This window comes from Bactrocera oleae, chromosome 3, assembly GCF_042242935.1.
Source record: "Bactrocera oleae isolate idBacOlea1 chromosome 3, idBacOlea1, whole genome shotgun sequence".
NCBI lineage: Eukaryota > Metazoa > Arthropoda > Insecta > Diptera > Tephritidae > Bactrocera > Bactrocera oleae.
Genome location: NC_091537.1, coordinates 68,846,304 through 68,990,482, shown reverse-complemented (window position 1 = coordinate 68,990,482; position 144,179 = coordinate 68,846,304). Strand labels below are relative to the sequence as shown.

General features: G+C 32.8%; 3 protein-coding genes across 7 annotated transcripts; all 3 read right to left on the bottom strand.

Moving 5' to 3' along the window:
• Positions 1-33,313: 33,313 nt before the first annotated feature.
• Lamp1 (lysosome-associated membrane glycoprotein 1) lies at positions 33,314-49,536 on the bottom strand. The gene is made up of 4 exons (XM_070106799.1): positions 49,132-49,536; positions 35,300-35,677; positions 34,999-35,217; positions 33,314-34,921 (listed from the first exon to the last, which is right to left on the bottom strand). The coding sequence occupies exons 1-4, from the start codon at positions 49,193-49,195 to the stop codon at positions 34,584-34,586; spliced, it is 999 nt and encodes a 332-aa protein (XP_069962900.1). The 5' UTR covers positions 49,196-49,536; the 3' UTR covers positions 33,314-34,583.
• A 1,508-nt stretch (positions 49,537-51,044) lies between these two features.
• Positions 51,045-51,995, bottom strand: Pomp (proteasome maturation protein). Its single transcript, XM_014235052.3, has 3 exons — positions 51,857-51,995; positions 51,564-51,784; positions 51,045-51,255 (listed from the first exon to the last, which is right to left on the bottom strand). Exons 1-3 carry the CDS (start codon positions 51,857-51,859, stop codon positions 51,111-51,113), a joined length of 369 nt encoding a protein of 122 aa, XP_014090527.1. The 5' UTR covers positions 51,860-51,995; the 3' UTR covers positions 51,045-51,110.
• A 6,053-nt stretch (positions 51,996-58,048) lies between these two features.
• nrv3 (nervana 3) lies at positions 58,049-143,896 on the bottom strand. Of its 5 annotated transcripts, none has more exons than XM_036361814.2 (8): positions 143,805-143,896; positions 136,415-136,840; positions 91,749-91,889; positions 88,643-88,762; positions 87,007-87,173; positions 86,820-86,930; positions 86,028-86,193; positions 58,049-65,433 (listed from the first exon to the last, which is right to left on the bottom strand). In XM_036361814.2, exons 2-8 carry the CDS (start codon positions 136,542-136,544, stop codon positions 65,330-65,332), a joined length of 939 nt encoding a protein of 312 aa, XP_036217707.1. In that variant the 5' UTR covers positions 136,545-136,840; positions 143,805-143,896; the 3' UTR covers positions 58,049-65,329. The 5 variants fall into 5 exon arrangements, with proteins under 5 accessions (XP_036217707.1, XP_069962897.1, XP_036217704.1 ...); XM_070106796.1 differs by having other exon boundaries at positions 136,415-136,892; positions 143,710-143,850; XM_036361811.2 differs by having other exon boundaries at positions 143,755-143,848.
• Between the last annotated feature and the right edge of the window lie 283 nt (positions 143,897-144,179).

The window sequence follows — 144,179 nt, the reverse complement described above, 5'->3', positions numbered from 1 at the left end:
CTTGCCGTTGTGGACCAATGGTTTTGTGATCCAGCGGCAAAATCTATATAATTATGAATGAATTTAAGAGTGAAACAGAAAAAGATTGACACTTCTTTTGTAGTAATCCATACAGAGAAGGAAGGTTCAAAGATGAATGTAGCCTTTTTCTTGCCGAACTTGTTGGAATAGCAGCCTGCGTCAAGCGAGCCTCGGTTCTAACCTGCTAGTTTATACACATTCCAGTGCATAGTCAAGCGACAATTAATGCTATCGCAGTGCCAACGCGAAGTCTCACTAAGTAAAATTATGAAAGTAGGCAATAATTAAACTTATATCATTCAGTTCCTTCAAGGGTTGATTGAAGCAATGGATTATAGAGGAAGACCTCAGGTGTTGGACTCTAGCAACACAAGACAAACCACAAAAGTACTTTTTTTTTTTTTTAATAATAATAACCCAACGATTAACCTCCTCCCGCCCAACCGACACGAGGGGCGCAATCCGCATACATGCGGAATTAACCGAGTCAGAAAAGGCAAGAGAGTTTTTTAAGTGTTGAGATCTAAAAATGCTCAGCTACAGAAACAAAAATTTCAACAGCCAAGATTTAAAGTTACAATATAATAAACTGTTACATTTTCATTTATTAAGAGAAAACAATAAAGTCTTTTTAGTTTTGAAAAGTGAGTCATATAAGTCAAATGTGATGGAATAAGAATTAAAATCATGACATATACGGTGGAGTGGCTTGTTTAGTTCAAAATTTTATCTACAGGATTTTAGCAGTAAAGGTCTAAACTGCCTCGAAAGGCGAACCGGGATATTAAATTTAATTTCAGACAGGAGAAAAGAACTGCAAACTGTTCCATTCAAAATTTTCCCTAAGAATATTATGCCAAGCAGTTCCCTACAACTAGAAAGTGTAGGTAGATTAATAAGTTTTAAATGACTAGTGTATGGAGGTAGACTTACCCTAGAATCCCATCGGAAATGCGCTAAGGCGAAAAGTAAAAATTGTTTTTGAACAGACTCTAACTTGTCAGAATGGATTTGGTAGCTAGGGTTCCATACAACAGAGCCATATTCCAATATAGGTCTAACCAAAGTTGTATAAAGTGTTTTAGTTTAGTCTAAATTCTTTAGACCAACGTTTAACAAAACTGAGGACAGTTTTTGCTTTCAAGACCATGGTATCAATATGAAGACTAAAATTAAGCTTAGGGTCAACATAGTTAAAAACTTGCTCTAGAATATGGTGTTTTATTACATAAGAAGAGTGGTGCACAGATCTACGGGAAAAGTACATCATCTTACATTTATTGAGATTCAATGGCAAATCATTTCTATCACACCATGAAACCAAATTGTTTGTCTGTTTGCAACAGACACCTTTCTTCAGTTGAAGTGTATGATTTAAAAAGCTTTACGTCGTCAGCGTATAATAAAATTGTTGAGGATTTTATTACTGAAGAGATATCCTTAATAAACAACAGGAACAGAACCGGGCCAAGATGACTACCTTGCGGAACACCTGAAGAAAAATTAATTGTATCTGAAGGTGTATCCTCAAATATCACTCATTGTGTTCTCTCATAAAGATAGGAAGATTTCCATTGAAGTAATCTTGGCTGAAAGCCCAGCAGATCAAGTTTATGTATGAGAATCGAGAGATTTACTTTATCGAAAGCTTTGCTAAAGTCTGTGTATATAACATCCGTATCCTTATGTTCCCTAAAACCCATTGATACATGGTTTACAAATTCAAGTAAGTTTGTTATAGTCGAATTCCCTTTACGAAATCCATGCTGAGATGAGGAAATTAACGGAGAAATCGAAAAGGTTATGAAATCGATATGGTTAATGATGATAGCTTCAATTTTGCGATACCTCTATAGTTTTCAATGTTAGATCTAAATCCACTTTTATGCAAAGGAATTATATAATTATAGGTGTAGTGTTGATGGTGGACAGATGAAACAGATTATAGTTTTAGTTAAGCGGCAACGAAATAACATTGTAGGGGTCGTCTCAAAACGACCCACCTTTAGAAACTTAATAAAGTGGAGTCCGTAAGATACAGAGCATTTGGGGATGATGATCTGACGCTAGAAGATTACCTTTGCGAATGCCCAACTTTCAGTCGATAGAGACGGGATCTTCCGCGGCACCTAATGCTCCAACTCAATAAACACTGAGAAGTTTATATTTGCAGCTCATCATGTTGTTATCCAATTCACTAAGTTGCTGAATAAAGCTGAATTGGTTACCACTTTGGAGCACAATAGACCTAATGATGGTTTAAGTGCGATCCCTGCGGTCTGGCGCTCCAACGTCTGCCTTTTCACCATAATTGCATTGAAATAATTTTATTCATGCATAATTTACAGTGTTTAAATATACATAATCTCATACTGTTTGCAACAAATAATAATATATTTTATAGTTATTAGTTTGGTATGACATTTGTATACAAATATAATATTACATTCTAATTATGTATTGTGCATATAACGCAATATTACTCATACGCCCTGTCGGCATAAGCACCTAACAAATTACACATTTCATTACTTCTCTCACAACAATTGGCACTTAATTAAGATAATAATCGGTTGAAAGTATATACACAAATATATAATTCAAATAATAGGCACATAATACAATATTAGCTTTATTTGCTTGCTTTAGTATGAGTGACTCCGCTTCACTGTATGTATAAAGGTAGATAGGCTCAAATTGTTCTGGATATAATTGAAGCGGTCAGTTGATACTGTATTATTGTTGCATTAAACGTGGCAGGCTATTATTGTTATCGCTACCAGACATATTGGGTATTAAACGAACAAAAACAATAACAACTAAACACTCTATTGTAAACCATACAAAAGCACAAGTCTATTAACTGAATGAGGGCAAAGAACTATTGTTTTGATTGGCTGAGTTCAAAATTGTGGAAATTCATTTCAGGTGCGCAAGCATGTAAAAAACTTATGTTTAGCTGTATTGACGTTATTTTTTATACTAACAAAAATTATTTGGCAAAAATTTGCCTTTTCACCTGCATCATTCTAAAAGGTCACTTATATTCTTAACTATTTTAAAGCTTTCACCCTGCCCCTTGACTCATTTACAGCAAACGATTTCGCCGAAAATAATCGATTGATATTACAACAAAAGCAAAAGTGTAATTGACACTTTCGTGGCTTCAATAAGCTTTTTCTACCAGCGCCATGCCCTTAGCACCCAACATTCTTATATCACAATTTTCAGAGTTTGACGTTTTTTCTTTAAAATAAGACGAGGGGATACGTATCTCACACACGGGGGCTAATGCGAGTTTACAATAACTTTCTTATTTTCATATATTTTTTACTCAATTTCTTGCGCTCACCCAAAGCAGCGCGTGTGGGTGTTCTTCAAAATGAAGGCAAATTGCAAACGATTAAGATGTTTATCAGGCTTCCCGGGGTGTACAATGTGGGTGGTGAGTGCAGGCGATTGGGCACAAATATAAATAGTAAATTACAAATGAAGAAATTGGGTAAAGTTAGAAAATGTGATGGTGGAGGGAGATTTAAAAGGCAAGCCATAGCAAATGGGCAGACAAATAAAAATAACAAATACGTTAACAATTGTAATTTGCGGTTATATTGTGCAAAAGGTCGTTTAAAGTAACAAAGAAAGAGAAATTATTTCAGTTTTCCTTGAGTTTTTTATCAAAGAATAACAGAAAATATTTTATAGTCGTTGTTTGGATTAAATTCTTTTTGGGAATCTTATTTTCTGTTGAGTTCAATCATAAATTGAAAAAATATATTCATACAGTTATGAGGAAATATTCGAAAGAACTTTGAGTTTTGTAATTATATAGACTTTAGTAGTATATGAGCTACTTTATTGTTTTAAAAAAGTTTTTTTTTTTACATTTAATATTTCTATTCTTACTAAAACATATAGTATAGTATATTTTTATACTCTCGCAACCTGTTGCTACAGAGTATAATAGTTTTGTTCACCTAACGGTTGTTTGTATCACCTAAAACTAATCGAGTTAGATATAGGGTTATATATATATAAATGATCAGGATGAAGAGACGAGTTGAAATCCGGGTGACTGTCTGTCCGTCCGTCCGTCCGTGCAAGCTCTAACTTGAGTAAAAATTGAGATATCTTTATGAAACTTAGTAGACATGTTTCTTGGTACCGTGAGACGGTTGGTATTGCAGATGGGCGTAATCGGACCACTGCCACGCCCACAAAACGCCATTAATCAAAAACAAATAACTTGCCATAACTAAGCTCCGCAATAAGATAAAAGACTGTTATTTGGTACACAGGATCACATTACGGAGGGGCATCTGCAGTTAAAACTTCTTTTTAAAAAGTGGGCGTGGTCCCGCCTCTTATAGGTTTAATGTGCATATCTCCTAAACCGCTAATGATATAATAACAAAATTCACTAGAAGCAAATGTTTTTAGCATTTCTATTGACGGTGTGAAAATAGTTGAAATCGGGTGGCAACTCCGCCCACTCCCCATATAACGGTACTGTTAAAAACTACTAAAAGCGCGATAAATCAAGCACTAAACACGCCAGAGACATTAAATTTTATCTCTGAGATGGTATAAATTGGCTTTATAGGAACCGCGTTCAAAATTAGTCAGTGGGCGTGGCACAGCCCACTTTTAGGTGAAAACCCATATCTTGAGATCTGCTCAACCGATTTGGTGCATAACGTTCTTTTCATGTTTCTATATCATAGTGCGAAAATGGGCGAAACCCTGCTGCCAAAAATTGTCTAAATCGAACCAAAACTGTTCAAACCCCTAAGTACTAAATATGTGGACCCCAGTGCCTATAGTTGACCTTCTACCGAAAATATCAGTCAATCCACAAAGAAATCTCAAACGAGTATACCATTTGACTTTGCGAGAGTATAAAATGTTCGGTTACATCCGAACTTAGCCCTTCCTTACTTGTTCTATATAATATCTAGTTCTATTCTTCTTAAAGTTTCGTTAGTTTGTATCAACAATTTATTATTAAAGAGCTGGTGTGGTTTAAAAGTACGCAGTGAGACTCTGATGCACTACATTATTGAACACTTTCGACATCATATTCATAAACTCACCCAACTCTCATTACCATTAGTGATGAATTTGATGAATGTCAACTGACAAGTTCGTACCCAAAACATTAACCAAAACGTTCTCCATAAGAGATGTTTAGATCCTCTGCTTCCTCTCTGATGCCACCACGAGGATTTTCAAGCGCTTTTTTTTAATTTTTTCAAAATTATCTTTTCATTATTGGCTCGGTTGCCGGCATGTAATTTCAAATTAATAAGTACAGATAATTTTTAAAATAATCTACAAATTATTAAATTTAACTATTTTTACACTGTATTTATGTGTTGGATGCGTTAGAAGGAATGTTGTGGAAACATTTACAATTAGGTAAGAATTTCTAGTGTTCTGAAATGACGGCTGCAAATATCCACAATTTTTAATACCTGCAACCGAAATTGAGAGTTTTCGACGCCACGGTTTTCTAGTATTTTAATAATAATTAAGAACCGTGGAAAAATATAAGTTGTAAAGAAACCCCCATTTCATTTAGTATTCCTGATTTTGGAGAGTAAAATTATGAAATTGAAACATATAAACGAATATCATCTTATTTAATTTTACAGAGTCGGAGAGTATGTTTAGACAGGATGGATTGCTATTATCAGATAGGAAAAGAGCACTAACGGGAAAAAACGTCAACAAATTACTATTTTTAAACAAAAACCAGTGAGTTATTGAGGAATAAAGTACGCTATCGAAACGTATTTTAAGTAGAATATTTTGTTTTTAATAAATACAAAGCCAACGTCTCTTAATTTAAACCATTGAGAAGTAGGTAAGTAGATTTCAAGGGGAAACACTATCGATAATATCGAGTGTATTTTTTTTAACTATAAAAACTATCGAATGGTCCGACTATCGATAGTTTTGCAGCTCTAACATCAGCTCTAATATTTTTATTCACTTAAATTTCGTAGCCACTTTCTATGGATGGAGTACACAATAACTGCTTGAATAATCCTTTATAAAGAAAAAAATTGTTGGCAAAATTATTTAATATACAAAATGGATGTATATGTAAGAAGAAAATTGTTCGCAAAATTATTTAATATATAAAATGGATATGTGGTATGTACATATGTAAAAGTATATATTTAAAAGTGCACACAATAACATGTGTGACCGTATGGGTATGCAACCTTCTCCATTTCGTCTATATGTATGTTATACTTGTACTAAAAACAGCACAACAATAAACAATGAGTACCAACATAATATTAAGCCTGTCTGCACTATACATAAGGAATAGAAACTCAGCAAGAACAATAACTAAGCAGTTGAAACGGCCTTTTTGCGTCATCAAGTTTTCTATTTTAATATTTTTATTTGCTGCAATTGAAAGGATATATTTATATAATCTTCAAACGAGGGTTGTTTGATATGTAAGAAAGAAACGGGAATTTATTTTACCAATGGACGAACGGTTCTCCACTTTGCCTTAAGTCTTGCAGATTTTTCACTTGATCTTTTTTTTCCGGTTCCAATTTTCACCATCATATTCTACCTTATGAATGGATTAGTGAGGAAAGATTATGCTTCCAATAACAAATTGGTAGTATATACAAGTATATAGTAATAGTATGCAGGCGATATTACAGGCGCAAGTTCGAAATCTTGGCAAAATTACACTATCGCTATGAAGCTTTCGATTGATAAGTCTCAGGCAAATTCGATATCAAAGTACCAACATCTGGGAACCAACATCAAATTTTGTAAATCACATCTATTATTCAGTTAGAACTCTCCATAACGGGTTTTAGTAAAGAACGACAATATATTGTGGGCCTCCTTTAGGGAGTAGAGCTGAAAGCCGTTTGAATATTTGTACCCGAAAACCCCGCATTTACTTTATATTATCTCAAAGAGTACCAAACCGTCTTTAAAAGAGTGTTTGGGAATTTCAAAGAGACATTGTAGGCTAAGATGAAAAAAGATTTCCGGAATACGAGCGATTGACATTGATTAATATTAAAAGAAACGTTTATTGGCGAATTAAATACTGAGTTGATATTTAACCGAAATAATGGGTGAATGTTACATCTCTGAAAAATCGATCCTTTTACCTTTGTTGAAATTTTGAATATACGCTGAAGACTTATTGGTAGAGATTAATAGAGTGAGCCTTTGAATCACTCACATTTTTACATAGTTTTATATAAGCTAAGAACCGAAGATTTAACTTAAAACTCTGGTAACCTTAAATAGTCCTCAAGGAGGATTGAACCTCACCAAGCTTCCCACCAAAACACAGGTTATTATGATAGTCTGCTCCATAAATTACCACAGCTCCTGTTTACATCTAAGATCTACATATTTGTCAGTATATAAATGTATCTAGAGCAGAACAATACATTTCCAGAAATTATAACCATAAATTTCCTTAAAAATAAATAAAAAACATTAATCCCGCATACCGGTTAAATTTATTCCCACGCGCCGGATTAAGAAATATAAATAATTTAAAAAGTTCGCAACCCTGATCCCAGGTAAATTAAGTTTGCAAAGAAAACCTGAGCGTGAGGAGCTGAGTCAATTTAAGCATCTCCGCCTATATATATGCGAACTAGTTCCTTCATTTTTGAGATATCGATCTGAAATTTCGCACATGTCCTCTCCTTTACAAGAAGCTACTCGTATGTCGGAATCGTAGATATCGAATCACATTAGCATATAGCTTCCATACAAACTGAACGATAAAAATCAAGATAAAGATCTTTTTATACCCTTTTTTGCTATAAAGAATGCACCTTTGAAGAAAAAAATAGCTTCGGTGTAGCCTACCTTACCGTTTTTTAGCCTTTTATTTCAGTCTCACATTGAAAACCAAACTATTATTCTGAGAATTCAATCCTTCTTAAGTACCACGAAATTTAAGTTCCACTTTTCCACGTACTAACGGAATTTATGTGTATTTTTCTGAAAACAGAGATTCCTTTCATAAGCTGATTGACTTAGAAAGCTTCCCTCGTACAAAATATTTTATTGTTTCCTTTATAATCGCCTTGTAGTGTTTTCGCTTCATTGCTTTAACTTTCAATCTTTTGTCCCTGCGTTGAAACTATATTTTTGTTTTTTCAAAGCTAAGAAAGTCTATACTTTCAACATCTTTTTTTGGTAATTATTTTTGCTCATTTAAGTAGAAAAGCGGCTGAGTACATACAAAAAATAACTAAAAGTGTAGCGAAATACAAACATATTTAAATAGAAGCATGCATACACACATATGTACATCCGCATATATACTAAGAACACACTCACATATGTACCAAAGCCCGTTGGCTGCCTGTAGAAAATTGCAGACGTGCATTTGAACTATTTGCCAGCCACACAATAACTTTGGCGACTGACAATATGCTTGAGTAGTCGGCGCCAATGTGCTTAACCCCTTGCCGTAACGATGTCCCCAGAGACTCGAAGCAAAAAAAAAGCGTAGAGCAAAACTGTTGTAGCCTTTCATAGAATTTTTGTGTATGTATGTGTGTGTGTATGTTCAACTCAATTGCACAGTGTAGTTTCAACTTTTTTTACACACAAATACACATAACAAAACATTTATATAAATTTCATTTTATTTGGTTACTTATGCGCCATGTTTCACTACTAGATTATTTATTTATACAAGGTTGAGTGTTTATCAGCTTGGTGGCAGCATTTTCTACACAATCTGTCAATTGCATAAGGTAGACGAACGATGTTCATTTGAATTTTTCTGCATTGCCATTTACGTTCTTGGTTTATGTGGTTGTGAGTGCATGTCAATAACAGAAATAAATGCAAATAATATCGATGAAGTAAAGAAATACTCCCTCAGGTGTAGTTTTAAATGCTAAATCACGAATTTTTGCAGAAAAAATATGAAAAAGTATATATTTGAAAGAGTAAACAGTAATACGACTTTTGTAAGCTTTATAACGTTTTATAAATGTATTACTATTAAAACTAAAACATATGATCAAATTAGACACGGACTGACAAAAAACAACATTTCCACGTATTTTAATACAAATGTTTATTGTCGTCTATGAACTAGGCTCTTTTTGAGCCAACGCTTAATAAATTTTCCATACATTTGTGGATAGCCTTTGGTGCCTTGAGCAAATGGCTTTCAATGGACTCATTGCCCGTTCTCCGAAGCAGATTTTTCAGTTTCGAAAACAGAAAAAAGTCAGTGGAAGCCGAATCCGGCAAATATGTGGCTCGGTTCGTGTTTGGCAAACATGTGAGTTGAAATCATGCTAGAGTCTAACCTCTCTAGACGCCTTCAAATTAGTATTGCAATTAGTATTCCGTATTGACCTTTTGACTCTATGGAACGAGGTCATGGTAAACCACACCAAGGTAACAAAAAAACATGTGAGTTGAAATCATGCTAGAGTCTAACCTCTCTAGACGCCTTCAAATTAGTATTGCAATTAGTATTCCGTATTGACCTTTTGACTCTATGGAACGAGGTCATGGTAAACCACACCAAGGTAACAAAAAAAAACGATTAATATCACCTTGATTTTTGACAAACTTTGACGTAGTTTTTGCATGTAGTTTCGATGTAATATTCATAAACTCACGTGTAGTCATCATTAATGATGCTTTTGATAAATGTACGGCCCTCAGCTACGTTGCCAAGCATCTCTTTAGCGACCGAATCCGTAATTCCATTGGAAACTCAAAATTTCAAGTAAACTCGTTTTTAAATTTTTATCCATGGGTCGCAGACAGACTTTTCAGACTTTCCATCGTCAGACAGACTATTCACGTGGTAAACAAACAGCTGCCAAGGTAATTAACATATGGAGAAAAAACTTCACAGGAGCAAAGAGTTTACCAAAAATCAACAAACTTCTAGGTAATCCTCATGTATCCGCGATCCGCTTTCAGCCTATCACAAATCTGTTGACGCAGATGGCTGAAGTTATTACATTCAAGATTATTTCCCCTCGATCTAGCGAAAGCTGGACAACATTACCTTTGTTTTTCTCCCTCGCATGTACTCTAATGGTATGTATATCTACTGAGCAATATCCAGTTAGAACAGAGGCAAGATGCTATGAGCTAGTATTACAATACACCTAAAGAGTTCTGCTCTGAACTACAAGTAAAAGAATCATTCCATGCAAATACTCATTGACAATCACACACATCATTCCGAACTTGATCATATAATACATCTTTTGCTAAGGTAGTTCATGGACCGATTTCAAACTTTAGTTCAAAAATCATTATTTTAGCCATAAGTTTGCAAAGGGAATAACTAATTTTGAGCATTTTTGATACCAGAGCATATTGTAATAAAAAAAGACGTTCATCTATTTTTTTTTAGTGCTTCGCTAGTGGTTGTAGCCTGATTTTTATAAACAAAAAATTTATTAATATTTTGTAAAGCTTTTTTCTTAACGAATTTGTTTAAATACGTGTATTTAAAGGCGAGCAATTATTAAATTTGTATATATATTTTTAAATAGAAAATAATTATCTGCTTATTTATTTTCCTTTATATTTGTGGTCATTTCGTATACATATTTAATGCCACTAATAAAATATATTATTTTCAAAATAGCTTATCATAAATTTATGCTCACATAATTGTTTGTATGTAATATATATTGTATTTATATATACGCAATATTTATTGTAACTTTTTTGAAATCCGCAAAAAAATTCTCATACTGCATAAATAAAAAGCATTTTGCGGTCACACACCACAGTGTGCATAATTCTGTTAAAAATATGATTTTTATACATGTCTGTATGTATGTAAGTGTTTGCGTTTGTAGCAAAATTTAATATATTATGACAATCAGTATTAATAGATCAATAATATAATAAACATATTAAATGTGTCTGCTTTATTTCCATTTTATTAATACTCGTATATCCATAAGCAAAATTAAAATTGAAAATGTTCTGCAATTTCTGCTAAAATGTTGCCAAATTATATTTCTTTGTATGCATGTGTTTGTTTATTACGATACGCTCATTTACACGTATTAAAATAATTAAGTATTCATTCAAATTAAGTCACATTTAATAATGAATGTCAATGAATTTACATACATATATAATTATTTTGAATATACTTGGATCATGCGTTCGTTTGGACAAGAGGGTACATGTCGTCACATAAAATGTAAAATAACGTAACAACACTTTTCATAAGTTTACAGGAAAGGAAGAAGCCTTCATAAAATAGAAACTTCTCAAACAAAGTTTAAAGTTTGGTTAAAACTTAGACACATCTGGTAGTTGCAGCTATATTTTATGGATATATGTAATATGATGTAATCCATAAAAAATCAATTTCCAATTTTTTGATGAGTTGTTTTGCATTTTTAAAGACGATATGGACTATAGCCATAACCTAATCCGCTATGCTAGAATTATTAAGTTTTTTTTTATTTGACAGTAATTAGCTTTATGTGCCGAACATTTATATATTAGTAAAAACAAAACTAAAACAGGAAAAACTGTAAATGATTTTAGATGATTTTAACCCTTTAGAGCCATTTTTATACATTAAATAGTATATATTGAGTTTGTCACGAAGTTTGTTTCCCCGAAAGAAACGTCGGAGACCCTATAAAATATTGTATATTAGGTCAAGTAAAAACTTCGTTCGGTTTTTATCTAAGAGATGACGTTATTGTCCATAGTACTAGTGTTACGTATCGCATTATGTCATACTATACGGCGCTGAAAACGTGTTTATTCGCCTAAAAGTTTGTCTTTGACAGTTTTTCGATTGATTGACTTAGTACATTGTGAGCGCTCGTCAAAGATGGACACCAGCAAAGAGAAATTTCGCTATATTTTACAATTTTTCTTCGATCAAGGCGAAAAAGCAGCCAAAGCGGCTGAAAAATTAATTAAGTTTATGGGCCCGATACTGTAAACGAACGTGTAGCACAAAAGTGGTTTGCTAGGTTCCGTTCCGGTAATTTCGGTGTCAAAGATGCACCACGCGTCGGGAGCCCTGTCGTCGAAAATTGCGATAAAATCATGGAAATAGTGGAAACAAACCAATTTCACTTGAGCACTTATTTAATTTCTGAGGAACTAAAGATAAGCTAGAAAACCGTTTGGAACCATTTGCATAACCTTGGATTCAAAAAGAAGCTCGAAACACACGAACTAACGCAATAAAACATGATGGACCGAATTTCCATCTGCGAATCGCTGCTGAATCGCAATAAAATCGACCCGTTTCTGAAGCGGATTGTGACTGGTGATGAAAAATGGTATTCCATCAGGACAACGCCAGGCCACACACGTCTTTGGTGACGCTCGGATGGAAGTTCCTAATGCACCCACCTTATAGATCGGACCTGGCACCAAGTGTTTACCATCTTTTCCTGTCCATGGCGAACGCGCTTAATGGTGAGAAGTTGGCCTCAAAAGAGGCCGGTGAATATTGGCTCTCCGAGTTTTTTGCCAATAGGGACGCAGCCTTCTACGAGAGGGATATAATGAAGTTGGCATCTCGTTGGCAAACGGCGCATATTTGACTTAAATCGGACAAATGTACACAAAGTTATCATCTTTCGAAAAATCAATAACAAACCGAAACCGTGTTAAAAAATTAACGGGAATATATGTTTCATTCCAATGAATACCATACAAACTGACTATTCAAAATCAAAAATATTTGTATACCCTTTTATGCTATAAGAAATGCATCTGTGAAGGATATTATTGTAGCTTTGGTGCAGCCCAAGATGACGTTTTTTCTTGCTTCTTTATCGTCACTACTTAATACTTGGTATGTGTATACTTTTTGCATGTAATTGAATGATTTAATTATTACTTTTCGTATCCAATTTTTTCGATAATTTGTCTTGCAGAAAGTGGTGCATCTTTGATATGGAAATTACCGGAACGGAATCAACGAAACCAAAATTGCGCATGATTGGAGGTTAAGGTATCAGGACCATAAACGCTATTCACATTTTCAGCCGCCTGGCTTGCGTTTTCGCCCTTATCGAAGAAAAACTGTAAAATATAGCTATTTTCTGTTGTTCTAGTGTCCATCTTTGACGCACGCTCAAATAAGACAGAATCAACCACCCACAAAACTGTCTCAAAAGTTTTTTTAGTACGAAATGTCATCTTTCTAACGCCATTCAGCCGAACCCATTCGGACTTATACAACACGAGATAAAGATAAATAACGCCAAATATTGGAAAAATAATGGATTTGTTTTTACTACAGCTCTTGCAAAACAGTGCACGGATTCAAAGTTTTCCAATCCATGCTACAAAATATGCTACACCAAAACCCTTGTTAACTTTCGTGCAATGAGGCGTATCAAACTAATTTCATATCTGTGCTAGCTTTCATATTACTTACTTACACATATACATTTCGCTGATATTTCTGTTTCTGCAATTAGGAGTTCTCGTGCTCTTGCATATTTTTGGATAAAATTTATACATTTTGCGCAATCGTGCAATCTAGCACCGAAGCTATAATACCGTGCAGCCTCTTGGGGAAAAAAAACGTGTGCAAATTTTCAGATCGATATCTCAAAAACCTAGGGACTAATTCGCGTATATACAGACAGACGAACGGACAGACAGAAGGACATGCGCATAGAAAATAAGAGTTGTAGAGTCTCCGCCGTTTTCTTCTGGGTGTTACAAACTTCGTGAAAAACTGTTCATGGTATAATGACAAGGAGCTTTGTCGACTTACAAAACTGACACTTTACAAGATTTCGAAAGCGGAGAAGGACGCAGCATATCTTTCTTAAACTGCCAGAATGAGTCGCAGGTCAGAAGAAGTGAATAACCATAAGCTCTAAGAAGAAGTTGAAAATTTACTACGCACCAGAGATAGACGGTTGGTATGTAGTATCATTTGTCTATAATAATAGATATATTCTGTGAAACATATTTAATCTGTTGTTGAAATTTTAAACGCATTTTTCTCGAAACAACGTTAGATGTTTAGATGATAAAAATTGGTGAATAAAATGGTACCCAAGACATTTGGGCGCACACACTATTTATATAAAAGTAACACTTTCTTTATTTCAAAGCAATTTATTTAACTTAATTTGAATATACAAATGTTGTAGATACAATTAATGTTTGCACTTCAATTTTTTAAAAATATGTTCGGTGGCCGAGAGCATCAAATACGAAAATAAAATGAGTCACCAGGATCGGTGGCGTATGAAAAATGTAAAATGAACTGAACAGCGCGGAATCGTAGAACGAATGTTAACGAGCGGCACGCTCAGGTCTGTTGACGAAACGAATTTGTTTTTGCGAATTTGTGTAGAAGCGATGATCCAATCCTGTATGGTTTTCTCAGGTGTGGTGCGTGTTATTAGGGTGTGCGAATAATGTACCCGTTTAATTGGCGTATACATATATGAAAGAGGAAGGCTTAGCTCATTCAACCAATTAGAAATTTGAATATGTTATTATTTTCTCTCGCTAACTTTCCATTTCACAGCCCGATTTCTGCTTTAAAAATTATAACATTTTTTTTCGAAGTCAACCATTTTTTTATTTTTCAATGAAAATATTCAAACAATCTATCCAACCAGAATGAAAAAGCTCACAGAACAATAATCTTTTTCATTTTTCTATATCAGATATCCTAAAGCGACCAAATCACCAGGGCCAGGGCATTTTAGAGTCCATGAAGCAACAAATTTCAAAAAAAAAATGTTTTTCTGTACACTCTGAGATATTTTTAATAATATATTACAAAATGAAACTTATTAAATTTTATTTTATTTTTTTTTTTTCAAATAAAACATTACCCAAAAAAGTATTAAAAAAATTACCATTAATACCATATCACTACCTTCATTTCTTCCTCTAGCAAACATTACCAATTCTAAGTCAATTTCAAATTAGAAAATTGAGAATAATTTAAATATATATATGTAAATACATTAAAAAGCGCATAAATTGAATAAATTCCCAGCGCCTATGAATCGCATTAAAAGTGATACACGGACGGTTGCGTTGAAGGCGGCAAGAAATCAAATTGAACATTCGCCAAGGGAAGAGCAATCGACAGGCGGCTATGTCCCTATACAATTGTAGGTGGCTACATTAAGGTGCTTTCGTGTTGACGCAAAAATCGCTCAAGTGGCTAAACGTGACTGGAATATGAAATAAAGCTATTACCTATAGTAAGCGCTTAGACACTCGCTTACTACGTCTACGCATGCCGAGAATGCAGCGAATTTTAAAGACATGCGAAAAATGTGCACAACTCATCAGGAATGGGGGAAAAAGCAATCCAGAGGGAGTGCACATCAAAGTATGCGTACACGTGTGTAGATTTACATATATACATAAACCGTATGTATGTGTGTTTGTTTTTGTGTGTGTTAAATGGGTATATTCAAATTGGAGTACTCTGCGTCGCAGCAGCATAAAAATTCAATCACACGTCGTTGCTGCAAATGTGCTCGTATGCTGATGCATACTGCAACTTTATCCAAGCTAATGCTCACCACGCTCTCATTTCGCTACTCGCTTGCTTCAAAAGCTTCCTTATATAGTCTTCTGCAGCGAGCAAAGCTGCATTTCACACATCATTTGCTGAAAGAAACTAAGCAGCAGGGTGTTACCCACACTTCTTGTACTCTACCAATCGTAGCATACATCAAGGCTGTCAAGCCGATAAATCGGAATGCATGTAAATGGGATTTGCAGCTTTAATGCAACATGATTTGCTTACTTACACTGATACGATTGATGATAATTTTGTTGCACCACTTCGGAGTTTATATTATTTTGCTATATTTTACTCCACCCATAATTATACCCCAAATAGTGTTTATTAAGTTTGCCACGAAGTTTTTAACAACCAGAAGGAAATTTCTGAAATTTCGCTCACATTTTTTTGGCCGTTGATATTGAGCCACTAAAACATATAGCGATCATACAAACTGATCGATCTAAATCAAGCTCTTATATGGAAAAGTTTTTTATTTAAAATATATCTTCAAAGACAACATTACAAATCCAAAAAAAATGCTCAGATGGGATCGCTTTAGCATAGAGCTGCCAGATAAACTGGCCGATCAAAATTAAGATACAGATCTTTTTATAACTTTTTAAGGCAATTTTAGGTGTATCCGGCCTGTGGACAGAGTTAAATATTTATGAAGTATTCTTCCTAGACAGTTAGCTCTCGTGGAAACCTAAGGAGGAAAGTGCAAAGAAGATGGCGTTTTCACCAAATACAGCTCTTTGGCTATATGAAACCATACTTAAGTTTATATCAAAAATATGTATGCGGGAAACGTTGGAAAAGACTACTAGAAAGTAGTGAGTGTTCAAGTTACGTGGTGATAGCCGGAAACTTTGTACTTTCATAACTGCGACGGTGGTCACCGGATTTCATCCGATAAGCTTGATAATTTCACCAGATGTCGGTTGCATAAGCTGCTTGGATGTAGGTAAGATAGAATTATCTCCAAAGTCCTGTCTGTGAGAGAAAAAGGTTGCAGCTAGTATTTTTTAGGATTGAACATGAAATTATTTTTATTCAAATCAGTGTTAAATCGATTGGACGTCGAGATCAAAGTCCAGCGTCATTAACTCGCACAAAATGTTTTTTTCAGCAAAACAAAGCTTCGGCTCATTTAACTTATATATACTATAAATTGAAGGAATTACGCTATGAACCAGTCTCCGGTTCATCATGATCACCAAATTTGCCCAGCAATGATTTTTCTTGTTACCCAGAAAAATGGAAAACGCCTATTATGAAATCCTCGTAAGTTTAAACTAACAAACCAGTATCAAAGTTCTGGAGGACCTTTACCTTAAATATTGTACATTACTCTTGATGGAGATCATGCCGAATAATTAAGCCGTGTTCTCAATAAAAAAAAAAAAACATTCTATCATTGTAAAACCAAAAACGTTCAATCCAATCAGCAAAGCATCTTTACATGCAATATCACGAATTTGGGTAAAATGTTTAAACAAACAACGCACCCAACCTATAGTATTTTATATATTTATTGCCACTATGCCTATATATTTCTGTTAGACAGAGCTTCGCTAAGGAGGTTATAAACAGTTTGAAGGCCGAAAAAAGTGAATTTTCCAGAAGTTTTTCTGAGAAAACTTTTAAATTTATTGATCCAAAAACCACACATATAATAGTATCTTATAACTATAGTTTAAGACTTAGTACTATTAAAAATATTTATTTGGAAAAGAGCCACGGCTGATCTCCGGGAGCTCCTCTCAAAAAAGGCGTTTTGACCAATACATCTGAAATTAAAAAACCAAATAGATTTCTTTAAATTAATGTTAAATCTAGTAACTAATCAAAGGAATATGCATAATAAAATTTTTTGACATAATGGCGGTTTCTCCAAAAAAATCGATTTTTCACCGAAATTTCAGCATTAAATTATTTATAAAAACAAAAATATTCATCGGAGAGAAAAAATCTTCGATTAATTACTAAAAAATATATTTAAGAAGCTCGTGTTAAAAATTGAGACTAATGGATTTAGCCGTTTTCGAGTAATCTTGGTCACCGCCTTTGAAAACACCATCCTGAGGAAATCGCGTTTTTAGTTTGGAATACACTTTACATGGAATAAAATTTTTTTTAACTTACATGGAGGCGTGTAACTTTGAAAATATTCAACAGAACGATATGAAATTTTCTGTGTGTATTCTTAAATAAGTGTACATTAAGAAAATAAAATCGATTTTTTGAAAATTCTAACTGTATGTATATGTAAACGTAAGGCGAGTAAGAGCTTAGTTGTGTTTATCCAGTCCACGGTTTTAGGCCCTGCCTTTGGAAGATACTAAAGAGACTGATTGACCTCCCTTGGAGACCTCACCTAGCTAACTTTGATCAAGAAATATTTAATAAAAACTAAGACCTGAAGTGGATCCAACATATCTTTCATGGAGACACCAAGAAGTAAATCTAGCATAAAACAGATTTTATTGAGTAATATATTTTAATAATAATGTGAAAGGTCTGAAATTCGTTACACATTATCAGCAGAGAATAAACGACACTTCCATTATCATAACTTACATAATTAACAATAGCAGCGCACGCACGATTCCCCCACACAAATACGCACATTATCGAGTTGTAAAAATCATTTTTAATCTTCTCAGCCTTCTTTACCTAATAGAGTAATTTAATATATGTGCACAAAATTGCTTTTTAATACTCTCAATGACATGCCAACTAAATACTTTATGGCATTTGAACACAACACAGCACAATATAACGAGGCGTAGCACACATACATAGCAAAGCAAGCAACTTTTTGTCGAGCATAAAATTGAGCTTTTAAGAGTAGAAAGAACTTCATTTCTGCGCGCAAACAATGCTGCCACAAGAAATGCAAATAAGTGTCGAAAAGTTGACACCATTAAAAGTCGAAATAATTGTTTGCTTTGTTTATGCAAAAAGTTTCGGTAGGCGTTTTGGGTTGCCACACGCTTCACTTGCCACTACTCATTGGACTCATTAAAATGTGCCGCCAAACTATGTTTATACGAGAGCAGTTCAATAAATACTTAGCCTTACTGTCACTGTTGCAGAAAAATTTAAATTTCGTAGGTGGCTAGTGTCAAAATTTCAGTCAAATGGACTCGTAGCTTTCTTTTAACAGTGTATGAAAGTGTTCCTTCAAAATACCTGTACCTGGATCTTTGATTACCCACGTCCAGATAGCCGAAAATGTTTACCATGGAGGATAACGAGACAGAAGTCTATGATCTTATGTTCGCAGACCACCAACTAAAGGTGAGCGAAATAACTGAGACTGTAGGCATCTCCAAAGACCGCGAGATAGTTGCCGCGTTCGCCCACTCCAGACGAGAACTAGTTTCTGTATCGTTGTGTAACCGTCGACAAAGCATGGATCCAATGGTACTCATCTGAAACAATAAAATAGTCGAAACAGTGCACTTTACGACGAATCTGTTCCAAAGAAGGCAAAAACTGTCATATATTTCGGTAAGGTTACGATATTCATAAGGATGCCACAGCCAATTTGGTCAAATCATAAACGAACTCCTACTCCATCTATCAAATTTTCCAAATTTGTCCCCGTCAGTTGTGAGATTGGTAGCAAAAGAAGTAGCAATAATCTCACATCGTATTATGTCAGAAAATGTCCTTAGAACTTGGGAGGCAGTAGATGTATTGGCTATCGAAACGGCTGCATATATATTGGGTTTCAGGCCACAAGTGCATTCTGAGAAGTGAAGTAATAGCTAATAAGATAGCCAAAAGTGAGATCCATCTGGCTACCGAACCAGTTTCCTCTATTGGCGACGTAAATCGCCACAAACGATACATAATGAAACTTGTGAAAAGGTTAACAGACGGATCAGGGTAATAAACGCTTGCTTTTACTCACTCATACAGTCTCCAAAAATCTTTCGGCCTAACGACAAGTCACACCTTACTGACGAGCCGGATGCGCATTATTAAGGACGGTACATGCAGAAAGTGCAGAGAAATAGGTATAAGGGAGACGCTGGTACTCCTCCTTTGGCTCTGTCCAGCCTTATCTGAGCTCATCTTAGATATCTAAGAGCTTCGCAGTTCAAGAGACTAGATGAGTCTCTCTCAAGTCTCTTTTAAAGTTTTCCAAAATTGTTAGCGTAGAGGATACGGCGAATACTTCAGCCCGAATTAAACTCCAGACCTGCAAAAAACGTTTAAAGATGCTAAAAAAGAAAAATATATATTTTCTTTTGTAGCATAAGTACTTATCGGTACACTCTCATACGCATGCAAGAAAAAGTTTGTCGGCCAGGTATTGCCTGAGGCTAAATTTCCCATTTCTATGCGCTGCAATAAAGGAAGCGGCAAAAATATTAAAGCAAAAAAATTTAAAAACTTTACAATTTCATGAGGGGAGTTGAAAGTTCGACAATTTGGCTATAGATTTTTTAGGTTCATCAACCAATAATAAACTCACCCACAAAAATGTTGATATAAAAAAGAAAACGCCAACGCAACGCTTGCAAAGCAACAAAGTCTACAAAAACAAAATAAAATTAATGTGCAATGAAGTCATAAACTGTCTGCAAAATGGCGCCACTCGTTCTCCGCACTCATGCACACATTCCGGCATATATATAGATAGATTTACATATATACAGATACACATACATGCAATAAAAAAAGCAAATAAAATCTATAATTCTTTATCTAGAATGATGGCAAATAGAGGCTGTGTGCGTTCCAGCCGACGACTTCTAATAGCTAAGGCAATGAGATCCGTTATACTGTATGCGGCTCCAATATGGATCCAGGCGCTAGACACAAAATCATATGCTAAACCAATAATCACAGTGCATAGGCTTTCTGCAATACGCGTGATAAGTGCTTTCCGAACCGTATCAACCGACGCTGCGGAAGTATTAGCCAGTATGGTGCCCATCGACATCCAAGGAAATGAATTCGCGCGCTTATACCAGCTATCCGATATCTCTACAGCAACAAAAAGAGAGGAAAGAACCAAGAGCATTACGCTGTGGCAGCAACGGTGGCAAACCTCATCCAAAGGACGGTGGACTCACAGACTGATACCAGACATCAGACCGTGGATAGATAGACAGCATGGGGACCTGGATTTCCACCTGACCCAAATGCTAAGTGGACATGGGTGCTTTAGAAGCTACCTTTACAAATTTCGTCATGACTACAGTCCGTACTGTCCGACGTGTACAGAATGTATTGAAGACTCTGAACATGTTTTTTACCATTGCCCTCGGTTCTCCAGTATCAGAGAAAATCTGAAAACCACACTTGGCGGTAGTTTCTCGGTGGAAAATTTGACAGCACTTATGTGTGAGTCCTCTATTAAATGGAAAGCAGTCAGCGAAGCGTCAGCTGTGATAATGACAAGATTGAGACACTTACAACAGATTAGGAGTCAGTTAGTCCGTACCGTAGAGGAGACTTAAATGTCTTCTTCTCTCCCATGAAGTAATACTTTGTCCAGTGGTTCCGTGGGAGAGATTTGGGTTGGGAGTAGGTTAGGTTTAGCGGATTAAAGTTCCGCACTTCGGCTTTCGATGCTTCCCCCTACTATAAAAAAAAAAAAAAAAAAAAAAAAAAAAAAAAAAAAAAAAAAACATACATGCAATCATTCGTGCAATACATCCTTGCGCGAATTGCAGCAAAAGTAGCTTAGCTCTGCGCAATCCGAACGCCCCACCTCTCTCTCGCTTAGAGCATCGAAAAATTTCACAGCTTGAGGTCATTAAAATGACGCTATTTTGTTTTTATGCTCTTGCTTATTGTTTTGGTTTATTGTCTCTACGTTTTGTTTTTCTTTTCCCACATTTCTCTTTGCGCTTACATCACCATCCTGCTTTTCTAAATCCCGCCGACTGTTGTTGCTTGTATTGCCGGAAAATTTTTGGGGCACATTTTCCAACGCTCAACTGATGATGTCAACATTATCAGCACTGTTAGCTGCAGGGTGTGAGCGCCACGAGTGCGCCTCCGCATTGCATTGCTTGGCAATATTCATATTTGCAGTCCGCTAGGCAGCCAACCGACCACTCAAGCGTGGTAATAGGCAGTTAACCAAGCTTGAAGTTGATGAAAATTTTGGTTTGGCGCGAGAAAAACAATAATTTTGCATTTTATTTGTCACTTCAATGATCCTGTGCGTGGGCGGGGCGTTTTTCGCATTGCTGCAGAAAGTTAAGCAACAGAAATAAATGTATTCAAGCGTGCTTGTTGACAAGTGTGTAATGAAATGTGCTAACATCGTTTGGAATCGAGTATTATAGTTGTATTCTTTGAAGGAGGTTGTTTAACTCTTGACGCCGAGCTTTCGTTCAAATAGCTTTCGTATCAAAACTTCCCTTTATTTAGTCAATTGGCAAAATTACATTATCTATATTCATAACTGCAGGTGGCAATTAAGCATTAATATAATCATCAGTTTTCATCTTCACATGTACTTTTAGTAGTAGTGGTGATAAAGAAATAGCTTAAAAGTACATAGATCAACGTTTTCTTATTAATAATACACTCAAAATAAAATTTAAAATGACTGCAAATGCTGTTTTTATTTTCAATAAAAGAAAATAAAAAAATAACCAAAGTCTCGGATGAAAGACTTCCCGTTTTAAATATACCGATTAGAGAGCATAGATTGGAATGTCCGGCCCGGTAATAGGAAAAATGCAACATCAACGTTGTCAGCCTTGCAATCCAAAGCAGAATCACTTTTGCTAACAAGAGCTACTTTGGGCTAATTAGGCAATTGAAAAGTAAAGTCTTCTCTCGACAAACCAAAATCTTGTGCTCATCATTTCCGTTCCGCTATATAGTGCAAAAACGATGTCGACAACTGATAAAACGGAAACGGTAATTTGAAACCTACTACTTGTACATAATGCATTTAAATATTTTGATGTAGGGGGCAACTATCATTCGAAATATATTTTAATTAAAGGCTTTCAAAAATTATCCTTAAACTATTTCCTTTTGAAACAGCTTTTTGAGCGTTTTCAACTTTTTGGAATTTTTGTTTAGGTGGCAACTCTATTAATAGGTAAAGGCAATTTGAAAACCATTTCATTTTGTAAAATGTTTAATATAGATGGCAACTCTCTTTAAAATATGTTTAAATTAAAGCACGTCAAAAAGTATCTTTAACTGGCTACTTTCTTTTCTTTCTTTCATTTTAAACGCCTCATACTAGCAAACATTTTATAAAATGCTGAGTTTCACCACTTTGCAATTGCAGTAGGTAAGGTTATGTTTTCGAGTTGACCCCTAAAATGGTGTTCATAAACGAACGACCACACTCGGACATTCTGGAACTCTCACTAAAGACCACATTTTCAAGACCCCTGACTATAGTAATTAAATTTTTTTATCAAAATTATTATCTTTCTCACACCAGTAAACAAAATAAAATTCGTCAACTTATTCCAATTCCCCCTGACTGACACTTCAACCAAACGCTGCCTTCCGGGCCTGCCACCAGGCACGTGCATTCGTTCGACATAAATTACTATACAAAATTTCGCGAACCGGAAAACACATCGAAAACACAATTTACATGCAGACGAGTACGGAAACACAAACACACATACACACAGGGTTTTAAAGAGTAAAAACCGCAAAACCAACGCAGCTGATACTTGGTTGAGAATGTAAATCGGTGAAAATTAGCCGCTGGTAGTCAACAATTGTTGTCCAAAACTGAAATTCGTCGAGATATTTTTTCTCATGTGTCACAAATGCAGTTATGTACATATACTAATATAAAGGTGTGTATGAATTTTATCACGCTGTCACGTGCTTATTTTATTTGTGAAAAATAATGTTGAAAAAATTCACACTGCCCAACGAAAACCACTGGATGTGACACGAGAATACGAAATTTTCATTTAACTTGTTTTGCTACGGACTGCTGCAGAGCTGCTCTTGTTAATATTGCAGAGTGATTGTTGATTGATTGTGTCAGACCGCTGGCCACTCATTTGGTTGCGGTATTTGGAACTTCGGAATTTTGCTATTGAAAAAACGTTAACTGATGACAAACTAAACCAAAATATAAAGGCGCCAATTTCATCAAATCTGCTTTAAAATGCAGATAATTTTCATTCAAGCAGTCTTCGTTAGACTCCAACGAAAAGAGTGTCGATGTAAATTTCAAAATTAACTGAAGAAACTCGAAGGACGTTGGCCCAAATTTTTGATTGAATTCCCCTCTAGCATTATTCGATTTCCTACGCCTATAAGATTTCATAGACTTCTAATAATACTATTGTAACATGTTGCTACAGAATATAATACTTTTGTTCACCTAACAATTGTTTATAACACCTAAAACTAATCGAGATAGATGTAGTGTTATACATATTCTTTAGCAACATGTTACAAATAGTATATATAATGACGAGACGAGTTAAAATCCAGTTGACTGTTTGCCGTCCGTCTTCCGTCCGTCTGTCCGTGCAGGCTGTAACTTGCGCAAAAATGGAGATGTCGCAATGAAACTTTGCACACGTGTTTCTTCGTCAAGAAAGAGAAAACGGAATTGTAGATGGGTATAATCGGACCACTGCCACTCCCACAAAACGCCATTAATCTGAAACTTATAAATGGCCATAACTAAGTTGCAAATTAAGAAAATATGCAACCGTAATTTATTACAACAAACCGCATTAGGGAGGAGTGTGGTTTGAAAACCTTTAAAAAGTGGGCTAAACCCCGTCCCTAAAAGGTTTAACGTATATATCCCAAACCATTGTTAAAATAAGCAAAATCGGATAATATTCCGCCCACTTCCCACATAACGGTTCTTCTAAAAACTACTAAAATTGCGATAAATCAATACCTAAATGCGTCAGAGACATTAAATTTGAGATCCGAGATGGCATAAGGATTTATAGGAACCGGCGGCAAAATTTGACAATAGGCATTACAGCTACTGTTAGATGAAATCACATATCTCCGAAACATATGAGCATTATATTTAATTATTTAATAAATCGTTAAAGCGTATCAAATTTTAATTCCTAAAACACAATAAATTAATAAGATTTCGATTCATACGACACCAAAGATTCCCTAAATTTAAAGCTTGACAAAAGCTCCCTACATACTTCCAGCGATCAAATTATTTACTAAGCATTTAAAGACTAACAACTTTTTATTGCACAAATATAATAAATTAAAGTTAAACAAGTAAGGAAGGGCTAAGTTCGGATGTAACCGAACATTTTATACTCTCGCAAAGTCAAATGGTATACTCGTTTGAGATTTCTTTGTGGATTGGCTGATATTTTCGGTAGAAGGTCAACTATAGGCACTGGGGTCCACATATTTAGTACTTAAGGGCATGAACAGTTTTGGTTTGATTTAGACAATTTTTGGTCACAAGGTGGCATACTTTAAACGTATTATTCACGCAAAGTTTTACCCCGATATAATCATTGTTGCTTGATATGCAAGTGGAAAGTGAAAGAATCAGATGGAATTGAAAATGGTGTTATAGGGGAAATAGGCGTGGTTGTAGTCCGATTTCGCCCATTTTCGCACTATAACATAGATATATGAAAAGAACGTATAGTAATTATACTCTGTAGCAACAGGTTGCGAGAGTATAAAAATAAGATCTCACATTACTCCGATATTTTCAAATATATAAAGCTTACGAAAACTTCCTCAAGCCAGAATCACTTTTGCTAACAAGGGCTACTTTGGACTAATTAGGTCCAAAAATTAATTGAAAAGTAAAGTACTCTCTCGACAAATTAAAATCTCGCTCATCATTTCCGGTCCTTTGAACATTGGTGATGGCGAATACCGCAGAAGATGGAACAATGAGCTGTACGAGTTATGCGACGACGAAAACTTCCTCGACATTTCCAACCATATATTATTTAATAATTATTGAAGCGTATTAAATTGTTATTTCAAAAATATAATGAATTCTCTTAATAAAAATATGGTTTCACGCCACTTCGAAGCTTCCGAATTTTTTAAACTATCTTAATAAAACTAAGCTTTCATACGACTTTTAAACTTCCCAAACTCTAAAGCTTAACGAAAGTTTCTTAGAGGCTTCCAGTGATAAAATTATTTAATGCATATCAAATTGTTATTCCTGAAATATAATATTTACTAAATTATAATTCAAAATATGCTTATCATATGAATCCGAAGCTTGCTACCTTTAAAGCTGATAAAAGCTCCCTAAATATTTTCAACGATATAATTATTTAGTGAATATTTAACAAATCATTGTTTCTAAAATATATTAAATAATAGCTGAAAATAACTGTCATACAAATTTAAAGCTTCCTTATCTTTAAAGCTCAGCAAAATATCCTTAAATATTTCCTGCAATTTGCAAGAAATTTTAATAAACCAGCTTATATTAACTTAATATGATTAAAAAATTCGATTTTTTTATTTTGCCCTTTTTAATCCCTTAATTCATTGCCAATAAATACTTCCTTCCCAGAATATTTACGTCTATACCATAAATAGTTATAATAATATGCAACGATTTTTTTTAATCCCCTGCTTCATTAAAATAAAATTTTTGCAAGTCAACTCTTTTCTTTCAATATGCCAAAGAGAAGCCACACAAACACAGACTCAGCCGAGAAAAAGTCACCCAAGCAATTTTTCACCAGTCAGCCGCAATTTCTTTCGCTTCAATAACATCAAAGTCGAAAAAATCTTCTTCTACTCTTACTTTTTCGTTCCTCTTTCAATTTGATATGTAAATTCTTCTCTTTTGTTTCTTCATTTTTCCCGCATAGACTTCAAATTTTATTTTCATATTTCGTATATTATTCGTCTCATGCGATTGTCGCTAAATATATATTATTTTTACTCGGTAATCGTTTCCGCCAATGTGTTTTATTATGTTGGTTGCATTGTGTTTAGAATACCAAAAAATGTTGAAGGATTTATTTTGCTGCAACATCTTACCTTCTCTAAAGAAACATTGAAATCCACTTTATTTGATTTTTTTATTTCCACAAAATACATACAATACATACATATTTACTCCTATATTTCTCAATAAAAATTGAATTTTCTTTTAACTTTTATTTTATTTATACTTTTTTTGTTTTCCTCTTTATTACACACTTTAAAAAATAATTTTTTGTTTGTGTGCAACCAGTTTCTTTGAAAATTCTTTTGTGAGACTTTCCGCTTTGTGTATTAAAAATTCATTTATTTTGTGCATTCAAGCGGTAGTTAAAATTATTTTCAAATTTTTTGTAAAACCGCTACGAATTCAATTCAAAACAATACACACACATTTATATAGATATTATATACCATATACATACATCAAGTGGCGGTTCGATAAGTGGTTAGCCTCATCGCCCGATGTTACCACTGTGTCAAGAGAAAGATCACGAAAACTGTACTATCGGTCGATAAGAACCACCCCTTTCGAGATTTAAAAGATACGTCGACTATCTGAAAAAAGACAAAACGGTCACAGCGCTCTACTATGTCGAATTAATGGATCGATTCTCATTGGCTCGTACTTCCGCGTTTTTCAAGGCCAAATTGGCCTCAAAACTTGAAAAGTCACTCGCTAGACATTTTAATTGAATAAGGAGGTTATCGACGCCACTTAGTGAGTGCAGACATCTAGAAAACGTATATCTCAAACAGATTATAGAAGTTAAAGCATAGCTAAGTCAAGTGTATCCACCTAAAAAGACACTATGTTGAGAAATAAATTTAATTTTACCAAAATTTTCGTTTTCTTTTTGTAAGATAAGTACTTATCAGAACTTATTCGTATACAAGTATAACAAATGATATCAAGCCATATTTCACCCAATGGAACCAAGATTTCGAAATATTTATTAACCGTTCCATCAAGTCAGCCCGTTCCGATTCAGTTATAATTTCGAAGCGAATAACTGAGATACCTTGACGAAACACATATGTGTGGAATCGAAACATTGCTACAGCCACAAATCGGCTTTCTTCGAAAAAAAACTTGTTATAACTCAATCATTTAGAAAGCTCCAAATACTGCATACATAGATAGTCATAGTGGAGAGCTGCTTATGCGAGTTTGGGATATTTGAAATATTGGCACGGTAATCACCTTAAGACACACACTTACATACCTTATGTAGTACTCACAAACTGCTTAATAAATTTAAGGTCTACTTCATTCCGTTATTCATGCATTCTCTCGGCAAAGTTGGAAAATTAATAAAATCGGTCCACAACCACGCTCCTTTCTAATTAAACGCCATTACAATCAATTTATTTTATTTGACAATAAATAGTTCATGTATCGACAAAGTCATAACAGCAAAAGTAGCACAAAAAGTGTTCTTGATATTTCGCAACACTTATTCAAAAGTATTTAAAGTTGATCACAAAATATGAGAATCTTCGTCCTTCCGGCTGACTTTCTATCGTACAAATGCCTAGGTCAATATGTAAGATGACTTGATACAAATAAGTGAACATAATTTGTCAAATATTATATTGTTTAATGCTAAAAATTGATGAAAGTAGTCAGTACGTTCTCTTAGTCCAGTTGACTTGATACGATACATAATATATCAGTTGAAGAAGTTATGTGTATGTCAGTAGTGTATAATATTAGACTTAATAGGTATAATGGCATATGGTACTCAAAATACTCAGTTTAAAACTTTTAACTTCTCTGGTTTGCTAAATGATGTATGTATCGTTAAGGGAGAACATTATGATTGTAGACTTAGAAGCTCATAATACAACACGCTCTTCTGATCCCACCAAATACACTTCATTACCATGGTGACATGGATTTTCGGTTTTGCCGTTGATTTGGCTGTGTTCAGAGTTGTCGAAAAGGATCCATTTTTTATCACCAGTCACAATCCGATGCATAAATCGACTTCTTTTTGTAGCGTTCAAGCAGCATTTCTGGCCTGCAAAATCGTCATTCAACGTTTCCCGCAAAAACACTTTTTCAATCACAAAGTTCGACATATTTCTGTGAAAAAATTATTGTTGTTCACATCCAGATTATGAAAATATAACCAATGCGGAAGCAATTGAACCACAGTTCACGGAATTCTGTCATCGTTTTCATTGACTTATATATCGTCTTTTTTGAAACGGTACTTTCTGCCGTTTGCACGATCTCGACCTTCAAACATTTCAGAAACGCTGGATAACTAAAAAAAAGCATTTCACGTGCATCTCAAAATACAAACGTCATCAATTTACCAGTTGACTCTTCAAGGCTTTGGATTCGGCTACCGTCGTGTATTCTGCTCGGTAGACAGATATATAACGAAATTAGCTTAGAAATTTATGCAAGTGTCTTTTGAAGGTTAGTTTAATCACCAATCGATTATAACTAGGAATTTAAAAATTTTTTTGGTTAACCAGTGTAAGTTCAATTCACTGCGTCACCGTCTTCTGAAGTGAAGATATCTATGTAAATAGACTAGCTGTTAGCAATTTTCTCACTCTATCCAAAGCTTATTTATGTTCTTAAGAAACCCACAAGCACTTTACTCAGTTATTTATAATTAAAGTACTCGTATGCACCTTTTTGAAATTTTAAACATATTATCCATTAAATAAAGTACTAAAAAATTTTGCACAGATTTTCGGGAAACCAAGTGATGGTGAGCAGACTTATTAAAAATATTTGAACATACAATATTAAGTCTGTCGCGCAATTTCTAGGGAGCCACTGATGTCATGGTACGTATATTACCATATTGCTCATGAATATTTAATCGTCTTCAATGCGTTCCTTCAAATCACTTTCGATTACCCAACAACGGCTCTTTCCATCGCCCTTTTTAGCCATTAAAAATAAAAGGGCAATAGCCTTTCAAATTTTTATTGCATACACACAGGCGTTCAACATCACGCTCCAAGTGAGCCCGGAAACAATCATGCCGTTTATGTGGTTTGCACCCTCCTCCTTTTCCTCTTCTCATTTTCTCTCTAACCGAGCGAATACTGGGCATTTGCCTGCAGTAACAATTTCCAACCAGCATTACAGTTAGTTAGCATGTTGGCTATTGAAATCAAGTCGTGCAGTCTCGCCTTTAGTCGCGGCTGTGACAAGGCAAATGGTTTGGCTGGTTTACTGTATGTTGCACTCCCCACTCAGCTTCGCCGCCTTTTGGCCGCAGTTTTCCAATTTTTATTGCACCGCATCAAATCGAATTGTTATGGTTACGCTGAGGCTATGAAATTCCACTCAATTGAAATGTTGTGCTACCGCAATGGGGGACTTTATTAAAATTCCATGCGAATCTCTTTACGCGAAAACAATAACAAAGCGGTACCGCATACTTCGTCCCAATTTCGATATGATAAAATATATGTAGGTAGGAGTATAAACATTTGTTGGCAATATATGGGGATCATAACGAGCTCTTTCCGGAAGGTCATAAGTAATCTAAAGAAATGTGAAATGAAATATTTTATCCAATCGGTATAAAGCGTCAATCTGGATAGGCATAGCAGGTACTGAAAGTTCAGAGCCTAGTTTCCTTAATAGAGAAAATACCAACGCCAGTTCTACACATAACCCCTACAGACATCTATAGTATAAGAACGACAAATTCTCTTAAAATGTTAAGAAATTTTGAAATATTGGGGCGGGCCTAATAGATCCAATAGGTAAATAGGGTCACCGAGGATGCAGAGCAGGCGCACGAAATTTCGGAAAATAGTTTCCCTTGAGAGAGAAAACAACAACGCCACTTTAAGACTTGGCCGATAGTCTGTCTATAGTATAGGAACGTTCTTATTTAATAACTTTGAATTGGAATTCTTCCTGGTCATTTTTTTGTTGTTAAGATGACTTAGTCAAAAGTTCATTACCGGTAGGTGAGATGTTAAAGGTATATCCAACACTGCTCATAACTATTAGTTTTCCGAACGATTATTACCTTTTAAAATCTAAAATGGGAATATAATTATTTCCTAACGGTAAATATTTCCACACACTAGCCAATACCACGGTTTCCAAAGAGGTTCTATTCCAGGAATTAGTTACACCTATTGGATAATTTTATCCTGTAGTATTTTGGTCAGGCGTACGCGTTGAAATCTTAATTGTCTGCCATGAAAGTATCCAATAATAATTGCTGCTTTAAAGCTAACGATAACATATAAAAGTTCTCCTCAGCTAAAACAGGAAAATCGTGTACTCTTTTTAGGAAAGTATTTTAGAATGCTGTTATCAGAAAACTTCACTTCGACAATTATAATCGTGCCAATTGTGATGTCAAGAAATTCCTTAACCGGTTAGGGGTAGTCAAAATTTTCAAAAAATCAATTTGTTAAGTGTTATATCTTGAAAATATTCTCTGAAAATTTCAAGTTGATCCGCTCGGGAGCAGGTAGCTAGCGGCAGCTGGGAGAAACTTTAAGTGCGTTTATCAAAACTATGTTTTACGAACTGTTGGCATCTGTAACTCGAAAATTGCTTAGTACATTTTAATGAAATTTATACAGCTTTTAGAATACGTAATAAACTCGGACCTGGTCGAGAGATTTTTTTTTTCAAAAATTTCGATTTTTTAAGACCAATTGTTGGTTTTTTCACAAAAATCTAGAAAAAAATTTCCTGAGGTCGCCATTTTGTTAATTTTTGAAAAAAAAGCTTCGATCAGGCCCAGGATTATCTATTTAAAAAACTAATTTTTTTATCCGATTGATTTTAACTGAATCACCAAGGACTTATGATTGTCACCGCAAGGACCTTTAATGGAACTGGGTCAACAGCCCTCAGCTATAACTTTAAAAACTTTTATTTTTTTTTTTTTAATTTTCGTGACTTCAAGTCAAAACTTTGTATAATAATGCCATATTACTACTTTTATAAAATAACATGATTTGTAGCAAAAAAGCTAGGGTACCTTAGGGTAGTTTAAGTCCCAGCCCATTACAAATATGGTGATTGGACTGATTTTGATTTTAGATAATTGTCTTAGATGGCGAAGGGAATGAGAACTAACATGTTTTACACCATATTTCTCTGTTGTTGTTTCAGCAGAGTGATCGGGTGAATTTCAGGTCAATTTTGGAACCGCAGAATTAATTGTTGTAGTGGCGTGAAACGACTTCTAAAACTGGACGACCAAGAAGGAAAAATAGAGAAGATTTTACACAATTAAAATCTACTAGAACTTTGAATTTTACCGCATGAGTGAAAATAGAGAGACATAGAGAAATTATTCTAAGCTTTTGTTACTAAAGAGAACCAAACTTTGCTGAAAGCAATGAGTTTGCTGTATATGTTCAATTCAATTCAGCCTTCGTCAGAAAGAAGTACCGTCCGCGTAAATACACTTAAAGAAACCTAAGCTTGTTGAACTCATTTCAGCCATTCCGTCAGCTCAACCAGCCGAAACTTTATTTAAGGAACAGTTCACGACAGTAGGCTCTCCTACCAACGGCTTGACAATACAAGGCCATTGGGGGGTTATATCCACTTGTAAGTTAGAAAAAATGCGGTGTTTTATGATTTATTTTTTTTAAGTTGAGGTGTTTATTTAATAAATAAATCGAAAAATTTAAGTATTTTAGAAATCGGTTAAACATTTTGAAAAATTTTGGATTCCCTTGATCGGTGTTTGGCAATGGGGAAATTTTGGAAAATTTTCTTAAATGTGTATGTGCACATTCGATATGTATGGAAAAAATCGATTAACAAGTGGATATAACCCCTTAAATATAATATTATATTCGTGACTAAAGTTCCGCAGAGCTTATGAGACGTAGTTTTCACATGCAATTAATGCTGGTTTGATTTCAAGATTGAGCCTATTGCAAAGAAGAAACAAAAAGGGTAATGCAGTCGTCTAGCTGAGGGCACAGGTCATCAAATTGAAATTTAAATTTAACGTCCGTTAATATTTTGCAGTTATAAGCATTAGAACACTGCGAACTTCTACCCTTTAAAAGTCACTGGTTGAGTTTGTTGATAAGTCGAAAAGAAAATATTGGGTCCTTGAAAGAATATCTCTAGTTTATATTAAACCTACTTACCTTATATGGTAACGCTGAACTACAAGCCCACTCTCTACAGATGCTTTTATCAATATTATTATACCCTGAACAGAGAATATTAAGTTTACCACCAAGTTTGTAACACCCTTACAAGTGCCTCAGTTTTGGAGATATCGAGGAAGCTGCTCATACGTCGGAACTCCCGACATCGGACCAATATAGGATATTGCAGCCATATAAACTGATCGATAAAAATCAAGTCCTTGTATGGAAAAATATTTTCACGAAATTTGGCATAGATTGTTATCCTAGACAGAGCTAAAATCTCCGAACATATTGTTCAGATGGCACTACTATTCAACTTAAAGGTTGCTTATATCAAAATGTTGACTTTTCAAATTTAGTTATACAGAACTATACTTGCTATAAGAAATGCACCAATGAAGGACATTATACCTTCGGTACAGCCGAAGTTAACGTTTGTTCTAGTTTTTATAATCCCGGATGCAAATACGTGTACCAGAAACACGTTTTTTACCGATCCAAACAGGGTTAGATCTCCGAAATAAAAGGCATTGGCCAAATAAAATCCGGAAGAATTCCGGTAACATAGAAGCGGGTATGCTTATAGAACTACCAACTACCCATTGTTGTAGAACTTTTACATCGCTTATTTTAAAAATTACGAATTTATATTCTAATAAACTAAATAAAAAATACATTCCGTTCAGTTACCTCACTTTATTTAAGGCCAAGTTTAAATTTTACAATTAAAATTTTTAAACAAATTATATATGCCAAGTACCTAATTTTAGACTAATATTCTTAATAGATTTCATATACATTACTGAGATGTTTGGAAAATTTTTTGTGATTACACAACGATATGCAATAAAAAATTGTATATAACATAGTTGTATTTGTAATTTGTGATGAAATCAAAATAGCATATACACATACTTCAATTATGCACTGAAGTATTTCGATTACATACAATAATTAGCCAATTATTTAAAATATTAAAATAAAAATACATATGTAGATATAGAACAATAAGAATCGTTTAATAAAGTATAGAAGCGTGCTTATAGTTAATATTCTTTTTTGTTTTTCTTCATGCTTTAAAATAGTGCTGTTGTTGGTGAAGAATTTCATAGTATTTGTATATGTACTTAATTTTCGAATATTCAAGTGTATAAGGTTATTTAAAAAAGAACAAAAAAATTTTGTATGTAAAAAGGAAGGCTTATTTAGAAGTAGCGGTTCGCAAGTTAACGAAAAGCTAATGAACAAAAGAATTCGTTTCAAATATTGTATTATGTTACTAAGTAATATATTTTGCATATGCGCACTAAATCGTTTTGAGTAAGAGCTATAAAATAATAAAAAAAAAATAATAATAACCGGTTAAAAAACAAAAAGATATAAAAAAAAAAAAAAACGTCTGCACTACAGTGCTCGGGCATGCAAAACTAAAGTATTTAACTGCTGAACCTAATGATCCACCTATTATGTTTTAATATTTTTTTGTAACTGCACCCTGTTTGCTATCGAATTGTAACTGTACTTAGTGTTCGTTAAAAGTCAGTTGGATTAAAATTGCTAATTGCAGTGCATTTACTTGTTCGTTATACGCTCGCTTTTACTGTTTTTTGTTATTGAATGAATATCTTAAATGACGGCTGTGTTTTTATATTATTTTTGCTGTTTTCAATTGCTATTTTGCATATTCTTTCCCCTTTTTTTATATGTTACGTGACAAAGTAAATCAAAACTCGGCAATTCAATCTTTTACTCATTCTCTCTCTCGACAAAAAAAAAAAAATAAGAAGAAAAAACCACATTATTTTTTTCCTGCTCAAATTAAAAGAAATTTTCGCAGTATAACCCTATACAAAAGATAACCACCCAGCGTGCCCCCCACAAAATCTAAGACCGCCTATGCCTACATATATAATTACTGTCACTAACGCCAAACAAGCAACATGCTAATCGCTTAGAAGCTCATGTAGCCACGCGATGTGGAACGACGGCGCGCACACAAGTACGAAATCAATACGATTAGTATGAGTGCGGCCATGGCAATGCCGACAGCAATGGGTACAATATCCATTGTTTTCGGACCATCGCAATCCATGGCTGTAGAGAAGGTGGTACGATGGTCCATGATGAATGCCTCGGTTTGTACATTGCTCAGCATAATGGTGCCAATTACTTTGGTATCTTGCATTACCTCAGTCATGTTGAATTTTTGTGCACGTGTGCAATGGTAAGACATTTGTACCGGGGTGACAAATTCATCACCAGTGTGGATTAGTTGGATGGTTTCGTTATCTGCAAGCATATATACATTAGCAACAGTTATTTATAATATATATATATATATATAATATATTAATATAAACGCTTACCCTTAGCATCGGGGAAGTGATCGCTGGTGAGTGGCAAAGTAATGATGATCTGTTTCAACTCGCTAGACTTGTTAACCCTATCGAATTGTAATACCATAGAGTGTATGGCTTCAACTGGTCCCCAAATAATGTGAATGTTTTGTGAAACATTGGCGCAATTGGAGTCTTCGACCTTGGCATCCTTAGGGATATTGTACAAACGGGAAGCAGTTTTGTTGTCTGTAAACAATTATTACAAATATGTAAATATCTAGTCGTATAGGTTACAGTAATATGAAGGAATTTATAAAAACTGCCTTACCTTTGGTCTCATAGGTAACGTTCAACTGTGCAGCAAAGTGCATAATAATACAGCTCGAATTCCACATGCCAATCTCTGGTGCTGGGTATGGCGCTGGTGCAGGTGTTGTTGTTATTGGCGCTGCAGTGGGTGTCGTTGGTGCCACTGTAGTGGTGGTCGGCGCTGCTGTTGAAGTTGTAGGCGCTGGTGTAGTTGTTGAAGTTGTAGGCGCTGGTGTAGTTGTTGAAGTTGTAGGCGCTGGTGTAGTTGTTGAAGTTGTGCTCGACGTAGTGGTAAGTGTGGTAGATTTTGGTTTTTCTACACCTTCAACGACTGGTGTCACTGCTGCTGCAGCAGCAGGCAAATTTGCTTTGTCCAGGCTCACATCGATTTGGGCGGCTATAAACGTAGGAGAAAAATATACATATATTATATATTAAAAACAAATTTTAAAAAAATGGGTAAATGTATAGTTTAGGTCCCCCAACTAAGGAGGCCTCAAAATTGAAATTTTTTTTTTTAAATATTCTTATTTTTACGCGTAGATTACAAATCCGTGAGCGGAAGTGAATTTTTTCAATATTTCTATTTTTTTTCAATCGCGTCAAACTCATTTCTGCACTGGCGGCCTTCGGCCGCGCTTCAAAAAAATAACCCTGGTCGGTCCAAAACCGGGGTGTTCATAATTCAATCGTGTCAAACTCCTTTTCGCTGCTGTTTGTGTAGAAAGGAATTTGACGCGATTGAATTATGAACACCCCGATTTTGGACCGACCAGGGTTATTTTTTGGAGGTGCGGCCGAAGGCACCCAATGCAGAAAGGAGTTTGACGCGATTGAATTATGAACACCCCGGTTTTTGACTGACCAGGGTTATTTTTTTGAAGCGCGGCCGAAGGCCGCCAGTGCGGAAAGAAGTTCGACGATCTCCGATATTCGTTCATACCATCAAATCGCGGCACAAAAGAAATTTTGACTGTTACATTTCTTCAGTATATTTTTTTCATAAGAAAATGTTTAACACACTGAACTGGTAATTACGGCTAAGTACTCTGAATTCTACAGAATTTTGCCGCTACAACAACAACAACTAAGTGACTTGAATATGTGATATGTGCAAAGTGTGTAAATAAATATTGAAAAATATACATAAATTATTGAAAAAATTCACTTTCCGCTCACGGATTTGTAATCTACGCATAAAAATAAGACGATTTAAAAAAAACAATTTCACTTTTGAGGCCTCCTTATGTGGGGGACCTAAACTATACATTTACCAAAAAATGATAAAATGAAATAGTAAATATTTTCTTAAAATATTCTTAGCTAATCAAGCAATCACAGCCTTAAACCAAAACGTCTTTAAATTAAATTCCATGTGATGGGCTCAAAAAATCGATTTTTTACATAAAAATCTTTCTTAACATGTCCAGAATGATTTTTTAATTTATTTTAAATTCAAAGCCGTTTTAAAGATACAGCAGCTAGAAAAAGGAGCTTTTCGGATGTTGTTTAAGCGGACTTGAAACTTTAAACGCCTCTTTCTCAAAAATGTGTGTTTTCAAACTTTCCTTCGTCGTATTTCAAAAACGGTTTGACCGAATGACTTAAAATTTGTAGGGTACACTCAACACATGTAAACGCATGGAATGAATTATTATCAATCAAAAATTCCGATATTTTATAGCAAGTCCAATTCCGTACATTTAGGCTTACTGTACACATGTAAACGCATGGAATGAAATATTATCGATCAAAAATTCCGATATTTTATAGCAAGTCCAATTCCGTACATTTAGGCTTACTGATTAAAACGCCTCTATTTTTTTTTTTTTTTTGTTTTGGTAAGGCAATCAGCCGGAACGGTGAAGGAAGTGCGAAATCATTTTTCGAGGTGGTGGTGTTCAGAACGCTGTAACTCATGTACTCTACCAAATACTTTTAGCTTCAAATTTATATTTATACTGTCGAAACATATGTTAATAAATGATAATAAACTTAAAAATCTATCTATTTACTGGTCGTAGAAAAAAAAACCCTAAAAACAAGCCGTCACATGGGATGACCCCCTTAAAACGAATTTTAATTTCTCAGCTGAAACAGAGTCACCCATATAAAATCAAAGTAGACAAAATATATGGAAGCGTTTTTATTTCTATAAGTCACCCTGTGTCAGCTGTTTATTAACATATTTTGTTATGGAACAAAAGATAGAACAATATCAAATAAGGGTGTTGCAAACGCGCAAATCTCTTGCAATTTTTTATTTACTACCAATGCCTTTAATTTCTAAAAATATTATATATGTACACTAGGCAGAAAAAGTCTGCGTACAAGGTACCAACAAAAAGAAATCGTTGAAAAATATTTTATTTACTTTTTATAAAAACCATTTATTTGATGTTCATTAAAGGATATCAAATATGTAGTTTTATGAAATTAAAAATTATTAAATTTGTCGGAAAGTCGGATATTCCCAATGTTTTAAAACTTCCGCTATATGTTTTGGCATGAAATATCCTTTAAGGTAATTGTGCATTGGCCGATTTTACATTCCTGTGAATCCCATAGTTACTTTTTAGGATTCAAATAAGTTAATTCTGGTGGTGTTTGAAGCTGCTTGGGAACGGTGTAGATTAACCAAAGTTTAAATATGTCTATGTTGTATGCTTCGGGTCGTTAGAATAACAGTTACTTCCAAGACACAATTCTTCCGCTTTTTGTTTCAAATTTATTTTTAATATATTAGGATATGCGACTTGACAATTAAACACTGCCTTTTTTAATTTTGCGAATCGTGTATATGCAGACGGATTTTTTAAAGTTTTCTTAAAATTTTGAGCGATTTTGATTGCAGTAAGTCGAGGGTTTTGCTTCATATTTTTTTTTTACATGGTTACGTGTTTCACGCTATGCTAGTATTTTTAAAAGAAAAATCTTTTCAAATCGGTACTCTTGGCTTTTACGCGAAGAATTCCCATTTTATTACTTGTACGCAGACTTTTTCTGCGCTGCGAAATGACAATTTATCAATAAAACTATGGTATCAGATTTTCACTGCTTTAAATTCTATGGGATTATGCAACAGACTAGTAATAAAACACTTGATGTGATTTTATACTAAAATTTAGTATATAAAAATATTTTTGAACAAAAGAAAATCAGACATGAGGTAGCAAAAAATAAATCTGATTTAAAAATCGCATAAAATTTCATATAAGGAATACTTGTGACATTAACTTTTCTAGGACAGACTACCCAAGTTTAGCGAACTTTTAGTATGAAACTTGCAATGAAATGACATTTTATATAAAATGAAGTGAAAATAAAGAAGCTGATAGCATATTAATGGTGCTAAGGCTGCAAATTTCAACACATGCACACTTGTTAAGCTCTAAAAATAATGTAGAGTGATTGTATGGCTCAAGTCTTGATTTCCCTGTTGCAGCTTGTTTATTTTAATAGTTGTCAGTCAATATTATTATCAATTTCTTTGTGTAAAACATTCGCACTTGGTTTTCTTCCACGGAAATCAAGCGAATCGTCATCAACGACTAGTTGTTGGATCAGCGAAAATAAAAAAACAGTCAAGAAAAAAGCAAGCAAATGGAAATAAATATTGATCATGATTCATGGAATGTAAAACGAAACGGCGTTATATGCAGATTATGTAGTTTTGTATGTTTTCAAGTGTGATTTGCTTAGCGCAGAGCTATAGCTGTTTTTGTATATTAAAGTAATTTGAGTCATCAAATAATATAATAATGAGTGTATTTATGCGCATATGTGCACTTGTATGTACATATGCTTATATATGGAATAGATTTCGCTTTTCATTTGTATTAAAGCTGATTAAAAATTAACTTAAAAAATGTATATCAATTTTGTAACACAATATCTAAAAAGAGTGAGAAAATTCAAAATAAAAATTAAAACATATCTACATATGTATGTATGTATATACGTTAAAAAAATGTATAGAAGCGAATAAAAGAAAATTAATACAAAATTCAATTTAATTTGTTATGAGATTGTAGTGATCTCGAAAAAAAAATTAATTCAGAAAACAAAATTTATAAAAAATACTAGATTAATTTATACAAATCATCATTTAAATAAACAATAAAATGTGACAGAGGAAAAATTGTATTTGAATTAAACAAGAAATATGATTTTAACATTAAATATTGTATAAATAAAAAAACATGTAAGGATGAACTAATTTCGGGTGTAACCGAAAATTTTATACTCTTGCAACTAGCAAGAATCAAAGCCCGGGAAATTTCTACAGGTGCTGGCAAAACTTCATATTACAAAATGTTGCGAAAGAATTAAACATCAATTATTCGATGAAATCGTGAATAACTTGCAATAAAATATGTGGAATATAGCACTTATATTGAAGGTCACAAACTTAGCCTTACATAGTTTTATTGCTATATTTTAATTCACGTCAGCTAAAACTATGCATAATATATTAAAAGCATCTTCAAATGAGATAGTATATGTATGTGATATTAACTCGACCGAAGAGGCTAATTGTAATATATTGAGTTGATTTGGAAAACGTTAAACAGAGGATGGGAATGTATTATATTAGGGATATGAGATGTAGACCAAGGTATTGAGATCGCTATACTACATAATTAAAAAAAAAAAAAATTCCCTTTAATTTCGTTAAAGTATCCCACATTTTAATTAACCTAAACGGTTTTAAATCAGATGAAAAAACGGAAATCATTTTATGGGGTATATTGGAGATAGAGAAGGGAAGAAGAAGGGCTCATTGCATTAATTTTGGCATTGCTCAGCTATACTCAAAAGCACATTTGAAGCAATTTTATATATTAATAATACTTACTGACCAACATATTCCGCATAAAACTTGTTAGAATAGCGAAAATCAATATAAGTAGTATAAGGGAGTTGGGAGTTCGACCCTATTTTATAAATTTTTGCCAATGCCACATACTACTAACATGCCACAGACTAATAAAGTGATCCCAGGGTTTCATTAAGGTACCTCACATACTCACGAATCATATGGAGAAAAGTCTGCCGAATGTTCGAAAATCCTGTTATTAGTTTTATGGAGCCCAGGTCAAGTTTTCGTCAAATTTTATCGATTTCAGGCACAAAGATACACTGTTAGAGGTAAAACACACTCTCTCATTATACTGTAAAGGCTTTACTCGTGCAAATTTTTTTTCCCTATTCATTTATTGGTGCTTGATTTGCATACTGGAAAGTGAAAGAATCAGCTGGAATTTAAAATTGTATTACATGGGAAGTAGTCGTGGTTCCCCAATTTAACAGTGTATTATAGGAATAGTAAAAGAATGTTATGTACCGTATAATGGTTAAAATCGGTCAAACAGGTAACGAGAGCCGGTGTCAAAATTAGACGATGGGCATGGCACCGCCCATATTTCGGTGAAAACCCATATCTCAGGACCTACACGACCGATATCGATCAAATTTGGTAAGTGATAATATCTTGACTTTTCCATACTTCCCAATTTTAAATTCCGTCTAATTCTTTCACTTTCCAGTATGCAAATCAAGCACCAATGAATGTATCAGCATAAAACTTTGCACGAATAGTACCTTTGAGGTGCGCCACCTTTTTACCAAAACTTGTTCAAATCGGACTAAAACTATTCAAGCCCCCAGACACCGAATAAGTGGTCCTCAGTTCCTACCGAACATTTTATCGAAAGTATCGGTCAATCTGTAAGATACGTTATAGCAATTATGCGTTATAGAAACCTTTTATCGAAAATATCGTTCAATCTGTGAAATATGTTATAGAAATTCGAAGATAAACCTTTTCTGATAATAATATGCCTGTATGTCCGAAATGGGTTGCATCATATTACCCAAACTACCATAACCAAGGTGCGTTCCAAAGTAAACAGTAAAAAAGTAACAAAGTAAACTCTAGTGGCGCCATCTTATTGTCGACTAGTGCGTTAGAATCTGCTATCCTTTATCGACTCCAGTAAAAATTTCATGACTTTTCATCTGTTGGAAGTGAAGTTATTGCGATTTAAGTGTCAGTATGTTTTTGTCATCGGTGCGAAAATGAGCTTCGAACAAAGAACCAACATTAAATTTTGTTTTAAAATTGGTAAAACTTTTACCGAAACGTTTGAATTGATGAAACAAGTTTATGGCGATGATTGCCTATCCCGTAGTTTGTTTTTATGATTCCAAGGGTATTGTCCACAAAGAATTTTTTCCACCCGGCCAAAACGTTAATGCGGTATTTTAACTTGGAGTTTTGAAGCGTTTGGTACGCCGTATTCGACGTGTTCGGCCCGAATATCGCGAAGATGGAAGTTGGCGTTTGTTGCACGATAATGCGCCGTCTCATCGATCGACGCTTGTGGCCGATTATTTGACCAAAAATCACATTTTAACAATCAACCACCACCCGTACTCACCTGATATGGCACCGTGCGACTTCTACCTTTTCGAAATAATACATTTGCCGATGAAAGGAAAGCGTTATGCAGACGTGAAGGCCATTCAAAAGGCTTGCACCGGCGTACTGGCTGCCATACCGGGCAACGAGCTAAAACACTCGTTCGACAAGCTTTTGGACCGTGCAAAAAGCTGTATTAAAGCAAAAGGAGACTATTTTGAATAAAATTAATTGATTTTACCGATAAAACCATTTGTTCTGTCTTTTCTTTAAAAGTCCTGTTTACATTGGAAAGCACCTTGTACTACATAAATTGATTTTCGCTGTTCGAACAAATCTTATGCACCTGAAGATATTTCCCTGGCTTTGATTCTGGCAAGTTGCAGGAGTATGAAATGTTCGGTAACACCCGAACTTAGCCCTTCCTTACTTGATTTTTATTATATTATTAGTATTACTTATTATTATTAATATTATTTATTATTATTATTAATATTATTTATTATTATTTTTAATATTATTTATAATATAAACATTAAATGAGTAGAAAAAAATGCAAAAAAATAAGCCATTTCACTTCATGACGAAAATGCAGCAGAAGGGCGGAACGTTGTGTAACAGGCAGCCTCGTAGAGATAAGATGCGCAACTGGCTGGTACTGACAATGAAATTGCAGCTAAAATAACAACAACAATAAAGTGCAAACGCAGTCGATTGACAGTAGCAATGACCACACACAAGCAATTTGCATGGGTGAATGAAGATATGGGTATTAAAGTACAGTAATAAGTATGACGCACAAAGAAAAGAGTTAAGCGAAAAACAATAAATACATCATATGAATACTGTAAATATTTTGTTTAACAGCAAAATATAAAAACAGATTAACTTGCTGCTTTGTTGCAGTTTATTTTTAATGAAAATTTAAATATAATATAATATTTGTACATATTTATTTACACTCATTTCCGACCATTTTGATAATTTGCGTAACGAAGAAAGTTATCGAATTTTTTCATTTAAGTAAAGCGTACTGGTGATTCTTAATTGAATAATGAAGGATAGTATATGATATAAGAAGCAAATCTAAAGAATATCATTTCGACAAAGAAAAATATGTAGAAAATACAAAACAAATCGATAAAATGTTATTATTATACTTAAATGTTTAATTTAATTTTGTATTATTTTCAGTCAAGCGTTTTTTTTTTGACGGCTGCGCAGAGAGAGAATAAAAAGTTCTACCAAATCATTCAAAATGACCTCATCATGTAAACTTGTATACAAGAATTCAAAGAATCATTCGGTGATTTACATAATAAATGTACTCATATACGTACACATACAAAAAACTGAGAAATAAGAAAAATTACTTAGAATATTTAAAACCAAAAAAACTGTTAAAAAAAATTTGTTTTTGATAACTTTGGAACTGTAAATGCTTTTTATACCCTGATACCCAGGATATCAGGTCACTTTTTATCACAGAATGACTGATTAGCTAGAACTAAAGGAAACTGCAATCCTCTAGACCCGTGCTGGCATCGAATCCAACCCGGGCCCCGAGAAATTCTTCTGGTGCATTTGCGCGAAAAGGCTCCATTCAAACTCCACCTCGGTTAGGTGCAACACACGTAATGAATGGAGCCATCTTAAGACCTGCTCAGACCTTAAGACCCATAGGGACTGAACCACGAGTTACATGGCCCCATGCTGTCAACGCACAACTGCGACACCTGCCTCAACGGCTGTGCAATCTGCACCATGTTCGCGCACTGCGCCACCACTCCAGTCGAGTTGCCAAGAATGACTCCCAGTCATTGGACAGTACACCGACCAGACTTCGGACGTAACGAGCCATCAACACCTTCACCGACTTCCTCTCAGTAAATGGCGTACTTGGGAGTCAAGCCACCATCCATAGCAGACGAAGAGCTCGAGTTGCCACGAGAATCTAGAGTGACCCTTGCGCAACTTCGTTCTGGATACTGTAGCAGGTTAAACTCCTACTTATCCAGAATCGACCCCGACATACTTAATATATGTCCTGCATGCAATGAGTATCCGCATGATCAACTCTTTGCATGCCCAACGAACCCCACTCATCTAACACCCTTCTCGCTATGGCCCGACCCCGTCGAAACAGCTCGTTTTCTGGGTCTCTCGTTAGATGACCTCGACGACAACCAAACTGAAACTTACCACCCAAGCGGGGATAGAATAACCGTTACAACAACAATATTTAGTCAAGTGCGATAAGGAATGAAAGAGAGTTATTTAAATTTTTTAACAAACAAAAGTAAGATAATGCACCGAAATTGAATAGTGTTGCGCACCCACTGCCATGCATATGCAAATACTTGCACAGAGAAGTATTTGTAAATGGGTGAAGAAAAACAAATAAAGAATGCAAATAGGTAAATATTACTGATTTTAATTGTTTGTGCAAGGATGCACACTATGACTACAAGTAAATATAATATGTATGTATGTTACAACAGAAAAGCGAGAAGTAATATAAACTCAAATTTTTTTTTATTAAACTTAAATTTTTTTAAATTAAGTTGAGTACAGGCTAAAGCTGTAATAGCTCACATACAATAATTCCATATAAGCCAGACAATGTAACATTTTGTGTGCTTTTGCTGATAAAAACATATGATAACAACAAACGAAAATGTGGAGAAACACAAAAGTACAACTGATGGGTTAATAAATCTAAATACCTAGCTATTTTGGAACGTGAAGGCACAGATATGGTTATTTGTATATTTTTTATTTTTTTCTGTAAATAAATTAATATTGTTATACCCGGAACAGGGTATATTAAGTTTTTCACGAAATTTGTAAAAGTCAGAAGGAAACGTCGAAGACCATATAGCTTATATACATATATGTATGTATAAATGTAAAGCGCGATGAGCTGAGTCGATTTAGTCATGTGCGTCTGTCTGTCTGTATATGCGCGAACTAGTCCCTCGGTTTTTGAGATATTGATCTGAAATTTTTCCTTTCTTTCCAAGTACCAAGAAACATGTCTACCAAGTTTCATAAAGATATCTCAATTTCTACTCAAGTTACTGCTTGCACAGACGGACGGACGGACAGACAGTCACCCGGATTTCACCTCGTCTTTTCATCCTGATCATTTACATGATACAAATAACCGTTAGGTGAACAAAACTATTTTACTCTGTAGCAACAGGTTGAAGGAGTATAAAAATATATAAACAAATGTACATATAATCTTAACCTATTATATTTTTTAATTCAGTACAAATATCGCAGCTAGTGGCTTATTAAAATTTTCCACCCACAAAACCGCTAGAACAAGCCACTACTATCGATTATCTTAAGTGCTCTATGAGAAAATACTTATTTGTATGTATGCACTGAAGCACAAGTATAGGCTCAAATACTAGAAAAGGTGTAGTACCCTTGCCAACTCGAAAACCGCAAATCTACATTTACACTTTAAATTACCCAGAGTTCTAGTTCAATGCCACAGCAGCGCGTTGGCGGCTCAAGTTAAGTAATGCCAATAATGTTCCACTAAATATCACATGCATTTGGAAATATGCGTTAGTGTTGCGCATCGCAATGGCATAAAAATGCCAGACTATATTTATTATTGTTATATACTTGTATTAAGCGGTTGCGACCAAAAATTGGTTTAAATACAATATTTATTGCAAATATTAATTTTATAAGACAGTTTTCCGTTTCCCATTCGTTCAATTTGACAATTGCTCCTAATATTATATACAGATAGACGTACACCCTCTTTAGATAGCATCTATTAAATAATGACAGCAACAATATAGTGTAATTGCATAAGAATTATTCAATTGCATGGAAAGTGAATAACTACACTAATGAGTGATGAATTGAAGTACAGCAGCGTTGTAAATATCGTCATAAAAAATATGACCAACAATTTTAATTGTTTGATGCAATAAAATTTCCTAACGATCTTCGACTGCCCGAATATATAACACCTTTCACACATGCATTTTTTTAGGATAAATGGGTATAAAAGACCCTGAAGATATCTCGTAAAATTAAAAAAAAATATCTCAAAAACTAAGGGACTACCGAAAAGGATAAATCGACTCAGCTCGTTACGCTGATCATTTATATTGTATATACATTATAGGGTCTCCAACATTTCCTTCAGGGAAAAAGAAAAATAATATAGTGGGCGTTATAAATAAGAAAACCAGAAATCTTTTCAAAAATACTCGTAATATTTATGTATGTACATATGTAGGCTAAAACGGACCAATCATCAAATTTAGTTGAATCAGCGCTTATTTGTATATATACAATGTAATTCTAAACGTAATCAAAGAAAATTGAGGTTTAGCAACTGACTACCTACCGCAGCGATTGGCCGCAGAACACAAAGTCTCATAGAGCAATGCAATAGTAATTTAATACACATGTAAGGTATGTATGTGATGATGGGCATATTTCTAACAGCCGGGTGGGATATACTTAGTTATGTACATCGCAACACTGCGGATGAAAGGGGATGTTTTTTGATCTCATAGAACTGAGCTGAGAATATTCGAAAGTCGTCGTACAATAATTGCCGGGTATTTACATTTTAAAACTAGATACATACATACATATAGATGTATTAGGTTGTTGGCACTGATTAGTACCAAAAACTATAGGTACATACATACATGTATAGATATTTAAGCTTGTAATATGCAAAGTTTATATGACACATACATACATATATAACCAGTACGCAAAAATATGAAAATTCAATAAAAAAAATAAATTTTAAATATAAAAAAATAAATAAAGTAAAAATATATATTAAAAAAATATTAAATTAAATAATTAAAAAAAAAAGAAATAAATAAATATATTTGTAAAATATTTTTTTCTAAATAAAATCAAAAAATTCTAGTTATACTTTTTTCGGTCCATGGGTTTTGGATAACCTGTATACCCTCCGTGGTTTTTCATTAGTTTTCCAATTCTATTCGGCATGGATTGAATTAATTTTTGGCAGGTTCCTAATGGGGTAGCATCCCAGTGTTCCTTTGCTTTTTGCCACAATTGCTCCTTACTTCGAAAAGAAAAGGCTATTAAACTCTCAAGTTCTCAATCGGGTTTAGATGAGGGGATTAGCTAGGCCATTTCATACAAGGCACATCTGCATGCCTGAACCACTCAGATACAAATCTCGATGTATGTTTCGGGTAGTTATCTTGTTGATAACTCCATCTCAGCGGCCTGTTTGCTTTAGCATATGGTAGCAACACGTTTTGCAAAATGTCTCTGTTCTCAATGGCGGTCATTGTGTCCTTTATCCAAAATAACGGACCAACACTTTGCCAGGATAAACATCCCCACACCATTATGTTTCCGCCCCCATGCTTAATTGTCTTTTTGGTGTATCTACAATCAAACTCTTTGCCTTTAGGGCGACGGACAGTTCTTTTATAATCATTTCAATAAAAATTAATCTTAACTTCGTCACTGAATAAAATATTTCGCCACTTTTTTCACCAGTGGGACCGCACCAATTTTTATGTTCAGCGGCAAAAGCTTTTCTCTTCTGTATGTGGACCTTTCTTAGAAGAGGAACTTTTCTGACTTTACGCCCCGGTAGATTACCGTTCCCTAATCGACGTCGAATTGTCCGTGAGCTAACATTTAAGGCAACTTCCGCTGTAATTCGCCGTAAAGTCACTTTTCGTTTCTTTTCATTTTTTTGCTTTAGAGCATTAGGTACAAAGTTTTTCGACCCCCTAACGTATTTGATACCCTACATCGGTACAGGCTTTTACGACCCATTCTAAATAATTTCTTGTTTTTAGTTTATGGTGTTCAAAGGAATATAAAATTACAAATACTCCAATGCCTACATTAATATCCTTCATCGTAAAAATGTAACGGTATCAAAAAAAGGAACAGTTACACTATTTGGCTAAAACAGTGCTAAACGCACACCTATTATTTTGTCCAAAAGTGTAAATTAAAATAAAAAAGATTAATAAAAAACATTAATTTCGCTTTGGTAAAAGAAAAATAATAAATTTAAACAAAAAATTAGAGGTAGCAAATTATATATGTATGTACGAGTATATATTTAAATATATTGCGCATAAATATACATATGCATGTATATATGTATGTATATGTTATAGTATATGTACTTAACACAATATTGTTTTCAACTAACGCAATAACAGAACGGCAAGTTTATTCTACACAGGCAAAAGCACATACTTATATATTTGTATGCTTATAGACTTCTTCCCAATTATATATGTATATATTCACATATATTGTCATTTATTTACTATTTAGAACTGTGATAAAAACGTGAACAGTGAATAACTAAAAATGCTTTGTTTCTCTGTCAAAACAAAATTGGTAAAAATAGAAGTAGGCAACAAATAGACTTTAACGAATTATACTTACTTAAGTACTTATACACGAGAATACATATATACATAATATTCCTTATTATACACTTATGTATCGAATGCTTTGTTTTGTGTGGTTGCGATAACAAAACTTGATATGAGGGGTGGATAAGAAAGTATTTTATTTTAACACAATTGTAATGCGTTACTAAACGAAATTGAAGCTTTTGGTAACCAAATTTCTATTCCAATCATATTTTAAAAACTGCACACACTAATTATTCTGTCTTGAAAATAATAGCATAAAGAGAAAATACCGCCGCAAAACGCGAAAATACCTATAAAGAAAGCATAGCGTTGCTTTGTCAAATTTCGGCGATATATAGTTTTAAAGTTTTTCGTACAAGAACCTAATTTGAAGAGATTTGAAGTTTGTATTTTAGATATGTGCTATATTGATCCAATATCGGCGGTTCCGTCAAATTAGTAGGTTCTTGGAGAAAAAAGAAGCTTATCATTTAATTGTGCATACACTTTACATTAATAATATTTCACAATAAATTAAAATGCAAAGAACCTTAAACAGATAACAGCAGCAACGCCTCATGCAAAGTGAAAACGGCGTAATTCGTCGACATTCCCGCTATCGCTACTTGCAGCTGGTCAAAGCAAACCCTTTAGCATTTTTCTATATATGACTAATTAAAAACATGCGAAGAAGGCACGTCGCAAAATTTCGCATGAAAATATAAATGAAATAAGGAAAAAAGCAAAAATATGATTGTTGACTAAAAAACATGAAAACCTGTGCACAGCCTAAAACGGATTGCGCTAATGGACTGAGATGTCCGACCACTACATTACCTCTATGCTAGGCAGTAATCAAATTAAAGTTTTTTTTTTCATATAGACTATTATTCAAAGCTTACGTTAATAATCTGCCAACTGAAGAATATATAATCAAATTACATTAAATTAATGCAGTAATTGACAATTAAATACATATATACATTGTTATTAATATATATTACTCACCACAAACCAGAGCGCTGCAAATACTCAGCACCAAAGTCAAAGTCAAATATTTATTATGAAACATTTTGATAGCACTCGCCAACACACAAATATTATAAATTTTTCGACTTTCCAAATGGTGCAAATGTCAGTGTTTATGAAAACTTTAACTGCGCTGCAATGATTTTTCTAATTATTACTTTTCGTACTTCTTCGTTTCCAAAATTTATAGCATTTAAAGTAGACAAAATATTAAAAATAGTATTCGCTTGCCTAAAAAATAAACCCACTTTTCCTACTTTTTTAATGGCAAAATACAATATTTAGTAATTTGACTTTAAATTTTAGTAAGCTCTTTAAAATTTTCTACGTCTTTTGTTCTTGCTATTTCTTTCCGTACTTAAAAAAGCTGACCGAAACGCAACAACAAATGGCGATTAATACGAATGATTCAGCTGATTCAGCTAACTAGCGCCATCTTGCGGAAAAGCAGAAATGTCAAAAAATTCTATGAGTACCATATAACTGAACGTGCTCGGAATGAAAAAGTATACATGGTCTACCAATAGAGATGACGTGATTTTGACAGCTCGTGGCGGCCAAGTTTGTTTACTGATTAGCGTCAAATTTTGTCAGTGTGTTGAGTTAGGTTTGCCATTTCATTATGTTGCGTTTCAATTTGGTACAACGCTTGGAAATTAACCAAGTGTATTACACAAATTCACGTTCTCCGGCGGCTACTGTAACAGCTTTTCGCGCAAAATACGATCCTAATGATGCTCTCTCTGAGCGCGCTATTCAACGCATAATTGAAAAATACCGGCAAAGAGAAATATCGTGCCGTTCGGGCCAATCCGAATCAGTCGGTTCAACGTCATTCTGCACAGGAATGATGGAAGCTATTGTTGTGAGTAAAATCCTCGTGAAGTGCAGGAAACACAATTGCATCATAGGGCCTTATTTCTTTCGAAATGGGGCAGGAAATGCCGTTACCATCAATAGCGAGCGTTATAACTCGATGTTGAACGCAAATTATCTGCATAACAAAAAAGTGTATTCCAAAATATGCAGTATCTGATAGTTAAGATAGTTTATCCTTAGTGCGTAAGAGCACTGTTGTTGTTGTTGTAGCGGCAGAATTCTACTGAGTTGACAGTCGGCCGGAATAAATCCCGGTCCGTTCCGGTTACGTAGACCCGACTGACGTGGAAACGGTGCGTAAGAGCACTCTTTGTGGTTGGGCTATTGGCGCATAATGCAAAGTGCCAGTTTCCCGAAGAGCCATTGACAAAAGGTTGTGGAAAGGTATTTATCCTTAAATAATTATTTTTCTTGTAATTCTATATTATACAATTACTTCCATTGCATCGTTTGTATAAACATGTGCTTTCATGTTTCAAAATATATTCCGAAAATGAAAGAAAAAGCGTAAACTTCGTTTGCACCGAAGCTATGATATCCTTCACCCATAAAAAAGTTTCCATACAAAAACTATATTTTAATGGCAGCTATATGCTGCAGTTGTCCGGTATTAACAATTCGAAGATTGTGCCGTTGCCTTGTCGAAAACCCATGCCAAATTTCATGGAAATATCTCGTCAATTTAAACAGTTTTCTATACAAGAACTTATTTTTGATCGATCAGTTTGTATGGCAGATATAAGCTAAAGTGGTAAAGCGTTTTCGACAAATGAGCAAATTCTTGATGACAAAAGGACATGTCTAAAATTTCAGATAATTATCTCAACAACAGATCTCGTTACGCTGATATATTATTTTATAGGGTGACGTTTCCTTCTTGGTATTACGAAATTCGTGGCAAACTTAATATACCCTGTTCCAGGTATAATAATACTATCTACAAAGTGCTTTCTTTATAACATAAATACCTCTCATCTCCTCCACATTTCCGTTCTGTTAAAAACAACTATATATACATTACAGCTAAATATTTATGTATTTATGCAAATCTCTTCACCATTTCTATTAATAAAATCGCATTACAAATAGCTAGGGTTGCGATCCATCATTTTTTCGACGGTAGCATGTGGTTGGTTCTGGAACTCAAAGTGATCGGGATGACCGAGTATGTCGGAGAAGTCAATCATTTCATCTCTAGCTAATATGATATCACGCATCATGTGGCTAAAAGATGTAATAGATTAGTAAAACAATTGAAGAACCAATCGCTGTATAGACACGAAAGGGTCAATGAAGAAGTTTAAAAAGTGGCTAAGCTCAAAATCACATATTGAAATACAATCGAACTTTTTAAATTTTTCATCACAAATGATGGAAAATAGTTTCTAAATAACGAAGTTTACTTTCATCTCATTGAGATTCGCCATATGGAAGTTCGACTGTATTGTTCAACATATGTTACTATCTAAATGAGTTTGAACAGCTTAGCTCTGGCAAGATCTCGAGTTCGTATAAACCCTACTCGCACTCACCTCGAATTGAGAAATGGCAACCGTCCAACTTTATTAGCGGCGTATAATTCCATACCCATTTTTAGTGGCACTCCCTCTCCTTCTCTATTGCGTACAACTTGCATTACCCAGTCTTGTTCAGTATCATCAACGGGCAACTTCAATTTCGTCTGCATTAAGGCATTCTTGTGAACTGGTGTTGCCCATTCTGACGATGCGCTCAAAATTTGTTGTGTTGGTTCCTTTATAGATTAAACACGTGATAAGTCGTTTAAAAATAATTAATAAAATTTGTATGTCGATGAAATATTTACCATTATTATATTTTTTAGAATTACTTTTTGTCGAACTGAATGACAATACAAATTGTATGGGAAATAGTAATTTCGTTACCACCTTTTTTAATTGTCAATTTAAAACTAAACTGAGTGTGATGCCAGATGAATTATAAATTTATATACTCTGTTCACACAACTCTGTTTGGTTGAATATTTTTTCTGGAAAATATTTAAATACGTTATGAGGTTATACAAGGTGGCTCTCGAATCGTGCTACAAAAACAAACCGTAATGACTTTTTTTAATATACGTTACATACATTTTTTTATTGTATAACTAATTTTTTTTATTTGACATAATTAATTATTTTAAAAAATTATAGACCGTAAATGACCTCCATGCTCAACCACGCATATGCGACATCTAATTACAAAATTATTCATTGCGACCTGAAGGGTTGAAGTCGAGATTGCCTCAATTACTAATTTAACTGCTTCAATTCAGACAGATTTCTGGGTTTTGTTTTGTATACCTCTTGCTTGACATAACACCATAAAAAAGTCTAGTACCGTCAGGCCAGGTGACCTTGGGGGCCAGCGGAAAGTACAGTTTCTTTAAATTTTTTTTTTTCAAATACTCATTGGATCTCCGCAATAACCGGTCTGGCTTTTTTTTGAATTTGCTCTGTCTTTCTGGAATCAAACGCTATTGAAAGGAATATATTTTTGGCGCAGTTCTGGGTAAAAAAACTCATTCAAGGTCTTTAAGAAACGGTGCCCATTGACAATAACTGTTACCGTTTTCTTCAAAGAATTATGGCCCGACAATACAATTTGATGAAACTGCATACCACACAGTGACTTGTTCTGGCTGAAGTTCCATCTCCTGGATTATATCTCCATATACGTCATTTTTGCTTGTTTACATTTCAAAATGGGCCTCATCCGACATAAACAGGCAATTTATCAAGTTATTGTCTTCTTCTTATTTAAATAATTTTTTGGTGATTGGGAATATTTAGAGGGTTTAATCGGCTTGTTAATTGAAAATTGCATTGCGAAACTCTTGGATTTGCTTGAATTAATGAACATACGGATCTCGATGGTATGGTTTTCTTGAGATACTTCCAGATTTGCCAAACATGTTTACCAACCTCATAATGGTCCATCTACTCGGGGTGTGCCGACAAAATCCCGTCTGAATTTCCTTTCGACGGAAATGACGGACTTCATGGTACCGCTGCACTATCCAAACCCTCTTTTCGGTATACCAATCATTAATTTTTAAACAATTTATATAATAACCTACCAAAAAAAATATACCTCCTAAAGCTGTTAGCCTACTGTGGGTTCCAAAACTGAGAAATCTTAATTGAAATGTATGAAAATATAGGAACACTTTTCTATTTGCAGTTTTTTTTCAATTGTCTGACGAGATTCATATATGTGGATAACTGTCAGAGTTTGATCTGTCGCGGTAAAATTATAGTAACCTTGGGAGGGAGGAAGTGACGTACAAGTGGACGTTGTTGCTGACGGAGCTCCAGAGAGACTGGGGTTGTTGCACTGTGGTATTATTTGGCGACGATATAGGAATTTTTGGCGGGGGCAGACTCCTATAGCAAAGGCAACGAACAACACAGTACACTCACGTTTGGTGCGCAGGAACAAGGAACATGTCAGAAAATATCACTAGTAAAAGCACGAATTGCAGTTAACCGATGTAGGGTTCCGACGTATCTATTATATTTGGTCTGACACACGGAACAGACTATGCGAGATGCCAGGAGTTACGTTATGGTTCTTGCACGAGGATTGGAGCGTACTGAAGGTTGGGGTGGGATCGTGCTGCCTTTTTAAGTTCCTTCAGACTGTGGAGATGCTTTGTTGGCCACTTGACTGAAGTGGTGCCGATAGATCTCACTCACATAAATTTGTTAAGGCTTTAAATATCAATCCTAGCCACTTCGCCAGACTCACCGAAAGCGTGTCTTTCGAGATATTTCAATATCCGTCTGGCAAAAGCAAGGCAATAGAGGAGAAAGTTACCAGATGATTCCACTTCGCCTTCCTTCATACTGCTTTGCAAGATGCCTTCGAAAATATTTCACAGCGCCGCGTGTAAATGTATGTCCACCGCTAGAATGCAAGAGGACAACGGAGACTCGCTTCCAATCGAATGAAATTGAGGTAAGGCTGCCCTCCCTATAAAGCTGTGACCGGGCAAGAAAACAAGTATAATGCAATTTGCACAAACGTAGACTGGTGTCGCAGTTGTGCGTTACAGGATGGGGCCATAAAATTTGTAGTCCACGCCCTGTGTGGCGTTAGGTCTAAACAAGTCTTAAGATGGCTCCATCCATTGCATTTGTTACACGTAATTGTGTTAAAGTTTGGATGGAGCCTTTTGGAGCACAGAAAACCTCCTCAGAGCTCAACACCAGAAGGATATACAGGCAAAGTTGATTACTTACCGTATTTACACTTATACTAACCTCTATCATGCTGATGAACAGTTTTTAATCGAAACACACAATATACACCCATCCTACTATTAAGGCGCAACTTGGTGTGATAATCTAAGAAAAGGCAATTTTGGAAATAATACAAATACCGTATCAAATGTTTTAAAAATTAAAGGGTGATTAATTTAAGGTAAGGTTAATTTAAAAAAAAATACACAGTGAAATTAAAAAAAATAAATGCTTTTCGAATTACACATTATATGACGGTGCTGTGAAACGTCTTCCACTGCTGCATTGTTTCCGGCCTTCTGCGCGGGTGAGACCAAAAAAAAATTCTAAACTCGACTCCTTTTTGGTCTGCCAAAATCGATTATTGAACATTAAAAATCTGATAGATCATACTTTAGTATGAAAAACTATATACAAAACATGCAAAAAAAATTGATAGTTACCGGATCATGTGTCTTCGAGTAATCACTGCAGCAAATTCGAAAAATCATGTTTCGATAAAAGCGCGTTTAAAGATAAACTTATAGAGCTTGTCAAACTGAGCTCTTATAAGAATGTAGCCGATTCAACGACTAGAGAAATTCAGAACTAAGGGCGAAATTTACTAATGCATTGTTCTTTATCCAAATTTGATCAATCCAATATCCAATATATCTCTGCAAAATCCTCTCAACGTATCCAAAATCTACAAGAGACAGAAGCTCAATGCATCGAGTTCTGACAAGCCGATATCATCTGGTACTCAGTCTTAGCACGCACCTTTGTTGTATCGGTAAGCAATATTTAGGTGTTCCCCACCTAGTGTGAAATTTTAAAAAATTGGCCTATGTTATTTTTAATGCTAAGCCTTAACGAAATGTGGAAAAAATCTATTTGTTTTAAACAATTGATACAGAATTACCAAAAATTAACGTTTTAAGAGTGCCATGTGTGGTAGTTCTGGATCACTCGCCAATTGTGCCTATGTGTATGCAGAAAATACTTCGTGAAATTTTCGTTTATATTCCTCACCCGGCTATTGCACCTATATGTATGCACTAAATACTTTATAAAAATTTTGTTTCGAATTCAAGTATTTCCGTACAACACAACATACAAAGAAATGATGTTATGCGTAGGCTTGGCTTTAAGCATATGAAATATGGTAAAATTGAAAGTTTGGAATTTTCGAAACACATTTAAGAAAATACAACCTTATTTCAGTTTATAAGTGTTTGCTATTATTTGGATCGAGTGGAATATTTATAAGACAGGTACAACAGTCGCTAGACTAATACATAGCGTGAAATTTAATATGTATTTAACTTACAAGAAAGGTATTTTTAATGAATTTGCATTCGAATTTGTTTCTATTCCACAGCCGGCTATTGCGCCTATTTGTATGCATTAAATACTTCATGAAATTGTTTTTTTTTTTTGTTTTTTTTTTCGTGTGGTACTTTATTAGCTTTTTATTCAGTAATTTTCAATTCAAAATTTGTTATACTCTAGAGAATACGCAATGTTACTAATTATGTATATGTTTTTGTTTGGTTTTGTTTTGCTTCTTTTTTGTTTTTATTATAGGCATTCTACAACGTTCACGATCCTTCGGCTCGTTTTTGTGTTATACTGGTTTTTTGTTTTTGCTTCACTGCTACTTCATTTCTGCTGCCACTGTCACATGACTTCCAAAGTGGTATGTTTGTGTGTGTCTGTGGTTACAACCGCTGCTACAGCTGAACGCTCCTGAACTTTTTAAAACTCTTTGCCGCCATTGTTTTTGCTTTATTTTTTTTTAACATTATTATATTATTGAAATGTTAAATTTATAAATTTAGTTTTTTTCTTTTTTTATATTTACTTAACCGTAAATTTTACAAGAATCTTATTTTTGTTGGTTTTTGCTTTAACTAATTAATAATTTTTCACCTGCTCAGTTGCTACCAGCAATGCATATTTAACAACATACTCTTCATTTAATAAATTTAATTATAATTATCTTAAGAGCTAAACTGCTTAAATTAGAAGTGTATTCTCTTAATATTTCTTTGTTGTTTTTATTTATTTTGCTGCTAATTTTTTCTATGCAAATATTATTATTTTTTCACTATTTTTTTTTGTTTAAGTAACTAGTACACCGCTGTCCATTAATTTTTTTTAAATTTAAATGAGAAAAATTAGGTATTAATTCATGTTGCATGAAAAGCAATAAAATTTCAATTTACAATTATATAAATTCATAAAGCAAAAGCAAATTTTTTTGAGCATGGCAACCACCAATAATAAAAAATTACTTTTTTTTAATTTTTTTTTTTTGTGTTTTTCTTGGGAGCATCTTTTACCGCTGAGGCCAGGTTGTTATTTGCTGTCATGACGCACAAAACTCACCTGCTGATATACGCTACCCTACACACTCTCTCTTCGCTAACTCTGTTCTCTGCGCTCTCACGCCAACAAGCCAAAATAATATAACATTTAAATGCCAAAAACCATTTCGCAAACGTTATAATAGTGTAGCGGTAAATTTGACAGCTCCAACTGTTATACGCAACACTGCCAGCGAAACTGACAAACGCAAACTCAGCCTTCGCACTCGTTTGCACAATATCTCTTTGATGTTGTGTTGTATTGCGCGAGAATTTTCATACGTTCCAATACCCAGCTCAACAATGAAAACGCGTTAATCATACCCTATTTGATCGTCTTACGGGAGTTGTGGCGTGTTTACCATATATGTATGCAATATTTCTAGGTGATGTCATGAAGTGGTTATGTTGAGTTATGGCCGATTTTTGTGTTACATGTTGCTTAGACGTTGTGACGATCACTGACGCTCGTACTGACCGTTCTTAACGCATGCATATTTGATTTTTTTTATTATATTATAAAATTTTTTTATTTCAACAACTGAGTAGGTCAAATTTGCGAAAATGCATTAGAAATTTATAAAACTACAGACACATTTTTTGAAGCGCATATAAAGCTTGTTAAAATTGTTAATTTTTTCAAACCCATTATTGTTGTTGCCAACTACAGCGAATTGTTATCATTTTTAATCTTTTATATGATATTATTTGCATGCAATAATTAAGTGTTTTAAACATTAAAAATTTAATATGCATATAAATAAGCATACATAGTGTGTGCATGGATGGGTAGAAGGTATATGTGTACACTGTTTTTATGAATGGATGTGTGTGTGTGTGAGTAGCATTGCATACACTCAAATAATTTTTACATACATTTGTGTAAAAAATGGCAGTTTATTCTCCTCTCTCATTATTAATACGAACATTTCCAACCTTATATGTGTATGTTAACGTGGTTATCCGTACAACACAACGTGCAAAGAAATGATGTTATTCGTAGGCTTGGCATTACACATATGAAATATATACGTGCTATGAAAGTAAAATAGAATGCTTGGAACGTTTGGAATTGTCGAAACACTCATAACAAATAATGAAAAGTAAAATTAAACGTTTGGAACGTTGGAATTTTCGAACACACATATAATAGTTGTTGAAAATACAACTTTATTTCAATTTATAAGTGTTTTACGCTTATGTGGAACCAGTGAAATATTTAAACACAGGCACAACAATCGCTAGTCTAATACAAAGCGTGAAATTTAATGTCTTTGAGAAATCATTAAGGTATTTTCAATTAATTTGCATTCGAATGCGAAAAAATTTATTTTTTCAAACAAATTTATTGCGAATACATTATTTTGAGTGTTGAATAGAACATTTGGAATAAAAAATTATTATAAATATTTCTAATTTTCTATAAACGAAGCATATTATCAATTGCAACTTCACATCTTTTCAAATAATGCAATTTAAAAAATACCACACCACTTTATTGTGGAAACTCAAAATTTTTCAGACACCGCACACAATTTGCATGCTGCTTTAATAGCAACACACAGAAAAAAAATAATTTGGAAAGAGTTTGAAAATTTCGGAATATCCCACATAATTTGAATGCTGCATTCATTTAGAACACAAGGAAAAAAAATTGATTAAGGGAACGTTTTGAAATTTTCGAAACATTTTCCACAATTTGAAAGCTGCATTTTTTTTAAACACAAAGTACTAAATTTATTATGGGAGCCTTTTGGAATTTTTGCAACATCTTAAGGCTGCATTCTTTTAAAATGCAAAAAAAAAATTTTAATATAGAAACAGTTTGGAATTTTCGAAACTCCCACATAATTTGTAGGCCAAATTTAATAAATCTGATTTCAGTTGGAACACAAAAAACAAAATTATAATTAGGAAACAATCTGGAATTTTCGAAACATCCAGCCAACATTTAAAGGCTGCATTCACCACAAACCAAAAAATTGAATATGGTAACAATCATTAGAAAATTTCGAAACAACCCACACAATTTGTATGCCGCTTTCATTTGAAACACAAACAACCAAATTTAATAAATTTCAGCTCGCTTTGCAATTTCCAACGCATTCCTGTTCACTAGCTCGCTATTTGTTATCAGTATTTCTTTAAGAAATTAATAGTATGTAAGTATGACTACTTAATTTTGTTGTTCTTTTATTATTATTATTATCATAATTATATTTATTTAGTTAGTAGCATACGAAAAAACATTTACTAGCAAAAGGTTAACATTGTTTTCAATTATCATCATTAGCAATTTTTTCGTTCGTTGCAATACAACACTGCTGCTCTCAACACCCGCACTCTACCAAATAATGCTTACTCAGCTTTATGATATTTTTTGAATTTGTTTACAACAAATTAAACACTCACCACATGCTACTTTTGCTGCATTATTATTTATAATGTGTACATTAATATATAGTAAGTATATATAATTTAATGCTAATTCAAATTAAATTATAAACATTAATTGTTATGTATTTTTAATACGTGTGTGTGTATTGCCATTATTCACGCTGCATGGCAGTTACGTTAACGTTACCAGACAACTCAACGCTAATGCTTACGAAAGTAACATTACTTCAGCAGCTAACGCTTACATTTGCATTGCATTGTTTTCGCTGTTGTTGTTGTCAACGATTACATGGCGTCAGTTTATCGTCACAACGTTAAAATAACAATTTGTTGTTCTTTAACGTAATAAAACGTAACGGCTTTTGCACAAAAAAGCGAAAGTGTTCAAAAATATCACACTTACACAATAAGTTAAGTGGAGTGTGTGTTACATGTGTGGAGAGCATGCGTGCGAGAGCGGTACATACATACATACGTACACTCGTATTACATATATATACATACATATACATTTATGTTTGATTAGGCAGTTTAAATTTGCAGTTAATAACGCTGCGCGGCACTTTACATCATCATTATACATGCACATACCTACAGTGTGTTACAAACGTGTCGAAAACAATCAGCACAGCACAGCGTGAAAAGCCCGTTGCATACATATACATACACATGTATAGTATAGTTACTTAATTAATTTTTTTGTTTTTTTTTTGTTCTTTCTCTCTAGCATTTTGAATTAATTAGTACTTGCTTTTGCTTACTGCTGTCATACAAATCATATACATACATATATATTTATTGTTTATATTTCTTTTTTGCTTGATTTTTTTTCTGACTATATACGAAATTACACACAGCTTACAATTGTTTATTTGTATTTACTCTTTTATATGCTATTTTATTCTCATTTAAATTTCTGATAATGCATTTTACTCATTTTCTTTTATTTATTATTAAAAATTTATTTACGCACTTTTATTTGCAATATTTTACTAAACATGATTTTCAATATTTGAGTGATTGTGTGAGTATGTGTATCGTAATTTTACGCATGAGTAAATGGGGGAGCGGCATGAGCGCAGCGGAAAGAAATTTCAATGCAAATATAAATGACTCAAATGAATGAGTGAGGTTGCTGTCAACGCTTAAGAATTGAGTAAAAATTACGGTTGTGAACTTCGCTAAAAAGTGAAAGGAATTATTTGAGAGCGCGTACAGTACATCAAATTGAAGTTGTTTTTAGAGTTTTGGGTTAACTAAGCAATATGTCACTCAGCTGCTGTAACTTCCTTTAACGAATGAGTATATTGTGCTTTTTATTGTATTGTGTTTTACTTCATTTTCTAGCTGGTGGGCATTTACTTCTAATTAGGTGTATATTTTAGTTTCGAAAAATTTAATTTTAGACGCCGTAAAGCTGGTTGGTAACTCGTTCTCCTGCGTTTGGGTGGGTGGAAAATGCATAGGCGCGTTAAATAAATTATTATTAATATATTACAATTAAGTGTCCATACTTTTGTTGGCAGAAAAAGTTTAAGGAACTTTATTTTGTATATGTTAAAACAAATGGTTTTCGAATTTACGCTTTGCTAATGCAAAAGTGTTAAAATCAAAGCTATTGCTGTCTTGGCTAAAGTGAGCACGGGGATTGAAGGTGACAGTCTTGGCTAAAGCACTGAGAACAAATGTTTGAGAAATGGTTTTGGAGTTAAAATAATGAAATTAGTTAATAATTGTTTAATAAATTGGAAGATTATTAAAAATAAAATAAATTATACAATAAAAATATGGTTCTGAAAAAATTTAGATTTAAAATTTTATAAAAAAAATACATTTAAATTTGTTTTCATAAAAATATATTTTTATATAAACAAAAAATTTTAAATTTTATGAAAAAAATTATTTTTATGATATTATAAAACAAATGGTTTTCGAATTTACGCTTTGCTAACGTGAAAGGTTTGCAAATCACAGGTGTTGTGAGAAAATGTTTGATAAATGGTTTTGGAGTAAAAATAACAAAACAAAACTTAAAATTAATAGATTCGGAGATTATTAAAGAAAAATTAAAGATATAGATGTGAAAAAAAAGGTATTTTAAAATAATTAAATTCAAAGAAAAAATTTTATATATAAATAATTAAAGTAAAAATAAATAATTGGTTTATTAAAAACACTGCAATTTATATAAAATAACAAATAAAACATATTTTTATGTAAAAAAATATTTTTTAAATTTATGAAAAAAAATTAAATTCAAATTGGTTTTCATCATAAAAATATAGTTTAATATAAAATAAAACAAAATATGATATTTTTAAAAAAAATTTAAATTTTAAATTTTATCAAAAAAATATATTTATGAAAAAGATTTAAATTGTAATATTTGTAAATATATAAATTTTTTATGAAAAAAAGTAATTTCAAATTTAATAAAAGTATATAATTTTTTTATGGAATATTTGAATATACTTTTTATATTTTTATGAAAAAAATTTTGTTTTTATTTTTATTTAATAAAAAATTGTATATTTATATATCAAACTTTAAAATTGAAATTTAATTTAAAATTTTTATTGAATTATAATAAATAAAGCAAAAAAAAAAAAATGCTAAAAGAGTCAGCAAAGCAAAAGTTGTTTTAAAAATGCAAAAACTCTAAAATTGTAAATAAAATAACATAATTTTTTTGGGTTTTCAACATTATTATTTAGCTTCAAGAACAAATTTTCAAACAATTACACATAACTTGTATGTGTGTTTTAGAGATTCGTTGCAGTGTTGCTAAGCGTACAGTGTAAAAAGTCAGAATACTTAATTCGAACACAGTTTAAGTACAGCTTTATAAAATAGCTATCGAAAAATCATAACAAGAATGTATATCTTTTTATTATAAAATTTTTAACTTTCGGGCGCATAGAAAAACTTGTACTACAACAAAAAATTTGAATATATTTTTAATTTTTTACTGCAATGTGTTCCTTTTGTGTGGTTTGTTGTTGTTTGGGTTTTGTGTACTTTACGTACGCTTAATTATTTTGCTTTTTCTCTTGCTTTATTTGCTATTATTTCGTTTGAATTATTTTATATTTTTGTTTGAAAAATTTTCTATTATAAATAATTTGCTTCATTCTTAACAGCAAACTGTCTTAAATTGAATTATAATTCATTTTTAACTATTTGCTAATATTTTCGCTTACTTAATTTCTTCTCTTTTTTTTGTTTGTTTTAATATCTCGCTAGTGTAATAAGTGAAGAGGATTATTACTTTGTATTTTAAGTTGTCATTTTTTAAATATTATATATTAATTTTATTTATGTTATACTTTTATTATTTATGCTTATATATTATATTTTATAATTAACTTATTTTGGTTTTATTTTTTTTTAACGTCAATTATATTTTCACTATTTGTTTGTATTAATTTTTATTAGCTTTTTGTCTGTTGTTAGCATTGGCATTTGTGTGCTTCATTGCTAGCTGCTTTGTTTATTATTTTTATTATTATTTATTTTTAATTTGCTAAAATAATGCATTTTTTTCTCAAATTTTATTTAAAATTTTACAACTCATGTATCTTTTAGCTTATTTTTTTATAAGCTGTATATTTTTTTTTATATTTTTTGCTTTAATTTATGCTTAAGTTTTTAATCTTTTTATTTAATTTAAATTTTACTAAACTTTTATGCTGCCTGCTTGCTTTATTTATTATATTTTATTAATAAATTTATTTTAATATATGTATATATATTTTTTTAAGGGGGAGGCGCTTAAATTTTAATAACAAATTTAAACAAAGTTTTCTTTGCATAACTTGCACTTTTTTTAAATACTAATAATAATTTAATTTATTTAAAGTTTAACTTTCGCTGTCTTTAAACAGCTTTTGCAGCGTACGTTCATACATATTTTTATGTGGGTGAGTGTTTGTGTTATTGGCATGATTATTTTTCCTTTTATGGTTGTGTTGGTTAGCTGTATATGCAGTTTGGGGACGTGGTTAGTTTATTTTAGCAATACATATATCCTGGTATGCCTACATAAAGATATATTATATGTTTGTTAGACTGTTAGGGCAGGTCAAAATGTGATTTTGTTTAAAAAAAAACATATTTGCTTCCAATCAAAATTTAAAAAAAAATAATTTTTTATTCTATATGCTTTCCAAAATAATACCATGCGATTTTCTTGTCATCACATTTTTTTGAAACAATAGCTGTAAAACACTAAATTAGTTTGCTTGACATTTTTTTATATTTAATTTTCCGGTCAATCAAATTTTTTAAAATAGGAGCTATTTATTTTAAATTATATGCAATAAAACTGTCAATCAAACTAACAAGAATGAAAAAAATGTCATGCTTTTTGGACAATAAATTGTTGTAAAACATTTCTTTGCTTTTAAATTAATTTGCATGACATATTTTTGCATACTCTTCAGGCATGTTTAAATTTAGAAACACATTTTTTTTAAACAATTGCTGCAAAATATTGCTTTGTTAATAATAATTAGTAATATTAGTTTGCTTTAAATTTAAATTTAAAATTTTAAAAAATGTCACGCCACATTCTGTCAATTAAATTTTTTTAAAACAATTACTGTAAAACATTTTTGCTTGTAAATAAGTTTGCTTGATATTTTTATTGCATGAGATTTTGCTTGTAAACAAAATATGTATGTAATTTAATTTGCAATTAAAGCATTAATATTTTTTGTAATAGTTTTATTAATTAATTAATACTATTTGCACTTTGCTACTTCACTTTTGCTTCTGCTTGGCGCTTTACATACCTACAAATGTTTTTTTGTAATTGAAATATTTTTAATTTTTTTGCAAAATTGCTGTCCTGTGTAAGCATGTTGTTGATTTTTCTGTTATATATTTGTTTGTTTTTGTGGATTTTTGTATTTTTTCGCTGCGCTCGTTTTCGTTAATTACCTTTTTAATTAATTTTAATCATAATCATAATAATAATAATCTTTTTTAAACTTGCATTCACTAGTCAAAAATATCAACAAATCCTATTAAGTATTTTCAATAATTAAATTCTACTGATTTTCAAAACCTTGTTTTTGTTTTTGCTTTTAATTTACTTAAGTAAGCATAAAAGTAAAGAAATAAGTACGAAAGAAGCGTTTGTATTTATTATCAAAATTGTTAGCGCTGTTGCACGCTTTATTTAAAGCAATTATTTCTTTTAACTACATACATACATATCTGTTTGTGGTTTTGGGTACTAAATACCATAAATCGTATTTATTTCATAATTTATTGCGCAAAATAAAATTAATTACAAATAATCATATTTTTCGGTTGCTGCTGTTGCTTTTTATTATTTTTTATATTTTTGTCTTTTTTACCATTTTTTTTTTTGTGTCTCCAAAAATTAATATATATACGAGTACGTATGTACATATGTATTGAATGATGCCTTGTTACGCTTTGTCTATTAAATTAAATACTTTAATTCTTATTGTTTATGCATTTTCATTTAATTATTTGTATTTTTTTTTTGTTTGCTCTCGCTCTATTTAGCAGTGTTGCCGCAGTGTTTTTGTAACCTTTATTTATTTTTGTTTGTTTCAATTTGTTATGTGTACTGTGTGTTTAAATGTTTTCGTTCTCGCAAAACAAATATTTAGCAATTTTATATTTCAAATATTTGCTTTTACTATTTTGCACACATTTTTAAGTATTTTCTTTGTATTATAGCCTTTAATTTTGTTGTTGTTGTTGTTGTCACTGCTCGCACATGCACTATGAAAATAGCGCTTTTAATATAATTTTATTTATATATTCTTTTTTATATTTTCGTCTTGCTGTTCATATTCTTTGGTTGTTGCTGTATTTTTCATGCATTCATCTTCAGCTTGCTCCTAGCTTGCTCTCACATTCAATCCTTCAAGCACATAGCTACATCTCACATTAGCCTTCATTATACAGACTCTCTCTTTCTCTCTCTCTCTCTATCTCCTTCCCTATTCTTCCTTTATGCTGCTTTAACCTAACCTTTGCCTGTTTTGCCCTTCCCTGCATGTTTCTTGACTTAATTTTGCTACTATTTTGTTGCTGTTTGTTTTTTTTTTGTTTTTATTTCTGTTATTGTTTTCTTTCAATAACTGTAGTCCATTTTTATTTACTGCTGCGTTTATTATTTCCTCTGCTTAGTATTCTCTTTGTTTTTTTGTTGTTGTTGTTTATTCTTTTTGTTTTGTTTTGTGTGGTTGTAATGGTTTTTTATTAATTTATTTTCTGTGCTTTGTTCACTTATTGGCTGCGCGCAAGCTCTTAATCAACCATCAATTCGAAGTGGACGGATCCTTTCCTTTCTTGGCGATCGTGTTTGATGTTGCTTGCCCAGGCTTTGCATTCAATGTTAATTAAAACGCCGGCTATAGAAAGAATGAAGAGAGATAATGTATGGAACATGGTTTATAAATATCAATTAGAGAAAAAATATGTTAAATAATTCGAAAATTTAGAAAGGCAGTTTGAATGTCAATTGAACTTTGTAATAACTTCCGTGCAGGCAAAGCCAATTTTAATATGAACGGAATTTTCTAAACAACTTTTAATTTCAATTTTTATATGAGTGAAACGAACAGAATTTTCGAAACACCAATTCATTTAATTTTACATCGTTTCTGAAAGACTAACATTCTCAAAAAAAATAATTCCGAAAAACTGAGTTTTACAATTTGAATGTCAATTGAAATTTGTAATAACGAATACTTTCCCTAATTAAGTTGACTTAAAAAGGGTTAAACATCTATTCATTCTATTTTTATATGAACGCAATGAACGGAATTTTCGAAACACCACTTCGTATTGTTTTTTTTTTACAGTGAAGTATGCCACAAACAAAAATATCACTCATCAGATATTATTATTTTATACTAAAATTTTTTTAACAATAAAAGTAAACGATTTTTTTTTGCTTTTTTCATCATTTTTATTCAACAATATATTTCAAAATATTAAAGGAATATATTTATTAATTATGGTATCTGGGCTGATTCGTGGACCGATTTCACACATATTTGACATTATAGATTGACCAATATTTTCAGTTATGGTCCGATTTCGACAGTTTTTAGATGCGAGATGGCATACCTTAAAAGCACTGTTTATGAAAGGTCGATAACTGATCAATTAGATACAGGTATAACACTATATCTAGCAAGAGTCCTAATTTGCCTATCATATATGATTATATTTACTTGTACTTCAAGTAGCCAAATTGTAAAGGAAGCGGAAACGGAACCGTGACAACGACGTTCATTTCCACGCAGATGAAAATTAAATGTCAACCACAAACAATACCTCACATACTTAAGTGGAACAAGTAATAATAAGGCAAACAATAATAAGTAAAGAAATGTGAATAAAACTGGCACAATGGTTAAGTAGAATGCATGATGGAATTATATGTAGGTATATATTCTTATATAAGTATGTATATGAAATATGTACCACAAGCGCAAAGAAAAGTTGAGCAAGTACAAGCGCTTATGTGTGTATAATTTTCAATTTAGGTGTACTGTCCACATTACATAGCGGGAAAACTTTTCTTATTTTTAATTTTATATATAAGTACAGTAATTGTGTACACATATACATACATGTATTTTATTTTGGGTGGATAGAAAAACTATTTTTTTTTGCACAAATATATCTCGTTTATTAAGTTTGTAGGCAATTGCCTTCTCTACAAAAATGCTTCCTTAAAATTATTTCGTAAACCTCATCGTTCAAAAACTATTTAGTTATTAGATGTTTCAATTTCCTACATACATATGTACTAGAGCTCTTGGTATTCGTTTAACCGGATAGGGCATTATTCGAATAATTCGGTTTGCATTATCCAGATAGTCGTAAGTTGTCGACTATACGGTTTATTGCTCAATTCCGACTGTTCGGTTAACCGATCGTTGTCGACTATACAAATAGTAAGCATTCATTAAAAAAAACCAAAATCAAAGGCAGCTTGGATTTCAAAAAATGTTCATTTATTCAAATCCTCGCAGCAGAGCAACTATTCGGTTAGTATTCGAATAATAGGTTTTCAGGTTATTCGAATAATTTTATGTACAAATATATCAGAACGAGAATTTTTCAAAATGCAGATACTGATGATATTCATTTTTCTTTTCAATAATAAAGAAAACAAGATAAAGCATTAACTTCGGTTGAACCGAAGCTATAATAACCTTTACAACTAAAAAAGATTCCTAACAAGAACTTGATTTTGATCGGTCAGTTTAAATGGCAGATATATGCTATAGTGATCCGATCTAAACAATTTGTTTGGAGATTGTACCGTTGTCTTGGATAGTATTCCACGCTAAACTTCATGAAGATATCTTGTCAAATAAATAAGTTTTCCATACAAGGGCTTGATTCTGATCGGTCGGTTTGTATGGCAGCTATATTTTATAGTGGTCCGATATCGGCGATTCCGACAAGTGAACAACTGCTTGAGGAGAAAGTGACGTGCGCAAAATTTTAGTTCCATATCTCGAAAACTAAGGGACTAGTTTCTGTATATACAGACAGACGGATAGGATCTCCAACGTTTTCTTCTGGGTTGCAAACTTTAGATACCCTAAGCTCATATTTAGAGCGAATTTTTTTTGAAATGTCTACCAATCAATTTTTGTAAAAAAAATAATCGATTTTTCGACCCACCCTAATCACTAGGTTACATACTTGAGTGACTGAAAGGTGTTCGCTGTCGCTAGGAAATTTGTACTTCTTCTTCTCATATTCTTTATTGTTTGCCACAAGTGCTTTTCGTTGTTTTTAAGCACACAAATATAATATAAAATATCACACACACACACATATCACATGGATATACAACTGCAAAAGTATTATGTGTGTACAATACAATCAAATAAATGTAGCCTTGAAGCATTTAATGTGACAATTGCAGTGAGCAAACATCAACAGTAACTACACGCACACATATGTATACACATATATAAAAACGTGAAACGGTTGGAGTGAAATGCCCGCAGCGTTGACAAGCGCCAAGCACAATGTGACATGTAAAAAGTTGCTCATACGCCCTGGAGTACGCAAGTTGTACGTAGTTGCTGGCACGCAGCGGAAGGCGTGTGGCGTATAGAAAGTGGACAAATGTCCACATACAGTTAAATTTAAAAATAGTGAGATATATTTATACGCAAACTGCAAAAAAATCATTGTGTGTACGTCTATATGATATATGTATATATAACGGTATAGAAAATTGTCAAGCAATTGAAAATCAAATTCTTGTATTTTCCTGCGCCAGTTCACGTATTTTCTTGGAATCCCGTTCTAATATTTTATTTCTATGTATTTTCGGTGAAATTTCTTGTCACAATTGTTCTCTAACGTTCTTGTTGTTTGGTTTTATTTTTTTTATTTTTGGTAAGCAATCAAACTGCTAGCGTACAATTTTTACTTTTGCTTTAATTTGAAAAAATAAGTCTTGCTATTGTTCAGCATGCTGACCACAGTTGGTTAGTCGATATTTATTTTTATTTCAGTTCTCCAAATAAGCTTGTACACATTTTTTGAGTATTCTCAGAGCATTTATGGTCATACATAATAATAAAAGAAAAGTATGAATAAACTTGAGTGAGTTAACACATATAATAGTTCATATTTAAACACTTCAAGAAGTACTGTTCAAAATTTAAAAATATATTTATTTATGTTAGATCTAGTCAAAATAAATAAATAATTTTATCTACAGATATTTGCGATCGGGTTATGTTATATGCCGTTGGATAAAATAGATTATGTACTGAAAAAACTTCTCAGACATTTTTGTGACTCAGTATTGTTTGAGAACGTGTCAACGATAACAGGTGTCCAGTAAAAAGATAATACGCCATATTGTAACATTTTTTTTTCGATAAAGTCGAAAATGCAAGCCAGACAACTGAAAATGTAAAAAGTATTATTGTCCTGGTACTGTAACAGCATCATGTGCAGTTTGGTTTCGTCGATTCCGTTTCGGTAATTTTGGTGTCAAAAGTAATCCACGCTCTGGCTCATTATCGAAAATATCGATGAAATAATACAATAGTTCGACCTCTTAGATCGAACTTCCATCTCCGAATCGAAGTTTAATTGCAACAACATCGATCCATTTCTAGAGCGATGGTTACCAATGACAAAAACGGTTCACTTACGACAACGTCCAGCGAAAACGGTCGTGGTCGAATAACGGAGAGCTTACGTCCGCGTTGGTTAAGTCAGGATTGACGGTCCAGAAGGTTCTGCTATGTATTTGGAGAGATTGGCAGGGAATAATTTACCTTGAGCTACTTCCCTACAACCAAACTCTTAATTTAGATATTAATTACTGTTAACAGTTCGACCTTCTGAAGGAAGCAATCGTCCTGATCTGCCACCAAGCGATAACTACCTGCTCCTGTTTATAGCAAATGATTTTACTGGTGAAAATCGACAGTTCAAGGTTTTTGCCAATTGGGACGAGGGTTTCTATGAGAGTGGCAATATGAAACTACCTTCCAAATGGCAACAAGCTGTCGAGCAAACCGGTACATATTACACATAAATCGAATGATTTTAACAATGCTTAATAAAACCTTAATTTTATTGAAAAAGTAATGAATTTCTTTGTACAATATTTTTTATATACCTAGATATGTGAGCTAAAACAAGTTATATACCGATTGTACCGTTTTGTGCTTCGATGAAAATTCATCGCAAATTCTATTATCATGTTCAGTATATTGGACCTATAAGAAGGTATGGTAAAATATATGCTGCAATCCTGCCACTACCATTTGTTGTGATTTCCTCACGAATATTTTTGACTGTTGCAGGGATCTACAAATTTTAAGTGAATTCCGAGCGGTTAAGGCTTTATCAGGACTTGGCAGTTTTTGTAAAACCTCCAACAAAATAGCTGGGTCAAGTTATATATCGATATCATTTTATTTTTCGGAGTGAATTTCCAGAATTTCCAAAAAGGATTGCTTATATTTTAAAGGTATAGAACTACCTTTTTCATATAAAGCATGCAGCAAAGTAAACTGACCAATATTTTAACATAATTAGTTACCTTTTTTATATAAAGCATGCATGAAAGTAAAAAGTAAACTGACCAATATTTTAACATAATTAGTTACCAATATGTATAGTTTTTATAGTGTTGCAACAGAATTCAGCAAATCGCGTGGACCAAAATTTACATTACGAGCAAATTTAGCAATGTTGCCAAATACTGGGAACAGTGCTTCCCAAAATTGTATTTTTAGGGTTGTTAACTGTGTTCTCAAGTACACTGGCATTAGTGGCCTTCCGCAAAGTAAAATCCTGTTATACTCTCCAACAAAAGCATAACGGTAACTGAAATCTAATAGCCTTCTGTACAAGTCTTTTATAAACCCCAGAGCAGTCTACCTCCTTTTAACTACTAGTTGTAGAAAACTAAAAAATTGAGAGTTCGATCACAATTAGGAGAAAAATTTAATTTAGAAAATTGTATTGTGATTGTGAAATTAATTTCTTTTATTATATTTATTATCTCATACCAAATTTTTGCAGAGTGAAACTTTTAAGCTGGAAACTACCATCATTTCTATAACATTTCAATCAATGTAGTACATGTTACCTCGTTTTACCACAAACCGCTTAATTTTAATTGAGTTTCACTTATGGTAAAACGAACCCGCAGAAATAGTATTACTTTTACCACAAGAACCGCAAAAAGCAGAAATTCTTAAACCTTACAAGCAATCATGACACTTTAGCACACAAGTTAAAATATACATGCTGGTTTTATGCACAGCTTGCAGAGAAAACTATTATGTCATATATATATGGTACATATATATGTATATACGCACACCCTTTTGTATATGTTATATCTATCTGCTTGTATATAACGCTTATCTGTTGTGGGGATTCGACAAAATTCCAGCAACAACTTCATTTCATGCATCTTTTAGTTGATTTGGGTACTTCAGCATATTCAGTGGTTGCTGTGCGTCCACACACTATATATAAATATATTATATAAGCATACTATACATTTAATCTATCACATACTTGCAAGCTCCTCACATACACTGCAGTTCGCTAACTATTCCTACGATGAAGTGTTGGTCGGGTTTAAGGGTCATCGTCGACTCTGCGCCCTTAAGTGCTGCAGTGTTTTTGGGTATCGCAAAGTTTGTGGTTATTATTGTTATTCGTGTCGTACTTGTGCGTAATCCTAGTTCATTCTTATTATTCTGCTTAATCATTAATTTACTATTATCAAAGTATTTTATTAGTAGAGACCTGCACGCTCTGTTGCAAATTACTCTAAGTTAGCTAAAATCCCTCAAAGTCAACAAAAAGTTATAAGGAACTGTAATTTTTCGAATATCAATTTATTTGATGACATAATTGAATATTTATCCCACTTTTTGTTACTGTAGGAGGATATATAAAAATTTGTTTTGTATTTATTTCTTAAATTTAAGCAAATATTGTATATTATTTCATTCTAGTATCTAATAAATGGTTTGAAAAAAGATGGATTTATTCTGAGGACACTAGTCAATACTGCATGGAGTACCACATGGGTAGCCTGATTGAAATAGTTTTATAAATCTTTAAATTACTATCGATCGAACAAAACAATCATTGAAAAAAGTTTGAAAATGGGCGAAATCGAGTACTGTGGTGCTTTAAACACATTTTAATAGCAAACGAAAGTTTTTTAAAGAGTTTTAAAACTATTGAGCTCGTTTAAAGGGTCGCTTACTCGAAATAAAACTAAAATTTATGATGCTGTCGACAAGTATCAACGTCTCTTTAAGCCAGAAACTCATTTGATTAGTGAAAGAACACACAGACTAAGACCTCAATGAAAAAGAAAAAAAAAACATTCCTATGAGCAATCGTTTAGCCTTACTTTCTGGTATTGAGAGCTCAGGAGCTTCTTGAGTACGACATGAATATCGAAAGAACTCTACCGAAATTAATTTTTGTCAACCTAGAACTGGTGCTAGGTCGGACCTAGAAACGTTTTATATGGACCAATTAGTAAAAAGAAACAAAGCAGAACTCTTCTTGTTAATTAACATGGCAATCGATATCCAAAGTAATATTAATTGTATAATTTTTTATTTACTGAATTTACATTGAGTAAACAACTCTCACTTTGAAAATCTCCTATTATATCCACTTTAGTATTGAACAGGCTAACAAAGCACTCTCTGAATAAGATTCAGCGATCTGAGCATTATCAACGATTTAACGATAAGCTTTATAGTGCCAAAAAGATAGAAATATTATCTTGAAAAACTATAAAGTTCAGAGGTATATTTTATGCGTTATCGTCCGAGTTCCTTTCAAATTCTTTAGTATGTATCACAAAGGATTTATAAGAAACATGACGATTTTCCTACTTTCCGTTTATTTTACCTCGTACCGATAACAATATATGAGATAAAATTAAGCGAATATGCTGCTATAAGTCATTTAATTTTAAAATTTGTTAACTTCTTCGTGTAGCTCTTATATACAGAGAATGCTGTGTGGATAGTCAGTCTCAGATAACGAGTGAAATAACTTATTGAAACTGGATGTGGATTTTACATATACCACAAGTGGAATCTGGTATCAAAAACGTGACGACCTTCAAACAAGGATCTCACTGATTCTGTCAAATTTTATTTCTAATAAATATATTATTCCCACTTTTATATCAGTTACTTTTTATTAGAGAGAGTATTTATTATCATTTCAGCCTGAACATGGACATTACACTCTTCTCTGCTTATTTTTAGTATCATAGTACTGACATTGTTCTTGATGGTAGATGTCGCTAAGCTTTGTTGGTTGTGTGACCGTGCTTATGCACCTGTGTGTGTTTTATTTAGGTTTTTCTAAAAGCAGAAACCGATATTCGGAAGTTTTGCGATGAAGAACCCTAGAAGATAAGTGGAGTAATTGATAATTGATTATAATTGGTAATTTAAGTCGGGTAAAAATTTAGAAGAATCAACCTCGTTTATATACTATATTTTAGGTGAGATAATTTAACTCTATAATATGTATACCCTTTTTATCCTCTAAAAGCGTCGAAATAAGGCTTCATTTTATGCATACATATACATACATATATATAACATTGTATTGGTTAATTGCTTGTGTTCCAAAACAAATAGATCAATTTAAGCATCAATTTTGTATGAAAGCCTGTCAAAGTTTCTCTTTTCCAGTTTATATGTTTCAATATATATATATATGTATATTAGGGTGTTAGTTATTTCTCAAGCTGATTTTTTTTTTGTAGACGCCCCTGAGGTTTCAGTTTTTGCCCTTAAAAAAATATTCAACGTAAAAATCATTCTTTATTTTCAATTTAAACCGCGCTTAAATAATTTTACTTTTTCGAGGTAGTTAGCATGGGATTTTTTGATCTTTTGCAATAATTTTTTTAACCTATAACTTTTAACCTTTAACTTGGAAAATATTATATTTTAATATAAAATTAAGCTTTCTACAAAAAAAAAAAAACAAAATATTTTTGTTCCATAGAAATATTCCATTAAAAGTTATACGCAGTTAAAGTTATGCATCAAAAGTACTGTATTCATATAGTGCACCATGTCGTCATTCCATGTATAACTTTGACTGCATATAACTTTTAAAAAAATATTTTTGTGGAACAACCATGCAGACAGTTTTTGTAAAAATTTTGTACCTTTAAAGTTATAGTTTTACTTTATTTATGCAAAATATCAAAAAATCCCATATTACATATGTTACATATATGTTAAGGGAACAGAAACATGATTTAGGCACGGCTTAAATTGAAAATAAAGTGTTTGTTTACGTTGGATATTGCATTTAGGGCAAAAACTGAAACTTCTGTGGAAGTCTGCAAACCAAAAAAAAAACACAAAATCAATTTGGGTAATAACAGACACCCAAATAAATATATATAATATAAAAATCTATTGAGAAAGCATCACTGCGTTTTGTCTACGCCCGTGGTTTGCCGTGATTGACTATCAGTAAGTTGTTTGCAATCAAACTGATATTTTCCTACATCGTTTGTTTACCTTTTATTTCAATTTATACCATTTATTTGATTTCTGCTGCACTGCTTGCTTTATTGATTGATTTAAACTGTACACCATGGGGGTAGGCAATATTGTATGCCTTTTAATGTAGTACAATTCATTTGTGGTGTGTTGATTTTTTCGATTGTGTTTTGTTATGTTATGTTATTTTATATATGCTACGTTATTTTATATATTTAAATATATAATATTTCGTCCTTACGGTACTATTTATACTACACATTTATATTTCAAATTATACCCCACACACAACAATTGTGTAAAAAAATTCAAGCTAATAGGTCTGTATACGTACACACATACATATGGTACATACAGGGGCGAGATATTACCTACTGACACATATGTATATAATTTATACTCCCCTAAACTCAGTTTCTTCCCTATATACATGCACATGTCTATCTATAGTTCCCCAAGCACAATCACCAACATATTGTTCACTCATTTTAATAATTAAGTGGCTTTGTATGTATTTTATTATTAAACATGTCTATACATACTTACATGTGTACGCAATTAAAATATTGTAATGATAATCTATTTAAATACATACTATTTTGTACAACAAAGGACATTAAGGCCACCATTGTTTTGACTGAAGCATGGCATTAATAAGAAAATTATTTATTTATAGCATACATATAGGCGGCATTTATTTAATAGACAGCCATTGTAGTACATATATCACAAACTACTTGTATATGCGTATATGGTAATACATGTAAGTAAAAAAGAAATCGTTTTTTTTATAACCTTTTTTCATGTAACGGTTGTTTGTAACAGGATTATGAAGGATATGCAGGCTTTTACATATATAATTTTATGTAATGAAAGTGTAAGTTAAGTTAAGTAATTATAAATCTTACTGCGCACCGTTACGCAACTAAAAACAGTAAATTAAGGAATTCGTAGTTAGGGGAAGATTTCAAGTTTATTTACGACCGGCTAAAAGTTCTTGTTATATTGAATAAAACGAATATCGGAAGCACTTCACGTAATAAGACTTTTGAGCTATCCAATGGGTCTATAATTAAAGACGTTGCAACCTAGTCAGAATTTATTTACAAATACGTACACTTAAAATGATAACTTTCTTTAAAAAATGCTTGCATTCTCTTCTAAGATACTGAACGGGGTAGACTTAGAAGAAGAAGCTCGATTTAGGAATGTCACACGTAAAAGTCATCATGGACCGAATTTCCATATGCAAATCGCTGCTGAAGTCTAACAAAATCGATCTGTTATCAAGTGATTAATACCTGTTCCTGTCTATTTGCCAATAGGGATGAGGACTTCTATGTGAAATTATTATGGATTTCTGAAACTCAGGTGAGGTCATACCACTTCAACTTAAAATCTCTGTATCTCAAAGAGTATTAATATTATCGGTTTGGTACCAAGGACTTTTTTGTAGGAAATTAAATTTAGTCTAGTCTAGTCCCTCAGTTTTTAAGCTATCGATCTGAAATTTTGCACCTGTCCTTTTCTCACAAAGAAGCTGCTCATTTATCGGAACGACCGATATCGGACCACTATAAATACTATACTACTGAACAATCGGAATCAAGTGCTTGCATGGAAAACTCTTTCATTTGACGAGGTATCTTCACGAAATTTGGCACGTATCATTATTTAAGGCATTAATTCAATCTCCGAAGAAATTGTAAAGATCGGATGACTATAGCATATAGCTGCCATACAAACTGAACAATCGGAATCAAGTGCTTGCATGGAAAACTCTTTAATTTGACGAGGTATCTTCACGAAATTTGGCATGGATTATTATTTAAGGCAATAATCTAATCGCCGAAGAAATTATATAGATCGGATGACTATGACATGTAGCTGCCATATTAACTGAACGATCGGAGTAAAGTGCTTGCATGTAAAATTTTTTTATTTGACGAGGTATCTTCACGAAATTAGACACGAGTTCTTGCTTAAGGCAACAAATTATTCTCCGCAAAAATTGGTCAGATCAGATCACTATATCATATACCTGCCATACAAATTAAACGTTCGGAATCAAGTTCATGTAAGGGGCCTTTGTATTTGTGAAGGGTATTATAGCTTCGGTGCAACCGAAGTTAGCGTTTTTTCTTGTTTTGTAATTATTTTTTCCACTTTTTCAAGATTTTGTTTCACCGTTTTTGATCAGCAGAAAGCAAGGTCTAATCCTGAGCCTTCTTATCAAAGCATAAACCTATTTTTATTATTAGATCTTTACTGAACTTGTGAAACGGCATATACTGAACTACTGAACTTGTGTTTCTATATATAATAATTGTAGTATGATAAAGCTGAGGGAGGAGTTATCGCAAATATTAGCTACAAGTGCGTAAAAGCTTCAGAGTAGAAATCAGTATAAATTCTGCCAACAATTTTACAGAAGGAAAGTTTGAGGTGATAAATTTATTTTTTTTAAACCGTAAATATCGGACCATTATAAGATATAACTGTCATACAAACTGAATGATCAAAATAAAGTCCTTGTATGGAAAACTTTTTATTTGACAAGATATCTTCAGGAAATTTGGCATGGAAGCAACACTCTTTGAAAAGATTGTTCAGAGCGGAGTACTATAGCATATAGCTGTCATACAAACTGTCCGATCAAAAGCAAGGTAAGGATTTGTCTATATCCTTTTATGCTATTAAAAATGCATCTGTAAAGTGTATCATAGCTTCGGTGCGGCCGTAGTTAACGTGTTTTTGTTGTTTTCAATTGTGAAACTTATAACTTAAATATTTCTGGTATATATAAATTTCAGCGACTGTAAGCTAGTATATACACTTATACAGATATACGTGATTTTTATGCGCCAAAACAGCAAAAAAATAAGCACTGTTGATAACAACGAAATTTATAGTGCTTTATGTCTGATTTCCGTTTCCTTTGCGAACAGCATTGCTGTGCAATTTACCGCTTCCTTATGGCAATTCAGCAAAACTCCAACTAAGCAATTTATGAATTTTAGTTTGCAAAAGAGCAAATGTGTCGTGGTAATAGTTGCTATAAAGAATTGTGGTTTGAATGGAATTATTTATAATAGTTTGGAGCGTAAGTTTTTTTATCTTAGCGTTATGTAAAAGTTTGCATAGTTTTTACAAAAAAAGGCGAAAAAATCACGTTCACGTCACGTGACTGCATTACAAAGTTTTCACAGCGACCACATTTTTTCCGCGTTTATAATACACAGCTTTTGTTTTCTTCATGCCCTCATCTAATATGCCGACATATTTTAATTGTATTCCCCCATATATAGTCGCAGTCACCTGCGGACGTAAGTAAACCGGCAATAATGAGCACATTTAATCCCATTAGCGCCGCGTAGGCAAGCAAACATGCACTAATATCTGGCGAGAGACACTAGCTGAAGGTTGAATTGCCAACCGCAAAAGATCGACCGGGCAACCAGTGTACGCCAACAATAACAATGAGATAGCTGGTGTGCAACAAAAATTGCAGCTTCAGGCAATCAAGCGCTAAGTCACGTACTTCCCGGTGTCACGTTGCTGTCGTTGAGGACCTTAAGGGATTTAGGTCGCCATAGCATGCAGTTTTTACTGATTGCATTTATGTAGTTGCCGAAGCAGCAGTAGTTGCGAAAGGGGATTTTGCGTTAGTCAATAAAATTTTAATTTAAGTGACGGTGATAAAAGAAAGATGCATCAAAGGCGTGTGTTAGTGTGGGTGCGCTGAAATTATGCATATATGTTAGTTAAAGTGTATCCTTGAAGGGATTTAAATACAATAATTTTTTGGTGCTCGAAGCAATAAATTTCTATTAAACAAATTTGCCTAAAGTAACAGCTGTTCATCTTTTATGTATAGAATTTGTTTGAAATACTAATATAACGTGTATAACTCCTTATTGGTTAGTTGAAAATAGTTTCATTGAGAGGTAACCCTAGTGTGAAATTTCGGAAAAATAATTTTTTCTTTAAAAATAACTCACTTCACTTTTTATATGGATGAATTTTCCTCGAAAATTTCCAGAGCAATAATAATATATTATATTTCTAGATTTCAAGATATAATAATATATCATATTTCTAGATTTCAAGATATTATATTTCTGTAAACAAAAGCTAAGCTAAGCAAATAATTTCACATTTGAATTGCATTGCATCGTAAAACAGAATTAGAATTCGAGACTCGAGCAATATAATATTGAGCGAGTAATATTAGCCGTCATCGATTCGCTATTTCTCTTTTTGATATTTTTCGATGCTATTCTCATGCCAAATGATTTACATATGAAAGCAAAAACAAAGTAAGCGAGTTGAATTCGCTAAAAGAGAGTATGCAGATAACTCATTACAGTGATATGATCAACTTCTTCAATGCTAGCAAGCTTTCGATATACTGCTATAGACGTATAGTATTCAAACAACTGTTTTACAATGCTAATTGTTGGTTGGGTTCTCTAAATATATCAATTAATACACACAGTCCAACCGAACTACAAAAAAAACAACGTTCACTTCAGTTGCCTCGATGCTATAATACCCTTTACAACTACAAGAGTTTCCATACAAGAACTTAATTTTGACATATCAGTTTGTATGGCAGCTATATACTATAGTGGTCCGACCTACACAATATGTTCCGTTGCATTGCACAATAATCTATGTCCAATTTCGTGAAGATATCCCTTCAAAAAAGACGTTTTCTTGTTTTGAACATACCGTACGCCATTTAGGTATACAATCCTCTCCGCTAGTTTATATTGCTAACTAGTTTGCTATAAATTGAACAAAATTGTTACTTAATTCTCACAATATTTTTAAGTCTTTCGTATGTCTCTCCCTTTCCAATTCCTTGTTCTCATGTAAATACCAATATTTTTCTTTAAATAGCCCTACAATTATATGCCCATACATATATTATAGATAAGTAAGCTCATAACATATATTTTACATCCCATATTCCTGACTACCCATATAAATACAACATCATAACCAATGAAAAGTTCATTATACAACGCATAACACATACATGGTGTTATTATGTGCAGTTGGTGATGGTATAACTTAACATGTTGCCCTTATTACAAACATAATACTTGCAGAATTTCACAAAAATAAGCATAAGGAATGCACACACAAACAATCTACTTGGCATAGTAGAACAATTGCAGCAGTGACAATTCAAAATAGTAATAGTTGGAATTTATGCGGTTGCACACATAAATACATACATGCATGCGGAAATTCAATAATAATATTGTACTCAGCGCATGCTAAGTGGAGGAGAAAAGAATTTAAAAAATATATCATCTTTGAATTTTTGGCCTCGAATGGCTGTTTTGAACTAGCGATTGCTTTATCAATGTATTTAATGTTATGGACACCTTGAAAATGTTGCAAAATGGCTTTGGATGCTTAACATTTCCAGTACGCAAGTGTTTAAGTGGCTTAAAGCAATCTATGGGCATCCTGAGAGCACATAAAACTATCCTCACACGAGTTGTCCTTCCATTAACTTCTAAAATGGCGATAAAATCAATAAGTTGAAGTATATTTTGCTTTGAGGGGTGGGGCTAGCATAACAGATTTTTAACACAGAGACATAGAATCTAAGATTTGACGCATTTTATTTTTCTATTATAAAAACACTAGTGGCTTCTAGTGCCTAGTTGTTTTGTAGTGATAAATATATTCTATCAGTAAATACTGAAACATATATATATTATACAATTTTAGTTCAGTAACAACATTTTAAAGAGCCCTGAACTGGGAAAATAAACATTCTTATTATATCACAATGGGAGAGTCTTTTTAATAGCTGCTTACTATACTCGAATTATACTCTCTTTTTATACTCTCGCAACTTGTTGCTACAGAGTATATTAGTTTTGTTCACCTAACGGTTGTTTGTATCACCTAAAACAAATCGAGTTAGATATAGGGTTTTATATATATAAATGATCATGATGAAGAGACGAGTTGATATCTGGGTGACTGTCTGTCCGTCCGCCCGTCTGTGCAAGCTGTAACTTGATTAAAAATTGAGATATCTTAATGAAACTTGGTACACATATTTCTTGGTACCGTAAAACGGTTGGTATAGTAAATGGGCGTAATCTGACCACTGCCACGCCCACAAAACGCACAATCACATTCAAAATTAGACAGTGGCCGTGGCACCGCCAACTTTTAGGTGAAAACCCATATCTTGGGATCTGCCCAACCGATTTCAACAAAATTCGGTACATAACTTGCTTCTCATATTTCTATGGTATAGTACGAAAATGGGAGAAATCGGATCACAACCACGCCTATTTCCCACATAACATCATTTTAAATTCCATCTGATTTTTTCACTTTCCAGTATGCAAATCAAGCAACAATGATTATATCGGCGTAATACTTTGCGTGAATAATACGTTTAAAGTGTGCCACCTTGTGACCAAAAATTGTCTAAATCGAACCAAAACTGTTCAAGCCCCTAGGTGCTGAATATGTGGACCCCAGTGCCTATAGTTGACTTTTTACCGAAAATATCGGTCAACATAGAACAAGACGGCAAGATCCACAAAGAAAGCTAAAACGATTATACCATTTGACTTTGCGAGAGTATAAAATGTTCGGTTACATCCGAACTTAGCCCTTCCTTACTTGTTATTCTTCTTTTTAATTATTTAAGTTTATTAATAAGAATTATTTGAAATAAGTACTTGGTACAATTCGATTCTATTTTCATCACTTTATCGTGTGTTGGCGTATACTTTTTACATCTTCCATATCCCTCCTTCTTCGACATAAACAAAGTGTTGACAGCCAAAGCTGTTTCTGGTGGATAAACCCCCAGGACAGTCCGTTAGTGCTATGCCTGCTTGTGATAGCAAATTATTATTTTTCTCCCTTTATGCACCACTATTCTTCTTCTTCAATCACTTCTGTATTTATGCATAAACCACTCAGCGTATTGTTTTTTCCTTGTGATTTTTATGCCCTAAACAGGGTGTATTAAGTTTGCCACGATGTTTGTAATACCCACAAGAAAAAGTCGGATACCCTTTAAAATATATATCTAAATGATCAGTGTTACGAGCTGAGTCGATTTAGCCATGTCGTCTGTCTATCCGTCTGGCTGTATATACGCGAGCTAGTCCCTCAGTTTTTAAGATATCGATTTCAAATTTTTCACAAGTCTCTTCCCAAGAATCTGAGATCACTATAGCATTTAGCTGCCATACAAACTGAACGATCGGAATAAAGTTTTTGCAAGGAATATTTTGTATTTGTGAAGGGTATTAAAGCGGTGCAACCGAAGTTAACGTTTTTCTTGTTTTACGTTTTTTTGCTTTTGCATTGAGTACAGACTGTGCTACTTCAGCAAAAATGTTTGCGTATCTCTTTTTATTCTTTGCACCAATAGTTTGCAATGCAAAGCAATGATTTCTCAAAAACAAAGCGGAAATGAAACGAAGTCACAATTATTATAAATACCGTTGGCTTGGTAGGCTACAACTTTTGAATGCCTGAGTGTTAGCACATTTACATGCGTCGGACAGTTGGGGGGGACGAGGTCGTTTACAAGCCAAAGAAATGGAGTGAAAGAGCTTATGGATGGGTCGGCGAAACAACGGAAACGGCTAAATATGCACACGAATGGTAGAGAAATTAAAATAAACTGGTTTAATGGCTCAGAAATGCTTGATCCACTTTGTCGCTGAATGCTGAACTGTTACCGTTGTTATAACCGGTTGTAACTGTATATTACATGCATATACATATGGTATGTATAGTATTGTGAGTTACGTACGATTATGTGTGTGTTTAACTAAAGCTTATTGCATAACAACTGGCGCAAACTGGATAAACCTAGAAACAGGGAGCACAACGCAGCGCTTTATTTAATTACCGAGGGTTTCCTTTCCAATTGGCACATTTTTTAAACAATTTATATATTTTAATGAAAAAATATTTACATTTTTCGCTTGCAAACAAGGCTTCGTGCATAATAAAAGTGCAATTAATACATAATTAAATGTAAGAAGTGTAATTAGTCAGTATTGTGTTTTCCGTAAATAGAAATCCGTAGCAGTAACAAATTAAAAGTTGATAATGGTTATACCGTTCAAGTTATTAATAAACGAGGTTAGTTGTAACATCTGTTATTATTGTTTTTTTTCTTATTTTTATTCAAATAAAATTATATTTTTTCCCGTTAATCTTACCGGATGTCAGTTGTAGAAGCTATTTGGAAGAAGAGAAGATAGAATCATCACAACACTTCTTTCTTTACTGTCTCGCTTTTGCGAGATCAGGGCTTAAATATTTGGAACTCATACTTTCAAATATCACGCTGAGCTGGTTGAAATATGCATTAAGCAGATTTATATTGCACTTTGTGGACTTATAAGCTCTGTTAACAGGAGCTTTATTTTATGGCTTCACAAAGGATATATGTACTGAATACAAAGTAGTCCAAGTACGATAACCCTCTTGAGCATCAGCCATTGAACATAACTTAACCTAACCTAACCTGAAAAGAATAAATGAGAAAATAAGCAATAATCAAAAGCCTTAGCTAAGACACTACAACCATTATAAGTTGAAATTAATTGACTTTTTTGAGCTCTCCAAGTAGTTTTACGTCAATATTTGTGTATGTAATCAGCAGCTCGGAAACAATCCAACCTTAAAAATAGTTATGAGATGACCAATAAACTAATTTCAACCCTAATTAAGATACGAATAATAATCAAAATAGTACACTTTCTTAAATGAGCAAGTAAAAATAAACACTAAGGTTGAATAATATGGAACCGAACGAATGCTTGGATGTTAATTTGAAAAAATCAGAATTGATTTGAAGAATAAGAATTTTATATTCAAGCAATGCAATTAAAAATCACATGTACCCAATTATTTGTCTATACTACATGGGCTGAAAAATGCTTGGCCTTGCACTAACAAACGCCACAAATGAAAAATCTTTGTCCTTGTACGTAGAATACTTAACTAGAATACTGTCAAAGTTTCTTGACATTCCATCTAATCGTTCTCTACAAACCGTTTTGGTCGCAGGGTGACGCTACCTCTGCTGTACGATATTTAACGGTCAATTACTAGCTAAATTCCGCCATGACTATGCCAACTCAAAAGACGCAATCCGCTTAGAAAGGCCACAAGCGACAATAAAATCGGGAAAACATTGCGAAAAGCGTGAAATTTTGACAGGTGACTATAAAATTAGATGAGTAAGTTAACATCATTGGCATCTCAAAGGAATGCATAGGTTATACCATTCACTCATTCAACTAGCAATACGACCGATAAATTGAAAGAATTATGATATGATATAGTCTCCCACTCTCCATATTCGCCAGATTTTGGTCGTCAACGACTATTTCTACTTTCTCAGCCTCAAAAAGTTGCTCGCTGAAATAATATTTCACTTAAATATGGGGATGGAACAAAAGCTTTTTTGGAGGCCTCGAAGCTACCCAATCAGTATCGAAATGTTGGAGGAATGCAATAGCAAATACGTTACTTTAGATGGAGATTATGTCGGAGAAAGAGCCATATTTTAATTCAAAAACACGTTCTTTCATTGTGAGAGAAACGATTTTTCAGCCCTTGCAATATACAAGTATTTTAGCGCACAACGACGACTTTTTGAAAGTTGTAGTGAAAAGAAATTGGTGTTTTGGTTAAAGTTTCGAATATTTTGAACATTTCAAGTAATTTTATTGCTTCGAAGAAATAAACGAATATACAGTTATTAAAAACAAGTAAGGAAAGGCTAAGTTCGGGTGTAATCGAACATTTCATACTCTTACAACTTGTAGCGGATGGGTTCAACTTTATTGTTTGACGAAATCGTGAATGGATCAAAATCAAATTTGGTATTATATTAACTTATTTTAAAAGTCATAGTCTCCTTTTGTTTATTACTATATTTTACTTCCCGTCAACGAATATTATACTAAATTCATTGGGGGCAGAGAAACGGAAGGGCTGATTGCACTAATTTTTGACATTGCTCAGGTATACTTGGGAACTAATTTTCAAGCAATTTTACAAATATATAAGATATATGTAGTATAAAGTTAGCTGGAAGTTCGAAAATCTTTATATTGGGTATATGGGGGCTCAGGGAAATATTGACCCGATTAAAAAAATTTTTGACACAGCGATATATTATTATCAAAGAAATATTTTCCCCGAATTTCAACCATATATCTCAGATATATGTAGTATAAAGTTAGCTGGAAGTTCGAAAATCTTTATATTGGGTATATGGGGGCTCAGGGAAATATTGACCCGATTAAAAAAATTTTTGACACAGCGATATATTATTATCAAAGAAATATTTTCCCCGAATTTCAACCATATATCTCACATATTGACTGATTTTTCGGCAAAAAGACAGCCATACGCAGTGGGATCCACATATTCGGCGCCCGGGTTCTTCAAAGTTATGTTCCGATCCCAACAATGGGATACCGTAATCAGAAAATGGTTAATCACTATTTTTTCTTCAAAATCAGATAAAAGTTATTGGAATATAACTTCACTTTCTTAGTTTCTTCACAAAGAACGCAATAGCATAACATAAATAGTTTTTTCCTAAATTTTCTATTAACAGTGCAGCAGGCGTTCCCACAAAATTATTCTACAAATGTCGCATAGAATATCCCGAAATTTGATAGCAAATCAAAAACACGAGGGGGCGGTGTCGTGAATAAACGCAAATAAATGTCACTACAATTTGCTTGCCGTTTATTTTAGGACAGCATAAGTACTACTTAAGCAGTGGTTTTTGGTAAGTGTTGACGCCAGAGAGGCAGTCATGTGCGCGGTATGAGTTGCATTACAGAGTTCGTAATATTTTTTATAAATAGAAGTAATATTATATAAATGAAGTTTTAATACAAAAAATAAGTGTTTCTGTATATATCATCAGCGTATATTTTTAGGGTGAAATGAATAGTATAGAAATTTACTGAAAATTTACCTGGTGGCCTAAAATATTTAAAGAGTTTTTATTAAAAATATAAATTGCTACGCCAATGAGTTTTTATAGTATTTACGGCCATAGAAATTAAATCCATAATTCTGGTCTAATAATCACATATTTGCATATGACGCCGACATGTATGCAGCATTCATTATCTAATATGTGAAATAAGTGCATGTAGGAATTGCACTAGAGTTCTGCAACAATAAAATAATATTTCATAGAACTATGAAAGTGAAAAGTAGCGTAAATTGTGGATAATATATTTCTCTAAGTGAGTGCATATTCACGGCAAACTAGCATTGCCTATTTTTAGGCGCACATGCTTTTTAATAATAAATTTTGTCTATTTTAAATTAGTTCTGTGTAAAATACAACGGAACTTTTTAAAAACTGCCGTAAACTACCTAAATAACTCTATAAATAACAAAATATATAAATAATTGACATTTTGAAAACAGTATGTCGGTAAGAAAAAATTTCGGAAAATATTATTATTTCAGTTATATCTCAATTTCACAAGATTTTACAGTGCGACAACGTTGCAGCACGTTCATAAATATTCAATGACACATTAAAAAGCACCGAAAATGTCACTAGTATGACAGCTGTCAATTACGTTGTCCTTAAAAATTCATTTAGTGATCATGGCACGTGCAACCATAGCAGCTGTTTTACGGCAGATTTTTCATGCGTTCTTTTGATGCCTAATATTTTTTAAATGGATTTCGCTGCAGTGGGCTGTTCTATTCTAATATTTTATGGATTTCTATATACACTTTTAAATTTGAAGCTTGTGGATACATTGACATTCAAACTGTTTTGTTTTTCCTCTATTTTTCTTTGTTTGTCTGGTAACTAAATATTATTAAATATACAAATATGTATTTTCACTTACTTTCAACAGTAAATTGTACGGCAACAATTGGCTGTACATAACCTTCGATATTTTTGAATGGGAAATAATAGCCGGGGAAACCCATGCGTGGATAGTAATCGCGTGCCTTAATATTTTCTACATCGGCAGGGTTTTCGCCTTCGCAGGAGATCCAAACGACACTGGTCTGTAAGAGTAAAGTAACAAAAAGTTGTAATTAACCAAACTTTATTATAAAGTATATAATATAATATAAAAGTTCCAAATAGGAATATATATTGAGACATAAGCCCTTTTTTGTAAGGGAGAATCAAAAAAACACTTAACTCAGAAGAAATTTTCCCTGAATATAGTGACAACATCCAGAAGTCAAACATATATTCCGATTCTATTATTTTTGTTGATGTTTTGAGAGCTGTCGGCTCTGGTTGGTTAGAAGCTACCCAGCCTTATACTTGAAATCGCTTATTTTTTAATAAACTAAAACCAAGGTGTATCCTTTTACTGCTTACAAGAAAACGGTGCCAAGATTTTTCCAACCTTACCAACTTCGACAATATAACCGAGTTTGAGTTGTCACTACACCTATATACATTTTGTTATTTTAACAATTGTTCTTTTCCCACTCGCTTATAGGAAGTGATCCAATTACGCTAAACTCAGAAAAATAGCCGAGCTTGTGCTATTATTCAATACAAATTTTAATATTTTAGCGAGTGTCCTTTTGCCACTTTTAACGCTTGCAAGAAAACAGTACTATAATTTTTAGAAATATCTTATTTTAAATTGTTTTTATTTGTTTTTCATATTCACCTGATTTGGTCGCAAGCTTTCCTTCTCTTTAATATGGTTCTGCAGTTCGACAGGCATATCAACTGGTAAATGTTTTGAGTCGTTGTAGATAGTTGGTTCCCAGTTGTAAATCTGTCCATAAAAAATGCAAATAAAATATTTTAATAAAAAAATTTTTTCTCGCTTTGAAGCAAATATAATTTTCTACCTTATTCAACTTCAGGAATATGCATGGTCTGGCCTGATGATAGCCGAAGTTGTTCTCCTTTGTGCATGGAGCAAAAGCGTTGGCATCAAAAGCGCAAACTTTACCCTCTGGTGGTGGATTTTCGAATGAACAATTCACTTGATTCTGTTTTGGTAGGTTTTCATAGGCTGTGTATGGTTAAAATAATATTTGTAAATAATTATGAAATAATGCATGAGGAAGTAGGAAGAATGCATTTTAGTAGGGCAATAAAAGTTGGCCACTTGAATTAGCAATAAGTTATGGCTCTAAAGGAGTTGTTATGTAATACCGAAAAATACTTAATACTTAGGATACATTTTTAAGCAAATTAAACTACATGTATACACTAGCAAAATTGTCTTTTTAGCCAAATTTAGCATTTAGCTGAAATTCTAGCCTCTGCTATAGCAAATATTAGTAGTTACGGATTTTTCATTTCGACTTTATCTACTACGCACACTTACTTTTAGGTACAGCTAGAAATAATGCCAATTTCAGCATTGAGACAACATATGTAATTGAAAATAAAAATTTTTTTGGTAACTGAAAGTTTCAAGTTCTCTATATATAATACATATGAATTGAAAAGTGTCGAAAATAACATAACTTTGTCGCTCTGTAATATTTGTGTTTTAATGTTACTAAAATAATTTTTTTCTTTTCCTTATTAACGCGTTTTTTTTTTAATTTCAGTTAGGAACTAAAAAATCGTTCTCTCTCTATTTTCTAAGGAGAACAATGTTAAAATATCTCCTAGGAGGTGAATTCTTTAATATTGAAAATAATAGCACATTTTTAGAAAGAACGAAATTATTATAGAAATCTGTAATTCAGACATTTTTGGGAGACTTTGGAGTGTTAGAGTTGCCACCCTATTTATGTATTAAAATAGTAAAATTATACAACACTTGTGCAAATTATAACGCATTTGAGCTTTAGATTTCCGAAAATACTCTGGAACTATTTTTGAAATAGAGTGGCTATCTAATGAAACAATTTAAGATAAGCAACTTATTACTATAGCTAGAGTAATACATTTAAAAACTTACACATTTTTAGAAAGAAAGTATTTTAGAAATATTTAATTCATATATTTTTTATATATATGCCACCTAATTTTTTTATTAACATAGAAAATTTTAAATATTACTAAAATTGCAAATTACAAGACTGGATATATTCTAAAAATCTTAGATCTGGACCAATTTTGAAACATAGTTGCCATCTAATAAAATATTCAAGAAAAGCAAATTATTACTGCGACTATCGCAAGACGTTTAAAAATGTTTTCCTACACATTTGTTTCTGAATGTCTTCAATTTGCTTTTTTTTTGTAATAGAGTTACCACCTACCTATTAAAATTTAACTCAAATGTTAAAAAATATTTTCGCCTTATTCGAAGACTTATATTCAAAAATTCCTTTGAACAAAAAAAAATGTAAAATTCAAACTGTTTTAAACGAATTACCCATTTTAAAATACCAAAACACTTAAGCCAGTCCTAAAACATTGATAGACTAACATATTTATTACAAATATTGCACACAGAATAATGAAAACAAACGTCGAAAATACCAAAAATAAAATATTAATATTAAATTGACTTAGACTTACATTGAAGGAATGATGCAGTTTCATCGACCCAGTATTTGAAGTTTTCGGGTCTCGATTTCTCATACCAGATTAAAGTGCTCTCAACATTTGCCTCTGGGGGCATTGGTCGAAAGCCAAGACCTGAAAACAAGAAAAATACGACACAATTTTCATATATTAATAAGCATAACGGTTCTATTTGAGATATAGTTTCTGTTTGACAATGTATCTCAACAATTTATCAAACAATACAAAATAAGTATTAAACCTCAAATATCCTGAAAATCTTTATTTAAACAATACTTGGAATAGAGTTGCCACCTATAATAAATTAAATTAAACTCTTTTCAGTTCGACAATATACCTCACCAATATGAATAAAAATACAAAATAGGTATCAGACTATAAATATTGTGAAAATTTTTAATTTAGAAAATTTTTGAGAAACAGTTTCCACCAGAATGGAGTTGCCACGTATAAAAAAAACATAACTGAGGAAAATGTTGCTGAATATGTACTTATAGACACCATTCTGGTAAGTATTGAGAAAATTTTGATTCAGGAAAATTTTGTAATAGAGTTGCCAACTATAAGCAATTAACTTGGAAAAAGTTTCTCAACAAGTGTATGAAACTCAAGGACTTCAAGAAAATCTCTTTTTTTTAAGTCAGATATATTTTGGAATGATGTTGCCACCTTTCGAAAAAATAGCTGAGGGAATTAGATTAGGTAAACTTTTGATTTAGACAAATTTTGTAATAGAATTGACACCTATCCAAAAAAGTTTGAATAATGGTCAAATAAATTATATAATATTAATATTAATATAATTAATTATATTAATTAATAATTAATATATAATTAATATTAATGAAAGTATAGTATTTGGATAAGCTTTAATTTGAACATATATAAAATTTTGTAAAATTAGTGTATTATGCGAAGTTCAACGTGATTCGTGGAAATTTTTCTTGAAGTATTTAATATTTAATAAGTAGATTTTTCATATAATTAATTTTAATTTTCCGGTTCGATATATATTTTTTCGCATAGTTCCTCATACGCCCCACCCCACATACACACAGCATACCGAAAGTACTACCCACATTTAATCTTTATTAACGGCAGCTTATAAATTATAAACAACAATTTTAGTAAATGATTAAAATAGAATCCATTTCAAAATAGCTATAAATTTTCAGCAAGCTTATAAATTTATTTCCAATCCTGCAATTAAAGCTACTTATTACTAGAACGCTCCCTAGCACAATATTCGCACATTTCCACCACCAATTGCTTATTTGAAGAACCTAATAAAAATTCAATATGTATACACACCCACATCATTAAAAATCCTACCCAAAATTGCTGGCAATAAAATAGAAAAGAGCGTGCTCTCGCATGCGATGGCTCATATAGTTAATCATACGCTATTTGTGCATACAAATTTTGGTGGCGCCGGGAGTATCTAAAATTATTTATTTATTTTCACATTGAGCGATGTAAGGCAATGAAGTATATTAAATTAAAATACATTTAGAATTCTCATATTCATGCACACAAATACTATTTGATGAAGCAGGCACGACCGCAATGCTATAAATATGGAAATTCCACGCCTGACCGCGCATAATTTTTGAAGTGTTCACCCTATCACCACAAGAATTTAAAAGCAGCTGAAAATTGTTTACTATTTTTCTATTTATTGAATATGTATGAGTCAAGTTAAGTAAATTTGCATTAGAATAAGTCAGGTTTAATTATGAAACTTTTACTATACCTCTTATATTATTAAGTAGTGCAAGAAACTAGAGCAGCTTAACGGAAGTTAAATTCAATAAAATTTGTTAACGCTTTATTGTTTTAAAAATCGAACATAATCTAGAAATTATGTTCTCGAAGCTATTTAGCGTTATAAAAAGCCCTTCGAATCGTACGAGTATGACTACCTATCAAGCTCGGCCTTTTGAGCATACATTTTTCGAGCTCTCCCTAAAAAATCCTTCTTTCCTAAAAACTAGTAGGTCTTAAAATACATATTGATTAACATCACCAATTAGATCAATATTAAAGACTCAAGGTCCAGAGATTATCGATTGCTTATTAATAATACCTTGGATGGTTGGTCAGTTGAAAAGGGGAGGCGCAAGAATGGCCGTACTTAGGCCAACCTTAATTGTGTTCTCAAATGGCAACAAATTAAGCCTTATTCAGCAACTCAGCTAGCTTTCGAAGACCAAAGGTGTTCTTCTAGAGTCCATTGCTTCAAACAACCCTTGAAGGAGCTGAATAGTCTAGGGCAGCTTAGGGGAAATGTATTCCTGGCTGTCCTCAAGCCAACTAGTCCTGTTTTTCGTTCCTTCTATTCCTATATGACTTTTACCGAGTTTTCCACTGAGAGTCTAGTTATTGCCTACTTGCATAACCAAACGCAGTGAGACATAGTATAAGCGCAACAGATAGCCTTAATTGCTGCTTGGTTATCAACTAGAAGGTTAATGGACTTACTGGTTAGAGCAGAAGCCCACTTTAGGTCTTATATTATATTATGCTAACAATTTCAGCCTGAAAGACTGAATTGTAGTTATTTACCTTAGCTACCTTTTGCGTATTGATTGCTACATAAGAATAGGGCTCTGGTTTCTATTTCACTCTTTGATCCATCGATGAATACATGGATTTCGCCATTGGAACTGTCTATCACAAAGCCATTGGTCCATTATACTCTAATGGGGTATGAAAACGGCGCCTTTATTTCGACATAGATCTCCTTCTCTCGGTCGCATTGAAAATTTAACCCAAATTCAGCAACAAGGTATAATACCATGCTCGCAGTGACGCCGAGCTAATGAAGTTTCTTAGCAATTCAATGAAACAATTTGTTAATTTAAGCTAATGATATTATTGAAAAACACCTAAATTTCATAAAACCTTCGTAAAAGCATTTTGGAATCCGCTATCTTCGTCTGACATCAAATTATGAGGTAAATCATAATAATCCCATAATTAAAGCTTTCAACACCTAAATTTTTTCTCTAGAGCAGCATCAAGTAAAGTCAAAACAAATAATTCCACCCCTTTCAATACTTATATAAATATAACAGTTATTCAAATGTGTTCAACTTACCTGGGTTCGAACCAATCATTCCATCGCCCAATGTCCACTTGGGTTTATCCACCTGAAGTGTTTGATAAAACACAGCCAACATGGCAGCGAAGAATCCAGTTAACGCCGCATAAAAAATAATGTAGAAAAATAAAATTTTTGCTGCAAAGAAAACAAACGACAGTGTATAGGTTATTAGTAAACATTTTAGAGTTGTGAAACATTTATGTTAAAAGTAATTGGGTTTTAAAACAATCATACATATATTAATACTTTATACTTATAGCTTCAATTGAGGCATTCTTAATTTGTATACAGATTTCCAGTCACACCCTTTTGGAAAGCTTTAATTTCGAATTAAACTTTTTTAAACCTCCTTGATAAATGTAATTTTAGCATCTCATACGATAGATCTCAACAAAAATATTAATTATTTACAGACCTGCAAGAGTAAAGATTGAAGGCTGCAAATATTTCTACCACTTATTTTACGAACTCTATTAAAATGTACTGTTTTTGTACTTGTCTAGCACAGACATATACCGAAAACTTGCCAATTGTAAATTTTTTTGGTATAACATAGAGTGAGATTATTATGGAATTTTAGCGGCTTTTCAGTCACTCTATTCCTATATTATATATTTCAGTACGTATGATGGTGATTATAACAGTATTCTCTTTATCCATTCAAAATTCCAATGTTTTGTTGTTCTTTCTCTAGATTGTACAAAGGTATCGAATTGGTCTGATGATGAATGAACATGATATTCCAGCCAACTACCTTTTCGAACTGAATAGAAAATTAAGAAGTAAAGTTTCCATGTAAGAACATGGAAAAATAATGAAACGGAGACTAGTAGTAAAACTTTAGAATGCTAAACACTAGGTGAAGAAGAAGATAACTTGAACTACTAAGGTCCATTCACACACAATTTTCCTTGTTTTGCGTAACAGTTTATGCTGGTAACAGTCATCAACGTTCCGACCTTCTGTACTTACCGCCCTTATTAAATGAAATTTGTCAAATTTGCCCCCAGTGACAACGTAGAAATCAGTTGTTCTCTTTTGTTTTCATTTCAGCAATGTTGCCAGGGTATGCCACAATGACCGCTTTATTTTCAGTGTCTCTCTCTAATAAAAATGGCGAATGTTGCATGGTAAAGCGTAAAAAGATGAGAGTTCCCAACATTTTGATTGACTTCGCGTCGTAAACTTTGTATTTGAATGTACTTATACAAAAGCGTAAACCGAACTTTTTCGTCAAAACAAACGTCCGGCGCGAAGCGAAGCAATAGATTTATGTGAGTTGGTTGTGATGAGCAAGTAGCCTATGTCGAAGATTTAAAGCCTTAAACCTCAAGTACAACTCATGTGTTATGCTAAACTCGGATTACATGCTTAGATAAAGGCATCTAAAATTATTTGGTGGGGTTTATACAATACAAAATTTTCATTGACTGATAAATGAGCAATGCAGAAGGATCCTTTTTCGAAAAAAGAGAAAAAGGAATTGGAAATATTCTATAAATATTTCTTATATTCAATGTATTGAATCAAACATCAATCCATGTCAGTAATATGAGTTTTAATTAAGGTATGATTTATTAAAAATTACCTTCGTCATTGATTTCAGTTAAACTATCAGAGACCCATTTACCCAGCGTATTAAGTATAAGAGCCAATCGCCCGCATACAACTCTGCGGCACTATTAAATTTACATCAAATGCATGGGCGAAATTTTAATATCCCACCAGCTGATACTAATCAGATTCACTTCTGGCGCCATCGCATTAATACAAGCACGCTTCGCTCGCATGCTTTTCTAATGTATCTAAATTGATATTTGAAAATTTTGTTGTTGTCATTTCAGCGGCAAACCCGCAAGCACTTGCAGCCGCGTTCGCGGTTTTCGAAAGCAAAGTAAAGCCAAAGCAAGTATTGCTACGTTGGCTTAAATGGTGGCAGCTGTTTGTATTTATAATGCCTTTCCAAGGTTGTTACGCCGATTTGTGCACAATAATTATTTTCGTTCAGTTGTAGGCACTGTGAATTTGCATTTTAATTTACAATCCAACGATTTCCGAGCAATTGTTGTTTTTTATTGCGTCACGATTTCGAGGTTATAAATAGGAGCGTACGAAAGATAATCAAGATAATATTTCGGGAAATTTTATATTTAAGGGAATGTCGTGATAAGTTATATCCTATCTATAGTTATGCCCTGAACATATTATTTTTTTAGCAAGCGAAGGAAACGTCGAATACCATATAATAAATTATAATGAGATATCTTGGCATGGATTATTGTCCAAAGCAACAACACAATCTCTGTAGAAATTGTTCAGATCGGACTCCTTCACTTCCTTACTCCTCATAAACTGACCGATCAAAATCAAGTTTTGTGAAAGGTATTATAGCTTCGTTGCCAGCAAATTGAAAATTTTTTTTGGTTTTTTCTCTCTCTAGCAAATATTTTATAGGTTTTCGGACTTACATAGATACAGCTGATAGTTAGTATCTTTTTAATCTATTTATAGTTTTCTAATTCACTAAGAACTAGAGCTGATATTTTGTCTACTTATCGTAATATTTCAACCAAAGCCATTATTGATTCCCCTTTTCCAAACTGACTTGGGTTACTTAGAGATTAAAATGACTCTATAGGTTACTTAATACCAAAAGAGGTTCGTTTGCAGATTAAAGTAAGTAAGTAAAGAATCCAGAAAGAAACATCCCAATAGGTTATATATTATATCCAGTAGGTGCCTAATCGAAATATATTAAAGGTAGTGATCGACGAAGTAATATAATAATATAAGTATTGTTTCTACATGTTTTTTAGTCAATTCATGTGTTTTGGTCAGAAAGAATAATATTCACAACTATCACACGTTTGGCTTAATAACAATGCTCTTGTCATTTTTCTTTATGTTGTTTGTAGGTGGCTTCAAAATTTAAATCTAATTGTCATATGTGGTCACTGATAAAGAGTCGTTTCCTCAGCGTCAGCATTAGAGCAAACAGTTCGTTTTATAAATATATTTTAGTATAAAAGTTTATAACTCGCAAAGTGCAATTGTGGCTTCGGTTGTTCAGATATTTCAACAAAAATTACAGTCGAAAGTATTTCCTAATGTAAAAGATATACTTGCTCGGTATGTTGACTACTTCAAGACTGTCCTCAACGCCATCGAAGAAATATATTGAGTAAGGTTATACCTATAAAAAAGGGTTATGTGAGATAATAGTAATAGCGCTAGTATCTCTTTGGAGGAAACAGAAAAAGGGTAAGAGCTGAAGAGCAGAGAAGAATGGCTATGCCCAGTTCAGAAATTTTGAGCGCATGAAAGTTGCCATATAAATTATTTGTTAGTTCGACATTTAAATTGTGGTTGGCTTACTTCTTATTATCGATTTCTGGCATCCATTCGTACGTATAGTTTCATTTTCCAATTTTTCAAAGTAATTTAAATTGTTTGAAGCGCACTTCCAAATATGTTTTCTATTGACATTCGCATTAGTACATACATATGCATTTATAAGTGTATATATACACACACATATATATACTCATTCGCAGCTGAAAATAAAGACTTTCGACATTTCATTTTCTTTTAAATTCCATTTTTTCATTTTCCCCATAGCAATGTAAAGTTATCCATTGCTTGGCTTGCATACATTTCTGCTGCACATACTTGCCTTTATGTTACCGTTAGTAATGGAGGGAAAATGACTTTACAATGACAAGCCAACTAAGGTGCTAGCAATTAGTTTGTAGTATACTAATTTTAAAATTTATTGATTTGAAAATGTTGAGTGCGCCAAACCATTCTACTCTACGACCCAAATCTCTCCCCTGTTTACCTGCGAGCAGTTGAGAACTAGCATAGCTAGTTATAATTCTATTAACGTATGGGTTGATGGAATTCACTTGTTTGTTCGTCGTAGTGAGTTTTCTAAACCTTTTTGCGGTTATTTTGGGTTATTTTTAGATTAGCAATGTGCAAAATTAATGAAAGAATTGAAGATATCGAATTTTTCCAGGTAAGCCAAAAGATATGTTAAAGGTTATTTGAATAAACCAAATATTTTGGACTTGGCATTTTATTAAAAAAAAAAAAAACAATTATAAAAGCATACTAGTCTCAAGAAGAATCAAGCTTGTCTAAATTTTTGTATTGTCTTTGTTTAGAATTGTATATGTACTGATATATCCTTTTAATGATTTCGAAACACATTTTGGAAACAATTTGTGCAAATCTTAAATTTAAGAATCAGAATCCTTTCCCATAGCTCCTTAATTTAGTGAATCAATAGTTTTATCAGAAATTTAAATCTCTTCCCATAGCTCTTTGATTTAGTCAACTAATTTTTTTCTCAGAAATTTATATGTTTTCTCATAGCTTCTTAATTTAATCAATTAATATTCCCTCAGAAATTTCAATATTTTCTCCTAACTTGTTAATTTAGTCAATTAATGCATATTTTTTATATATATAATATTAACATAGATTAATTATAAAAGTAGGTATATACTTAATTTATAATGCTTTCTCTCGCTACAAAATATCCAACGGGGCCCAGAACTTTTAATTTGCAACTCACTCATTACATAGTGAATAAACTTCCCTGCCCAATAAGCCAAAGAAATTACTATTAAGCTTCTTTGGTGGATAAGTTTACATACATACTTGTACAATTATGTGTATGCCACTTCTTGATGGAGTAAAATGTGCTGCAAAAACTTTATCAGAAGTACAAAAAAACTCCAATTATGTAGCAGTCAATTAAAGACTTTATTTTAGAACTGTTAGACGTTTGAAAAGGCTATATGCGTTTTTAAGGAAGTGTATACATATGGTGGAAAGTAAAAAATAAAAATTGTATTTTTTTATATTTGTATAAAAAACCAGATAATTTTTATATGCTCATTTTCGTATGGCAATACGCCCACCTTTTCTCTGCTTTTCTCTTGCTTTTATATGTTTATATTTATGTTTTCAACATTTTCGTGAAACACTTTGAAACTTCAACTCCCACGAAGGTAGCATAAATTAACTAATATATGTATGTATGTAAGAACAACAGTGCGTATGAGTAACGTAACTTCAACTATTTATCTATATTTTCTTAATATGTACCATAAATATAAACTACATAGGTGCTCTTAAACTGATTTATGAAGCTGATTAGAAATATATATTCTCTTGTTTAGATGAAAGAAAAAGAAAATTAAAATCCTCTTAATTGCGAAAAATAATAATCCAACTCCTTAATTTTCACATGTATGTATATAGAAACTAATGGCTGAAAATTGTTTTTATAGTAAATATGAAATAAAGTATATTTATATGGCAATTATAATAGATATTTTATATATTTTGAAATTTCGTGCATTTAGTTGCAAACAAAAATTATCTCAGATGTGTGCCAAGAAAAATATGTTACTCATACGTAATGGTGCCCAATTGATACTACATAGTGCAACATGAAAACTTATTCGTGAATTTTCAGAATTAAAATTGTTTTTCTATCTACATATATGGTATTTTAGACAGAAAATAATAATTATTATTACAGATTTTTTATTTTTTTGTTTGTTTATTTTTCTTTATTGACAAAAGTTATTTTTAAACAGAGAGGAGCTCCTCGTTTTTTACCACAAAACTCATTCGCTGAGCTTAAGTCTTACTACTTTAATATAAAATATTTACTTATTTTTGAATGTTTGACTACACTCCATCATCTCAACCACATTCGCACTTATAAGCATTAACTAAAGTTGCTGATAGCCCCTGAAGAATAAGTACATATGAGCATTATAATAAAGAAGTCACACACAAAGTTTTTCGCTATTTTCCCACTGACACTTTTGTCATAATTTTACTTTCTTTTATACTCTATGTCGACACCGTTAAGTACACTTATGTGAGTGTGCGCAAAAAGTAAAAGTTGCATAGAATTCGCAGAGGAACACATGAGCATCTTTTGCCGTTAGGGCATTGTTGGTGGTGGTGGCGTGTTGTATGCTTTTGTACGCATTTGCATTTCAAATATTGTGCTGATGCAGCTTTTCAGCGGTGGCAAGCAAAAAAGATAGCTCTGAAGCTGAGTGAAAACATTTTTATATTTATAGTTTGTTTTCGCTTTTTAGAAAGACCAAAATCTGTAACACAAAATATATGGCAAAATAGTTGCAAGCATGGCATCAGCGCAGAAGAGGGAAATATGCTGTTTTCAGTAAAGTTTTTTGTAGATATGTATGTAAGTAGAAGAAGTAGATTACTGTGGTAGTAGTGCTCAGGTCAATGTAATGTTTCTATAAAAACTTTCGTTATTTCTTTTTATATGAAAACAATTTTTTAAAATAACGAAAATTTATGGGAATTAAAAATAAAGTAACTAAAAATTTAATGATAAATATTAATTAAAAAGTTAAAAATTCGTTATACCATTTTTTTTTAACCAAAAACTGTTTTTTTAACACTAATATAGCGAAGGGACACTCTAAAAAATTTAATTAACCAAATTAATTAGAAATCAAATTAAAAATATATTTAATAATTTTTTGTTTTATTAAATATTTTATGTTTAAAAATTATTTGATTAATTTAATAACTAAGTTTCAAGATAGCGAAGTGATACTCTAAAAAAAAATTTATTAAAAATTTAAATAAAAAAATGGAAAATTAATTTAAATAATGAATTAATTTAAATCAAAAATTATTTTTTTTTACACCAAGATAGCGGAGCAATAAATTAGATATTATTTAAAAAAATAAATTAAAAAATTATTTTAAATAATTATTTTATTTACTTTCGACGTGAATTAACTCAGCAATAGTGCATCAATGAACTCAATTCAATATTTTGCGAGGAGACTCCATCAAGGACCAGTGTTTATCGATGGTATGGTGAATTCGATCGAGGTCGTAGATCACTTCAAACCAAATTTCATGAAGGTCGTCCAAAACCAATTGTTGTTCCAGAAACTATTGATGTGTGATTGAGATTGAGAACTATAGACATTAGTGGGACCAGCATACATGCAATATTGTACGAACATTTGATTGTGAATAACATTGTTCGTGTTGGATCCCACATAATTTGCCAAAAGAAGTACGATAGCGGTTATTCGGAACATGTCTATAACATCGTGACAGGTGATAGATCGTGGACTTACGCGTATTAGCCCAAAAGTAAACAGCAGTTGACTGTATGGGTGTTTCCAGATGACGTATCTAACAAAATTTGTTCGCGCACAAAACACTTACAAGAAAATCGTGGCCTGTTTTTTTGAAAAAAATGTACATGTCCCAACCATACCACTAGATGAACAGTAAACTCTGAGTGACACAAAATCATTAGTGTCCTAATTGTCTTTCAAGAAATCACCATGATGAGCTCTCACACATCGACTGAAATAACTGCATTTTTGAGCACTCAAAACATTGATTTGATGAGTCATTTATAGTTCTAACTTGACACCGAATGACTTCTTTCTATTCCTGCATTTAAGAAGTAAACTAAGAGGTCAACGTTTTTCGACACCTGAAATATGTATTTCTTTTTTGAACTACTAATTTTACTTTCATAAATCCTGCAATAAAATTCCTTAATTTTTAATATATATTTAATATATTCCGCTCATCTGATATGACTTCACTTTATAGAGAACTACGCATACAATTTTCACTGTATTATTAAACATATTATACACACACGAAGGCATGTAGATTAAGGCTTTTTGTTATTGTGCACGTTTTAATTAAATATCTTTTATATCCTTTTTATAGCAACAGCAATTTAATTAAGCAGCTTTGATTATGCCGATCAGTAATTCAGTTTTTTGCGAAAAGCTAACGTTGGCGGTGAAATATAATATGAAAGTGATTAAAAATGCATGATTTAAACTGATGTTAAAGAGGTGAGTGGGAATATATTTTAGGAGTCGATAGATAGGAGAATATTTATTTTAAAAGCATATACTTTTATTGGACATAATATTTTCCACCTTATTAGACGGATTCAAAAAAGTATTTACTAATATACCTTAAAATAGTTATTTTTTATATACTTGTAACACAATATTGAGGATTATTTTCGAAGAGCAATGGTTTTTTAACGGTTTTTAAATTAATAAAGAAATACTTTACCTATTATAGTGACAAAGCTTATTCATCTGCCATTATAAAGTAACTGATAAAATGGAGTTTTTGATTCAAAATGGCGAAAAAGACAAAAAACATAAGTGATTCTTTTTAAGGTTTTTAATTTTTTACCAAATATTTACACTAAACAGAGGAAAACGCCAGAAACCATATGAAATATATATACATACATATATAAATGATCAGAGTGACGAGCTGAGTCGATTTAGCTATGTATGTATGTATATACGGGAACTAGTCCCTCAGTTTTTGAGATATCGATCGGAAATTTTGTACACGTCCTTCTCACCCCAAGAAGCGGCACATTTATCGGAACCGTCGATATTGGACCACTATAGCATACAGCTGCCTCTACCAACTGAACGATCAAAATCAAGTTCTTATATGGAAAAATTGGTTATGTGACGAGATATCTTTTCGAAATTTATCGCGAATCATTGTCCAAGGTAACGTCACCACCTCGAAACAAATTGTTTAGATCGGACCATTATAGCTTATAGCTGTCATACAAATTGGCCAAATTGATACAAGACAACGGTACAATCTCCGAAAAAATTGTTTAGGTCGGACAAGTATAGCATATAGCTTTCATTCAAACTGTCCGATCAATATCAATGGTCAACTTTTTTCTTGTTTTGTTTTAATTTACCTTTTTAACTTTTATTTTTCGTTTATATCTCAAAGTAACTTATTTCTTTCAACCAATAAATGTCTTTTAAATGCAGCATACTTTTAGGCTGCCACAAAGTGGCACGAATTTTCCGATATCGCCTTGGTTGTGAGGTATTTTTTATTGTTTCACGTTTTCTATAGGTTGCCTAGTAGTCCATAAATACATTTACATAATATTTATATTATATACTAAATACATATGTATGTGTAGCATACACGATATGGTATGTGCATATGTACCTATATAGATATATATGTATAACCATATTGCACTTTTGCTACACCAAGGTTGAGCAGTCAAAAGAGAAAGACAAAAGTTGCAAATAGAGAAAAATTGAAAAAAATAGTAACAGCATGAAAGTGGAAAAATCACATATATTTGGTAACAAAAGAGATTGCGTAAGTACAAATACACACATACCTACACACTGGAATATTACCTACCCAGTGAACGTAAAAAATTTGTAGAAGAGTAGCAAAAATGTCAAATTAGATTATGTAATTTACGAGTGAGTGAAGTGTAATTTATTTGCAACCTGGCAACAAAGGTGAGCGCAACAAAATAAAATTGGGAAAAGTTACAAGTAGCAAAGCAGCTGGCGATAAGCAAGCTGCCACATAAATATTAAGTATGCGTAGCCACCAGCTAGTGTTCAGTATGAAGACTACGCAAGCAAGTTTTATATATATTTACGCAAAGTGTATATATATGATAAGATTGTTTGTTTACACTGCTCTATTCGCTTTTTGGTTTTGTTTTTTCTTCCTCTGTAGGGATTAGTATATATTTAATGAAAGCGTTGCCGCTGGTAACAGAGTACTCAGGTTAGAGTTGAAGCAAGACTAATGCTACTGACTAACTATTCTCATGTATACTAATGTCGAAATATATTTGTGTATGTATATATATCTAAATATTAGTTACATTTGTATAAATTAATCCCTCCGATACGTAGCCTGATCTTAACAATTTACTCGGAGATTATACCGCTGTCTTGGAAAATAATCTCTGCCAACTTTTGTGGAGATATTTTGTTAAATAAAAAAGTTTTCTATAAAAGGATTTGATTTTGCTCGTTCAGTTTGTATGACAGCTATATCCTACAGTGTTTTGATATCGACAGTTCCAGCAAATGAGCAGCTTCTTGGTGAGAAAAGGACGTATGCTGAATTTCAGATCGATATCTCAAAAGCTGAGAGACTAATTCGCGTATATATGTACAGACAGAAAGACGGACATGGCTAAATTGACTCAGTTCGTCACGCTGTTCAAGGTTTAATGACGAATATGGTCGTGGGCATTAGCTGTGTCTTACAGTCAAAAAAGTATCAATAATGTTTTCTGGCTATATTTTTTCTTTATAAATGATGATTTTTGCGACAGTAAACATTTTAGATGTGGGAATTGAGAATATTCAAATTATATAAAAATTAAATTTCTTTTGTCAAAATAGTATTTGAGATATTAAGAGGCTAATTTCTTATTACTTTTCATTTTTTGTCAAGATTAAAAAAAAAATTATAGAGTCACGAGAGAATAGATTGAAGAACTATTGGCAAACTTTGGAGAATGGCGAATCGAACAAGTGGTGGTGGAACAGAGAACTACAAATTCTCCATCAAACTTAAATACAGACTTTTGCTTAGAAGTAGTTGATTTCAAAGAAATGTTTAGGTCATTTATCTTTATTAATAATGTAAGTTATCTGAACGACAATAAGTAGCTTTATTTAAAAACTAGGAAATAGTAATACACACAGTAACTCCAACGTGGTAGATGTACACCGGAGGGTTTTATGACGGTACTCTAGGCCACAAATTGTCTCTTGTGAGCTTTCAAAATTTTAATTAATCGCTGGGTTAATGTAAAGACTAGCAAAATTCCAACAATCTTCTATCTAAAGCTTATCCACATATAGAATATTGTGTAGAATTTAGCATTATTTATTTCATATCTTTCTGCTGACTTCATACACTTTTTCTTTACTTAGTCTTAAGCGTTATGGCATGCTACTTATAAATTTAGCTGCACAGCTCTTCGAGTATGACCTTGAATTCGCTACATCATATTTTTCACAATCTCTTCTTCTCCCATCGAAGACCTCTTCGGCCTTTTTTCATTCATACCCTTATAATTACAAAGAACTATGGAAATTAAAGTGAGAATCTTCTGGTGAACTATCTCTAACTTAAAGTAATTATTTGATATTGCCATTCAACCGAATGGTGGAAGAATAGCTTCAAATTTCGACCCAAATACTAAACATGAAGTAGTAACTGCAATTATAAGAGATTATGGATCCCAACACCTGCGAGGAGCATTGAAAACAGAGTGTATGTAATATTCCATTTCACTTGCCATCAGTAGTCGAATAGTATCTGATCAAATTTGACCCGTACCGGTTCTTTTAAACTGCGCGTGCAAACGGAATCGATATTTTTTTTCTTCTCTATTGGTACAACCCTTTTTGTGTTTATGTATTAAATTCTTGTCGGAAAAAAGTTTCTATTCTCATTCACTTTTTGCAAGCGCATAATTCCAATAATAACTTATACCAACTAAAGCAGCTTCCGAGTGTCATTACAATAAATTTCGGACAGACTACTAACCCACTTAAAGCCTGTTAGTATGTACATATATACCTCCATGCATGGTACCACCAACGCGCCCTCAGCAGCCACGCCTCCTATCAACACGCAATAACATTCTTCAGTGCTTGGTATTTTAGATATTTACTCCCACACACACACGCGTATACATACTCGCACACTTTGCACTTCAAAGCATTCCTCAAGTGTACACACCCACACCCGCCCACTCAGCGTGTAGTCCATTCTACTGTTGTGACACACTGTGAAATGGTATCGACAAAAGCGACGAGAAAACGCACAAATGTCGGAATTAACGGTGCACAAAACCAAACCGAATTGAAATGAAGAAACCAAATGGCGAAAATGAGAATTGGAAATGAGCGCCGTGGTTAGGAAATAGTAGTCAAAAGGTGGGAGCAGCGTGAGGTGCAGTGAAGCAAACGGTTTGTGGCACACATTGGAATGAGCTCGACTTTGCTGATATATCCAGGTAACGAAGCAGTGATGTGAAAAAATTTGGAATTTTTTGAACTTCACCGTTTCATGTTTGCCAAATCCACGAGTTTCCAAAGCGTAATTCGGTATCACACATTGCTATGACTTTTTCATTTGTTTCTTCAAGTCACTCACTGACTTAGCAGACAATGACGATAAAAAATAATTAACAAAATAAACTGCTTATTTAAATAAAAATTTCAGATTCACAAAATTCCTTTCAGCGAAGTCTTCTTTTAGCTAATTGCTTACAGTTATGTAATTTTAACGATGACCTCGAAGTTCAGACTGATATCTCACAGCACCAGTTTACGATTTTTGAAAGAAAACGGCAAAAATCCTATGAAGGTATAATAATCATCCTAAGCATTTTCACATTTCCGCTTGCACAACATCGTTTCGTGCTTATGAGAGATGATTCCGGCACTCTCTGTTACATCCATCATATTCATACAAATTCGTCTCGGGGACTGATATAGAAACTTCAGAGTATTATTCTAAACTTACATAAGTTTTGATTCTCCCTGTTTTAAAAAATAACTTTCCGTTAGCAAACGAAATAATAGTTCATATTGCAAACATAATAGCGCCATTTGTGGACAATATCGGAATTGGTTTACGGTTTTGCTAAAATCGGAACAACCTGTTATAATTTCATCAATGCACAAAGCATGTATTTCATTTTCAAGGGGTTATGAGGGCGCCTACTCTTGGTAGAATCTTCTCCGGAATTTCATTCAATCTGAAGCATATGCTTAATGAGTTTTTTCACGGATGGATCGAAGTTCAAGGGAGATTCTTCTTGAGTTTAATTAACAATAGCATCGCGCTACTTGCATATTCGACTTGGTTTGGTGCTAGGTCACAATGGGATCGATGGTAGCTGTAGATCTTGTAAGAAAGGGCAGCCTTATCCATATTCCATCAGGTTGGGTACGGACCGGTGTTTCCCTGTCCTATTGCATTCTGGGGCCGAATCTATGGACCTCGCGTGAGCTTAGCAAGTCTTAGTAAGTAATCAGCCCATGTTCAGTTGCGAAATATTTTTGGCCAGAGTGAAACGTAAAAGGTCAATTAAATAACTTGCTCTCAGAAAAATTAATCTCGCCGCAATGATAGGAGTTCAAACTGGACACTAAAGAGATTTTGGGAGACGCAACTTGTTAAAGTTGCATTGAGGAATATGAGAAGGAAATATTTAGACACTTTCTCCGTCACTGTCAAGCTATCGCCAGACTAAGGTTGAAGCATCCCGGTTGTCATATTTTCTGCGAACGAAACTCAAGGCTCTTTATCGATATGTGACTGGAGTTCTGTGCATCAAATTGGTGATTGGTGTTCTAACTTCAAATTGGGACCATTCGTGACCCTCGTAAATCAGCCTGCTCACCTAACTAACTTAACCTAAGTGATTAGGTATTTATACTGTTCTCATATTTCCAGTGAAAGCACCATTGTCCTTTGTAATTATTTTGAGAAACTCAATTCAACTGCAAAGGCAATTTTAAAATCTATGTCAATATTCGTCAGCATGTAATGCTGGCTAGAAAATTAATAAACATAGAAATTTCGTCGATGATTCAGAATAGAAAAAAATCTACTCTTTTTCATAACAGATTTCTTCGATATATGTATATTTAAACATACTTTCCTCAACATATAAGTACATAATAAGAACAATAGAATACCAAAATATTAGTACTACTCTCCTTCGTTCTCACATCTTGAGCGAATAATGGGCGTAATCAAAGGTCGATAACATTACTATTGAGACTAATAAATGGCTCATCCAACTGAGCTTTAATTTGTTTTTAATTTTCAGCAAAAAAAGAAATATGAACAATAATGTTATATATAAAGATATATACAAACGTATATACCACTTATATACATATATATAGAGATAGCACGCAAAAAATAAATAAGAACCCCGAATTGGTTGTGATTAAAGTATCAAGTGGCCACTGTCCAAGTAGCGACGTAATTTCAGATATTTATTTCGTATTTCGTTTCTTATCAGCATCTTCGGTGTCTTGCGGGAGATTTGGGTTTTAATGTCATATAATTTTACTTATCACAAACCTTATATATAAATATAGTAAATATTTACTTATATATTTGCGCCCATTGTAAGCGACTCACACAAATGTCCTCAGAATCACCACTGGAGTAGTCAACGTTAATCTGTGCAAGAGCACAAGTGAAGCATCTCACCCTGGACTACTTCATTTTTAAGAGGATTAGCCAAATCGCGACGACTTATAAAGTTGGCTTGTGTATTACTTATCTACTCTCCTCATTTTTTCGCTTCCACATTTTAAGCGGACTTTACTGAATAGAATATTTTGTATGGGCGTGTGTGAATCTGGGATTTGGTCGGCTTATCATAAAGTACAAAAGTTGGTAATTGAAATTCGTTAAAAAAAATTAATGTATATGTTCATTTTCATTTTCCATTCAAGCTCATAGCGATATGTATCAACTGCTAGTTACTATTTTGTCTATTAATTACTTCTTCGGTCACTTAATTAATAGTGTATTGATCAATTTTCTGATGATAGAGATGATGTTATCTTACAATGGCTATTAATAATTTTTAAGCCCGCTCATAAAGGCTAAAACGGAGTCTCTCACCAACAGTTATGCTTTTAGTTAAGTCAATACTGTTCTATGGTGTATTTGTCTGGTAGAGGGCACTCGATTAAGTCACACTAGCTAAACATCTGGAACGTGTTATACGAGCAGCTCTCATTTGCATCAATGGGTCCCCACGTACAACACCAACGAGGACATTTAAGACCACTGAGCCAGGAAATCTACTCCTAGCGGCATTTCCTCCGAGCAGGAATTCCCCTGTCTTCGTGCCATTCCATTGAACTGCTAGCTCTTAGCAAGGCTCATATCGCCGGAATCATAGGCGTCCTAAGTGGAAACTGTCCCATTAGCCCTTATGCGTCGAGGCTAAAGATTTTGCAGGACGCAACTTGTCAAAGTTGCATTGAGGAATATGAGGCGACATACCAAATAAATGCTCTGCGTGCAGTGAGTCTCCGCATGATTCTAACCACCTTTTTGAATGCCCAATGAATACACTCATTTAACACCCCTCTCCCTATGTTCCGAAACCGGCCAAACAGCACGTTTCGTAGGTCTACCGTTCTATGATTTCGATGGCGTTTTAACTAGCGCTTTGTCACCTAAACAGGGTCTAGATAACTGCTGCATCAACAACTACAACAACAGAAAAAAAGTTAAATTTTAATCGGAACCGATGTCCTGCTTAGTGATCAAAAAAAATGCCATTATAGCTATTTTATCTTTCATTAACACAAGCCTACTTTTTGATATTATAGTACATGTATAAACCATAGGTGAACATATTTCGGAGTCAAATCAGTAATTGTATCCATCATTATCTATAGTTTCCAGTTCAATCTCTAACACATTTCTATTCAATAACCTTAAATCTGAGCGTAATTTAAAGCTAGAAGACACACAAAGCTGACAAGAGAGTGATGCTAAAATTAACATATCATAAATAATAGTATGAGCACAAAATATAGCATTCATTAAATTTGAGCAAAGCTTATATAAGCTTCTAGCAGCAAAAACAAAAATGCTGAGAGTAGGTCGTAAAATTTTATTTATTTATTTTCAGTCGCAGGAAATTAATAACAACATCTTTTAGTAACTCGGAGATATTACATGTTATTGAGAAATATAGTGGGTAGAGAAGGTACTAGCATCATTAGTAGAAAAGCAGGTTACTCAATTGAGTTATAACGAGCAATCTATTTGCAAAAATTTCTATTGGATCTATTCATACTATAAATTCGCTGTGAACAAGTGACGTAATACAAACATTGGGAAGAAAGTTGCCAGGCCACTCGCAGGCTATAAGAGAATTTAAATATGTAAAAGAGAATGCCAGGAGTTGAGCTATGACAAGATATACTTGTACAGAGTTAGCATATTTCAGGGAAAAGCAGTATTTAGTGCGAGTACAGCCAATGCATGTCCCTAGAGGGCCGTGTATCACAGAAATAAAAGAGCGCTCATTTTTGAATTCCGAATTTCTCTTTCTATGCATACAAACGCTCTTAATTTCAGCTGGGACTAGTAGATACAGTCACAAACATGCGCAATTGTCAGTACAAAATGTGAAACTAAAACAATAACAAGCGCTGGACAATTTAAGAGCATATGTAGCTGTAGTATGGGAGAAAATGTATACAAAAATTAACTACAAATAAAATTGGCAAATTCATTTTTTTTTTTTAATTTTAATTAAAAAAAAAGAAAATTAATAATATTTTCCATAAATAATAAAAACCGACAAGGAATTTATTTTTTTAAGTAGACATTTTTTTTTTACATATTTTTAGGATAAAATAATTTTTATCTAAAATTCTCCTTTTTAACTCGCTCAGGGTCAAATTTACTAGCTTAAAAACAAATAAGATATAACAAATTTTAATAAAGATTAAATCCATTTTTTAGTGACAAAAGTCATTAAATATATCACATATATAATTACTTGAGCTCAAAATGCACTTAACGTTACTTTCATCTAGACGAAAAGCACTTTTTATTAGCTGAAGACACATATTAAAACTCTGAATAGAGTATGTTAAGCTTTTACGTAGTTTGTAAAACCCAAAATGAAACGTCGCAGACCTTATAAAAATATATATAAATGATATCTGTCTGCCTCTAAATACGTGAACAAGCCCCTCAGTTTTTGAGATACCGCTTTGAAATTTGCTGTCATTCAAGCTGATCGATCAAAATCTTGTCGGAATAATGTCTATACCTATCTCTTTGTGTCGAATAATGTCTACACATATCTCTCAACTAGATATAGAGTCTCGGCATCTAGCAGAGATTTGGGCTCTAATTATATTATTAAAACTGAATGGTTTACTAAGAAAACTCCGTTTTTTCTTTTTTTATATGATGTTTTTCTTTTTGGTAATGCAATACTTTGGTTTCTATCCATTCCTGCGCAATAGCAATGTCGCGATTAATCTTAGAATGTGTACATAAATCAAGACAATTTTTGTATGTGCGGCAGACCATAAATCAAATAGAAGGTGAACAGAAGGATAAGCTCAAGAGATGCAAGCTTTTCGGAAGAAATGTGATTATGACTTTTGCGTATATTAAACACTTTGAAATTGGAGAAGGGGAAAAAACGGGAAATAGAAAAATTTAATTGTGGTTTTATTGTGTTGTCCGTAGGTTGAGTTGCCTCAGACACAACTCAACTCAGAATCATAACAGTAGTATAAGCCGGAGAGGCTTAGTTTTGCAAAGTAGACCCAACTGATTTATAGAAATAGACTTCAACATTAAAAAAAAATCAAAATGTGTTACTTATTACAACGAGTTATTTTAACTTATGTAACAAAAGAAGCTGTTATGGCGTTTATTTTTAGATATAATTACAATTACTATTTCCGCACCTTTTAGCAAAATATTTTCTGCCTTGAAAAATTTACGACTCAACAATTGTAACAATGCAATATAGTTGTTTTTCAATAAAATGGAAAACTCGTTAATTGTTTTTGTGAGTTTTCATGCTCATACATTTACTTACATAATCAACATTTATGTATTTCGTTTGCTAAAAAGTTTGCAGTTGACCTCATCACATTTTACAGCCTTTCAATTTGGAGCGCACTAATTAAATTGTTGTGGCTTCTAAATTTTAGCCATTACCACTTTATCAGGCTAGTTAACACAGCTAATTGGGCTACTAGAAGTCACATACATACATACAATCGCGTGGTTACATATGTGTACATGTACTCAGCTGAGCTCGTTAATTCGCATATCAGTGCCGAAAGCTGTTAACGGCACGCAAATGCTTCATTATCGCGCAGCCACCAAGTCGCCAATACACCGGAAAATTGATAAGTAACGCTCGTTTGCTTTTTAAGGCATAAAATGGAAAATGGCATAGCAGTACTGGGGGACCTTAAAAAAGTGGTAATTAGATATATATGCATCTGTACATATCTATTCAATATTGGAAGTAAAGTTTTGACTGCAGTATTTCAATTACAGAAACAAAGGCATTAAAAGTTATAGAGATAGTTTTGAAACGTATTGCAATTCATTAGAAATATTTTTGAATTTCGAAAAAGAAATTAACATAAAAATCATCAAGCTATATAGGTAGTATAGTTTTTCTAACAGAATCATCAATATAAAATTTAATCAAATGAAAGAAGTCACAGATTTCCAATTGAAAAGCTAATGAAAATGCGACTTTCTCTGTATTTAATTATAACAGTATACTTCATTTATCCAAGTTGTTTATTCGTTTCGCTACTCTCGCATGTAGTTATTAAGCTTTTGCAATAAATAACCTTCCCAATATAAACGTTTTTCAACTGTTCCCAATTTTCAAATTTCTTTCGAAGCGTTTGGAATATATTTCAGACTACTTGAATATTCATAACAATCCCTCTATACTTTGGAATACTTTGTAATTTGATTTATTTTTTTTAGTTTCACGAGATGTATCTCATAACCAAACAAGAACGATCATCAGTGCTGCCAAATTGAAAGAGATGAAAAACGTATTATTTGAGACCAAAACATTCTTCAAGAACCTGTTTCAAAGAATACATATGAATTTATCACTGTGAATAAAAAATTAGCAGTTATCAATTCGTTTCTTCTTCGTTCTCTATTTCTCGGAGTAAGGATTAAATTTTTTTTGATATCGCCAATATCGGACCGTTATTGCATATCGCTGCCATTGACAAGATATCTTCATGAAACCTGCATGGATTAGTGTCGAAAGCAACGCTATAATCTTCGAACAAATGGTCATATCAGAACATCTAGCATAAAGCTAAAATCAAGGATCAAAATTAATATAAAAATCTCTGCATACCTTTTAACCTGTGAAGGAGATTAAAGCTTAGGTGTATCCGAAGTTAGCGCTTTTTCTTATTTTTTTATTCAATTTAATTAAATTGCAATTTCTTTTATAAAGAAAAAACTATTTTAATACCATTTCAAACTTATCGATTTGTTAAGTTGAACTCACAGATCTGTAACCTTTTGGAACGGACTAGCATAAATCTAGTTTATAAAAGCATTAATGAATTATATGCTTAAAAAGAATTTATTGAAAAGGTAAATTATATTTCAGCAAAGATCATAATTAGCCACCGTTATAAAATCTTTTTTTTTGAAACTATAAAAAATTGGTCCAAATTTATTCTTGTGAACAATTTTCACAATAATCTTATAAATTGTGTTTTCAACTTGTTGAAATATATATCGATAAAATTTGGAAAATTGAAATAATCTTATATAATATAAAATATAAAATTTTCATACAGAAGTACACATTTTCTCTTGGCCCGACATAGAATATTATATTTTCTTCTTTGAGTATATATGGGCAGCATTTTATTATAGTTAAAATTAATATTGTTGTTACGGAGTAGCAAAAAGCTTTTTTGTTAAATGTAAATTGGGACAAGTTTCTCAAGAAAAGTTTTGAGGCAGTGTAGTCATAGGCGACCTAAATCAAAGTTTCCAACGCAGTAGATATTAAAAAAAAAAACAATTTACTTCCATTAAGTTTAGGACATTAGTTGGGACACCGATGAAACCATGACATTTGAATACGAAGATTACTGAAGTTTTGAAATTTAGTATAGATAAATTGTGTGATACTAAAAAAATTTAGAAAACTTTCAAGCCGAGTGTATCAATATGTTATACATATATTGTAAATATAGGCGATATAAATGCACTCTAATTGGTACTCATCAGTGAGTACAATTAGGTTAGATCACACATATGTAGAGTTATTTAAGTTCACACTAATGGGCAACGCTGTCAATTTTGACGCCTTCCTAAGCAATTTTACGCCTAAAGACGCTAATATGCCATCAGCAACCACTACTACAACAACAATGAGCTCGCAAACAATCAGTAGAAAGTTCCACCGTAAAAAGAAGAGCCGTCGTTATCGCCAGAGTCGTTAACGAAATGCATAAAAAAAGGAAATTGAAGGCAATAATGACGCAATCGATGTGCTCCACACACCTACACTAGTACATAGAGGGGCATGTGTGGCAGATTGTCAAATGTCGATCGCAAAATCACATCAGCCAACGGCAAAATGCACTTGATGATGCCTTGAAAAGCGCTAACGATGGGGTAATGTTGAGGCAATCGTTAATAAAGCGAGTATATATGAATATTTATGATTGGAAACGCTCGTATGTGTTAGTAAGTGTGTGTATTATTAGATGTAAACATAGATTTTATATAACGACAATCGAAGGCCTTTTATGTTTGTATATGCATATGAATATATACATATGTATAGATTCCATCAACAGATTCCTTGAATGTGTCAATTGATTGCCTCTCATAACTACTGGCTACCTAGTGTTATTGTTATTGTTGTTCAGCTTCACATGTCAACGTTGTTTTGCAAGCTATTCATTTGTGCAGCACAGCAACGTCAACATCATCAATATATCCACTGTTTCGCAGTTAAAAAAATATTATTTATTGCTGTATTCACCACTGATGGACTCAATAATGCTGGATCGAGTTTGTTTTTTTTTATTTTTATACACGACATAAATACTTTTTATTGTTGTAACTTTTTTATTAGCACTTATACTCGAGTTATTACTGCTTCGTAGCAATTTTCTCGTTATGATTATGATATTTGCATCAATTATGAGTATTTTTATGTGAGTGAGATATTTTCGTGAACAAAATTTCAGTTCGATATCAAAAACGTATAGATGGATAGACAGACAGACGGACATAGCTAAATCGACGCTGAACATTTATATATATGTATATATTATATTTTGAGGGGTCTCTGACGTTTTCTTTTGGGTGTATGCTGGGTATAAAAATGCTGAAATATATTAAGTGACATTGCATGTATGACTGAAGTTCATCTCAAATTAGCGCATGGATGGCAAAACTTGCCGCGAGAAAAATTCCTCAAAGAAGGTGCTAGATATGTTTTATATGAAAAATCGAATGCCGGTAAAGCTTTTATTGTCTGCCAAACTAGGCATCAAAAATGAGAGTAACAGTGAGTGAAAGTAAGTGAAATGAAAGCTTATATTCTCATAGCAAAACCCAAAAGCTTTTCTAAGCTATAAATATGATTTTTTCTTCATATCTAGTAAATACACAGTAAAAGCTCACATGACGAAAGCTCAAATGAGGTTATATCGACTAGATATGATTTTTCCATAAAAAATGTCCCCTAAAGTGAATTATCACATTTTTAACCAATATCACTGTAACAAAATTCAAGTTAATAACTCTATTTTTGATAAAAACAAAGTGAAATGAAAATTTAGATTCTCATAATAAAGTAAAAGCAAAAGTGTTTATATGATCTTAACATGATTTTTCTTCATATTTAACCTGATGCATATACACATACATATGATTTCCATTATAAATGTGCCCCTTATTTTTCAAAATGAAAAATTAACACATCTTTTAACCAATATCATCTATATATCTGATAAAATAAAATAGAAGCTTAGATTCTCTATTTGCAAAACAAGAAGCAAAAATGGGTAAGTGAAAACTCTAATTCCGAAATTAGAGCTTTTACTTATTTTTGGGAGCTTTCAAAATTTTTTTGTTTTACGTAATAACTGACGGATTATTCATTAAAATATTATGTATAATTCAACAAAATATGTTTATAAAAAAGTGATCGGGTTAAGATCACTTAAGCTAAAGTATATAATATTTTAAAGCCGTCGACTTCATTACTTATAATCAAGTTGTAAAACATACATACCTAAGTCAGGCGTTCAAAACTCACAGTATCCTTATCTTAATCAACATTGAACAATTTTTTACTGTCTTTTGAAAAGTTATTAAAAACCACTAAAGCTTTCAAAATAATTACAACCATCGAAGTCCATTTGCTACGTTGTTGACACAGCGCTAATGGACAGTTTCTGTCAAACGGTTGGCAAGCGATAAAATCGCATATGTGCTAATTGTGGTAAAAGCAGTAAACCCTAGCGGTAATTACAATGTTTTCACCCCCACAAAGGAGTAGTGTTCCGAGGAGATTCGGGAAACTCATAAATAAACATAGCCGTGTAGCAGTTAAATCGCTTAAACAACAAAATCCAATTAGTGTGCGAATATGAGCTCATTGTGAGTATAAATGACATTAGAAATTGATGGAAGCCAATTCATCGTGCGCAAATTATGGTTCAGCTTACAAGGGTTGCGCAGGATACTTAGTTGTTCGTGGACATTTTAGAAACAGTTGGAATTATGTGGTAAGCGCAAACCCGCTAAAAATAGTAGTCAAGTATATAGATACTTTCACTTAATTAGTTACTTGTAGTAGATGGGAGTAATCGTACAACTGCCCTGCCCACAAAATGCCGTGAATATAAGACGCTTATAAAAAAGCATAACTAAGCCAAAAATTAAGATATATACTTAGTATAGTGAATTATAGTAGGAAGGACATTCCACCCCCTAATAAGTTTAATGTACCTATCTCACAAGTATTAGAAGTATTTAATTTCACATTCAAAATGGCTTCTTAGGAGCCGGTATAAGAATTGGACAATAGGTGTGGCACCGCTCACTTTTCTAAAATCCTTTATCTCAGGAACTACTTAATTGGAATAAAACCAAGCCTACTTCCCATGTAAAAAAATATACTCATATGTACAGTATACAAATCAAGTCGAAACGGGTTCCACGGGGTGGTAACTTGAGTTTTGGAAAAAAAGGCCAAATCCAGTGAATACGGTGGTTGATCGATGAAATTGAACGAGTTTTTGGTCATAAAATCGTTCATTATAATAACATGTTGTACATTCAGACCAGAAAGTGGTTCATCATGAATTTGTTCCAACGTCTTATTTTATTTTAGTTTTTAGATTTTTGAGTTACATTTGGATTTACTTATTTTTTCATTTTAATTTAACTGTTGGTATTTCGTGTTATTTTGTTTTTATTAGTTTAACTTATTTTTATTTGCAAGTTTACACTCTTAATGTTAGTATATATTCTTATATGCCTAAACAGGGTTGCTAATTCAAATTATTGAATCAATATTTGCACTTGATATTCAAAAGAAGAATTGTAATATTTCCCTCTTTATATATATGGCAAGCCTTTTTAATTATTTTTATACTCTTGCAAAATGTTGCTACAGAGTATAATAGGTTTGTTATGTATATATATAAATGATCAGAACGACAATACGAGTTGAATTCAGATGACTGTCTGTCTTTCCGTCCGTCCGTCCATCCGTGCAAGCTGTAACTTAAGTAAAAATAAAGATATCTTAATGAAACTTGGTACACATGTTCCTTGGCGCCATAAGAAGTTTCTTATTGTAAATGATCGGACCACTGCCACGCCCACACAACATTTTAATCGAAATCTTTGAAAATGCCATAACTAAGCACTAAATTAAGATATTAAAATGCAATTTAGTACAGGGAATTGCACTGGAATGATTAAAAAATGGCGTTGCCCTGCTCCTTAATAGGTTTAATGTATATAAAAGTATATCCTAAGCCATACGATTTATAGGACCCAAATTTGCGCAGAATACACATTTTTGACTCTTCCTTCGACAGAGTGAAAATGGATGAAATCAGATGATAACCCCGCCCACTTCCATATAACAGTTTTGGTAAAAACTAGTAAAAGTCCAACAAGTCAATAACTAAATTTATAGCAACACATTCAGAAATTCGACGATAGGGCGTGGCACCGCCCCGTGAAATCACATATCTCCGGAACTACTAGACCAATTTCAAACAAATTTTAAACGGGGTGAAACTTTGCACGAATGGAGCCCTTGCAGTGTGCCACCTTATGAACAAAAATTGTCCAAATCTAAAACTGTTCAAGCCCCTAGGTACCGAATATGTGGACCCTAGTGCCTAGGACCTACGCCTATCTCTCATATAACTAATATAAGATTTTGAAACTTCCGGCTGACCGTGGGACATATATATCAGTCAAGTTGCAAAATTAACTGAACGTATAGTATTGGATACACTATAGTTTAACGTATAATATTGGATATGCTATAGCTTAATGCCGAAAATATGTGAATTTAGTCTACGAATTACCCCAACTCCCAAATACTACATATACTGATCTTCGTTATTCGAACAAACCTTACGACGAGCATGTCCTTCATTGTGTGAACTATATTTGTATTTATAAAAATTCTTGAAAATATGATCTCAACTATACCTCAGCAATGTCAAAATTAACTCAATCAGCCCATCCTTTCTATTTGCCCAATATAGCCTGATAGATTTAATCTATTTACGATTTCAGCAATGATTGAATTGTTTCGCAACATTTTTTAATATGAAGTTTTCTTAATACTTGAAAGTATTTTCCCGGCTTAGATTTTTGCAAGTTGCAAGAGTATAAATGTTCGGTTGCACCCGAACTAAATGCCACAACTTCTATTTATTGACCTCATTCTACATTCGCATTAAATGGAAAAAATACGCTTTCAATTAACCAACGTGCGTGCAACCATTAATCAGCAATATTTCTAATGCTTAGCCATGCAACACCACGAGTGTTTTAGTCACTTGCATTTGCTTAGCCATTTCCGCCTCTCCCCCTTCCTTGCTTGCCAACGCTCACCTTTTCAGCAGCAGCCTTGACATTTACTGCATTTCCCTTTATTTGCTGTGGCTATGGACATATGGTACATATAAATATTTGTATATGTGTGTAAGTGCGTGCTTCTGTGTGCAAGCTGCGCAAATTGTGCATGGAAATTTAATCAGAGATTTTGCCACATTGTAACAGCTGCGGTAAGCGCTGCATGGCAACAGCTGCACCCACAAAAGGAGAAAGATGTAAGTAAATGTCGTACCGGCTATTCGATATTTGTATAGGAGAAGGAATTTCCAACAGTAATTGCAAACCACAAATGACAAAAAATTAGCTCGCCTTAAGCTTTCACTCCTTGCGTGAGGCAGTGATCATTGGAACAGCAGGAATTGCAACTGCTGGAATGCCACTGTGAGAGTGAGTGTGTGTGGCAACCATAGCCAGTGACATTTTGCGTTGGGTGCTGGTAACCAATAACACAGGGGCAGCAAAGAGTAGCTGCTAGGCAAATGAAAATTACAAGCTTTGCTAGCTAGGACTATAAACCGCATACCACCCGCTGGACGACCCTCAACTATGATTAAGCTAACGACTTACGGTGCTAAGAATCAGGAAGTGGCGATATACTTGAAAACCATTTACACTACTTCTTTTTAATTGTGTTATTCTCACAACGGGGCATCGGAGAATTCAAACCATTTTCAAAATATTATCGGAAATTTCTATTTGCTCTGTATTTGTGTTCAATTCAAGGAATCTTTTATTGTGCAATATGCACGCATTTAATCGCTTTTACATACAAATGTAGGCACATATCTATGAGTATGTTGTCACCCTATTTCATATGTACGTGCGGTATTCCAATTATAATCTCACTTTTCTGTTTTTGTTTGCTTTTCCATTTTCAAGTTAAATGAAACCAACATGTCATTTGAATTAATGACTTCAATTAAATCGAATTGTAATATGCATATGCACTGTAAACACAGCAATAACAGTTATGTGCATTCACTGTCAGCAATTAGGGGTGTGACTTTTGGCTTCTCGAAGAAATGTTGTAGCAAAACTTTGAAAACAAATTTGAGTCGAATGCCAACATGACATATTTCAAGCACTGTTTTTTTTTAAATTATTTTGATAGTAATTAACAGATGTTCTTGGACGACTCACATGAGGCAAATTACCGATGACTTTATGACTTTCTCTGCATGATTTGAATGATTTATGCCACTCAAATCCTGGTGTTCGTTATAAAGTAAAAAAAGTATTACCAATCTGGGAAAAATAATTTATCGATTAGGTTTACGCGCGCAGTTTGAATGGACCAGTTCGAGTCAAATTTTATCAGATGGTAAAATATGTATTATACTTGCATAGAAATTGTATGTAATTCTGAACTTACGTCTCATATAATTTCTATTTTATTTGCCATATGGATGATTAAATCAATTCCTCTGAACATCAATATATATTAAACTTTTCAAACTAATATATTTATAGAAATAATATATAATTCAAAAAATATATCAATTAAAATTTAAAACTATATGTTGACAAACACTTATTGTTTGGAAATGGAAATTGTCATTTGTAATGAAAGAAACTTTGCTGATTCCAAGTGCAATAGTGACTTATAATATAATTTCAATATTATTATAGTAGAAGTCGTAGTAAGAAATGGTTGTGGACTAATACCTCATATTTAAATGCTAATTATTTGTTTTGAATGGAATATGTTGTGTGGGCTTAGTTAAAATATCTAAGGTCTATAGAACAAAAAAACTTTAAAAGGACTTGACGAAATTTCCTAATCGTGTTGTTCCGGTCATTTTGAAATTTATAATTTGCAGCCGTTTGATAAAGAAAATATTTGTATAATTCCTTAGTTCTATAACCTCCAAAATAGTTTCACTTTTTATCTGTGATATATTGAAATTTTTACTCTTTGCATATTATTTCCTGCGTTTCTTTATTATCTTCTCGTATTAGATTAATGTAATGTTGATGATCATACCCCTATTGTCTTTAGTGCATAAAATTACAAAATATTCCCAGAGCAATGTAAAAATAGCTTTTATGCCCCTCATTAAACCTAATAGCGTGCTGTGAATGAGCAATAATAACTGCAAATTCAATACTTATGATCATAATTGGTTGATAACACAAACCATTTTATTCTCAAATTAAAAATATCAGTCGCTAAGAGCTACCAGTGCAAGAGAAAATAGATTAAAAATTCGTGTTAATAAAAGTAAGGTAAAACAAAGAGCAAATAGTACACTCACACGCTTTCTAAAGACAATTAATAAGATTTTAAAAGTACATTTTCATATGTTGGTACCAGTACCAGTTTTAGACGAAGTAGGACTCAGTAGTTGAGGTTTCATAGCGTAAAATTTTGTAGAGCGGAAATTGATTATAGTAGCATAACAATAATATTGGGTCTATAACTATATTCGTGCGGTTCACCAAGAGATGGCGTATCTTGATTGATCCAATTTTCCGAACATGTGTTGGAAAGCTACTATTCTTGTGCGTCTTTTTCAGAATATGTCATTAATTAGTGAAGCGTGATAATTTTTTTTTTCACACAAATACCATATGTCAAACTTTGTGCCAGAAAAAGGGTATTTGCGGAGAGATTTTTTGCATTACTTTAGTATGAAGAAAACCTCAGCCGAAAGACACCGTATTTTGGTGGAAGTTCGTGGTAAATATGCTCTAGTGAAAGGAACGTGTCAAAAGTAGAGGGGACGATTTAAAAGTAGTGAATTTGGTTTTGAAGAGGAGGAACGTCTTGGGCAGCCAAAAAAAAGTTGAAAATGACGAACTGGAGGCCTTACTCGGTGAATATTGTTGCCAAACAGTGGAAGAGCTCACAGAATCTTTGGCAATCAAACAAGCCACAATTTCAAAACGTTTAAAAGAAGTCGGATATATTCAGAGGCAAGGAATTTGGGTGACAAATGTATAGAAGGCAAGAAACATTAAAAACACGTTTTTGCATGTCAAAAAAGCTGTGAGTTGACAGTGGTGACGAAAAATTAATCCATTAGGACACAAAGCCGGCCAACCAGCCAAATCAGTGGCAAAGCCGTATATTCATGACGGCCAGGTTCTGCTCTGTATTTGGTGGGATCAGACGGGCATACTGTATTATGAGCTTCTAAAACCAGGTGAAACCATTACGAAGGAACGCTACCGACAACAACTCATCAAACTAAAGCGATCGATTTTCGAAAAACGCTTAAACCCCTTTATACGAGGTAATAGCTTTCTATCATAACAACGCTTCGGACTATCATTTGTTCCGGTCGATGCTGAACGCCCTCACTGGTTTACATCAGAACAGGGTATCAAAACTTTGCTTGACTTATTCCTGACCATCAAGCCAGCCCAGTTGCTTTGAGATGAAATAAACAAATTGCGTGAAAGATGTGAAAATGTTATATCTTCGGTTAAACTTAATAACTATGTGGACGATCAATTCTTGATGACACTAACCTCCTGAAAGGCTTTTATATTAGGGCTGTAAGGAGATATTAAAATATTCGTAATAGTTGTGGAACAAATATCAAATATTTCTAATACAGTTTAATTTGACAAGTTGTGAACATCTTGTGGAAAACTCACTATTAATGCTAAACACCAAAAATTCAAATAACCTCCAGTTGGAGTATTCAATTAACTCTGAGTTTTATTTGATATATGAAGAATTCATATGCCCGATATAATTTAATCGGAAATTGATTTATGAGTGAAAATTACCCATAAACTCGAATTTTTGCCTTAAACAGCACGGACACGAAAATATAACATTTTAAAGCTCAAAAAACAGCATTATCGAAATGTTCTCTACAATTCCCTGTCGTAAACCTGTAAGCACATTAAAGTATTCTAAAGTAAAATGTGAAAAACAGTTATTACAACTAACTACTAAGGTGACGGAAGTGCATTTATATGCGCAAACTTCCGCCAGCAACTCTTCCATTTACTACAAGTATACTGCAACTACTTTGTCACTGTCAATGTAACGCTGACGCCGCCTTCTGCTCACCAGCTGCCAAGCCAATCATTGCCGCAGGAAACTGTCTGTCCAAATGCAAAATGCAAAACAACATAACGTATGCATACAGATAGTATTGTAGTAAAGAGTAATGTGTTAGAATTGTAAGTACTTGTGTACGCATAGTCAGGCACGCGCAATAATTTTCCACATAGTTCAAGGATTTCCACTGTCCCATCCATCTTTCGAGATATTTCATATTTTTTAAATTGTCATGTGGAGGTAAACTTTTATTTTTATTTCTCTTTTATACATTTTTCTGAAATGCCATACTGCGCCTTTAGCGCTTTTAAATTCATTTGAGGATTTGCACACGCCCACAAGTTTAGGATGCTACACACCCTCAACGCACGACCCTGCCTTTTGCCTCTATTGCTTTGCATACCTGGAACTTTAGTTGGCGCTCTGTGTAATCTTATAGCTTAAGGTTTTCATATTTTTATATTGATTATCTTTTTCTTTGCTACTTTTTGCTAAAATTTTTAACTTGAGTATGCGTAGTCCTTGTGCACTTCCGTTGTATCCTTTTTGCGGTGCTTTTGCTTAGCTTTGAATATGCGTCTTCAAGAAAAAAAAAAGACTATTTTGTTTCCCCCTTTCGTATATTATATCCATTCAATTATTTGTGCTTTACTCTCTTTTTTTACTTTTTCCATTAAGCGCATTGCTTTACCGCTCTGGTTGAAATTTTACATTACTGAAAGTAAGCTAACTGCCAGATGGGAATTTTTTTCTATTTTGAACGAATTTGTTTGCTCTTCAAATGCACTTCTTGAGTGCAAACATTTTTTAAACGAGAAAACTCAGTAAAGCGACTCAAAGGATACAATGAAGAAATGCTGGAATTTAGCAAAGTTGGACTCACTATCGAAGATGAGAATAAACTGCACGCTTTCCATCCAAGTAAAGAGCATTAAAATCTCCAGTGAATTAATCTGAGTTGCTCTTAAACTTAAAAAACGGAGAAACGTATATAATAGTTGTGCAGTTAATTCAGAAATTTGCAAATGAAATATATTTCGCCGTTGAGCTAATATCTTTTACGGAACATAGTGTCCTTGATGGCATGTTTTATCATATTTCGAAAACAAAACCGTTCTCAGTAATTCATTAAAAGATAGTCAGCTAAAGAAGTAAAGCCTTCCAGTTTAGGGAATGGAAACGAATGCATAAGTTAGGTATAATCATCGAAACCTTTCCCAGCTTATACTTCTTATTTAAAACAACAGAATACTTGATTGCTTAACTCAAATAATGAAAACGATTTTACAATTTCTCGTTTTCTTATGTTATAATATCTGTCGTACTTGTTCTGGTAATGTTTGTTACTAAATTAGAAAACACTAATTGATCAAAAAGTGGTTCTTCAGATGAAGTGCCGCTTTGTAATCGAGATATAGACGTTGCTGTATAGTGCGTGGTAAAATATGTGAAAGACTCTTTGGAGCTTTAAAAGTTCTGCAAATGAAATTCAGGAGCAACTTATTGAATCTATTTACAAATATGATTGCATAATTATTTCTCCATATATGTAGTGATAATAAATTTGGTTCATGGTTATCATAAAACTAAATAACGGTGAACAATTCTTCGCATAAGATTGTGGACAAAAGCTGCCTAGGGTTAAGCTACAGGGTATGAAGAAGAATAATAAGTACCATTTTGAGTTTGATAATTAAATCATGGCTCAAAAAAATGTATGTATTATATGTATTTAAAGCAATGTAATCATTAATGTAATGGCTTTTTAAAATGATCATTATCATTAAAGAAATCTTACAATGACCAAGAATTACTGAGTAGATAACTGTGTTAAGTTATTCAAGCTATCAACCCGAGTCTGAATCTGCATATATGCATTTTAATATTTCTGTCTCTTAGAAATTTTAACTCTACATATTAGTACATACATATACAAATAAATACAAATTGGGCTTCCCTTATCGCAATCGTAAATAAATGAGCTGTCAATTGCATTTATGAGTTGTGTGAAAATGTGATAAGGCACAGCTAAAAATTATAAATAGTGTTTCGGTGTCTTCATTATGGAGCCGCAACATAAATACAAATACGTATTTAAATATATGTCGATTTCGAAAATGCAGGTCAAATTATAATGTGTGAAGGCACGGCGATTATTTGTCATAATAATTAAATGTACGTGTATAGACAAACGCAGTGTTTTCAGAATATTCCATGCCGTTCTTATTAAATATGACACTGTTACATATACATTACATATGTGTGCTGATTATGATAGATTGAATTTCCTATTAGGTTATTTATAATGGTAAATATATACAATATTTTAAATATAACCTGTACTACCGTGATGTGAACTAAATCTCCTTGAGAACTGAATTAACAGGCATTCCAAAATCTTAGGTATTTTAGAAACCTTACCTTTACACTTTTCTTCGCTATTATTTTAAAATTTTCATATTAAAGAAGGAAATCCCGACAAGCTTCGTTGGGTGTCAAACACATTGGTTTAGAATTTAGCTTAATGCAATATTATGGTTGTCTTAAAGTTATCAATAGATGAAGACAGAACTTGATCAAAGCGCTAGGCAAAATTTTAATTTTTGACAAATTAAAAGCTTCGCAAAACAAAGGTTTTTGTGAAAAAATTTACACTTCAAAGTGGCTTAAAAAAATCTAAATTACTATCCAAAATTATTCCTTTGATCATTCACTGACAAATATATACAATATAAGAAGGTGGTGTGAAAATTTTATGTCGTTTAGTACATCCCTTTCAGAGACATTTTCCTCACCGACTTTGAAAACAACCTTTCAGGAAAAACCCGTTTAAAGTTTTGAGAGCCAACTACACTAAAGTAAGAAATTCTTGCAAATACGCTCATATTTCATATTTGTCGGTTAAACTTCAAATTTTGTGATATACAACCCATAAATTAGCATAAAAAATCAATTTTTTAAATGCACAAATTGATATAACCCCTTAATACAAAATTTCGGTATAACCAGACTTTTGCAGTCGAATTGTGCTCTAACTGCAATTGTGGCAGTAAATATACCAGCTCTTTCATGTTTCTTACCTTTTTGTACTGAAAGTGGATACATATGTATGTGTTTCCTCTTCCATGTCATAATATTGCGGTGTCAAGTTGAGAATGCTGTGTAAAGCTTATCAGCTTTGACAGTAACGATATACTATATACAAGCGAACAATCCACTGCAGCATTTCATATTTTTCCAGCTGACAATGTGTCAAACGCTATAAAGATGAAAAATACGCAAAGAATACGCGTGGCAACAGTATAAATTTCACAAAATTGCGTGCATGCTTTGTTGTCGCGTAGAATAAATTGAGTAAATTTTCGAAGTAATTTTAAAAAAATTTTATTTAGTTTTGAGTTTTCTTGTTTTAATAATTTTGATTAGATTTTTCTTTTTTTTTTTTGCAAAAAATGAAATCCTACTCCAAACTTACAAAATATTTGACTCGTGAAGTTAGTACCGTCTAACAAAGACATGATTGAGACCAATCATTTTTGCAATTGTTGCTATTTACAAGTACTTTCCCTTTTGTTTTTGTTAATATTTTGATTTGAGTACTTTTTTTTATTATTTGAATCATTTCTAAATTAATTTTTTTTTCTGAAATAAGTCTCCTCGATATTTCGATTGTTTTTCTCCTATTAGGAACAAAAATAAATTCAAATAACTAAAAATCATTAAAATCTCTTTAGACCTTCTTGAATTATGAATAGTGTAACTAACCCGACTTTGCTCAATTTAATTACATACAATTTAATTACATCTATTTCGTAATATTGTATTTCCAGACGTCTGTAAGAATTTGAGCACGTGCTTATTTCAAATCAATTTCAAATCTTTTATTGTTTCTTGTTTACTAAATATATGGAAAATAATGCCGTCAAACAGCTAATTTTTCATTTGCTGACGCATTTTAATTGACAAACAATTAAGCGGGGCATTGGCGAGTGATAGTCAATTTATTTATTTATATCTACATATACTTACATATGTATATATGAGTACATATGTATGTATAAACTTCTGCAATGTCAGTGACGTCTGTGGAAAACACGGCCGGCAAAAATGCAGAGAGTACTATAAAAGAGCAATTAACTGTGTATATGAAGCTTACAGTAGATATGAAGGCTATTGGCATTTAATTAAAAAAATATATCTTTTCGAATACGTTCATATAGTAATATATGTGTTTGTACATTAGGGTACTTCAAAAAACGTTTTTATATTTTTTTTAACTCTACCTTACTAATTGATGTGACGAAATCCTCTCCAAGCATAAGCCAAAAATTTTCGACGATAAAAAAAATTAATAAAAATTTTTTAAGCACCCTAATGTACTTACATATACTATACGTATTAGTTGCATTGACGAGGAAAAATAAAATTTATTAAATTTTTCTCTGGAGCAGAGATTTATTTGTAGTTGCTTACAGCAGCAGTGATTTTGTAACTAATCTTAAGTTATTTTTACAATTCATGATATGAAATTTCTTGAATGCAAACAATAATTTATAGCTACTGCTTTTAGCTATTAATTAGAAATTAAATCATATTCTATTCGGTTTTTATTTTAATGAATCATGCTACTATAGTAAACAAACTAACATTTGATTAAATCGAAAACTATACACACATAAATATATACATACATATATATACAAAGCAATTTCATTTGTTTACAATTGAATTAATTATTATTTGAGAAAAAAATATTCCGCACACAAATTTTGTATACACAAGCACATACATATGTATGTATGTGTTAAACCGTATGTAAATATGTCAGTACATATGAACATAGTCAAGAATGTTCTTCAAAAGTGAATTGAACATTACATTTTTCATAGAACAGGCGAAAGTTTGATTTTATTTCCAATAAAATGCATTTCCAATGAAACTCGTTTCAAGTAATTTAAGTAAGTCAGAAAGAGATAAATAAAACTGTAATATTTAAAAATGTATTTTGAGTTTGCGAATTTAATTATTTCATATTTTCATTAGTATTAAAATTCATATCTGAAAAAAATAATTATAAAGTGTATTTTTTTAGAGGTATAGAGCTTTGAATTGCAATAAAACAACGCTAGATTATTCCATTGACATGAATTTTATTTATCTAAAAGATAATCTTGTGGCATTACATGTTAAATATGATTTTTGGCATATGACCGCCACGGCTGGCTCGGATGTAGTCCAATCTGAACGTCAAATTTTCGATGACTTTTTCCAACATTTGTGGCCGTATATCGGCAATAACACGGCGAATGTTGTCTTCCAAATGGTTAAGCGTTTGTGGCTTATGCGCATAGACCAATGACTTTACATAACCCCACAGAAAGTAGTCTAGCGGTGTTAAATCACAAGATCTTGGAGGCCAATTCAAAGGTCCAAAACGTGAAATTAGGCGGTCACCAAACGTGTCTTTCCATAAATCGATTGTGGCAAGACATATGTGTGACATATTGCGCCGTCTTGTTGGAACCACAGCTCCTGAACAACCATGGTTCAATTCAGGAATGAAAAAGTTAGTAATCATGGCCCTATACCGATCACCATTGACTGTAACGTTCTGGCCATCATCGTTTTTGAAGAAGTACGGACCAATGATTCCAACAGCCCATAAAGCGCACCAAACAGTCAGTTTTTCTGGATGTAACGGTGTTTCGGCATACGTTTGAGGATTAACTTCACTCCAAATGCGGCAGTTCTGTTTGTTGACGTAGCCATTCAACCCGAAGTGCGCTACATCCCATCAAATGACGATAAAATGAATGTTCAGGCGTGAGTCTATACATGATGAATTGCCAAACCAAACTGAAAATAAATCATTTGACAGCTGTTCGCCATCTTGAATAGTAATGTCAACTTAAAGTTGTATACCTCCAAAAAAACACCCGTTATTATTTATGAATTTCATTTGCACTAGAGAACGAAGTACATATTGTAAGTAGACCTTCAACTATGAACAAGTTTCTCCATAGCTTCTCAAATAGCAAGTAAACTAGTTTAAGCGGACCGCAATATTGTTGCGTACAGTTGATCTGCAAATAGTTTCGGAGATATAAGAATTTTGACTTAGTAAGCTTCAAACTCGTTTTACTCGAAACGTCGGTCAGAAAAATGTCGACGAAATAACTCGACCGATCGACTTGAATCACGACTAGACACCTTTTTTCGAAGGTCCTCCTAGATATCGGCTTCGGAATCAAGGAAAATTCAAATCGATTTGTAAAGTACATTAAATTCTGTAATTCTAAAAATAGTGAATGTTCATATGATACCCTCTGAGCGTACCTCTGACATATAATTTTCACAAGAAATCTTCTTACAAAATTCACTAGTCTTTCTTCAAAGCTGTACCAGGAAGTAACAGGTAGATGAAATAAAAAAAAATATTTTAAATCGTTTAGTGGGGCCTCTTGTTTCTGGATTTAATGAAAAAACTTACCATAGTAAATATCTTTTTACATCATCAGAAAGTAGAGATTTCAAATAAGAAATTCGTACCGACTTAGAAAAAAAATGTGACATGTGAGTTTCCAATTGAAAATTTGCAATATTGAATCAAAATAAGATGAAAAAATAAATATTTGAAATTTCACAAAGGTTAGTGAAAGAAAAACAATACTTGTAAACCAAAAACTTGCTTTGCTTTTATTTTTATTCTATTCTCTTCCTTTTCCAATGGGTTTCACCCTACTAATATTGATTTTGTTTTCACAAATTATGCACTCTGGTAATAACACTTTAAAATTTCTTCTGTGTTTTTATTACATATGTATCTTGCTTCTTTTTTACCCTATTTTAATATCATAACTTATGAAATCAAATGCTCTTCTAACTCTTGAAATGCTTATCAGTTTTATTATATGGTATTCGTACCCTAACCTACGTATACAAGTATGTATGCATCTTATCTCATTATATCCTATTCTAAATAGTCGATACAAATTTCTTCATATTCCATATTGTCTAACCACATATCTCCCGTATTCTCTTTATATTGTTCTTTTCAGACTTCATCATTATTATAATTCGCTTTCCTTCTCGTATTCACTTTTGTTTAACTTCTTCCATTTATTAACCTATTTCATTTTGCAAAAGAGTTCCCGTCATTAACTAAAACGACTAACGATTACGTATGTATATTTTTAGTCTTTCCACTCCAATTACAAACGAGTTGTTACCGCTGCATTCAAGTAATTTAGCGACTTCTGCTATGCAAAAGTGTGGCAATTATTCAAATTGTTCTTTATGTAAATTTAGTGGATTACATTTCCGGGCCAATTTTCTTCCTTGATGTTACATTCCACTCGCAACTTCCTATTTCCTCTCAACTCCATCACGCCTCAATGGAATCCCAGGCATTCCTTCTCCTATTTTCGCCGTTCATTGATAATAGCTGTAAGCCAATTTATTTTCCTTGGCATTGACTGCAGCTATTTGTAAAGCTGAAATTAAATATCTACCACCGTCCATGGCTGCTTGTATGCGCTTTCTCCATTCTCTCCCAGTTTTGCTTGTCATGACGGCCCATTCATTCGAAAAAATTACGAATAATGCATGAAAATCGATCTATCAGCGCCAGCTGCCTAACATCATTTTCATCTTGTACAATTATATATCGCACAGTAGTATCCCGACTACAGTAGCCAACTTCAATAAAAGAACGCTGAATAACTATTGTACATGGCATTGAGTAAGCCTTACTTACTGTTGTTGTTCGTAAAAAATGTCACCAATTGCAATGAAATATAACAAAGTACATTAGCAAAAGAATGGTTGTAGTTATTGCAAGAAAGAATTGTGCAAAAATTGCAGTGAAAATAAATTTCCTAATCAAAGTCGTGTTTATACATACATATGTACACATACTATATGGACACACTGTAGTTTGTGCAGTTGACTCCATCTGGTCGCAGTGCGGTCTGCAAAATTGATTGCAAGCTAATTGCATTATTTATTAAATTGCTGACGTCTGCAGTGCTATTTTTCCAATCGAATGAGCTGATGCAGCTGATGGCGCTTATCTCCTTCCATTTATGTCTCATACTTCGAATCCTCTAAGATTATACTTGTTCGCCATGTAATGCCTTTTTCATGTTTTCTTTATGGTGGGCATTAAATTACATGTTATCGCTTGGCTGGTAATCATCCTGATTTAAAATCTATTTTTAGAAACTTAGCAGCGGTGCCAAAAATATATTATATGTACTTGTGTAACTGAAACTGATATTTTCAAGGCTCTGAAGTGTGTGCTTATGAACCGTAACCTAAAAAGTTTATTTTATATGCGTAGAGAACTGCTACTAGTTCGGTAATACACGTGAATCCTTATTACGACAAAAATTACTTTATCAGAGTATTGGACCAAACAATTTTTTCAAGAGATTTAGACTCCTAAATCGAAAGTTTTGCCTTCAAAGTTCAAAACTGAGCTCATTGAAAAGAAATATTTTTATTTATAGTACATATATATATTTAAACCTTAGAAACGTGCAGATTATCCATATTTTGCTCTTATTTCAATCCCTAAGCAACTCCGAAGCCTTTTTAGTTAGTGAAAATGTGAAATAAATACTTCGAGGCGGTTTTCAAACATAGAAGGTATTTTTGTGACATGTGTTCTAGATTATATTAGTACATTAGGCTTAATGCTAATTACTGCAACGAAGATCACGAAGATCCCACTTGGACAATTGAAACACTGATTCTGTGTGATACAAAAACTTTTAGCTATACTTTACTTTACTTTAATCTAACAATGAAGGGCTGTGAGCCTTTCCGAATCTCTTGAAGGGCTGTTCATTTTGTTCCTAGTCAATGCGGCTTTTCACCGATATGACATCCAAGGTGTTTGTATCTTAAAACTACCAAAATATTATCCATAAACTTAGAGCCATATCAAAAAATGTTTTTGCTAGGGGTTGTCGGATCATAGAAAAATAAGGTGTTATTAAAAGTCTCACATAGTTCTCTGTTGGATTTGCCGCTAAAGAAATTTGTTTTCAAGTCTAATAGGCGATTTTATCTCCAAATTCAATCAAACATTTCTACATGCATACATGTCAAAAATCACTAATGGAACCGTGAAATATAATATTTAACGTATGGAGTACGAAGTACTTGGCCAATATCTCGACAAACCAAAGTTACAGAGTCCTACAAAAACAACAGAAAGTTTGAAAAAGTTGTTTCCACAAAATAATACAATAGTAAAGCGATTTTAAACCGGTAAGATTTTCATCTATAAATTAATTTAAAAACCTCCACCTAAAATGGAAAAACACATTACTGCAAGACTGTCGGAATTAATTATAGTTGGGTTATTATATATTAATTTGACCTCTTTGTCTACTACTTTCTATTTTACAGACTCATTTTCTGATAACAAAAAAGATGTTACAAGCACACAACTAGGTGGATGTCAATGCTAAAACAGCCTTCGAATATGCTTACCTGATCGTTTAAAGCAGTTAAAACACCATATGGACTTCTTAAAAATCCACATACTTCCTCACTCAACTTCTATTTTCCAACTCTAAATTTTTTAATCGCAGATAATAAAACAAAGAAAAAATAAATGTCAGCCAAACTTTTTGAAAACCAACAACAATTTTATAGTTTCACATAGCAATTACGCCTGAAATCGCGCTTTAAACTTTCATAATTAAATTTTGTTGTTCGTTTTTTGCATTGAAGTGCATACTAATTAGCAAGCGCAGTGACTGTGAAACTGTTAGATTTGTGAGCTTTTGTTTGCGTTTGTTACCTTGACAAGGTGTTTTAGCAACAAATATGGAACGTAAAATTTTATAGCAATTCGTAGCGAAAGTTTTTCAATTAGCAAAGTAAAATTATGCAACGTAAGTTCAGCACTTTTAAGTATCAGAATATTAATTTACGGACATTTTATTGCCATCTGCGACCAAAAATTTATTTTATTTAATAGATATGTATATAAAAATGTATTTATATGCATGATGTATTTTTTCCTAACAAATTAAATGATTTCATTCATGTATTTTATTTTCTTATTTATAAAACTAATTTTATATATTTAGTTCAAAACTGAATATAAGCGGGAAAACGTATGGGGCAGATAGCCACCAGTTTAAAGGGTACAACTAGTGTGAAATTAAAAAAAACTAATTTTTTCATATTTCATTACGCTATCCCTTTAAAAATAACCTACTAAAATTTCATCCACGGCGAAGCCCGGAAACACTGCAGCAGTGTATGGTATTGTTAAAGCGCCTACGGAGATTCCGTGTAACTCAAAAAAATTTTAATTTTTTTCTTCCAAAATTTACTGTACAGCAATTTTTATTAAAAATGAGCAGTACAGTTGAAAATAGCTCTTCGATATATAGAAAAATCGGAAAAAATACAGAACTTGTCATATTAATTCCCTGTCTTGTTTTACAAAGTAGTTCTATTTTCTAATGTGAAGTTTATATTAAAAAAAATTTAAAAAGATTTAAATAAATAAATTTCGCTAACATTAATTAAGATTATTGTCAGTATGCATTCAACGTTATTTTTTAAAATATTTTTTTAAAATGTTGCCATAAATTTTTTAATAAAACTGGAATTTTTCTTTATGTTCAGTAAATTTTATTGTGCAAAAATTATATGACTCACTGGACATTTATAGTTTCTAATTTCAGAAAGCCTTTAGAAAACTATCGAAATATCGAGAGTTCTTTAACTAAAAACAAAATTCTATATTATTGTCATTAAAAACTGCTTCACATATTAATTCCCTCTTGTTTTGAAGAGAAAAATATGTTTTTGAAGACCACTAGATAAGTAAAGAAAAAAATGTAAAACCATTATAGACAATTATTTTTAACGAAGGAGACACCCATTATTAATTAAATTAACATTCAGTTACAATAAAACAAAATTACTGACATCAGCATTCGTATTTTCCAAAAATATGTTTTTGCAATGTTGCCACTTTTCAATCAATGTTTTAATTTTAATGTTTAATAAACTTTGTTGTTCAAAAACTTAAAAATATTTGTTATATATTTAAATATTAATATATATGAGTAGGGTTGTCCCCGTATTTTTCAATTTTTTCCAAAATTTATCATTAAAAAGTAAGAAAAAATGTAGCTTTCCGTTTGTTTCATGTTTTTTTTTATGAATCAGCGATTACTTACTACTTACACATACGCACATAATACTATATCTGCATACAGTTGAACATAACATTACAGTCGTAGACTTGTGTTCAAATCTTCCACTACATCTAGGTTACGTAAACAGTTATATAATTTTGGAAATTATTTTCATTTCTTCATTGTCGGTAACTACGAATAAAATAAGCGCAACAAGACGTCCTCAAAAACTTCTAAATAGCATGAAAAGAATGTCACGTAATATGTATTATAACAGATACAATACATTTTTAACCTACTTATGGGTACAAACATATTTGCAAGCGGTTACATTTGTTGGAGGGTTGTAAGAGTATAACAATTGTAGTTGTTAAGTACGACAGACAGCCTGTAAGCCGTTTACTCGAAAAGTAGTCATTTTATATATAGTATACATATGTGAAATGTACATACACATGCATATAAACTATACATACTAACATTGATATTGAGTTGTCTTCAGGCAGCCTTTCTTGTCGGTTGTCAAAAAAAGTTTTTCAATTTGATTATATCAACACCAACAAGAATCTAACTGAAAACTATTATTTTCCATGTTTTGGGCATAAACAGTTATTCAGCGTAGCACTTACAACAACAATATTTTTTATATGAATAATATTTTGTTGCTTATGTTTTGGCATTCACGTCCATAGAAATGAGGTTAGCATTGATTTTCTATTTAATGTTACACAAAACGTACAAAAATTTATATGCGCCTAAGTCCTCATCTATTTGATGAATCTTATAAATATATATCTAAAAACATCACTATAATTAATATAATTCTCGTTGGTAAAAAGTCAGACCTATTTTGAGATTTTGAGTAATATTGATTTTCCGAATTAATAAATCTGACTGATCCAGATCCAAAACAATAAATATTACTTTATTCCAATTAGGTGAATTTCCACTGTTCTACTGCTGGAAGGGATAAAATGGAGCAATACATACCTTTTATGCTCGCCTCAACATTTTTCTGGTTTTGAGTAGTTGTCAACGTTGTATGGAGGAGGGTGAGGTGGAAACATCCAGGCACTTTCTCCTCCATGGTCCAGCCTTTGCAAGACTGAGGCTGAAACATCTCGGTAGTCGTAGCTTCGGCGGACCAGAAGGCATAGCCGAAACTTAACGTCAGTTTCGGCAATGTCTTCTGGTCTCAACAAATTTGTGATTGGCTCAAAGCGCTTTATCGATTTATAAGGGTCCGATGAATTATTATGTAAGAGTTTTAGGTACCACAACGGACCGGCGTTCTAAGCTGTCTAAGTGAGATCCCTGTTAGTATCGATCTCTTAACCTAACCTGACCATTTTTGTGAAAAAAATTTACCACGCTTTAGAGAATTACACACGGAATTAAATTAAATTTATTAAAGTACCCAAAACCTTTACTTTTAAAAATTTCAAATTGAATGAATATAAAACCGACAATATTCATAAATATATTTACATAATAATTTGCACCCCAAAAATAGAAACATTTATAAACAATAAAAGTCCAAAACAAGTTAGTAAGGGAAACAAATGGTGGATAAATTTTTAATAGTCATGTGCTGCAAACATGAAACTATCAAACGATTAGTCATACGACAACAACATCGTTATGCACTATATACACATACATACAAGTACTTATCAATATTAAGAACAACAACATGGGTGTTACGTGACAACCTAAAACGACTACATATACCACTTGCTAGGCCCTTAATACATATTCATATAGAAAAGTGGTCACAACGCCAACTCCACTCGCAGTTGCAGCACAAAGTTTCGGTTAACCCCAATCACCACACTAGTGTTCAATCTAATTACAGCTGTCTGAAACTAATGTATTCCTCATATATACAAGTATAATATAAGTACATATATGGTATACGTACTCTTTTACTACACCGAATATTAGACAACTTCAGCCAAGCAACCCCACAAACAAACACTTTTCCAAGCAATCGATCGATTTAATGCGTGCGAATATATCGCAGGCAACAAATAAATATATGTATGCGTGTTACTATGCAGATATTACTTATGCATGTTTGATTTCGATTATTGGGGAGCTTCCCAAACTCAAATTCTTTAATATTTTTTGTTTGCAATAGAGGCTCTGTAGGAAAAAACTGTTATGGTATTAAACAAATTCACAGGGGTGTGATAATTCTGAAGTTTTTGGTGAACATGCTCTAGCTAAGCCACATGCCAAAAGTGATTTATGTAATTTAGAAGTTGTGATTTTCGCTTGGAAGACGTAGAACGTCCTTGGCCGCTAAAAAAGTTTGAAGATGAGAAACTTAAAGCATTACTCGATGAATATTGTTGTAAAATACAAGAAGAGCTCGCAGAATCTGTGGTAGTCACTCAAGCCGCCGTTTAAAGGCAGCCGGATACATTTAGAAGCAAGGCAATTGGTGCTACATGATATGAAGCCAAGATTCGTTGAAAGATGATTTTGTATGTCCGAAATGCTACTTGCAGTTACAAAAGAAGTAGTTTTTGCATCGGATTGTGACGGGTGACAAAAGGATTCATTACAACAACCCTAAATGTAAAAGTTCATATGTTAAACCTGACCAAACAGCCAAATCAATGGCAAAGCCAAATATCCATATTTGATCGCGTCAGAAGAGTGTGCTGTAGAATGACGATGCCGACAACAGTTTCAAATTAAAGCTAACCAGAAAGCCAGGGAATCAAAAATTGGTTTGATTCATCCTTCAGATGGAATCCACAAACTGCCAGATAGATATGAAAATGTTATAGTTTTAGATTGGCAATACTTTGAATAGCACTACTGCGTATTTTTTTGAATAATAAAATATTTGAAAAATTCTATCTTAGGTCATACTAGACATTTTTTCTTTGGCAATGCCTAGTTTCTACCGTTTAATTCGTTTGGGTTAAAATCCAAAGCATTGAAAAGGTTTCATATTCAAAACGAAATTTCTATATCGAAATCTAAGGTTTAAAAAAATATATAAGAGAAAGAATATAATGTATTTTTAAACTCAGCTAAGTAACTTTAATGTATAGAATAAACCTACAACGCTGCTTTTTGTTGTTAAAATTTTTATTGGTACTGTGATAATGATGCTATTTTAAAGTTTAACATAGAAAGAGTAAGTGCGACCTGGCATTGAGATGCTCAACTAAAATTATTTTTAGAAGATTTTTAAAGATATTGTATTATCACTGCGACATTGTTAACAAATAACAGTCTTGTAATTTATTAAAAATACTGAACGGGGAAATTTATTTATAGCCGAAGGGAAACAATTTTATTCATACTTTAATCTCCAACTGTAATCACTGGATGTTCACTAAAACTGCCCACAATGTTGTTTTCAAGCATTGTTTCTACGCTTGTGGCGTCAGAATTATCGTGTGAAATAAATAAAGTTATCATGATTCGCATGCAATTTTGCAATTTATTTCACTTAGCATTGCCAATTTTTTTTTTTTGCGAAATTACTAGTAAAATGCAAAGTTTATTGTGTGGAAACGTTATTTATGAGTATACTTTTCAAATTGTTAGTAGAGCATGACAAATAGAGCGTTAGTGAAGGTCGGCAGTTCGTGAGTATAGAAAATGATAGATAAAATAGGGAACCTACGATGGCACAATAAATTTAGAGAAGGGTATAAACTATACTCCATAAAAACTATCCAAATATTCTCACTATTTCCACGTAAAATTTTTCAAATTATTTATAACCTCTCTTCAGTAGAATACAGTTATCGCAATGAAACAAGTAATGATTGAAGAACAGCTGTAATCATCTTGAGATATCCAATAAATTTAATTCGCTCTCAAAACTTAAAGAGACTGAACTCAGGTACTTATCCTAACATAGCTCTATTACGCTATATATTTTCGTTGAATACTGGCGACAAAATCTCTCTCGATAACCAACCTCAATTTTTAATTTGGACTATTTGGATTTGACTAACTGCTGCAACCATCACAATTGAAGTTGAGTAGCGGCCATCATTCTAAAAGTGGTTAAATTCTTATTTTTTAAATTGCAAAAAATGTTTTTTTACGAAAATTGAGAATTTTATGAGCGATAATTATCTAGTTTTCGAATTTGGAGGAGATATTTCAAATGAGTAGAGTAAGTTCTTTAGGTATTCTAATAAAGTAATAGTTATAATATATAATAACATTTTTTTAATATAGCGAACGATATTTTTTATCCTCCTTATCTGTTTTCTATACGTTTGGCTTCGTGTTGACTATATAAGTAACCTTTTTGTATAGATACAGTTATATTTTATTATAATTATTACACAACCACAATCAATTTTTTATCGTAAACAATAAATGCAATGTATCGAACGTAAAGTGATTGTTTCGATGGTTATCTGTCAAATTGAAACCGTCTGACAGTTTAATAAGCTTTATGATAAATCATAACTGACAGTTGCGTGTGCTAAACCTCCAGCTGTCAAACAATCAATATATTGATTGTAATACAAGTATTCGCATAAATATAAAGTAAAGCCCAATTATATTACTTTTATATACAGAGAATGTATCTATAAACGTTTATGCTTATAAATAACTCGAAATATTGATTTATATTATAAGCGCTAAACAAATATTAACATGTATGTGCAGTATATAGCCACTTTAAGCTCACCAAGTAAAAAACATAAAAAAAACCTTCAAAATTTTCTCAAAAACTTTTTGCGTAACCCTTACATGCTTGGAAACCTACCAAATTCTGCGAAAAAAAACTTTTTTATGTATGCTTTTCATATGTCCTAAGTATGTGTGGTTACCGCACATACACCCCCATAACCCTCCAAAAAGCACAATCAAACTTATTCTTCTATCATAGTACTTACCCCAACTGCCTCCTGTTCGTCCAAGGCATTGGCTAGTTTCACTGTTCCATATGAATTTTTTGAAACCCTCCCATTTGCCCATCTTTGGCGGTGGTGAATAGTATTGCTCTGCTATCTTCTTGTCGGCCATTTTTGCTGTCTTGTGCTTTTTTAGGTTAAGCTGTTAGTGAAGTTGTTGCTTTTGGTTTATTTTCTACTGCTTTTTCTTCGGCTGCTTCTTCGACGGTTCCTAACGTTTACTACTATAGTTGCTCGACTTCTGTTGTCTTTTATTTATTGTTGTAACTGTCTTGTCGATTCGATGACTGATCTGGCGTAGCAGTTGAGAGGGTTTCTTATTTTTTAACTTTATACACTTATTTTTTGTAGTATGCAAATGTTTTTAACTTTTATTTTAATTTATTTTCTTCTAGTTCTTTGTGTCGCCTATTTTTGTTGGTAATATTTAAAGTTTATTAATTATGTCATTGAAATAATACTTTATAGGATTATTTAATATTTAACTTTTTGATTAGTAAACTTGTTTTTTCGTATAACAATAAGCAGTTTTATTGTTTTTCTGTTTTTATTGGTTTTAGCTTTAACTTTTCTTATTTTACGGAAATATTTTTAATTTATTTAAAATTTTTATGAAATTTTCTTTTATCTCTTAATCAACTGGGTCGAAACATTTTTATTGTTTTCTATTTTTGTTATTTTCACTGGTATGTTAGTCTTAGAATATTTTCTAAATATAAGTTTTCACTGTGTATGCTCCGATTTGGCTATTGCAATTCGTTAATTTTGAATATCAATGCTGTTTCCACCTATAGGATTATAAAGTTTCTTTGTTAGTTGAGTTGTGCGTACTATCATCAGCTCAGTGTGTGTGCGTGTGTTAATTAAGGTTGTTATGTAAAGTGTAGTGACTGTTACTTTTTCACCAAATACAAAGCATTACTTCACTCACACCGAGAGCTTTCACTTACACTCATAAGATGCACTCCTCTATATTTAGCTTTATTTAAGACCTTTACCATTACTTCTACATTTAATAAGGTAATTCATTCACTGGCGCTGAGAGCTTTCACTCACACTATGTGTTAGCCACACTCTTCCAAATTTATTTAGCTTTCATTAAGTCTTAACCAATTTACACATTTAAAATTACTTCTTAATTTAATACCAACTTTCATTCTTTAGCAAATAATCATATCAAAAGCATTCAGGCAAATCGCAAACTTTTACAAAACTTATCGACTTTTCACAACCTTAGCTTTCGTTTTACATTTACAGTACGAAACAGTTTAAGTTGTAGAGAGTTTAAGTTTAAGTAGTTCAATATGTTTTCAGTTAAGTTTTGAAAAAGCTTCCAAAATTTCTCCGTCAAAGTATTATATACCATAAGCTTAGTACTATTGCTTTCTGATAATTTATAAAAAAGTTCGGTTGAAACAGCTTCTAAGATTTCTACGACAAGGTATTGTATAAGATTGATACTAATTCTTTCTGATTTTTACAATCATAGAAAACTTTTACTTTCTCTACTAGGTACCGTAGAAGTTTAAAAAAAAAAACTACTTTTTCTTGACATCTACCTTGTAATAACATCTCCCACAAAGCATCATTTTTTCTTTCTAATAGTCAAAACTGTTGAGAATTCGCCGAACAGCGAAGTAACAAAATTTTTTAAATAATCAGAAAGTTGATAAATAGACAGATAAGAGGAGGGATTAGGCATAGATCATATGGTAATAAAGGATTTCCGCTTAACTCGGCAAACTCGGAAGAAAGTTAACAAACTTGATGGTCTCAACCTCACTAAAGTGGAGTATTTTTAAGAAGCTTTAAATCAACTCCAAGAACTAATGCAGAAAACAGATTCTGAATGATTACTGGTTCTTCGTTAGTCATTTGGCTCCTTAAGTTCAAGTCGTGCCCAAATACTACGTTACTATGATTTTCTAAATTGTAAAAAAGTAGAAATATCTAATACTCGTTTTAAATTAATTTTTGAGAATCACTAAAGAAATTTTTCATTACATTGTTTCTTGCCAAACTCATGAGTTTCAATGTCAACTTTGACTTTTAAGAAATAGAATTTCGTTGCCAACTTACATAAATTATAAAGGCATATTCTCAAAACTTGTACTAGGCACTTGAGAACAAGCCTCCAGGAATCATATAACGTCTCAATACTTCAAAATTTTCGCTCCCATATTAGATGACACATATACATACATACTGACACATACATGTTCGATTGCCGCTATACACGACCATGAGTTCCACCCCAAACCATTATTATTACTTTTTTTTTCTTTAAACTAAAGTAACGTTCTTTAAATTTTCCTTACACCAAACTTTTTACACAATCAAAGGAATTTTAATAAAAAATAATTCAACTAACTTTACTACCGCTGCTGCGCCGCTACCATTGCTACCCTCAATAAAATAACTGCCACTACTAAGCAACTAACGGACTGACGCTACTGCTGCTGTTGTCACACACAGAAATTACGATTATGTAACAGTGCACACCGTGTAAGAGGCCGCAAAGAAAAACGCTGAAAATTTTTCCACACCAACAACGAACGCCATAAACGATGGGAGATCGAGAAAGAGCATGGTCACGAGTCATATACATGAATTGTAAGAAATGCCGTATATGGCGAAAGCAATGAGAGAGACACGATTCACCAAAAGCTACAACACTGGTTTCATAAGCAACCACAATGCAAAGGGATAAATTCTGGAATAAGGAAAATGTACTAAAAAATACTCAAAAAAAGAGCTTAAGAAAAGAGCTAGTTGTAAAAACTAATAATGGCTGAAATGAGAATAAATGAGGTTTAGAGCTTACGCTATAGGTGTGTGTACTAAAATGCCAGAAGCAAATCTGTGCACAATTGTGAGAGAAAAATGAAGGACGAAGGATATGAAAAAAATAATATAATGGAAAACTGGAAAACAAGTGTTGGAAGCAAGTCGAGCAAAGTAGCATAAAAACTGATGTGGTAAAATCTGTGCAGACCAAGAATGCTGTAATATACTTATTTGCATCTGTACATATATTCGTTTGTGGTTATAGTATATTTTAAAAGTTGCAAATTATTTGTGCTGGAGAACAACAAATCGCCAATGTTATTAAGTTATTATTTTTGGCATGCCATATTTTAGACTATTTATTATAGTTACCTAGGCAAAGTATTTGTGAAAATCAAAATAATGGCCAAGACCCATCAAAGCGCTAGTTAATCGTCACCCAAAACTTATTGTTTCATAATATAAGTTAAGAAAGAATTAAAAACATATGTTTTTTCATGGTGCAATACTTCCGATTAAATTACCCCTTTTTGCTTTAAAATTTATACAGAGGGATGTGATAAAAACAATTTCCCATGTGTCTTTTTGGGCAAACAATTTATTCAAAAACAACAAAATAAGTAAAAATTTAAAACAAAAACTTGCCAATAAATAAATAAAATAAAATAGAACTTATGTTTAGAATTTTGAATCCTACATGATCAGTTTTTTGTTAAAACATTTTTTAGAAAAAAATATTTAAAATACATATTATTACTTAATTTTCAAACAAATAACCCTAGCCGACAAATGTCGGAATAAAATAATAGATTAATAATAATATATTTCAAATATGATTCCTATTTTCTGGGATAATGATTGCCGTAAAGGACAATAAAATTTGTTTACAAAAATTGTATTTTTCGTTCTTTACTTTACAAGTGGATGCATGGTGGTGATATTCAGAGCATTTGTATATATATATATATATATGTACATAAAATATAAAAATTGAAAAAAAAAATTTCTTAAAAATCTAAATAAAAACTTAAATGAATTTTCACTTGTAGGCCATGGTACGGGCAATATCTTCTCGTGAGAATTTTTAACTTCTAAATATTTTCGTTTTTAGGCTGACAAAGGCATGAAAATCTCTGAAATATTAACATGTTTTTTTATATTGATATAAGGAAATGTCATGGTTAAAGACAAAAAAATAATGGAAATAATTATCTTTCTATATTTCTTCATTTGTTGAAGACGTTCAAATTTTATGAATACAATCACCACCATAAACTAATTCTAGAGTCATCTTGACTCTATAAAATATAATATGAAAGAGCACCAATACTGATGGCAGTAGTAGAGTACTCAGAAAACTAGTTGAAAGATACGTTCTAGTTGCTGTTAATATAGGGGAATTCATAGTTGTAGCATACTATTTACAGCCCTAATTTAAAATTACTGGTAGAAATTCCTATTGTTAAAGAGCTTCAAAATTATTTCCTGACTTTCAAATTTTTGTCTAACGTTAATAATGATTTTATAAGTTGGGGAATTTAATGTCTTTCGAATTGATCTGGATTATTTAATATTTTCCTACAAAAATTTCAAGCAATAAAACTTTGTTAACACAAAAAATTTTGTGTGTCTTTAATTTGGTCTTTGGGCCTTAAGCTATACAACCAACCCTTCTTCTATACTGATTTAGGTCAATACACATTTACTAAGGTAAATAGCTGATTTGCATTTTATTCTACTTTCAACGCTTGCATTAATACCCTGACTAGGTCACGCAGAACAGGTTTTTCACCTCTTCGCTTGATTGCATACTAAGCAAAAATTGATTGCAAAATTTAAATAAAGACGTTCTTTACACTTTCAGTCATGTATTTGTGACATGGAAGCTTATATAAAACCCATTCCAAAGGTGCTAAAATGACAGCGAAAACAAAATTCATTATACCCTGTATTAAGTTTTCCACGAAGTTTGAAACACTCAGAAAGAAACGTCGGAGACCCTATATATATCACCGATATCGGACCACTATAGCATATGGCTGCAATACAAACTGACCGAACAAAATCTAGTTTTTTATTTGACATGATATCTTCACAAAATTTTGCACAGATTATTATCCAAGCCCACGCTACAATTTCTGAACATATTGTTCGGATCGGATCACTAAAGCATATAGCTGCCATACAAACTGACCAATCAAAATTAAGATGAAGACCATTTTATGCTATAAGAAAGGCACCTGTGTAGGGAATTTTTGCTTGTTTTGATTTTGGAATAAAGAAATCTGAAGTGTAAATAAAGTATATTCGATAAATTAAATTTTAATTGGAAGAAATAAATGGAGAGATCAAAAATTTAAATAGAAATATTTATATATATATATATAGAAATGTAAATATATATAATATATCTGTCTATATATATATTTTATATATTTGTACATATGTTAAATTTTTCATTGATTATGAAACATTTTCCCCGCTGAGTATTTATTAGTATGATAGCACTTGCAAATGAAAATTGTATAATGGCGCACAAAAGGACTACAGAAAATTAATATTCGCCATTCGCGGCTGTTGGAAGTATCAAAGATAAACCATCGCCGCATTATTACCACACAATGCAATGATGACAAGTATAATGATGACTTTAGGCAACATAACGGTACTTAAAAGCAGCACGGTTGGCATGTGACAGGGTATGGCAATACCAATGGCAGCGAAAATAAATTAAAGACAAAAGAACAGATTAAAAAAGTTTCAAATAAAAATGAGCGAAACAACTTTGTGTTCATATTTTGCTAAAGGCTTACGATTGCGCAAGTGTGTAGCGGAGTGCAGCGAAAATATTTTCAAAAAAGACACGTTCACATGATGGCGGCAAGAAAGCTGCAGACCAGCACGGAAACGAACGAAACGCCATGAAAGGAGAAAGCAGGAAGGAGGCGGGGCATATCAAGTCAACAACGACGAAGAAGACAATCCTAGAAAAACTGGCTAACTTTTCATAGACACACACACCAACACATACAAATATACATACATATGTTCGAGGATATGTGCGAGTAATGAGCGCACGAACAGCGCACCGACTTCCAAGCGTTGACCAAACATGTGAGTAAATGAAAATTCGTTAAAACGAAAATCCGAATTTCATAAATTCGTCAGTCGTTATGTAGTATTGCGACCGAAAATCGGCTAACGATTTTCGTTAACGGCATCAGAGGCCAAATAGAGCAATGAAGCGAATGTAGCAAGACTTGACGAACGCGACGGCCCGAAAAGTATACATACGAAGACTAACTTAGCCTGGCGGCACCAATTCGTTAGCTAACACATATACACTTAAAAAAGCACATACACAAACATATATTTATGTAGATATATAAATGGAAGTGCACGCGTTGGAGTAGTCACACTTGGAGGCGCGTAGACACTGACACAAAATGCGTGTCACTAAAGCTGTAGCGAAATTATGTATTATCCTTGCTAGGTGTTCGGCAATTGTTGGCTAGTAGGAGCAGCCACTCGAGTGTGCCGCTACACTCTTTACTCATAGTTAAATAAGACAAACTGCTTCGTTTGTGTAGCATGCTCTCGTTCGTTCACTCGCTTTGTCTCTCGTGCTATCGCTCTTTCTCTCTCTCATACTGTTGCAGGATATTCGTGCTAACGCTGAGGCGCCTGGTTCTCAAGGAAACTATTTCGAAATCGGCATAGCATATTTATTAAGTTTAATTTTACATAAATTGAATAAAATTTTGCTATAACCACACTGAAGCCACACCGTTATATAATTTTTGGTTTTTTTGGGAACTTTAGAAAATGCATAAGGCTATAATTTACGTTTTCCCCGAGCTCTCTACCCTGCAGCATAATGTGATATAACACATATATTTATTCATGGCTGTCCTTGAAAGTCCTTTTTAGTTTCCATACGAATTTAAGACTACACACAGAATTTTTTTCTTTTTTGGAAATAAGTTTTAATTAACAAAATAGCTGCATAACTTGGCGAAAAATCGAATTTCTGTATGTATTTGAAAACTGACTTGGATATCATTTTCCTTTTATACTATTTTACACACACGCACACATTTATATAAAACATACAAATGCACACACTATTTAAAAATCACACAAAACCTAGTTGTAGCCACTTTTGCAATTAAAAATTTTAATTTTGTGCACAAGTTTTTCACGCCTTTCAACCAATGTCAAAAAGTCCTTCTTCAGTCAGAAAATCCTTCACAGTTTGATTTTTTCACGTTCGATTTTTCACCAGGCTTTATGTAATTTTCACGATATAGCGTCAGGCGCGCATTATACAAGTGCGAAAGAGAAAGAGCGAGCGCCGAAGACCGAACATATAATATCCAGCAGGTCCACTTTTATGAAAATTTTCACAAAGTTTTTAGTCTTTTCTTAAAAAACAGAAACTGCACAATTTCACTAAAAATGTTTTTTTATATATCTGTATTCGCACGCACCCACACACACACTGATAATAGTATAAGTATGTATTTTGCAGAAGCCTTTTTTGTTGTATATTTAATCCGCACTATACGACGAGTCAAGGAGCTACCGTTCACAGTTAAAACGCCAATGGTAGTGTCTTCGCTGCAACTGACCGAGACGACTTATCGTACGCTTGCTCTAAGCTATGGCAAACGGCACCGAACACTCTATATTATCGCTGCGCTGCTTTGCGCTATGCTTCGGCTGGAAGTAGTCGCTAGAAATGTGCTAAAAGTATAGACGCAGCAGAGAGTGAGTAATGTAATAGATTGTTTGTGAAACGAAAGCTCTTGCATAAAGCTTTCAACTAGAGCAGACTCTGGTGGCAAATTCCAAATGAATATTACCATATGTGCTTAAAGTTTTTGCAGTAGTAAGTAAAGGTAGTTTAGAGGTAGGTAAGAATATTAGAATGTGATGAAAATTTGTTTAGCTGAGCTCA

Excerpts from the sequence above, each read along its gene's own strand:
- Lamp1 (XM_070106799.1), bottom strand. The coding sequence starts at position 49,195 with ATGTTTCATAATAAATATTTGACTTTGACTTTGGTGCTGAGTATTTGC. Across the intron at positions 35,678-49,131 it reads TTGCAGCGCTCTGGTTTGTG|CCGCCCAAATCGATGTGAGC; the intron begins GTGAGTAATATA and ends CTACGTTTATAG. Across the intron at positions 34,922-34,998 it reads TCACTTCCCCGATGCTAAGG|ATAACGAAACCATCCAACTA; the intron begins GTAAGCGTTTAT and ends ATATGCTTGCAG.
- Pomp (XM_014235052.3), bottom strand. Across the intron at positions 51,256-51,563 it reads TTGCCATTTCTCAATTCGAG|CCACATGATGCGTGATATCA; the intron begins GTGAGTGCGAGT and ends TACATCTTTTAG.
- nrv3 (XM_036361814.2), bottom strand. The coding sequence starts at position 136,544 with ATGGCCGACAAGAAGATAGCAGAGCAATACTATTCACCACCGCCAAAG. Across the intron at positions 86,931-87,006 it reads TATTCCTGAAGTTGAATAAG|ATTTACAACTGGGAACCAAC; the intron begins GTAGAAAATTAT and ends TTTTATGGACAG. Across the intron at positions 65,434-86,027 it reads CGTACAATTTACTGTTGAAA|CCGGCGTTTTAATTAACATT; the intron begins GTAAGTGAAAAT and ends TTCTTTCTATAG.